The sequence below is a fragment of the Myxocyprinus asiaticus genome, chromosome 28 (assembly GCF_019703515.2).
Source record: "Myxocyprinus asiaticus isolate MX2 ecotype Aquarium Trade chromosome 28, UBuf_Myxa_2, whole genome shotgun sequence".
NCBI lineage: Eukaryota > Metazoa > Chordata > Actinopteri > Cypriniformes > Catostomidae > Myxocyprinus > Myxocyprinus asiaticus.
In genome coordinates, this window is record NC_059371.1 from 39,005,001 (window position 1) to 39,133,775 (window position 128,775).

Below are 128,775 nucleotides of genomic sequence, written 5' to 3' on the forward strand. Positions count from 1 at the left end.
AATTGTACAGTTTGTTGTTAAATTGCCAGTTGTTGAATATACTTAATTTCTCAAATTATGGTGGTGAATGGTTTCCTTCATTAAAAACTCATTATATTAAGATATTATTTTATTAAGGTACTTAGATATTATGTTTCTGGTTACATGCTTGCAGGAGACTACTAGGACATCAGCACAGTTTTATAATGACTATAATTAGAAGTTGTCAGTTTTGTTAACTTTTTACCTGATTTATGACTAATTATTTTAGATGGAAGGTTTATTACATTAATTATTATTGTGTCTTATATGATTACAGGTAATTGAATAATGTTTGAATTAAATGAAGCAGGGGCGTAGCAATCATTTCAAAAGCGAGGGGGACCAAATGTTTAGCCCAAGACGAAAATAAATGGATAAGATATATTTTTAGGGCTGTCAATTGATTAAAAATATTTAATCTAATGAATTACGGGATTGACCGGTGAATTTTAACTTTTGCATTTACACATTTAGATATTTGCTGTATGAAAGACACAGCGTAAACACAAATGCCCAGTGAAAAAGCGGAGGGGACTTTGGTTTTATTGAAAGTGAAGGGGACACGCCCCTCGCATCCCCGCATATTCTACTCCTATGAAGCATTATGAAAGATCTTGCTGAATCATCACTTATGAAGCTGAAATTCTCATAGTGAATGGATGTAGCACCTCCAATTGCCATAAACCTGTTTTTCCTGTTCTGACAGCATGCAGTGTATTTTGAATGAGTCTGATTCAGCCTCACAATACTATCAGGATGACACATGGTTTATCATGTTGATGTCACTAGTTAAGACAGAGAGTGCACAGACTGACACGTGTGTGTTTGATTCACAGGTGCTGCACTGTCAGGGTTTACACACACAAGTCCGGGCGGCGTGTGTGAAGTATCTGAGACAGAACAGATCTACTTATGAACTGGTGAGATTATTCACCCTTGGAGAACAATATCTTTTACTTCTGTATATGTGTACATTCGGAATGGCATACTACTACAGTATACTACTTGATTTACTACTATTTCTGCAGTATGTACTGTATACTCTGCATGTTTTCTGTATGGATGGAGTACCCGAGTGTACTGTTTGAAACTGTAGCTGTGTCCCAAATGATTTACTATGCACTCAGCCATGTAGTGTAAGAATTTTAAAAGTGTTGTAAAAAGTTTTTACTACACGGAAGCATTCGCCGTTTAACAGCTGACGGAAGTGACGTTTCAAACGCATGCGATGTGTTTCCGCTAGCTTTAGCGTGTTAGCCAACCTCAGTTCAACCATTGTATCTCAAACAATGTACATATATTCACACAGCGTTTGGTGATGATAAAGCCTTCAACTTACATTTGTAAGACACTGTCTTCACTGTGGTTTCCCTAGTTTCTACATTCTCCATTATTTACAGTTGTTTTGTCAAACCAGCAACGCAGCCAAGCTACTCCGCCAAAGTCTGTCTAACAAGTCAGTCCACTGTCGGTCATCTTTGGAACGCTCTCGGGAGGCCATTTCCAGTCATAACAGTGCAGCTGCTATCTTCTTGAATGGAGAAAGACCGAAATTGGTCAAGATTACGATCAAAGAACATGTTTCAAATCAGCAGTAAAATCTGACAATACTGGTATCATAAATTGTGATTCTTTACCTCATATTACGCTAAAAAAACCAAATTTTCCCAGCTTGTATAGCTAATGCACATGCACGTTCTAGAGTTGATTGACAGGCGATGTCTGTATCTAAAAGGTGATTGGCTCATTTAACTGCAAGATGGGATTTCCTTTCTACATCCGTTGACGTTGGGCACTTCTTGGTTGGGTGTTCCAATTTCTCCCATTCATTTTAATAGAAGTGGCCCGTCTCTGCTAAATAGTCTCTGACTCCGACCCTTCTGCTATATATGGCAAGCCACGATTCCAGCTAGTGCTGAGTGCATGAAGTGTCTAACATTCCACACTCCGTTTTGACGGTTGAAGAAGTACATCATCCGGGCACTCGTAGTACACTTCTTGTTTTTCATTGTTAACATTCTACTCGCACCACTACGAAATGACGTAGACTAGTGCAGATGTGTGCGGTTTGGGACTCATCTTGAATAAAAAAAGAAAAAGTATGCAGTATGCACAGTTTGTACTATATAGTACGCTGTATGCTAGTATACCATTCCAAACATAGCATAAGTGTCATTTATAACTATGTTTGTGTATTACTCTAGTGCAGTGGTTCTCAACCTTTTTTTGATGAACTCCCCCCCCTACTTTATTCCCTTACCCCAGCCACCATATTCCATTGTATTCCCTCACTCCCATAATGGTAGCCTATGACAAATTTAATAGAGTTGAAGTAGTGATATGATAATATTTATTATCAATCTATTTCTGCCTAAAGTACAGTTAGTGTTACTATAGTAAATTCAAGGGTGGTGATGTAGAATTCTGTGCTGAATTAAAATGGTTTCTGCTTCTCACTGATTCTCACAAAGCTGCGAGTTTAAGAGCTCGAGTTTTGCGCTCGCGCTGCTCTGTCCATTGAGCTGTATCTATCTATCTACAGAGCCATACAGGTGCATTAGCCGAGGTTGTGCCTCTGCCTGTGTATTTGACGCTGCTAAACCAGATACTTCAGATGCGTCGCTAGACTTAAAACTCAGATGAACCGCGGTACAAATGCGTACCAACCTGTATAATTAAGAACCAACTCACATTCTCCAAGTCTAGATACATTTTTTAATGCAAAGAGGAACATGACGATAGATTTGATCGTTATGACTGATAAACGCCCCCAATTTGTAACCTAATGCTCCCCTCTCTACTAATTTGCTCTCAGTGCCCCCTGGTAAATTTGAACGCCATCTGGGGGGGTGGTACTGCCTCCGTTGAGAACCTCTGCTCTAGTGAATGTTATTCAATGTATTTTTTGTTTGTTTTTTTGTCTATGTGTAGTTTATCGAAGGGGATTTTGAGAAATACCTGTTGAATTTGCAGGACCCTCAGGTAACGCTTGGAATTCATTTCTAACATCCCAGACACAGTTTTATCAGGATCACTACTTTATTTTAAGAAACGTCAGAATAATAGTAGAGAGAATGATTTCATTTTTTATTTCTTTCATCACATTTCCTGTGGTTCAGAAGTTTACATACACTTTGTTAGTATTTGGTAGCATTGCCTATAAATTGTTTAACTTGGGTCAAACGTTTTGGGTATCCTTCCACAAGCTTCTCACAATAAGTTGCTGGAATTTTGGCCCATTCCTCCAGACAGAACTGGTGTAACTGAGTCAGGTTTGTAGGCCTCCTTACTAGCACACGCTTTTTCAGTTCTCCCCTCAAATTTTCTATTGGATTGAGGTCAGGGCTTTGTGATGGCCACTCCAATACCTTGACTTTGTTGTCCTTAAGCCATTTTGCCACAACTTTGGAAGACCCATTTTCGACCAAGCTTTAACTTCCTGGCTGATGTCTTGAGATGTTGCTTCAATATATCCACATAATCGTTCATCCTCATGATGCAGTCTATTTTGTGAAGTGCACCAGTCCCTCCTGCAGCAAAGCACCCCCACAACATGATGCTGCCACCCCCATGCTTCACGGTTGGGATGGTGTTCTTCGGCTTGCAAGCCTCACCCTTTTTCCTCCAAACATAACGATGGTCATTATGGCCAAACAGTTCAATTTTTGTTTCATCAGACCAGAGGACATTTCTCCAAAAAGTTTTTGTCCCCATGTGCACCTGCAAAATATAGTGTGGTTTTTGAGCAGTGACTTCTTCCTTGATGAGCAGCCTTTCCTGTTATGTCGATATAGGACTCATTTTACTGTGGATATAGATACTTGTCTACCTGATTCCTCCAGCATCTTCACAAGGTCCTTTGCTGTTGTTCTGAGATTGATTCGCACTTTTTGCACCAAACTACATTCATCTCTAGCTGACAGAATGCGCCTCCTTCCTGAGTGGTATGATAGCTGCATAGTCCCATGGTGTTTTTACTTGCATACTATTGTTTGTACAGATGAACGTGTTACCTTCAAGCATTTGGAAATTGCTCCCAAGGATGAACCAGACTTGTGGAGGTCCACAATTAGAGGTCTTGGCTAATTTCTTTTGATTTTCCCATGATGTCAAGCAAAGAGGCACTGAGTTTGAAAGTAGGCCTTAAAATACATCCACAGGTACACCTCCAGTTCAGTACACCTCCTATCAGAAGCTAATTGGCTAAAAGCTTGACATAATTTTCTGGAATTTTCCAAGCTGCTTAAAGGCACAGTTAACTTAGTGTATGTAAACCTCTGACCCACCGGAATTGTGATATAGTCAAATAAAAGTGAAACAATCAGTCTGTAAACAATTGTTGGAAAAATTGCTTGTGTCATGCATAAAGTAGATGTCCTAAACAACTTGCCAAAACTATAGTTTGCTAATATGAAATCTGTGGAGTGGTTAAAAAATGAGTTTTAATTACTTGAACCTAAGTGTATGTAAACTTCTGACTTCAACTGTAGCTAATTGTAGGCTTGTTAGCGAGTTGATTGACAGGCGATGTCTGTATCTAAAATGTGATTGGCTCTTTTACCTGTAAGGTGGGACTTCCTTTCTACATTCGCTGACCGTTGGGTGCCAGAGCTTCTTGGTTGGGCATTCCAATTCTCCCATTCATTTTAATAGAAGAGGCCTATCTCTGCTAAATAATCATTTGCATGATTTTTGCCGTACTTCTACGACTTGTAAACCGCAAATTGACATCACTGTGACGTCATCGTGAGCAACAACTTGCTACAAATAAATAAGTAAATCTTTTGGCCCCAAAAACAACGGGGCCACATGGCGAAAGAGAAGCACCTAAGTTGCTGCCATTGAAAACTTAGCTAAACAGTTTACTTATTTATTTGTAGCAAGTTGCAGCTCATGATGACTTCAACGTGACGTCATTTTGTTGTTTACAAAAAGTTGTAGAAGTACGCCAAAAATCATGCAAACACCTTTATGCATTTTTAAGATATGAGCAATCAAACATAGTGGCCCATTTTTTTGGGGCCACCCTGTATAACCGTCAATCTTTTTTTAATTTGTTTAAACTTTCAGACAATGCTTTGTCAAGCCAACATCAAAGTTTGCCTTGACAAACTTTACCTGTTTACCTACTTTAAAATTGTCTTTTTATAGACTAATTTAAAATTAAAATGTAGTCATTATCAACACTTTTTTTCTTCTTCTGTCCGTGTAGAGCTGGGTTGGACAAGTGGAGATCACTGCTTTGGCTGAGCTTTATAAGTGAGAATACAAACTTTATTTATGTCTTTTAACTGTATATTTTAAAGCTGATAGTGTAAATGTGCCTGTTTGATGTTAGTTGTCTGCCATTATTAATGTCAGGAAAACTACTTTTTACTTCAGAATATTTATATGTCTGACCTTGCTCGAATTAATACAATAATTCAGTGCAATTTATTATATTTGAATTAAAGGGTTAAAGAAAACCTGCAATTAATCATGCAACCTGACCGTACGTAAATTCTGTAAAAAGGACTTTTATCACCAACGGAACATTGCAGGCTTGAAGTACCATCTTCATGTTTTAGCTAATCGGAAGGGGGCAGTAAGCGCAACTCCAGCTGTTGTACAGGCGGCAAACAGTACAAATGAGTAAAAGAACAGCAGGATGTGTTCTTTGGTTCAAAGACAGCTGGACGGAGCATAAGATGTGTTTGTTCAAAGTTTCAAACTGCATTCATCTTGACACAGTATCTTTAAAATGCAGCGTTTATGCACAAGACGTTGGAAACCAATGAAACATGACGCAACAAAAGTGAGACGCTCTAAAGCATCTGTTTGACACATGTATGCATAGACCAATGAAAGGATTATGGTCAATGATATGGAAATAAAGCAATCAATAAATTGACTTCCAAAGCCATTTTTGTGGCTATTGTTTAATCACAATAATGTAATGTCTTTGCATTATTTGAATTATTGTATTAATTATGCAGTATGTATAATTATTTTGATTATTATTATATATTGCATCATCTTTTTTGGGTGGCCTTTCTCAGTAAATTTTGATTTATGCAATTAATTGCGATTAATCGGCATCTCATGTAATTAATTTGAATAAAAAATTGTTTTTATAGATTGACAGCCCTAGTTAGAACTAGACTGTTTGTTTGTTTGTATGTTATTGAAGGGTTTTGATTGCTGATGATGTCATTTTGTCTTTCTTCCAGGCATGATTTCATTATTTTCCAGGAGCCTGACCAACCCCCCGTCCACATCACAGAGAATGGCTTCTCTGATAAGGTGCTGACAAACATTTACTTAATTGATGCATTAAATGCCATACGTATTTGAATAACTCCAGGAGTTACTCTTGGCTAACTCTCTCTTTTTATCTTTCAGGTGCAACTGTGTTTCCTCAATGGAAACCATTATGATAGTGTTTACCCTCAATCGTTTGAGAAGAGTGCTGCTGTATGTCAGTGTGAGTGATGTGATGAGGAGATTTGGGGTTCATCTTTATCTTTTAAGTTATTGCTGTCTCACTCGGTCTCTCTTTGCATCTTTTCATTTCGTAGCTATCCTATATGAGCTGCTGTATGATCGTGTGTGTGGCGTGGAGCGCAGCGCTTTAACGTCATGCGTGAGAGGAAGAGGAAGAGACAGACTGGACTCGGAGGAATGCAAGAGCAGTGAAGAGTCTGACCTGGAGGTGGAAGAGTTCTGGTACATGAATGTATATATTGAAAACTGTGAAAACCTTTCATGTCACTATATTATTGAGAGCCTATTTATATAATCCTGGTCTGAGGGGCAGTTCAGACCGAATGCGTTCTCATGCTAAAAAGATCTAGATACATAAAATTGAACAACACCTGTGAACAGAATCTCAAGACGAGTTTTAAAGATTGAAGTTCTTTGTTAACTTCACAAGGTGTTTAAAAAACGTAGCACTCCAGTGTGTTTCTATATTTACATTGAAAAACAATTGAAATGTAATAAAGACATCCCTTAACCAATAATATCATGGCCTAATTATGTTTCATTGTTTGATCCAATCAAATCCCAATAGATAAAATCAAGTTCTGCCTAGGCATGGGAATCGTAAGGATCCGATACCGATTCCTCTTAACGATTCCAATTCCTTAACTGTTCCATTGCTTTTTAAAAAAAATTTTGTGGGATTTTTTTCCCCTTTTTCACCCAATTTGGAATGCCCAATTCCCAGTGCGCTTTTAAGTCCTCGTGGTCGCGTAGTGATTCACCTCAATCCGGGTGGCGGAGGATGAATCCCAGTTGCCTCCGCGTCTGAGACCATCAACCCGTGCGTCTTATCACGTGGCTTGTTGAGCGCGTTGGCACGGAGACATAGCGCGTGTGGAGGCTTCACGCCATCCACCGCGGCATCCGCGCTCAACTCACCACGCGCCCCACCGAGAACGAACCACATTATAGCAACCACGAGGAGGTTACCCCATGTGACTCTACCCTCCCTAGCAACTGGGCCAATTTGTTTGCTTAGGAGACCTGGCTGGAGTCACTCAATACGCCCTGGGATTCGAACTAGTGAACTAGTGAACTCCAGGGGTGGTAGCCAGTGTATTTTACCACTGAGCTACCCAGGCCCCTAACTGTTCCATTTCTTATTCTTTAGTACTTTTGAGGAATTTCTTTTCAAAATAAAAAATTCTGAATAGCGCCGCAAGAATCACAGTCAGTGTAATTAAGTACGGTGTTCCATCCGCATCGGTAAAAAAATGTTAGTTTGGGAACCATTAATGGAACCCAAAGTCATGAGAATCGTACGCTTCCTGTATAAAAGTTACCCAGTATGGGTAACTTTTGCCACACTGCAAACCTTAATGTTGTCATTACTTGAAAGATCAAGTTGTCTTAATTAAACATTACTTTAAATGTCAAGTTTTGGGCTCATAACTCAAATATCTATGCTCCTTGAATTTATTTATCTTAAAAGTCTGTTGACTAAGATTTTAAGTGTTAATAACTCAGACAATTGAGTACAAAATTGAGGCTATGGGGAATACTCATAATCCCATAATCCCTGGCGCTTGAATTATTTAATTATGTTTCCTTGGTCATAGGGAACGTATGGGGACATTTGACCTTTGGTCAAGTTGGATCCTGTTCATTCTAATTCTTCTTGTGCATGTGCTACTGAAGTACAGGCATACAGCATATGCATTTCAGCTGAGAATTTAGTTTATTTAATGATTGTCCTAGAATCGGTTACAATCTTTATTTGAGTTGTTATTGTTTGATCTAAATTTGAGTCAATTCAACTAAAATTATTAAGTAGAAACAACAATATTTCAAAAGCAAATCTTGAGTTAAGTCTACTTGCATCTAGTTACATTAACTTAAAAAGTTAAGTTCATTCTGTATGAACACTAAGTTAAGTGAATTTAATTACTCAAGCTTTTGAGACGCCATTACTCAATTTAATTGGGGGAACAAGTTTACTCAGTCAATTAAGTTACCTTATTAGGAATTTCAGTGCAAGGAGGACGTGATCCTGGATCACCACCTTGGTCCTGGAAGATCATTCCTGTCAAACAAAAAGTCCTAACCCTATCCCTATCCCTAAACTTTACCTACCCCTAAAATCAAAGTGAAATTATAGGTTGATAAGAATGTTGTTCAAATCTCAGCCTGATCCCGAACGATCAAATGTAATTGTTTGATGGGAATGTCGTTCTAGTGCCAATAAGGATGTTGATGTCCTACTTGGCTAAATCACTTTTACCTATGTTACAAAAGTTAAAAGCATTGCAAATTTGGTTTGGTCTTACTAGGTCCAATGAAGCCAGGGAAAAAACCACCATTGGGATGAACAGTAGACAGCCACAAAGGGTAATTTTTCTCTTTCTCTTGATGATTGACATCACATTGTTTCAGTATTTTACATGCTTTTTGGATCTTTACTTTGGAGCATGATATTGTGAATACACAGTTTTCTTGTGTGGTAACAGAAGTATCTGTGTGTTTCAGGGTCGTGGGAGGGGCCATTCTCGAGGAGGGGGGCGTGGCTTTCTGTCCACTAAGGTGCAAAAGTCCCTAAGCCCCGCCCTCTACAGGAACGTGGAGTACGAGGTGTGGCTTCGTTCTAAACGAAGTACGTCACCTATATTTGTTTTTGTTTCACAGTTAAGTTATTCTGGTTGAATAACGGAGTCTATTTTAATAATTGCTTATTTCTCTGATAATACGGGACAATGTTGTAGTATATGAAACTGCATATTATCTGTAGTACACAATCTGTAGTGTACTGACCGTGTGTGTGCGTTTGTAGTTCAGCAGAAGCAAGATTTCTGCATGGCCGCCGGGATGCAGTATTCAGTCGGAGACAAGTGCAAGGTAAGCAGTGCATGTTTCTTTGAGTGTTGGTGTGTGTTGATTTGTACAAAACAAGATTGATACAAATTTCTCTGTCTGTCTCAGGTGCAGTTGAGCGGAAGTAGTCACTTCTATAGCGCATACGTTCAGGAAGTCAGTCCTGACAATGGGCCAGTTACTATTTTCATTGAAGAACTCGGCAAGCAGTATGTGTTTTCCTTGTGCTGTTTGTTTGTGTAGTTATATTTGGAATGGAACACTATTTTGGAAAGAGACATAGTATGCAGTATGCAAATGTTCTGTAAGCATAAATACCCAGATGACCTAGTATATTTGCCAGCATGTGCAGTATACAACCTGAACACCCAGTGTGAGGTACTGTATCCCACAATGCAGTGTTTTCAACCTTCCATTTCCAGAGTTGTAAATGAACTTTTAATATTTTCTTAATAGCTATTTGTTTTATATCTCCTTGTTGACTCATTGATAATTTATTGGACTGCCAGTTTGGGCTAGAAGAATCAATAACAAATGCTAAATTACCATACTGACAACAATTTACAGTAGCATACTACTGTTTCAAATCTTTATCGTTGCATACTACGGACTTTCACATACCACTTTAAAACAATAGTAGGCATTATACAGTATACTACTACTATGTAAGAAGTATGCTAATATTGTAGCATACTTAGTATTTCTACTATCATTTGAAAAAAAAATATAGAAGGCAGTATACTAGGATTATGTAAGAGTTATGTTAGTGTCATTACATACTGTGTATTTTAACATAACATTTAAAAGAATAGTAGGCATTATGAAGTATAGTGCGACTTTGTAAGAAATATGCTAATATTGTATCATACTTTGTACTTTTTCTACAATTTTTAAAAATAGTTGGTAGTATACAGTATGTACTAAGTATGTAAGCAGTATGCTAGTATCGTTGCATACTGTGTACTTTCACATATTTCAAAAATTTAGGAATTATACAGTATACTATGAGTATGTAAGCAGTATGATAGTATCATTGCATATTGTGTACTTTCAAATACTATTCTTTTTAAATAGTACAGTATACTGTATGCAAGCAGTATGCTAGTATTGTTGCATATTGTGTACTTTCACATACTATTTTGTTTAAATAGTACAGTATACGGTATGTAAGCAGTATGCTAGTGTTGTTACATACTGTGTAATTTTACATTACATTAAAAAATAGGCTTTATAATGTATACTATGAGTATATGAGCAGTATGCTAGGATCATTGCATACTGTGTACTTTCACATATCATTTAAAAATTGTAGGAATTATACAGTATACTATGAGTATGTAAGCAGTATGGTAGTATCATTGCATACTGTGTACTTTCAAATACTATTTTTTTTAAATAGTACAGTATACTGTATGCAAGCAGTATGCTAGTATTGTTGCATATTGTGTACTTTCACATACTATTTTTTTTTAAATAGTACAGTATACGGTATGTAAGCAGTAGGCTAGTGTTGTTACATACTGTGCATTAAAAAATAGGCTTTATACTGTATACTATGAGTATGTGAGCAGTATGCTAGGATCGTTGCATACTGTGCACTTTCAAGACCATTTAAACATGTTTTCTAAAGTATCATAGCATACTGTGTAATTTCATACTGTAAATAGTACAGTATACTGTATGTAAGCAGCATGCTAGTATTGTTTCATACTTCGTACTTTTACATACCATTTAAAAAAATAGTAAGCATTATACGGTACACTGAGTATGAAGGCAGTATGCTAATATCGCTGCATACTGTGTATTTTCAAATACTATTAAAAAAAATAGTAGGCAGTATACTATGAGGATGTAAGCAGTACGCAAGTATTCTATTCTCAACATAGCTAAGTCTCTAGTCTGAATTTGCTTTTGCTGTGTATAGAATTTAACAGGTTTAGCTGATCTGTTAACAATCTTGATAACAATCGTATGTGTGTGTGTGTAGACAAACCGTGCCGTTGTTGAATTTGCGTCTTCCATCTGAAGAGTCTCAGACTTGGCAGACGGTGTCAGAGAAGAGCAAGAGACATGCTGCAGCAATCAATGAACACACTGCCTCTGGTATGGTCTATTCCAATCAAACACACATACACAACTGAATAAAATTACCCCTCTATCATGCACACACATACTCATTGTTTTACACCTTTATGTAGACTGGGACAGCAGAAGGGGACGGAAGTCCAGCAAATCAGTGTCGCATTCTGCACCCGACGGCCGTGTACACAAACAGCACTCCTGGCATCCACAAACCACTGCAGATGACCAGTCAAGTGATCGGAGCATGAAGTTCAGGTGTGCATCACCTTAATGTATTCAGATATAGAAGACATACATGTGCGTCCTATTTTATGTGTAAAAAGAAGCCAAATACACTTTAAAGTATAAGGAAACTTTAAAGAGTCTTTAGGACACTTTATTTTTGGTGTAAATATCTGGAGAGTATGGTGATCGATGGCCTATATAATACAGTTTCATGATGACAAACCAGACGTAAATACAGTTGCTGTAATAAGAAATTATTTTACACAATATTTACTTCAAAATAAAATGTTTATCCATGGACAAGCTTTTGGTAGATTTTAGAAGTGACATACTGTACTCATAATAGGCTAAGTTGACACCCCTTGTTGGGTGATGCTGATATGGCCAACTAGCAAATAATCAATCGGCTTAGCCTATATACAGTATCTGCGTATCACTAGTGTAAACATTGATTGACAGTCATTTGCAGATACACTTTAACCTTCTCGTTTTTTTTTATGATGTGTGTGTTTTCAGGAGATCTGATGAGCACAGCAGTCCAGTGTGTTTAGTTCCAGAAGAGGAACAAGAGAGCACTCTTCTAGAACGTCTGCACAAAGATGAACACAACTTCCCTGTGCTCGGAACAAGCCCCCAAACAGTAAAGCAAACATACACATGCACACACACACTTGCATACCCTTTAGGTCAACATAATTCACAGTGCATTTAACTTCCATAATATTAGGCATTTCTAAGCAAAACCCATTATTCAGATGGAAATAATGTAGTTTGTGACTTGATTTTATCCATTTATATCTGATCGGATTGTGACAAGTTAGGCAATTTTATTATTGGTCCATATTATCCCCCACCCTCACAGCACCTTGGTTACATCAACAGAAAAGTAATTGCATGAGTAGAGAAAGTTTACATTTTGATAATGTAAAGATAAACATACGTATGTGTATAATTTTACTATAATAATTTTCTCTCTTTGTGTTCAGGCCACAGCTGAGGTTACAAAGAAGAGAGGAGAGAAGCAAAACTCCCGGAAGAAGGAAAAGAAGGAACATCTCTCAGAAACAGGTGAGGAGTGAGCGACGCCTCCATTAGATCCAGGTGTCTTTTATTTGTAAATGGAATCATTATCATTCATGCCGGTTTATGGTTTTCAGCCCTCAAAGCAGCACCCCAGAAGATGGTTCAGAGACAGAAAAGCAATGTTGAAGAAAAACAAGGGGTGAGTTACATTGAGCACTTTTCAGATAGAGTAGCTTTTAAGGGCAGTTAAACAGGCTAGACGGAGCACGACAAAGGGGACAGAATGCAGGTGTCACCAGACATGTTTACAAAAGTTCTTTTAACTTAGCACGGCATCTTAAAACCGCTGTACTCATGGCACAAGATTCTGAAAAAGCATTAAGATGCGTTGGAACAGTCAGAGATGTCCATCTAACGAATGTTTATATAGAGAAACAATACCACAACAGCACAAATGGATGCAAAAAATGGTTCTGTTTAAACTAGTGATTTAGGCCTGTACATCAGGCTTACTTTCCCCTGGAATACATTGCTACTCATAGCATATTTTGTGCTGTCACTCATTATCGGTCATTTTCACACATGAAACCTGTTAAATTGACGTGAAATTGCCAGATTAACTTTTCCAGTAAAGGTACCACATCTGTTATTCACACCAGCTGTGGCTATTGTGGGTATTGCTACCATTCCCTCACCACCACCAAAACGCTGTTTTCCTACGAGTAAATGGTGTGGAGTAATTACATCAGCTTCTTCAGAACTTTGTGACTGATTAAAACTGACAACAGTGTTCTTACGTCAGAGCATCCTAACCTTCGCATGTGTAATTCATTAAAGTTACGACTTTGTTCACACAGAGCATCACTGCTAAACTTTCCATTGTATGTTGGCAGTGGGATTGTGGCATTTCCTTAAGCTAGCTAATTTCCGGAGCTGCTTTTCCAGTATTTAATCAGAGTTTTTATGAAATTTAAAGGAAAAAATTTAAGTAATGGAAAAGGCCATCACAGAGCATTTTGAGCTCATCTGCGGTTTATACTGTATTCCAGATAAGGGTTCCTGAGGAACCAGAGCAAAGATCTTCTCCCCCAACCCAGAGGAAAGCTATTCCGGCCTCTCCTTCTTTACCTTCTGCTGGTGCCTCTTCTGCCACCAAAACTGCCCTAGCTCCATCTCAGGCTGTTTCTGCTACTGCCCCTAGTGTAGCTCAGTCTGCTCCTGAGGCAATTAAAATCACCCCAGTCGAAACTCAGACTGGTCCTGCTCAGAGCTCTGACTCCAGTCAGTTTGCACCAGTGAAAATTCTAACCCCTTCACACTTCGTCCCTGTTGCAATGGCAGTCTCAGTGACCACCCCTGTCCCTGCCTCCAAAACTTCCCAACCTCCAGCAGTAACTGCCTCAGTACCTACTGCAGCCATACCCACACCTGGACCTCCCCCTGGTTCTTCCCAATTCACTCAGGCTCCATTTCAAAATACCACAGAGACTTCTTCAGCCCCCACTCAAGTTACCCCAGTTCTACCCTCTACCCCTGTGCAAGTACCTGCTCCTGTCTCCTCTCAAACTACTCTGGCCCCCTCTGTCTCAGCCCCAAATGCCCCTGTTGAAACCATGCCTCCCATTCAACCTGCCCTGCCCTCTATCTCTGCCTCTGCAATACCTGTCTCTTCCACCCCTCCTGCCCCAGCCCCTATATTAGATGCCCTAGACCTGTCTTCTGCCACTCTTCCTGCTAATGGAGGCAGTGCTCAATCCTGTGTCCAACCAACTGTAGACCTTCACACTGCTGTCATGTCAACACCTCTTGATCCTTCCACTTCCATCTCCCCATCCTCTGGCCCAACCCATGCTCCACCTCCGGCTACACCTCAATCCTCCAGTGGATCGCTGGCCATACCTCCTTCAGGTAAGTGTCTTTTCCTGCCTGTTTTTACCCTTGCCTTGAGCCTACTGTTGTAGGTATTGTAGCCTTTCTAAAGTCTTGCCAATAGTTCATAGTAATTTAAAGCCAGTTAACATTGTAATCAAGGTTAGGGCAAAAATAGCGAATACTGATAGATTTGAAAGAAGCATTACCACTAGGAAATCATTGGAGTTATGAATGTTTATTTTTTTGGAAACTTTTCTGATCACAATAAGACAGGTTCTTAAGATTTTTCACTTGACGTTTCTTGCCCTTCAGGTGAAGCACCTGTTCCTGAGCACCTGTCCCAGCCCACTCAACTCCCCTACCCTCATCTCCAATGGATGCAGCTCCTTCAGCACCCACTTTATCCAGGATTCCCTCAGAACGAGAAGGGTGAGGTGGAAACACTGCCACCCTTTTCCCTTTCCCGAAAAGGAGATGACCTTCCACAAGGTAACAAACACAAGGTCAATTATATATGTAAAAAATACCTGTTCCCCATTAGAATGATCTTTGAAAAATATTCTTTGTTTCAGATATCAATGTCCTCAGGTTCTTCTTCAACCTCGGGGTCAAGGTCTGTATTTTTGAAAATGTATCTTCTTGGTTTTTTTGTTTTATATTTGTGACTTTCAGCTTGGTTTAAGGTCATCAGCACTTTGGAATTACATAAAAGTTTAATATATTTTTAATTTCTTCAGGCGTACTCTCAGCAGATGTGGCCTCCCATTGCGTATCTTGGTCCACTGTATCAAGCCTGTCAGGTGCACCTTAGAGGGCTTCCTTCTTCCTCTAATCCTCCTGCTAACCACAGCATGACTCCATGGCAACCGGAAAACCCATCTCCTCTGCAGAACTCGAGTTCCACCCCTGACAGCTCACTGGGCAACCAAAGTTACACCCCCGTAACAGTTGGCAGTGGTCCTGTTGGTCCCATAGAGGTTGGAGGGTACAATCATCCACCTTCCATTCCAATGCAGGTTCCACCGAGACCAGCAATGCCCTGGTCTGCTTCACCTCATCTAAATACCTATCATGGCCCATATCCTGTGCCCCCAGCTGCCCCTCCAGAGCAGTTTTCAGCCCCACCCTATCCACCTTCTGGGAATCATATGTATCCACCCTCATCTGTTGGTTTCCACCGTATGCCACCTCCAACCGTACCTCATGAAGCATTAAATCATGACCCTCCTGCTGGGATGGGCGTCCTACAGTTTGTTCCTCCATCATTGGAGAGGGGTCAAGAGAATGGCAAAAGGTCTATGACCCCACAGTTTGTGTCCTTGCAGAAGAATCCTTGCTTTCCTGGAGGCCAACCCAATTTGGGTACTGGAGATTTCAAGCCTGTGGATATTACATTGATGACGATGGAACCTCCAGCCTTTGGTGGACCTTGTCCTGTTTTACCTTTTCCAATGGGCCCGATGCAAGGAGACATAGCGGGAGTGACCCCTTTACCCAATGGAAACTTGGGAAGACAAGGGGAAGTCTTCCAAAAGAGCCTCCTCGGCAGACCTATTGTGAATGAGCTTGGTCACCTCACCCATGCATATTCTCCCGATGAAAAATTGTCATTTGAAGACATGGAGTTTGCCAATGTGGACCTCAAAGTTGGACAGCTCTTCTACAGCCAGTCCTATAGGAGTAGAGGAAGGAGTGGCCAAGATGATAGAGGAGGATATAGAGGGAGGGTCCGCCGTGTACAGAAAGATTATGCTGGCCGGGGCAGACAAGATGACCAGTCATCTTACAGTGGAGGATATTATGGGAGGCGAGGGGTGGGGCCACAGTCAACATTTCAGTAACTATGACACAGTATATACACCTATTTCTCAGTTTACAATATCAGCCTATTATAATCTGGCATTTCTGCTGGGCTTTTGGTATATTTGATTAGTTCCATTGCCCATGTTTTTAACTGTCTTCAGTTTTTTCCACATTCACATTGATTTACAATTAAAGGAAGTTTGTTTCACCTTTTCTGCAGTGACAAAGCCCCAGTAAACATTTTTAAATAGGTTTGAAAAGATGTTGTAATAAAATGAAATGCAATAAAAAAAAAAAAATCCTGCTAAGCAATGACAAGCATCGACCTCAATGCACTAAAAGGGTAAATTTGATTACAAAATGCAAACATATTGGTATGAATGTATAAAATTTGTCATAGCTTAGCAGGATTTTTTTTTTTTTTTACAAGCACTGACCTAAATACACTGAAAGGGTTCATTTGATTACAAAACACACGAACATTGGTATGAATGTATAAAACTGGTAAAAAAAAAAAAATACTGAACTATCACATCTACTTGGCCTGAAATCCATTTAATTTTTTTCTAAAGCACCTGTCAAGGAATGCTGGGAAAACTCCAGGATTGTGTGCAATTTTACCACAAAGGCTGATAATAGTTTTGGTATCTCACCTGACATAGAAATGTGCCTCATGTTACAAGTTCATCGTTTATTTTGTTTTTTTTATGGCTTCAACTTAGGCTTAGTTTTCTCAGTTTCTTACAATCCTTTAGATGTGCACTGAGGGCATCAGTGGTTTCAATGCTGATACAGAGTGCCTATAATCAATTCATTTGCTGATCCAAAGATTAACTTTTGACACTGACAACAAAAAATAAATAAAAGCCAAAGAATTTCTTTCGATTTTAAGTCAGTTTATTCCAAAACAATCTCACTGCACTGATGCGTCATCCAATCATTGACACAACGGAAGTGTGTGTGATTTGTTTTAATATCGAACAGCTTCAGTTGGATCTTCAGAAGACTCTTGAATTTTGGGAAATCAGTTGTTTAATATGTAATACATTGTGTAGCATGATTAAAATATTTCATTCAAAACATACAGTTGCATGTTTAAAGTCTTTCACACCACTTTGAGACCAGAAAGAACCTTGGTTATGTTAATAATAACTTGGCCAGAAACAAATCTTTCCAACTTTTCTTAAATAAATGTCCTCTCCTCTATTTGCGTGGGATCATGAGCTTTCTTGTCATCTCAGAGCATCTGACAAAAAACAACATGATCATTTTTGGCTGTTGAATCATGCCAATAACAGAAAGAGAGGAACAGAACCCACAGGGCAGAGCAATGGTGGTGATAGTTCAGTCCAACCTTTAAGTCCACAGTGCCAGTGTTTGTTGGCTTGATGTCATAGAGCGGCTACCCTGTGGCATGAGGACATTTCTGGAATTCTGTGCACTGGGATCTTCAGTCATCCAGGAAGTAGTAGTTTCCACTCTTTTTTTGTTCCACATCCTTAAATGAAAAAAGAAAAATGGGAGGGTTTTTCTAACAACAAGTACTAAAAACAATGGTGCACATTAGCTAGTTAAGCTTAGACAGCATTTTTGGGAAACATATGCACCAATGATGGCACTTTCCTAACCTATAAATCTCAAAAATATGGTCTATTTTTTTTTTGCAAACTCCTCTACAATTCAATGACATCTTACTAACTTGTTTTTTTTTTTGGCCTCGTTACCATGAAATTAAATATTGGACATATCATTTACATTAGGCTATTAATTTGATGATAATATCGATTTAGTTCAAAGTCAAATTTAACAAGACATTTACCTTAATGGAATTTAGTTTGTTAATCCTTAGTCTGATGTTGTTGGGGTCTCTCCTGAACGTGATCTCCAGCTGTCCTAAAAACTTATTCATTCCAGCCAACAGGTTCTGTGGACTGATACAAACATATACAATCAACATAAACTTAGACACATCTCCATCGATCTTACAGATCATCAAGGAAAAAGAGTTATGATGAAACGTACGCATTTGCGATAGCGTTTTTGGAGGGAACTCCGTCGAAGACGATGACTCGGTCCGCCAAGTAAGTGGCCATGATGAAGTCATGCTCCACCACAAACGCAGTCTTCTTGGCATGAAGGATGAATCTGCACAAGAGAGCAAGAAAATTACTGAAAATAAGGATCAAAGATGAGTCTAGAGGATGACTGAAATGTGGAGTAGAGGTAGACAATAATCAGTTTGATTCGGTTCTTTAATATTATAAAAATTCCATAAGGGTTGTTTTTATTGTTGAATTTCAATTATAAGTATATTGTTAGTCTTTATCCATGTAGGTAAAAAAAAAAAAAAAAACCCTATCAGTCAAGTTCTACTGTGTAGGTGTTGTAGATACATTACCGTCTGATAACCCTGGCAGCCATCAGACGCTGCTCAGAGTCTAGATAGGCAGACGGCTCGTCGATCAGATACACATCTGATGGTTTCCCTAAACACAAAGCCAAGGCAACACGCTGCAACTCCCCACCAGACAGATTCTGGACCTACAGAGAGAGACACACCATCAATGTACTGTATGTGTTTTTGAATCGGTGTGTATTTGAAGCAGAGTGTGTCAGCTTGAATCAGTTAATGTGTGCAATACAGACTCACGTCCTGGTCGATGATGCTCTCTATCTGCATGGGCTTCATAACATCAGTGACGAACTGAGGGTGTGTGTATGCGTCTCTGATCTTATCATGTAGAAGGGCTCGTACACTGCCCTGAAAACACAACACGCACAGTTACGATTCCTGCAGTATGACGTAGAGTAAGGCTGAACATTTACAGAGAGTGTAAACTTACTTTAAACTTCGGGCTGATCTTCTGTGGTTTGTAGCTCACGTTCAGGATTGGCACCTCACCTGAGACACGACACTCAGTTACCAGAGCAAGAGAGTAAGAAAAATTTGTTCCGACTTTGTGTGTAATGTGTGTAACTGTTTGCCTATGTACATCATTTGTAGTTAACAGGATTAATCAAAATGTTTGCGTTTACTAAAATAACGTACCAAACATTTCTGATTGATAACGAGCAGCTACCATAGTCTTGTCATTGTTATATGCGTGTGTGTAAAGCTGAATTGCACCTCCTCCATCTGGTTTGAGGCCTCCTGCAAGCATTCTAATGAACGTGGTCTTTCCAGTTCCTGAAATTGGAAAAGCTCTCTTTAGTGGAAAAGGGGAAAAAAAACAAACAAGATTCATTAACTTCCTTTTACATCTCTCCACATCTCTCACCATTTTCTCCGAGCATGACCATGATCTCAGAGTCCGTGAACTCTCCCTCTGTGATACCGAGGCTGAACTCTCCCATGCTCTTCTTCATGTTGGGATACTGATAGCGACACATTTTCTTCACTTCCTCTTCAGCGGCCGTCTCTGCCACTTTAAACACCAGAGACGTCTCTCTGAATCGCAGGTTCTCTGTCGGCACGTAGCCATCCAGGAAAATGTTAATTCCTGAAAAAGCGAAAAGAAAGCGAGTGTGTTTTAGACAAAGTGTTTTACAGTGACAGCGTCTCAAAACACCACCACATTTTTGAGGATTATACCGACATTCCCATCTAGATAGGCAGCTCACTGTGATCCCTACAAATTCTGTCCAGGTATGCAGCTCACTATGATCCCTAAAAATTCTGTCCAAGTAGGCAGCTCACTATGATCCCTAAAAATTCTGTCCAAGTAGGCAGCTCACTATGATCCCTAAAAATTCTGTCCAAGTAGGCAGCTCACTATGATCCCTAAAAATTCTGTCCAAGTAGGCAGCTCACTGTGATCCCTAAAGATTCTGTCTAGGTAGGCAGCTCACTATGATCCCTAAATATTCTGTCCAAGTAGGCAGCTCACTATGATCCCTAAAAATTCTGTCCAAGTAGGCAGCTCACTGTGATCCCTAAAGATTCTGTCTAGGTAGGCAGCTGACTATGATCCCTAAAAATTCTGTCTAGGTAGGCAGCTCAAAATGATCCCTCAAAATTCTGTCTAGCTAGGCAGCTCATTGTGATCCCTAAAAATTCTGTCTAGGTAGGGAGCTGACTATGATCCCTAAAAAGGCTGTTAAGCTAGGCAGCTCACTATGATCCCTACAAATTCTGTCTAGATAGGCAGCTGACTATGATCTCTAAAGATTCTGTCTAGGTAGGCAGCTGACTATGATCCCTAAAAATTCTGTCTAGGTAGGCAGCTCAAAATGATCCCTCAAAATTCTGTCTAGCTAGGCAGCTCATTGTGATCCCTAAAAATTCTGTCTAGGTAGGGAGCTGACTATGATCCCTAAAAAGGCTGTTAAGCTAGGCAGCTCACTATGATCCCTACAAATTCTGTCTAGATAGGCAGCTGACTATGATCTCTAAAGATTCTGTCTAGGTAGGCAGCTGACTATGATCCCTAAAAATTCTGTCTAGGTAGGCAGCTCAAAATGATCCCTCAAAATTCTGTCTAGCTAGGCAGCTCATTGTGATCCCTAAAAATTCTGTCTAGGTAGGGAGCTGACTATGATCCCTAAAAAGGCTGTTAAGCTAGGCAGCTCACTATGATCCCTAAAAATTCTGTCTAGATAGGCAGCTGACTATGATCTCTAAAGATTCTGTCTAGGTAGGCAGCTGACTATGATCCCTAAAAATTCTGTCTAGGCAGCTGAGTATGATCCCTAAAGATTCTGTCTAGGTAGGCAGCTCACTATGATCCCTAAAAATTCTGTCTGTCTGTCTAGGTAGGCAGCTCACTGTGATTTCTACAAATACTGTCTAGCTAGGCAACTCAAGATGATCTATAAAAATTCTGTCTAGCTAGGCAGCTCACGATGATCCCTAAAAATTCTGTCTAGGTAAGGAGCTGACTATGATCCCTAAAAAGGCTGTTTAGCTAGGCAGCTCACTATGATCCCTTAAAATTCTGTCAAGCTAGGCAGCTCCCGATGATCCCTAACAATTCAAGCTAGGTAGACAGCTCACAATGAACCCTAAAAATTCTGTCTAGTTAGTATGCTCACTCTGATACCTAATAATTTTGTCTAGTTAGGCAGCTCACTATGATCCCTAAAAATTCAGTTTAGCTAGGTAGCTTACTATGATCCCTAAAAATTCTGTCTAGCGAGGTAGCTCACTATGCTCCCTAAAATTTTGTCTAGGTAGGCAGCTCACTATTGATGCTGAAAAAGCTGTGTAAGTATGCAGCTCGCTATGATCTCTACAAATACTGTTTAGGTAGGCACCTCACTATGATGCTTAAAAAAGCTGTCCAAGTAGGCAGCTCACTATGATCCCCAGAAAATTTGTCCAAGTAGGCACCTCACTATTATACCCAAAAAGTTGCTTAGTCTGTAAGCAGCCTAAAAATGTTTTTATGGTAGGCGGTTTGATAGGTGTTGAGACAGCCTGTGTGTGTGTGTGTGTGTGTGAGAGAGAATTGTACCTTCTCTGACGCTGAAGGGCATAGTGACCACTCCATAAGCACTGGGCACTCCATACAGACAGCAGATGAAGTCTGACAGGTAATCCAACACACAAAACAATGATGTACCCACACAAAGACAGACAGATGTCAGAAGAGTGCTGGGCAGACGGACTAAAAGTTGCAATGCTCGTAACATTATTACCTTTTCAGCCGTGTGACAACAGCTTAACTGTTCTCAAAACAGTGTTATTATTAGTAGTATCTTGTAAACTACAGTTTCAAATTAGCTTCAAAAACAAAGATTCACCTGTCTGGAAAGATGAGGGAGCGGATGGTGATGGCAGCTCGCAGCCTCTGTTTCACATCGAGATAACTGGACGGCTCGTCAAACATGAAACTACAACGAGAGAACAATCAGCGCTACAGAGTCTTAAATTACAAGACGAGACAAGAGGAGAGGAAAAGAAAGACTCACATATCAGCTCGTTGAATGCAGACGACTGCACAGGCGAATCTCTGCAGCTCTCCTCCTGATAGGTCCTCAACATTACGGTCACGCAATTGCAACAGATCTGACCAATCAAAACACAATCAGCTACATGCATTATATACTAATATGATGCAACAAAAAGTTAATCAATATAAGTCTTCACAAATAGAAATGCATGTGTACTACACACCTAGCTGTTCACACACCAGCTCTTCTGACTTGGTGTCGTCCTTCCTGCTCAGGATAGCTCCTACTGACCCCTACAGGACAAACAGACACATAACAGCTCATCAGAGCCACATTCCGAATATAGCCCATGGACTTCAAAACACAATAAACACATGAACTTCTAAATTTGCTGCCACAATCAAACAATAAACACTAACAATACAGCTACACACAAACATAACTGACCAACAACTGTAATATTTGTCTATTGAAAACCTCACATTTGTTGACTACTACTTCATACTAACCTTTACGGTTTTGGGGATCTGATCGACATATTTAACGATGGCCTTCAGGTCGTCCTCCAGGATCTTGGTGAAGTAGTTCTGCAGCTCAGAGCCACGGAAATATGCCAGGATCTCCTGCCAGTCAGGGGGAGCCTGGAGCAACACACATTTGTTGAAGACAAACACAGAGCTCTAAACTAGAATCAGATTTGGAGAGTTTGTTTTAAAGAGCCTCACATCAAATCTTCCCAAGTTTGGTTTCTGTTTTTAAGAGCAGTAGACTTCCCGATACCGTTAGTGCCTACAAGCCCCAGCACCTCTCCTGGACGAGGGATGGGCAACCTGACAAACACAAATACTTGTTAGAGTAAAACACACACGCTGTACAATAATTACATATTAGTGACATGTTCGTACCTGTGAAGTTTGAAGGAATTGGCACAGTATCTGTGAGTGGTTTCCTTCTCCAGGTTGCTTGGCAGGTTGATGATTGATAGAGCACCAAATGGACATTTCTTAAAAACAAATCAATATATAAAACATTAATGCAAACATATCAAATAGGTTTTTCAGTGCTAAAATGTAAATGGAACCCCATTCCACTTTATCATCAAGTACTACTGTATGTGGTTAAAGATTTGACAAAACTCAGAACTGTGACAATGTTGAACTTGAAGAACAAGCTTTAACTATGTTGTTGAGTTCTAGAGTTGTTATTGGACGGTCGATTTAATTTAAGCACTCCTGAAGCTGATGTATGTAACTTTTTCTGTGTTAAAATACTTTCAGTCCCAGCTCAATATGCAGAATCAACTATTAGTAAGCCATTCATAGGTTAATTTTCTTGGAAACTGTAAGCACTGTCTTTCTGTGGCACTCTGAAAATTTCTGTTTGTTTAGAGCGACCCGCTTAGACACGCCCAACAACGTTACTCAACCAATGGCGTGAGTTGGGGGTGGGACTCTCTCTTTGTTTGGCCAACGGCAATGGCTGCAATTCCGTTTGGTGTCGCAGGAATTCCATACTTCAGCTTTAATTCGCTAGCTTTTCAAAAAAGAAATAAGTGCAACTGATGACAGAGAAGAAAATATTTAGCACTGCATTCCTTCATCTTTACCATGCCAAGGTAATAGTAGGACTAGTGGTCGACCGATATACCACAGAGGCTGATAAATTGGCCGATATTCTGACTTTTTTAATGATTGCATTGGCCGATAAATATTTTTTTCTTGTTGCGGCGAAAATCGACTGCTTGCATGTTAAGCAACTGAAACATGTAAACGACCAATCACGGTTCATTTTGTTGTTATGTGCCATCGTGTTACTAAAATAATAGACCGGTGTGTAACACAGTGTCATTTAAACGATCCTCATATCAAAGCCGCGGCAGATTATTCATTCATGTCATTTCATTCTCCCACTCTCTCCTTAACAGTTCCCTGTAACTTTTAACTGTCTTGTCTAATGATAAAAAGGCAAATATCAATAAAACTAATATCATATACCGTTTGCAAATATGCGCATATCTTGTTTAAACAGATGTAATAAACCAACCTCACACAACTTGAGCAGATCCAGCATCCTGTAGAATGCTCATTTATTTACCTCTAATATTCCATTCCGTATTCTAACAGTCTCTCCTCAACAGTTCCCTGTAACTTTTCTAATGATAAAAGGCAAATATCAATAAAACTACTATTATATACCATCTGCAAATATGCAGATATCTCATTTAAAAATATGTAATTCACGAACCTCAGGAAAATCCATTGTTTTCTTCCCGTCGAGTGTTCATCTAATATCTTCCTCTGAAGCGCATATTCTATCGGCTAGAATCAAAAAGTTAAGGATCAGGATCAAAAGTTCCTCTCATTCACAAATGGTCTGTTTGTGACAATCCAATTAGGCGATTCAGGCCGTTTAAACTGTCAGGAGATTGCTGGATCCGCACGAGTGCGTGAGTGCAACTTCAAGGCTGCGTCCGAAACTAGGAAAATGCTGCCTCCAGAGGCTGTATACGGAGGTACGATGAAAATAAGGTGCTTTTCAAACTGTTCAGAGACCAATTTCCTTAAGCGTTCCATTCATTCACAACAGATGTCAGTTAAGCCATTAACTGATTAGGCAGAAAGATAGCAAGTCAGCTGCCTACATTTACGGATGCAGCCCAAGGTAAAAGCACTTCACGTGTGCTATAAGTCAATGTCTTATTCACTATGCACAGTATGTACAATTGGTAATATTCAGTATTTTTTGAGTAAATGCGATTGCTAACGTGGACATGCCATCCATGGTTGCTGGACAACTGTGTGTACTGTTATTCCCTTCTTTTCAATTAACAATTTCTTCATCTGCAAATAAATTACTAAAATTTGATGACTAAACAGAAATCTGAAGAAACTGCTATCTACCATTTAAAATACAATATTGCTTTTTTGTTTTGTGTGAAATTGAGTAAATATAGTGCTAAATAAGAGTTTATTATTATTATTATTATTATTATTTTTAGCAATTTTATGTTTGTTATTTACTATATTAAATTGTGTGATATATATCGGCCTATCGGCCACCCTGCTCTCAGGATATCGGCATTGGGCATTAAAAAACCCATATCGGTCGACCACTAAGTAGGAATGATTTCCGCAATCCGGAACACGAGGTCGGAATCGTGGAATCCAGTCATACAAACGGAATTAACTGTACAAAGCAACTGTCACAGAATTTGACAATTGAGCTTTTATTTTGGCGTTTTTGTGTGTTTTTGATGGTAGTTTCTCACCTCCAGATAAGCAGTTTGCTCCATGGCCCAGTTCGATTATTAATCCCCGTAAAGCTGTGATTGAATTAAATAAGTACATTGTCTGTGCATGCTGTGCACTTCAGAGTGCTCTCTGTCTCGGTCATCTCACACACAAGAGTGCGCGTGATGATCATGATGAGGTGTTTTCAGTGTATGAGTGGCCATCTCTACACATTTATTCGAATTAGGGCTATCAATTGGGCAGAAAAACTACATTCAAATTTTTACCTTAAATATTTTCAAAATTCAAATAATATTTTAAAGTCAGCTGATTCTTAAACTGACTTTGTAAATAGGCAGTCCACATGGAGTTACACTGGCACTGATGCCACAGTATATACCAGGGGTTTTCAAACTTTTTGATGGCAAGGACCCCCAAATATGACAACCACCTTGCAAGGGACCCCCTCCTAAAATATATAAAGGTTGATATATTTTTTTGTGTATAAAGTTTTTTTTTTTGTGTGTGTGATATTATAAAGACAAATTAAATAATTAGCTTTTACATTGTTATCGTACTAAAGCCAAAATAAATCATTAAAATATTATCTCTAGGGATGTACCAATGTATCAGCCAATTATTGACCAAATTAAATAACCATTGATATAAACCGCCAATATCAACCATCGTTTTCTTATATCTGTGTTTTTATGCTTTTGATTGCATAAGCATGAAAACACTGATTTGAAAAACTGATGGTTTATTTATAAATAATTAAGTAAATTGATTGCAATGTTTATAATAATTTATTATAATAACTTTATAATATAAAGTTTATAATAATTTCTCAGTGTAATATGAAGAAATACCTACCAAAATAAATGAAATCCGAAAAAGTAAAGCATGGTGAATGTAATAATTTATAATATGAATTTGTAATGTTCTATCATAATACGTTAAATGTGAATTGTATTGTTTGAAACGGCAAAAACAGAAGTGCAAAAATGTTTTAGAAGTGCAAAATAACCTTCATAAATCGTTGTGTTATACTTTTTATCTTGTATTTTCATTGCTCTCTTAAATTGGCCTGTCAGCTGTTCAACAGATCCAATCCACATTCAATGGAAATTATTTACTGTTAGAACAATAAAATAGCATTTGTACCTCTTTGTACATTTTTAAAGCATAATTAAGCAAAACAGTGATCTGACAAAATAAGTTATTGGCATACAGTCACATCAGAATCGGCCTGTAGTTTTTTGTTAAAATTGGTTTTGTTTCGGCCAAAATTGTTCATATCTGTGCCTCTCTAATTATCTGAAAAATATTTTTTCTTTCTTGGAAATTTTCCACGGACCCCCTTGAACCCTCTTGTGGACCCCTGGGGGTCCCTGGACCCCAGTTTGGAAACCCCTGGTATATACTACCCCAGACTCGAGCTTCACAATAAGTGAAATACAACATTGTTTTCATGAGCTGAAATGGAGGCTAAACAAAAAGTTAAAATGTAACGAGACTGCAGTATACCCGACAGACTTGCGCAGCGCGTGCAAGCCATTCGTGCATCACGAGCCGACAGCGCTTCATTTTCGGTTAATCGCACGAATAAACACGCACGCTTTGCTCCGGACAGGCTGCGCAAATTACAGCCTACATTCAGTGTTTAATTTATTTCTTTTTGCTTTCAGAACAACACGTGATGCAATAAGGAAAACACCACTATTAATCCACAAGATTTCCAACCCAGCATACAGCTACACCCTCCTTAAATCAGTCACACTCAAAATTACAGTAAACGATTAAAAGAGAAAACAAACCCACATCGTGGGATTCAAAAATCTTTTCAAGTCTATTCAAAATCTAAATTAAACCTGGAAATAGTAACACGCTGCGTGATCATGAGGAAGGATTGCATTGCTTCTGTATTCGCGCCGTGGTCCAATCTCTGTTTCATAGAAATCGTGTAATCTGGAATCAACTGCTCACCCTTTTCAAGGTATATGCTCCTCTATGAAATCTACCTGCTCTCGCTCATAGAGTACACATGCATGCTCAAAGCGCGTACTGTGCACTTGAGACTCTATTACGAAACCATATAGCTCTGCCTCTGTTCATCTGTCACGATGTGTCCATTGTTACGAGTTCAACATGATATCGGGTTGATGTGTCTTCGTGTGTTTGTGACAAGTGTAGTTTCACATAGAGATGGATACTGGCTCATGTGATGCAAGTTTATCACAAATATTGGCTAAAAACATTTAAAGGAATAGTTCACCCAAAAATTAAAATTCTCTCATTATTCACTTACCTAGATGCCATCCCAGATGTGTATGACTTCCTGTCTTCAGCACAACACAAATGAAGATTTTTAGAAGAAGATAGAGCTCCGTCAGGTCAAACTGCATCAGAGACCTGGATGGAAGTGCCGATTTAAAGTTAAAAACATTTTAATTATCAACTTGTTTCTTATATAAACCTATCGATTCGCTTCGGAAGACATTCATTGATCGACTGGAGTTGTGTGGATTACTTTTATGCTGCCTAAATGTGACTTTTGGACCATCAAAAAGCTGGCACCTGTTTACTTCCATTATAAGGACCTGACAGAGCTCTATCTTCTTCTAAAAATCTTCATTTGTGTTCTGCTGAAGACAGACAGACATACACATCTGGGATGGTATCAGCGTAAGTGAATAATGAGAGAATTTTCATTTTTGGGTGAACTATCCGTTTAAGTAATTCCACTGTCATAAGGGCAAACATGTATATTTAATACAAATAACGCAGAATACGGTTTCAAATTATTAATAAAACATGTATAGGCGTTACTCGTGCACCAGTGTATGACGTATTGCTGAATAAGTCTGAATTTAAGGTTATTGATCATCATTGGTGAATTATTCCAACACCTGTAATATGGTGAATTTTGATACTATAACACTAGAGGAAAATACCTGATAAAAACATCAAATAAGTGGCCTGAATGTACAGCTGTTGTTAATGGAAGAAAGATATTTTTGACATTTAGCATAGGCTATCTTATTTATTATTTACTTGGCTATTGTATAGGCCTATACAGTATACAACATTATTGTATGTATATAAATCTGCACTGGGGTGGGGGGTAAAGGGGGGCACAGTCTTGTACATTTTGTCAGAGGGAGGCTTACTGTTTAAGACTTTGAAAACCCCTGCTTTTAGCAATATCTCACAACCAAGAGAGCTGCTGTACTGAATAAAAGTTTCATCAAATGCATTAATACTGTGATGCTCTGTTGACAAAAAAATAAATATCCAATGTTTCATTTTGGATTGTGCTGTGAGGATCTGCATGGTATGTTGAAAAGTAATTGTAGTAATTATTTTAATTTGATTAAATCTTTATAAAATCATTGATTAGACTTAAAATAATTTTTTAATTACACTTCAAAACACAGAATCAAAAAACAAAACAGAAAACGCTGTATTTGGGATTTCATAGGGCGCTAGGGATGTACATTTTCAGACATTATATAATCGATCGTCGTGGAAATTAACAATCAATTAATCGATTAATCGTTAACGTTAATATCTCAAAACGCACATGGAGGACTCAAAATAATATCTGCATGTAGCCTGCTGTTTAAATACAATTTAAATTATTACACTTAAGAAATGCAAGTATTGCCATTTTCCTCTTAAAATAATCTTAGTTCAGTGTATTTTAATACATTTAGGCAATGTTTAGTATGAATTTGTGAATTGTTTAATTACTGTTAATGAATTACTGTTAAAAATAACTTCTATATATCTTCTTGATACATATCTGACTTCATTAAAACCGATTTCGATTAATCATTAACATCCCTATAGGGTGCTATAATAGGCAAATTGCCGCTGAGAAAAATGTGTTTCCTTTAAAGCACCAGAAATGTTTCTCTAAATATTTCAGTGCATGCAAAACCATCATGTCTGTGCTTAGCCTTCAGATATGGCAGAATAAATGTGTAGGCCTATAACTTAAAAAAATAAAAAGAAATTGTGCAATTGCTCATTAATGTGTTAGCGTTGTCCATTTGCGTTTAATTTTGCCATTGAAGCCATGAGCACACAGAATCTGAATGGAGGAGCGTTCAAGTACCTTGATACAGATTCCACAAACCGATGCAAAGAGACTCCGAGATCCAGACGATTTTACTCTGCGGTGAGACTTCAACACACAGTTTACCTGAGAAAACACATGCACGTGCAAAAAATTAGCAAACGAAACCTCCTCAAAGCTGATCGAAATCAGGTGTCTGTATGTGATTCTTACCCATGCGCACCACAGGACAGCTCTTCTTGCACTCTTGACGACATTTCTTGGGTTTACACTTGTCGTGGTTCACGATGGCGATTCGGGTGTTCTTGTCGGCCATTTGGAGGGCTTGTCGTCGCACATGGGCGACGCAGATCAACAGGACAAGAGGAGGTCTAGACCTCACTAGAAAGAGAAAAAGACAAAGAGGTTTGTTTCCAAGATATGAAACAGACCACCTCTAGCCAGCTGATGACACACGGCCCAGCTGTTCCAGTCTCACTTATGGTGACTGTTAACCAGATGGTATCTGCATTAATCTGAATCAGTCTGGCAGGAAAAACCATCTCAAAACTACGCCAGTCCACCTCTGTATAGATCAGATGGAAGAATATTTTCCATTCTGTGTCTCTCGTCAGTCAGACGGGTCACGGCACCATCAGAATGATGAATAAGGTTGCCGAGTTGCCATATTTGACAGTGCAGCACTGGCACCATGCTTATTTAAACGCACATACACAACACTGCCCACATATTAAACGCAGATATTACACATCTAATTACTAATCGTTTATTTATAGCCCAGTTTTATCCAAAGTGACAAGCAGCACACTTATTACAAGTACTATCCTCTTGCAGTAACCGGCGGAGTTTTAGGGCATACTCACACTAGGCCCGGATGCCTTGTACCGTGCCCAAGCACGATTGTCCCCCCTCCCCACTCCTCCACTGGCCTGCACTCACATTGCACTTAACATTCCGGTCCTGGGTAGCTCAGCGAGTACTGACGCTGACTAACACCCATAGAGTCACGAGTTCGAATCTAGGTCGTGCTGAGTGACTCCAGCCAGGTCTCCTAAGCAACCAAATTGGCCCGGTTGCTAGGGAGGGTAGAGTCACATGGGGTAACCTCCTCGTGGTCACTATTAGTGGTTCTCGCTCTCAATGGGGTGTGTGGTAAGTTGTGCGTGGATCGTGGAGAGTAGCATGAGCCTCCACATGCTGGGAGTCTCCGCGGTGTCATGCACAACGAGCCACGTGATAAGATGCGCAGATTGACGGTCTCAGAAGCGGAGGCAACTGGGACTTGTCCTACGCCACCCGGATTGAGGTGAGTAACCGTGCCACTACGAGGACCTACTAAGTAGTGGGAATTGGGCATTCCAAATTGGGAGAAAAGGGGATAAAAAATAAAATAAAAAAACATTCTGGGCCTGAGCACGCTTACGTCATTACGATGCAACTTTTTGTTTTGAAGAAAACTGGAAGCGCTCTCGCAGAGCACATAGGAGTCCATCATTGTAAAGTTACTTTGTGGCTTATTTTGAGTTGTTTGGGGCACGGTGACACATGGCCCTCTCACATGCGTAATTGTTGACAGCATCGTACCACTGGAATTTATCCTTTTTGTCCGACGAGCTGCCAGATTTACGGAGTGCATCCCGTACCTTCAGATACCGATCCCGCAGTTTTTTCAGCTTGTCACGACATTGCTCAATGGTTCTTTGGTATCCACGAGCACAAAGATAGTTGCGAATTTTACCAAATATCTTGGGGTTCTTGTGTGTTGTATCCAGTTGTTCCTGTATATTCATGTCTGCCCAAATTTCCAGTAAACACTGCACCTATGCCAGTCGCATCACGTCATGTTTCGAGTTCCGTGCCCGGACACGGTCAACGATCACACAAGATGCGTACCGTGCCTAAACCAACTGAACCATGACCGAGCCCACCTCTTCAAGTGGGCCAAGGCATGGTTTGGAACGATCACACTAGTCAAACAAACTGGACTTTGGGGGTCAAACGTGCTCGGGCATGGTACAGATTGCCTAGTGTGAGTACACACTTAGGATCAATGGTGATAGTTCGAGGATCAACCCTTGTCGGACTCGAACCTGCAACCTTCTAGTTACCAGCCCCACCACAAAGCCACACCACCCATTGAAAGTAAATTAATGGGACCAAACCACTCCATATGGACACCTACTGTCTCCGCATTATAGACAGACACAAGGGCGCAGATTTGGCTTGAACATTGGTGGGGGGGGGGGTTTACATGTTTCCATTGATCATTGTATACATATTAGATGGGGGGGGGGGGGGTACTTGCTTGCTTTGATTATTGGGTGGTTACCTCCACCCCTTCCGCCCTGGAATCTACGCCCCTGGACAGACATTAAACTACAGTGCGCGCGCAAGTGGAAAACGATGACGCAAGAATTCACCCCAAATGATTTCATCTCAGAATCTTAACATTCTTCGATTCCATTCTCTTGAAACACTCTTTTAATAATTTTACCCGTGTTTCAAAATGACGTTCGAGAAATATTATTGGGGAAAACGGGACAAATTAAAGGCCTCGCGCTAAAGGCTCCACGCGCGCACAGCTGGTTCGCTTATAGTCGGTTGAAATCTCCGTTTAATCGCCTTAAAATACTAATGAAAACACTGCTCACCTCTCGCCGATGCGAAAGTCACTGTAACGCGTTAATAAGCGCTGAATGTGTTCTTTCGGGGTAACGAGACGAACGAACGGCGGCGCGCACGAGACAACACCAGTAGCAAAGAAACGCGAGAGAACGTGACGCTAAAGGGACGAGCGCTGAGTGACGTCATCATTGCGCGGCAGTGCCGGGGAAGTATGGACACTGAACTGTGGATGTTTATGATGATATTCGATCATTTTTTAGAAATATATCGTTCAGTTTAAGTTAGTGTGAGCGCAGAAGTAAGAAGTAACTGTGAGTGACATTGTTTTGTTGGTCTGACTGACCCGATAGATGTTTGCAATTAAACATTAAAAATACCAGCTTTCACTAAAGCTGCAATTAAAAGAACTGAAAATAATATACAGTAGCTCAGAACGAGTTAAGACTAATTAAACACTAGAAACACTGTTTATAGTCATTTTCTATTAGTGTAAGTTTGGTTGTTAGATGGTAAGGTACATGCCTTTACAAAGATGTACCATGATAATACTGTGCTGTTTGAGAACTTTCATTATGATTACAAAGTTACTTGAGACTGTCATGTAAATACCATGGTATATGAATATGGGAACTATTCAGTACCTTGAATGGAATACTGTATATCAAAATATCATAGTATTACCATGGTAAAAATGTGCTTTAATAAAAAATACAGATTTATGTCATTATTGTTTTAAAATGTATATAGCTGGTAGCTTATTAATGTTTCAAACAAATCGCACTCTGCCAAAACACTGTATAATTTGGGGTTTTAAACTCATCTGTGCCTTCTGTCTTCCTTTTCTCTCCTCAGTAAGCATGGCAACCACCACCAAAACCCCCCCAGGTGCAGACCCTAAGCAGCTGGAGCGCACTGGTACAGTCCGAGAGATCGGATCACAAGCCGTGTGGTCGCTGTCTTCCTGCAAACCCGGTGTGTGTGTGTTTGTGTGTGTGTGTGTGTGTGTGTCCTTATTTATTCTCTCTGTGTTTGATCATTAATCACCTACTGGAAGTCATATTTTGTGCACATCTGCTAAGTTATTAATGCATGCATTCATGTATTCATTCTCATCTTGTTTGAGAAGGGTTTGGAGTCGACCAGTTGAGAGATGACAATCTGGAGACGTACTGGCAGTCTGACGGATCTCAGCCACATCTGGTGAACATTCAGTTCAGGTAGATCCAGAGAGAGAGAGAGAGAGACTCGCACAACAAATATGTCAGAACAAATCAGATATTTGGCCAATTTGAGATTACCGTTTAAGGCAATAACCACACCTACTTGGCAGATTAACAGAGAAATATTAGTTCATCTGACAGTTCCAAAACACATCAACACCCTTGTGAGGGTACATGTTAAAAATATTTTTGAGTGAATTTAGAGCAAATGTTGTGTAAACTAAGTGTTTAATTTCAGAATTTTGTTGTACTTCTCATTTGCTATAATTTAATTTTTCTATATATCATATAAAAGTATTTTTGGAGCCCGCGGCCACCCTGTTTACAATATGTAGTGAGGTTTGGGACTGCTTAAAGGGATAGTTCACCCAAAAATCATTTACTCACCCTCATGCCTTCCCAGATGTGTATGACTTTCTTTCATCTGCTGGACACAAATGAAGATGTTTAGAATATTTCAGCTCTGTAGCTCCATACAATGCAAGTGAATGGTGACCAAAAGAAATTCTTCTCCCTACCCAGTTGGGGGCGATACGCATGAAAAAATGTTAATCACCAAAAACACTAGAAGAAGAATGTGAAAGTGGTCTGTTTTTCACCCACACCTATCATAATCACTTCTGAAGACATTGATTTAACCACTGGAGTCGTATGGATTACCTTTATGCTGACTTATGTGATTTTTTTGAGCTTCAAAATTTTGGCACCCATTTACTTGCATTGTATGGACCAAAAGAGCTGAGAAATTCTTCTAAATATATTCATTTCAGTTCAGCAGATGAAAGAAAGTCACACATCTGGGATGGCTTTAGGGTGAGTAAATGATGAGAGAATCTTAATTTTTGGGTGAGCTATCCCTTTAAGGGTTCTAGACATTGAAGGAATGTCTTTCATCTTGGATCAAATAATATGTGTGAATCCTCAATGTTGTGTACTGTCAGGAGGAAGACTACTGTGAAGATGTTATGTATTTATGCTGATTATAAATCAGATGAGAGCTACACTCCCAGCAAGATCTCAGTCAGAGTGGGAAACAACTTCCACAATTTGCAGGAGATCCGGGTGAGAAACACAAATATATTTTTGTATATTGTCTACTACTTTACTATATAATTGATCGTTGTCCCAGCCCATGCAAACATTTTCCTACATAGCTGTGCTAGTTTCATGTCTTTCGCATCACTTCATGGTCTCTTTCTTCTCACATAAAACTTGAATCAATATTTTATGTCCATTTATTTATTTATTAAGTAGTTGTGTAATAAGTGGGATAATGTGCAATCATTCGGTCATTTTCACAAAATGAATGTGTGTGTGTATGAGTGAGCAGCAGTTGGAGATGGTGGAGCCGAGCGGTTGGATTCACATTCCTCTGTTGGATGTGGTGAACAATCCTATCAGAACCTTCATGATCCAGATCGCTGTGTTGGCCAACCACCAGAACGGCCGTGACACACACATGCGGCAGATCAAGGTGTACACACCCGTGGAGGAGAGCTCCATCGGCAAATTTCCACGATGCACCACTGTAGACTTCATGATGTACCGCACCATCAGATGACTCGAACAACAGTCTCCGTTGCTCACATGGACGGACTGAGTAGAATGACATTTTTTTCAGATGATTTTTTTAAAATGTGCCAAGCTGTGTTTTGTAAAAAGAAGTAATTCATGTGAATGTTACTCTGCTGGAAATTAATGTTAGTTTTGAAATAAATAAAGCGTGTTCTGACTCTATTGATGCTGTATTATAGCACTTTTGGTTCTCCAATACACACAGTTGTCCAGGTATGCATAATTGACAGCCAGGGCCTTCAGGTCGAGAGAAACCCCGAAAGAATACCTGGTGTAAAGATTATAAGGGGTCAGTGCTAAATGCAGGTTTAATCAGTGAATCTCGAGTACCACATTTAGAGGGAGTAGGAAACATATGATGCCTTGAATTGCGACTTCATTTCAACCAGTTGAGAAGATATAAACTCGCTATTTATTTCATATCACGCAATTGGGAGAAATAAAGTTGCAGTTTGCAAGGTTTTATAGACTTTATACCGCAATTGCGAGTTTATATCTCATAATTGTGAATATATCACGCAATTTGGACTTTATTTCTTTGCGAGTTATAGTTCCATAGAATCGTGACAACATCGCATTTGAGGTGAACTCCGTCCTGATGCGTTTCAGACATCAGTGAAGCACCACCCACTCACCTGTCAATCAACCACTGCACTTAAACAAGGGCTGGTTATGTATGGCTTTAAAAGAAAACAACCATCTGATCAGACTATTTAGAAAAGAGTTCCTACTTATGCACAACTTCATGGAAATTTTTTGTGTGCCTGATAGATGAGGAGCACAAACATCTTCAGCTTTGTTAATGGAGTATCCCGGGATATGTAACTTTTTCTGAGTTAAAATACTTTCTTCTTAATATGATCTTAATGTTTAGCTTAAACGGTTATTTCACCCAAAAATGAAAATTCCAGATGTGTGTGACTTTCCTTCTTCAACAGAACCGAAGTGAAGATTTTTATAAGCAGATTTCAGCTCAGTTTGTCCAAACAATGCAAGTAAACAGGTGCCATCAGTCTGCTGGCTGTTTGACAGTCCAAAAGGCATATTTAGGCAGCATAAAAGTAATCCACATGACTCCAGTCAATCAATTAACGTTTTCTGTAGCAAATCGAGAGGTTTGTGTAAAAAATATATCGATAATGAAAATTTATTAACTTTAAAAATTGCTTCCTGCCAGCAGTCTATGCATCAGTGACGTAAGCGCAATGGCGCGTTCACGCGAGAAGTCGGAAGCGTGCGCTTTGTGTTCAACAGAGGAACAAACGTCACGCGAGAGTTAGTTAATTTCAAAAAGAAATACAGTGTTGGGTGGATGCAACGATTTAAAGTTAAAAGTGTTTTAAGGATCAATCTGTTTCTTATACTGACCTATCAGTTTGCTACAGAAGACATTAATTGATCGACTGGAGTCATGTGGATTACTTTTATGCTGCCTAAATATGCCTTTTGGACCGTCAAACAGCCAGCAGACTGATGGCACCTGTTTACTTGTGTTGTATGGACGAACTGAGCTAAAATCTGCTTATAAAAATCTTCACTTAGGTTCTGCTGAAGAAGGAAAGTCAGACACATCAGGGTTGGCTTAAAGGTAAGGAAATCATGAGAGAATTTTTGGGTGAAATAACCCTTTAATATGCAGAAATATGCATAAGTAAGCCATTCATAGGTTAATTTTCTCGAAAACTGTCAACACTTTGTCTCTGTGGCACTATAAAAATTTGTGTTTGTTTTGAAGGACCCACCCCAACAACATTACTCAACCAATGGTGTGAGTCGGGGGTGGGACTAACTCTTCGTTTGACCAATGGCAAACGGGACATATTCAGAAAGCTGTTTCGACACCCCCCACATGATGCCACCCTGGGCAACTGCCCATGTCGCCCATGCCTAAATCCGCCACTGGTCGATCGAGCCTAACTTGTATTGAACCCGGAATATTCCTTTAAACAGGTACTCCACCATTTAGCTAACTTGAATACCCCTTCATGTGAAGGACCAGGCTGCAGCCTGCAGAACGAGGAGGGGCTACAGATGGGGCGGAGTTACACGTGTTGCCCCGCCCATAACATAGTCTCATTGGCTCGTTCATCTTTCACAGACATGCATGAAAGGAGATGTGGTTGTCGTTGCTTGTGTATTATCATTGTTTTAGAGATATTGTATAGTTGAGCCAAACCATTTGATTATTGTGCTTACTTGTATGTGATATTCAATCCTAAATTCAATCCCATATTTTATAATTAATTAAATTCATAATTCATTTCTCTAACCATGCGTTATAATGAAGGCTTTGTTAAATTTGAGGGGGGGACACTGCCCCCCCGGGCCCCCCCTTTAGAACCGCCTCTGCACTGACTACGACCGCATTAGAGTTGAATCTTCGCCATAGTAGGATTAGTAATTTTGCAGTCCGCTTTCAGACTTCTACTACATCTGTTTGCAATGAACCTTGAGGTACAACACAATTTCATATCACTTAAGAGCCACAGCACTATAATCAAAATTATCGTGTTACACTATTTTAAACTGAATCTCCTATCATGTACACCATTAAAACATGACCGAGCCAATGAGAGTAAGTTATGGGCGAGGTGACACGTGTAGCCACGCCCCAATGTGTTGCCCCACCCCGTTCTGCAAGCTGCAGCCATGGATACATGCCCTTCACTGTGGCTTAAAAAAAGAAAAGTAAATACGGCTTGCAGCCTTTGTGCTTCAACCATAAATAACAGGTTGCGATGGTGTGCATCATTTTTAAAGTATTAATTCAAGATAATGAATAGAGAGAAATAACTGCTTTAATTATTGTAATTGTTAATGTGCTAACAGTGTTTTTGGTGAACAGTTGGATGTAAAATGTCAGATAATGTCAAGGCTTGCTTTCAGGCTGCATTATGTATATTGAGCTGCACTTCCTCTGAATGGTTAGTAAAGGTGCATGTTTGCACGCATGTTCATGTACTTCTGGCATCCTGTTCAGGCCCCTGTGTGGTTTGCATGTTTCATAGGCGTTGAAATGTTTCAAAAATAGCTGTGAACAGAAAACTCTAATGTAGTTTTGGTGGAGCTGGATTGCTTCTGTCTACCAAAGAAGATCACACTGATAAAGATGCGCACTTACTGTGTACTATTACACATTTTTGGTAAGTTACTTTCCACTCTTTCATTCAATGTTATAAATATTTTTTTATGGAAGGAATGGTGATGTAGGCTAAGGCAATGTTTTATAGAGTAGTCTATGAGCAATAGCATATTTAACAATATTTACTAATGCACTAATGTTTCAAACTGTAAAAATTACTGTATTTAAATATCCGCCCTTTAAAGAACGTATAATTGAATTACATTAATTTGATTCATTTTTTTGGTTCCTGGGTAGTAAGTGTTGTTTCCTAATTGCTTATGCCTCAAAAGTATAGAAAATGGCTATTATTCCCCACAAACTTTGCTTTTGTGACCAGGACAGTGATATTTTGAAATGTACCTATTTCCAATGAGAAAATGGGCGAATTTGTGTCTTTTCGTTCACATAAAGACAGCATATGAATTCAAATTAACATGTATTTATACTAAAGTAATATAAAAATGACTACAAAAGATTTAGAAGTGAGTAGTTTTTCTAGATTTTCGATTATATTGTAAATCACTTTCATGAATCAGCCCCCAAATGTAGTCTCCCATCATGTTCTCGTTATACTGTCCTTGGTAGCAGCGTTCAAAGTCGAGTATATCCTGATGGAAGCGCTCGCCTTGCTCCTTTGAGTACGCTCCCATGTTCTCCTTGAATTTATCAAAATGAGCATCAAGGATATGGACTTTGAGGGATTTCAGAGGTGGAGCTGAGGATAGAAACCCATACTACCCCAACCAAAAAGACCTCAACGACTTGATTAGAGATCTTAGTCTCACCAAGGCCAATGCCGAGCTTTTGACGTCTAGGCTCAAGCAGTGGAACTTGTTGGATGAAAGTGTGCAAGTCGCAGATCAGAGGAAGCGTCACCAAACTTTTTCTAGCTTCTTCACCCGTCAAGATGGGCTCTGCTTCTGCCACAATGTGACCAGTCTGTTCGAGGCAATCGGAATCGCCTGTAACCAGAATGAGTGACGCCTCTTCATTGACAGCTCATCCAGGAGCCTTAAAGCCGTACTGCTCCATAATGGTAACAAGTACCCGTCTCTTCCCCTGGCTCACTCGGTGCACCTCAAAGAGGATTACAACAGCATCAAGACCTTGCTGGACGCCTTGAAATATGATGAGTATGGCTGGGAGGTTATAGGAGACTTCAAAATGGAGCCATTCCTGATGGCGGTTTTACCAAGTTTCCCTGCTATCTTTGCCTTTGGGACAGCAGGGACACCAAGGCGCACTACCACAGGTGGAACTGGCCACAGTGGACCGAGTTCTCTGTGGGGAGGAACAACGTCAAGTGGGAGCCACTGGTGGACCCCCGGAAGGTGCTGATGCCACCACTGCACATCAATTTGGGCCTTATGAAACAATTTGTCAGAGCTCTAGATAAGGAGTTGGCAGCCTTCAAGTACCTTCAAGACTTCTTACCCAAGCTGTCTGAGGCAAAGGTCAAAGCCGGTGTCTTCGTCAGACCACAGATAAAGAAGATCCTGGAGTGCAATGAATTCCCCAAGAAGCTCACTAGTAAGGAGAAAGCGGCTTGGAACAGATTTGTCGCAGTGGTTCGGGGCTTCCTGGGCAATCACAAGGCCGAAAACTATGTGGAGCTGGTTGAGACTCTGGTGAAGAACTACAGCACAATGGGCTGTAGGATGTCCCTCAAAGTCCATATCCTTGATGCTCATCTTGATAAATTCAAGGAGAACATGGCGAGTGCTTCCGTCAGGATATACTGGACTTTGGAACGCCGCTACCAAGGACAGTATAACGAGAACATGATGGGAGACTACATTTGGGGGCTGATTCATGAAAGTGATTTACAGTATAATCGTAAATCTCGAAAAACTACTCACTTCTAAATCTTTTGTAGTCATTTTTATATTACTTTAGTATAAATACATGTTAATTTGAATTGATATGTTGTTTTTTTCTGACTTTATGTGAACGAAAAGACACAAATTCGCCCGTTTTCTCATTTTAAATAGGTACATTTCAAAATATCACTGTCTTGGTCACAAAAGCAAAGTTTGTGGGGAATAATAGCCATTTTCTATACTTTTGAGGCATAAGCAATTAGGAAATAACACTTACTACCCAGGAACAAAAATTGTGTTACATAGTGTTATTAAAGCTATTTTTGTTTGTTTTATCTAATTCATGTGATCAAAAGTTTGTGATGTCTGGCTAACGATACAGAATTTAGTTAATGATACTGAGAATATACAGAATACATCATTATGTCTAGGTTGATAAACTTTATTTTTTAAATGTAACTTATTTTAACTCGTTTTCAGCTTAATTTACCTGTGCATGCTCTAATGGAGATTTTAATAAATTTCTTAAAATGATCCTTTAATTATGTAAAATGCTGTTTGAAAGATCTGCACAAGGCATATTATAAAATGTTTCTTCTTTATTTACTGGGTCATCTTTTATTATGTTTTACAGTTGTTCTTCTCTTGTGTGATTATGGGATGTTTTCCACATCATCATCATCCTCTTCAGAGGATTACATCACAAGTTCAAACATATGGAAGATCACCTCTACAACAGCAGAATCAACAAAAGTCAGATATTACCCTACTGGAACAATCACAGAGCTAACAACAGAGAACCTGACAGAAGATAGCAATTTAAAAAGTACAATGAATACGAGTAATTACTCTTCCGCAGAAGGCAGTAGCACCACCGCAACGAACAAACTGATCTATCCACCAGCCCATTCCACAGGACGTCCAGAGAGTCCCATGCCCAAAGTAGTCGAGAACACGCAAAATTCTGAGACCAGCAAAGGTTAGAGGGACATCGTAATTCTAAATGCTGATTGGAGGATTTGAAATCTGCAGCATTGGTTGTCATTTCTGGTGGTCTAGATTCACACTCAGTGTTTGGGCTACAGGAAGTTCTCATCTGTTTGGTGTAGTGTTCCCAATTGAATACCTCTCATCATAACTTTTGAAGTTTGATTATATATTTATCTACAAAAGCTGGGTGATTCTCATGAAAACATACCCAGGCCGCATTTTCCACCTAAATCAAAAGAAAATGACCAAGAAAAAAGAGAAATATAATATATTTTACTGTATTTGCAGTGTGACATTATTAAGCACACAAAATCTCTCTACTAAAATGCATCAGCACATTTAACTTTTGATTTTTTAATTTTTTTTTATTTTCTTTTTCTCAATGACTGTATTACATTACAGAATGGTCCCCCTTGGACCCGGACATGTTTGGTGGGTCATTATTGTGATGAAAATACTGTCACAATGCAAAAAATCTGAATAGTCCTAAAAAACATAAAGTTTAATTTCCTTTAAGTACAGTATAATTGTTTATTGTGAATTCTTATAATTGTTAATTTATTATAGAGATTCACCCAGATGTTGTGTTTGTTAGTAATTGCTTTTAAACATTTATCTGTAGAGTTTAAGAGCTGCACCAGTCTACATATTGTGATGTACATTTTTCAATGGGATGCTAACGAAAACCTACCAAATGTTTCTCATAAGTTTTGTAAAGAGCGGTTTGAAGTGTGTATGTGTGAGTGTGGGGGGGTTTGGGTATGTGTGTGGGTGAGAGCTTTCTGCATGTGTCTTTCCTTTTGATTGTGTTCTTGCCACAACAGAAGCATGTGTCTCTGCCCTCACTTAAAGGGATAGTTCACCCAAAAATGAAAAATCTCTCATTATTTACTCACCCTCATGCCATCCCAGATGTGTATGGCTTTCTTTCTTCTGCACACAAAGATACAATGCAAGGGAATGGTGATCAGAACTTTGAAGGTCCAAAAAGCACATAAAGGCAGCATAAAAGTAATCCATACAACTCCAGTGGTTTTTATCCATATCATCTGAAGAAATATGATAGGTGTGTGTGAGAAACAGATAAATATTTCAGTAATTTTTTAATAAAATTTCTCCACCCTGCCCAGTAGGAGGCGATATGCACGAAGAATACGAATTACCAAAAACAAAAGAAGAAGAATGTGAAAGTGAAAGTGGAGATTTATAGTAAAAAAGGACTTAAATATCTGTTTCTCACCTACACCTATAATATGGCTTCTGAAGACATGGATTTAACCACTGGAGTCTTATGGATTACTTTTATGCTGCCTTTATGTGCTTATCGGACCTTCAAAGTTTTGGCCACCAGTCACTTGCATTGTATAGACCTACAGAGCCGAAATATTCTTCTAAAAATCGTAATTTCTGTGCTACTGAAGAAAGAAAGTCATACACATTTTGGATGGCATGAGGGTGAGTAAATGATGAAAGAATTTTCATTTTTGGGTGAACTATTCATTTAACTTGGGGTTTCCCTCTTATGTAAAACTCTGGGATTCCCCCAGTGTACTTAAGCGCATATAGGTGAATATGAGGGACAGTCGATATTTTAAATTGGTGTTTAAATTTAAATCTGCTGTGTTGACCCAAAAATTAAAAGTCTGTCTTCATTTTCTTGCCCATATTGAACCTTTTAAAACTTGCAGGCTGTCCAACACAGAAAGAGTTATTTATATCAAAATGATGCTGCTCTTTTCCATACAATGAAAGTGAGCCGTATGGACTACTTTTATTATGCTTTAAGGTGCATTTTTTGTCCTTTTTGGAGATTGACAGCCCCAGTCCCCTTTCACTTTCATTATATGAAAAAGAGCAGCATAGAGATTCTGCTAAACTTCTGTATTCCACTGAAGAAAGAAAGTCATGCAGTTTTTTAAAGGTTCTTTAAGGACAGGTATATGCCAGAATTTTCATTTTTGGATGAACTATCACTTTAAATGTACTGACACCAAAATGATTTGCATTTTAAAATTTGACTTCGGACTAATGCAAGGTGCTAATTTCTCTGAGTACTAGCATCGTTATTTCTGATAGGATGTTATTTTGCTGTAACTTGTCTGCTCCTCTTTGCAGATAGCCCTAATACAGGAAAATATCTAGGTGAGCTTGATTCTCTACACACAGATAACATCACCTTTTTAGAAGATTACACAAATTCACTCTTCTACATGTTCACACTATTACATTAACCTTGAAACACTGTGTATTTTCACATTAAAATCACATTTCTGCTTCAAAATAATGCCTATTTTCACTGTATATTGAAAACCGTAACAACAAATATCCATATTATTTCCCAGGTGTCATCATTTTGGTCTTCACTGTGATTCTCATCATTCTTCTTCTTGGCATCTTGTATTTTCTGAGAAAGAAAGGAAGAGTAAGACATTATATTTTATTAAAATTTCCATTCCCTTTATCATTTTTTCTTTTTTTTTTTTTTTTTAACCCTATTGAGCTGTCTCACTTCTCCCTTCTAACACTGTGTCCTAATCAGGGTTTTAGAAGAATATCTCAGCTCTGTAGGTCCATACAATGCAAGTAAATGGTGATCAGACATTTGTAGCTCCAAAAAGCACATAAAGGAAACATAAAAGTAATCTATATTACTCCAGCGATTAAATCCATATCTTCAGAAGCGATATAACAGGTGTGGGTAAGAAACAAATAAATATTTAAGTCCTTTTTTTACTCTAAATTTCCACTTTCACTTTTACATCTGAAAGTGAAAGTTAAAGTGGAGATTTAGAGTAAAAATTTATTTAATTAGTGTTCTGTTTCTCAACCACACCTATTATATCGTGTATGAAGACATGGATTTAATCACTGGAGTCTTATGGATTACTTTTATGTTTCCTTTATGCCAGTGGTTCCTGACCCTGTTCCTGGAGGCCCCCCAACACTGCACATTTTGTATATCTCCCTTTTCTGACACACCCAATTCAGGTCTTGGAGTCTCCACTAATGAGTTGAATCAGGTGTGTTTGATTAAGCAGATATCCAAAATGTGTAGTGTTGGGGGGCCTCCAAGAACAGGGTTGGGAACCACTTCTTTATGTGATTTTCGGAGCTACAAAGGTCTGATCACCAATCACTTGCATTGTATGGACCTACAGAGCTGAGATATTTTTCAAAAAATCTTTATTTGATCTTTATTTATCTTTTCTGATGAAAGAAAGTCATACACATCTGGGATGGCATGAGGGTGAGTAAATGATAAGAGCATTTTCATTTTTGGGTGAACTATCCCTTTAACTTGGGGTTTCCCTCTTATGTACAACTCTGGGATTCCCCCAGTGTACTTAATGTGAATGTGAGGGACAGTCGATATTTTAAATTGGTGTGTAAATTCAAATCTGTGTTGACTTGTTGTTGGGCTCCATCCTATGATGTTAGTTATCCGGTCTCTTTCACGCACATGTGCACTCTTCAAAATCTGTAAGAATGCCGCTAATGTGTTTACTTGGCCACATAAGCCACGTTCTCCAGGAAAAACCTGGGTGTATAAAACCGCTTTCTCTTAATACCTTAAATGGTGTAAGGAAAACAGCGTTCTCGTTTACATGACATTTCAGAACGTCACTTTCTGCAAAAACCCTGGAATAAACCGTTTTCTGAAGTGCATGTAAACATGGTCAGTAATCGCATTTTGAGCACACCTATGATGCTGTCTAGGTAGGCAGCTCACTAAGATTTGGAACAAATCCAGTGTTTAGCCAACACTGAACATTGACAGAAGTGTGCTCATATTCACTTTAAATCACTATGTCTAAAATAATCTATTCCTTGCCAATAATTTTGTTTGTTTGTCATCTATAAGGTAATTTAATAGCTATTACAATGGTGACAGTGTCATCATTCAAAGCCATTCAACACCTATCTAACCTCTCGTTCTCATTGTAGAGTTACTCGTTTGACCTGACTCATGCCAGCTGCCCTGCCAATGAATATGATACTCCGCTCAGGAGCGTGGAACAAGGCGTAAACTATGAACATACCAACAAAGGCAAGAATAATCCAACATCACTGAATATTTGTAATACCCCTGGATTTGATCAAATGTACCCACATTACAGTCACACAACAGAGTATCAATGAAGTTCAACACACTTTTAGTGAGGAAGAAATTATTTTAAACTGCTCAACATGATTTATTTGTCTGTAATATTTTTGCTGTCTCTATGGCCAATAATTCAAAATGAACCTGTGGGTTTCTGTTAATCTCTCTGTATGTGTGTCTGTTCAGAGTGTCTGGACTACATACAAGAAGACAAATCAGAGGAGAAGGCCAGCCTGATGGCCAATGGGTGTGCAGGAGAGAAAACTGAACAAACACCTGCTTCTGAAAATGGTAAATACTTATTCAAAGTTTGCTGTTTTTCAAACTTTAGTGAGCTACCTACCAAGACAACATTTCTAGACAACATGGGTGCACTCTTGGCACAAAGGCTGTTCCAAACAGCAGCATTATTACCTCCTTTTGGCAAAAATTTAAGGCAGAATCACATCTACCCTTCACGATTAACCCTTAAACACAAACCTCGGGTCTTTAGAGACCCGGGACCTCATTCCACCATCTGGACCTCATTATTTTTTTGGAGTTGTGCCCACACATCTTTAGTATTCCAAAAATGAATTACCAGTATTTTATATGCATGTACACATACATGTTATACATGCTATTTCTTACTCAATGTGGTGCTGATGTTTCATTTTCACGACTGACATGATTTACATTTGACATTGCTAGGTGACGTAGAAACAACATTGAAGTAAACTATTACAAGTTTAAAACATGAACAGTATGATATGACTATTGCCAATTGGGTGTACTATTGAAATGATAACAATAACATTTTTTATTGATTCATACATTAAACAAAGAAAAGCAAAACATATATACATAGAATCAACATTTAACCCCCCACTATTACCCCTCCCCCTCCCAATCCCCAACTCCACCCTGACCCTCAACAAACATTCCTGTGGTCACATATGAGTATATACACACCAGAGTAAAATAATCTGAAATTAATACATTCGTTTGTACTGCTGCTACCGGGTATCTATAAAGTAAATTAATCCAACCAATAAAAGTACTCCCGAACCCGTACATTTCCAAAATCTTAAAAAGATAATCTCATTCTACCATATCAAATGCCTTTTTGCCGTCAAATGAGATGGCAGTGACCGGAGACTGATCATTCGCCACTGACCACATGATATTGATGAAACGCCTGATGTTATCAGAAGAGCTATGGCCCCGAAAAACCCCCACCTGATCTGTATGTATAAGAGATGTCATAACTTTACTTAATCGGTTAGCCAAAACTTTTGACAATATTTTAGCGTCTATTCGGTTCAGGGAAATTGGACGGTAATTTTTACACTCGCTTGGATCTTTATCCTTTTAAGAATCAGACTGATCCGGGCTTGTGTCATGGTTGGCGGAAGCTTTCCATTTTTTAATGATTCTGTATAAACTTCTAGCAAAAGTGGAGCCAGTTCTGTAGCATAAGATCTAAAAAACTCAGTGGCAAAGCCGTCTGGCCCCGGAGCCTTCCCTGTAGGCAAGGCCTTAATTACTTCGCCAAGCTCCAGGTTTATCTCAGAATCAAGATAATTTTTTTCCTCATTCGTCAGTTTAGGAAGATCTAATGGTTCCACAAAGTTTCTAATATCCTCATCAGTAGACGAAGATGTGGAACTATAGTGATCAAGATAGCATTATTAATATCAATGACTAAGATAAATATCTTACTACCAGCAGATTTCACTGAGGGAATGGTAGAAAAAGACTCTCTCTGCTTTATATATCTAGCCATAAGTTTTCCTGCCTTGTCCCCCGAAGTCAATTTATGAAGTCTTGCCCTGGATAGCCAAAACTCCACCTTCTGCGAAAAAATAGTTTTAAATCTGTATTTCAATCAGGTCAATTCTCTGAGGCCATTAGACGACATTCGGCGCTTCAGCTCTGCCTCTGCACTTTTTATATTCCCTTCCAGCACCACTAGTTCTCGTGCTTTGGATTTTTTGATGAATGAGGCATACTGTATGATCCGACCCCTATGAACCGCCTTAAGTGCCTCCCAAGCCACGCCTACAGAGGATACTGAGGACCAGTTGGTCTCCATATAAACATTGATTTCAGCCTTTAACATTTGTTGGAATTCAGGATTTTGCAAAAGGGATACATTAAAGCGCCAACTATATGATTTCCTTTTCTCCATATGTGGCAAAATCTCTAAACTCACCAGGGCGTGATCTAAGACTAAAATGTTTCCAACTGAGCAATCAACAACAGATGAAATGAGGGACTTAGATATATATAAATATAAAAAAGTCTATTCTACAGTAAATCTTATGGACTGATGAAAAAAATGTATAGTCCCTACCAGATGGGTTCAAAAGTCTCCAAATATCTGTAAGACCAAGATTTGTACACATCCTGTGAAGCCTCAATGTTGCTCTAGAGGGCTTACACACATTTGCTTCACTATGATCAAGGACTGAGTCCATCAAAAGATTAAATTCTCCTCCCAACATTATATCATGAGGGGTGCCAGCGGCTTGCAACATCCCTTCAAGATCTATAAAAAAGCCCTGATCATCAAGGTGCATAAATATTAGCCAAAATTTTCAGGGACTTTGCCCCTGAATTTCTGCTAAAACAATAATGACTCTTCCTAATTTATCTTTAATCTGTTTGAGATATTTGAACTGTAGATGTTTACTTATCAGTGTAATGACTCCCCTGCTCTTACTTGAGCCAGCACTATAGAAAACATGTCCACCCCATATCTTCCCAAATTTTCAGCTTCCTGTGGGGAAAGATGCATTTCTTGAAGAAACACTATATCATATTTCTATATATCATATAAGAATATATTCCTTCTTTTTAATGGGGTGCCCCAACCCATTCACATTCCACGTGGAGAGAGACAATCCACTCATATTAACATTTGACATTTGACATATTAGAAAAAATAGATTGTGTATTAAAAACGAAATTATAAAGACCACATTCCAACATTAGTGAAACAATCAAACCCCAAAGTTCCCCCTGAACCAAACAAACAGATAAAAGAAAAATGTGTGCATTTACCCCGATTATACAGCACCAACCGGCGTCCATTCCTCTAAACTCAAACAGTCCATGTACGCCTACGAGAGCCCCTGGGACAACTTTGCCATCGGATTGCTCAAGTCCAGTGTTTCTATACAAATTTTGTGAGACAGAATTACACAATAAAAGATAACCTATAAAACAAAATCCAGCCGCTAGACGGAACCAGTGCAAAAAAAAAAAAAAAAGACACTCAGTTTCCTCGGGCAGTCAAACGAATGTTCAGTGAGCCGGCCCATTCGGCTGCTACATAAGTGCAACAAATGACATAGTCACTCCAATGACTTGCAAGAAATACTACACAAAGCAAACTCCAGCCACTAGGCAGAACCAGTACAAAAAGAAATTAAAAAGGCGTTCAGTTTCCTCAGATATTCAAGTGGATGTTCAGTGAGTCGGTCCACTTGGCTGCAACATGAGTACCACAAAATAACTTACTCAGTCCATTTACTTTATGAAGGACATCGCTTGCTGGGGACATTTTAATGTTTCACGGCCATCCTTAGCATCTATTCTCAATTTGGCCGGGAACATCAGTGCTAAAGTGACCTTCCATTGATGTTAGAGTTTCTTGCATTCCTTGAATCGATCATGTTTCTCTCTTGTCAAATTTGCAAAGTCTGGGAACAAGAAAATGCTGTGGTTCTTCCAAGAAAGCCTTCCTTTACTCCTCGCCTCGCATTACACAAGATCGGATGATCTCAGAAATTTGGCCAGAATTGATGGGGGCCTGTCTCCCTCAGCAGATCGCTGAGCCAGAACCCTGTGAGCTCACTCGATTTCCAGCTTATGGCCTGTTATGTTGAGTAGACTCGGAAAGAGCCCGTCCAGGAATTTCACCATAACCTGACCCTCTTCGGCCAACAGTATGGATATTATTCCACCGGCTACGGTTCTCCATGTCTTCCAACTTCTCCCAGACATGCTCCAAATCCACCTTGGTCGCTAGCAGATTAGCAGATAATTCCCTCTCCGATGACTCCAGATAATCGATCCGTTTCTCGACATCCCCCACTCTTGTAAGCATCTCAGTGAAATTCGTCTCCATGGCAGTGATCGATCAATGTATTACAGCAAGATCCTCCAAGTCAGCAACGACCTTTGTCATCATTGCTGACATGTTCAACATTTCTTGCCAAATTTCCCTCATTTCTCTGACCAAATCGACTCCCGGGCTCGGGGGCGTCAGCTTGAGCATGTAAGTGTCTTTTAATGTCTCCAGAGCCCGAGGATTTTGAATTCTTTGACATATTGTCCTCCTAGAACAGTTATGGAACAGAGTGTATCGAATCTCACCGGTTCATGACATTAATAGTGTTAAAACTAGCAAAGTGCACAGAGCTTGCCATTCACACGTCCGAACCTCGCATGGCGTCACGTGACTATAACTCGGGCAGTCAAATGAATCCTATTCTTGATTTGTCCTGATTTGTTGCATTATCTCTTTGATTTATAAAAAATAAAACATAAAAAATATCAAATTAATTTGTATTATTATTTTCTAATTGTCCTGAAAATATGTTGAAAATTTTTGAAAAGTGCCGGATCTCTAAAGACCCGAATATGTAAGAGTGTTTGGGAAAATTCCCTTGCATTTAAGGTTCAAAGCAATCAGAATGCACTGCAATGAGCTCAGTAAAGACTTCAGACAGAGTGGATGAAAATACTGATTTTTAAACATACAACTTTTTCACTAAGAGCTTCTCTTGGTGGTTACTATTTTCCATTGTCATATTATCACAGGAAGGGGAATGAACGAGTTGTCTAGAGCTCACTTTAATGTAGAGGTCGACCGATATTGGATTTTGCTGATACTGATAAATAAGGAGTTTGGAGGAAAGCTGATAACCAATTAATTCAGAGGCTGCAGTCATAGTTTCGCACGCCTCATACAGAGACAAAATAGCAAGTATAGGCGCAGATTAATTGGCAAAAAACGATAAATCGGTCGATCTCTACTTAAAATCTTCCATGATAATGATGAGATATTTCTGTCTATTATCTTAAAGAACAACAAAATGCTCCAGAGGAGAACAGTTTCACCTTGAGCCCCAGCTTGACTCCGCCCATGAAGAAAGTCGAGTTTAATCTGGATCTGGATCTGATCAGCATAGAATCTGAGCTGAATAGTCCAACAACAGTCGATGGCAGTGATGCTCCACAAAATGAAAACAACAGTAATGTTTCCAATGCTGGTCAGTACAAGCGAAAATAGAGCAATGTTGATTTTTATGAATTCTGCAACCTGGTCTCATAGTGAAAACGTGACTCTATATACATTTTTCAGGTAAAAATTCCCTGCCGTTTCCAGGTGTAATGAACACTAGAGGTGCTCCAGCAACTGTGTTTTAATTACTTTCACTCAAATCATGACTTTAATGGCTGATTGTGACTTTATAAATACTTACTTTTCTCTCTATTACTCAGACCCCGCTATTTTATGGTATGGACATACTTTCACTCAAACACATCTTTTGAAAAATTATAAATTTGAATGCTTGTATTACAGACTCACCTACATATACACACTTATTCCAACATGAACAACTTATAGCTGATTTGCTTTTTCATTTCCCTTCTGCATTTTAAAACACTTGTTTAGATTTCGGCATTGATAAAGTAAGGATGTCTATTTTAAAATCTCATATATATTTTAAAACACTAATGGTTAGGTTTAGGCTTTGATTTGGTAAGGATGTCTTTTTTAAACATCTCATTTATAATTTAAAACACTATTGGTTAAGTTCAAGCAAACTTTTAGGTTAGGGAGGTATGTTCTTATAATTTTTTTTATCTAAAGTTCTCCTAAAAAACCCTCACCTGAATATAACACCATTTTATTTGCTTTTGGCACCCCCAGCTGGACATTTCACTGGAAAACTGCAGCCCAACGTGTTATACAGCACGTACATTTTGAATTAGAACATTTTTGCCATGTTCATGTAAATTTCATGAGATCAGGCTGGAATTTGGGTACTTGACATTTCAAACAACAACAGCATCATTATATGTTCACTTTCCCATATACATACATACATACACTCACACACACACACACACACACACATATATATATATATATATATATATATATATATATATACATATACACTACCGGTCAAGTTTTGAAACACTTGACTGAAATGTTTCTCATGATCTTAAAAATCTTTTGATCTGAAGGCTGTATGCTTAAATGTTAGAAATTAGTTTTGTAGACAAAAATATAATTGTGCCACCATATTAATTTATTTCATTATAAAACTAAAATAAAATAAAAAATTGATGAAATTGATGACTTGGACCAGATAATAAAGAAAAGCAGTCAATAAGTGCCCAACAAAGATGAGAACTCCTTCAATACTGTTTAAAAAGCATCCCAGGGTGATACCTCAAGAAGTTGGTTGAGAAAATGTCAAGAGTACATGTCTGCAAATTCTAGGCAAAGGGTGACTACTTTGAAGATGCTAAAATATATCACAGTTTTGATTTATTTTGGATTTTGTTTAGTCACAACATAATTCCCATAGTTTCATTTATGTTATTCCATAGTTTAGATGACTTTACTATTATTCTAAAGAATGAGTGTTTCAAAACTTTTGACCAGTAGTGTGTGTATGTATGTATATATATATATATATATATATACATACAGTACAGTGCATACAAGTATTCAGACCCCTTCATTTTTTTCACATTTTATTATGTTGCAGCCTTATGCTAAAATGCTTTAAATTATTATTTTTTTTTCACATCAATCTACACTCCATACTCCATAATGACAAAGCAAAAACCAGATTTTTGATAACTATGCAAATTTATTAAAAAGAAAAAACTGAAATATCACATTGACAGAAATTTAGACCCTTAACTCAGTACTTAGTTGAAGCACATTTGGCAGCGATTACAGCCTCAAATCTTCTTGGGTACGATGCGACAAGCTTTGCACTCCTGGATTTGGGGATTTTCTCCCATTCTTCACTGCAGATCCTCTCAAGCTCTGTCAGGTTGGAAGGGGACCATCGGTGGACAGCCATTTTCAGGTCTCTCCAGAGGTGTTTGATTGGGTTTAAGTCCGGGCTCTGGCTGGGCCACTCAAGGGCACTTACAGAGTTGTCCCTAAGCCACACTTGTGTTGTGTGCTGTGTGCTCAGGGTCATTGTCCTGTTAGAAGGTAAACTTTCGGCCAAGTCTGAGGTCCTGAGCGCTCTGGACCAGGTTTTCATTAAGGATATCTCTGTAGCTCTGTAGATTTCCTTCAACCCTGACCAGTCCCCCAGTCCCTGCCACAGAAAAACACCCCCACAGCATGATGCTACCACCACCATGCTTCAGCGTTGGGATGGTATTGCACAGGTGATGAGTGGTGCCTGGTTTCCTCCAGACATGAAGCTTGGAATTGAGGCCAAACAGTTCAGTCTTCGTTTCATCAGACCAGAGAATCTTGTTTCTCACAGTCTGAGAGTCTTTAGGTGTTTTATTAGCAAATTCCAAGCAGGCTTTCATATGTCTTGCACTGAGGAGAGGCTTCCGTCTGGCCGCTCTGCCATAAAGCCCAGATCAGTTGCAGTGATGGTTGTCCCTCTGCAAGTTTCTCCCATCTCCACACATGATCTCTGGAGCTCAACCAGAGTGACCATTGGGTTCTTGGTCACTTGTCTTACCAAGGTCATTCTATCCCGATTGCTCAGTTTGGCCAGGCGGCCAGCTCTAGGAAGAGTCCTGATTGTTCCAAACTTTTTCCTCTGTGGCCTCTGTGCTCTTGGGAAACTTCAGTGCAGCTGAAATTTTTTTTGTAGCATTCCCCAGATCTGTGCCTCGACACAATCCTGTCTCTGAGCTCTGCAGGCAGTTCCTTTGACCTCATGGCTTGGTTTTTGCTCTGATATGCATTTTCATCTGTGAGACCTTAAATAGACAGGTGTGTGCCTTTCCAAATCATGTCCAATCAATTGAATTTGTCACAGGTGGACTCCAATCAAAGTGTAGAGACATCTCATAGGTGATCCAGATAAAAATGGGATTGATTTAAGGCTAAATCAAGCTGAGCTAAATTTCAAGTGTTATGGATACTTGGGCAAAGGGTCTGGATACTTTTTAATACATTTGCAAAGTTATCAAAAATCTGTTTTTTGCTTTGTCATTATGGGAAATGGAGTGTAGATTGATGTGAAAAATTATTCATTTAAAGCATTTTAGCATAAGGCTGCAACATAACACCTGAATACTTTATGAATGCACTATATACAGATGTGCTCAAAAGTTTGCATACCCTGGCAGAAATTGTGAAATTTTGGCATTGATTTTGAAAATATGACTGATCATGCAAAAAAACTGTCTTTTATTTAAGGATAGTGATCATAAGAAGCCATTTATTATCACATAGTTGTTTGGCTCTTTTTCAAATCATGCAGCAATTTCTGCCAGGGTATGCAAACTTTTGAGCACATTTGTATATATATACTACCTACTCATTCTTTATTATAATTTTTTTTTTTTTTTTCACATTTTAGAATAATAGTAAAGTCATCTAAACTATGGAATAACATAAATGGAACTATGGGAATTATGTTGTGACTATAAAAATCCAAAATAAATCAAAACTGTGTTATATTTGAGCATCTTCAAAGTAGTCACCCTTTGCCTAGAATTTGCAGACATGTACTCTTGACATTTTCTCAACCAACTTCTTGAGGTATCACCCTGGGATGCTTTTTAAACAGTATTGAAGGAGTTCCCATCTATGTTGGGCACTTATTGGCGGCTTTTCTTTATTATTTGGTCCAAGACTTTTTTTTAATTTATTATTACATTTTAGTTTTATAATTAAATTAATATGGTGGCACAATTATATTTTTGTCTACAAAACTAATTTCAAACATTTAAGCATACGCCTTCAGATCAAAAGATTTTTAAGATCATGAGAAACACTTCAGTCAAGTGTTTCAAAACTTTTGACGGGTAGCCTTGCAAAATTATTCAGACCCCTGACCAATTATCTCATATTACCGAATTACAAATGGTACACTGAAATTTCATTCTGATTGATGTTTTATTTTAAAACACTGAAACTCAAAATCAATTATTGTAAGGTGACTGTTTTTTTGTCGGGAAATATTTTTATGAAAAATTAAAAACTGAAATATCTTGGTTGCATAAGTATTCAACCCCCACACATTAATATTTGGTCAAGCCACTTTTTGCTGCAATAACTGCTTTAAGTTTTTTTGGGGTACATATGTACCAGCTTTGCACACAGGGACGAAGTGATTTTGGCCCATTCTTCTCGGCAGATTTGCTCCAGGTTGTTCAGGTTGGTCGGGTGAAGCTTGTGGACTGCAACTTTCAAATAGTGCCACAGATTCTCAAAAGGATTGGGACTGGGCCACTGTAGGACATTTATCTTTTTGTTCTTGAGCCACTCCAATGTTGCTTTGGCCTTGTGCTTGCGATCACTGTCATGCTGAAAGGTGAATTTCCTCCCAAGCTTCAGTTTTTTAGCGGACTGAAGCAGGTTCTCTTGCAGTATGTCCCTATATTTTGCTCCATCCATTCTTCCTTCAGTTCTAACAAGATGCCCAGTCCCTGCTGATGAGAAGCACCCCCACAGCATGATGCTGCCACCACCATACTTCACTGTAGGGGTGGTGTGTCTTGAGGCATAGGAAGTGTTAGGTTTGCATCATAGTGCTTTGAATTTTGGCCAAAAAGCTCTATCTTGGTCTCATCTGACCACAAAACCTTCTTCCTTATCGCAGCTGAGTCACTCACTTGCTTTCTGGCAAACTCCAGACATGCTTTCAGATGGTACTTTTTGAGTAACAGCTTCTTTCTTGCCACCCTCCCATATAGGCCAGCGTTATGCAGTGCTCTTGATATGGTTAACTGGTGCACCGTTACTCCACTCCCAGTCAATGAACTCTGTAGCTCCTTCAAAGTGATTGTTGGCCTCTCTGTGGCTTCTCTCACAAGTCTCCTTTTTTGTTAGAGTGCTGAGTTTTGAGGGACGGCCTTTTCTTGGCAGTGCCTGGGTGGTGTAGTGCAGCTTCCACTTCCTGATTATTGATCCAACTGTGCTCACTGGGATATCCAAACATTTGGATATTATTTTGTACCCTTTCCCTAATCTATGTATTTTTATTACTTTATCTCTACCTTCTGTGGAATGCTCTTTGGTCTTCATTTTCCTTCAGATTCACAGACTGACCAATGATCCTTCAACAATGGGTTTTTTTATCCAGAAAATGTGACTGCAACTTTAATGATTCACAGGTGGATGTCAGTGGTAAAGTAACTGTGTCCTCTTTAGGGCAATTTCTTTCATCGGTGTAAATAGGCACCTTCCACAGCACAGGGGTTGGATACTTTTGCAAGGCACTGTATATATATATATATATATAAATCTAGATGTTCCTCAAAGCCAGATTATTAATTATTATAAGTGTATGAGACACAGCTCAATGCATGTGTAATTTTGTGACTAAGTTTGTAATATTGCCATTTGTGATGTGTGTTTTATGTATTAAAGGGAGAGGAACATCAGAGGAGCTGTTTACTGAAATCAATCTAGACGAACCAAAGGAACAAGCATGAAAGTCTGTTTTTTCCAAACGTTACCCGAGATGTCAGGACCTTGACACCAAGATTCAAACTATATCTGTGTCTGCTCAGGACACAGTTTTATCAATTTCATCATTCTGACTTCAAGTTCATTTTATTTACTATAAATGCAGATTATATACTGTACATAACTGTGATGATTGTGGAATAATTGTATGTAGTTTATGTCAAAAATGTTACTTTAAAAAAGCTGATAATAAAACATAGCTTGACAAACTCTTGACAAAATCTATGACAGCACTGCATGTTTTATTTTTACAGAAAAGGCAAAGTAGTTCAATCTTATTACTATTTTACTATTACTTTTTAGCATTTTTAGAGGTGAGTTATAGTCTGCAGGAGGAACTGGTTACAGGTATATACCTGTACTTTCCTTCGATGGTCATGGCCTAAGGCCTGTCCTGAATCATCCATCAATTCTGAAAGGAACCGAACAGAACAATCAGTTTTTGTATCTCTGTGCTCTGGAACTGTGAAGAATTGTTCTGTCTGTATGTAAATGTCTTAAAAATCTGTATCTTCCCCCTATGATTGCACAAGTGTCTGATCTTTGAAAACGCACTACTGAAATGAGACTGCTATTATAAAGGACATCTAAAGATAGCCGAAGGGACTTTCCAGTCTGACGAGAACTGCTGAAGAAAATTTTAAAGATTGCGCTAGAACAAGAAAAAGATTATATTTAGAGAATCTTCTTAAGCTGAAGAAACCACCTAAAGTCTGTTGGTTTTAGAGTGGTTTTTTTTAATTTTGTATAATTGCTTAAGTACCAAAAGTGTATAGGGCAATTAGAGACCCGAGATATGTAATAGTGTCATTTCTTCACACTTCCATAAATGAGATCTTTATGATTATTTGATATCTATCTATATAAACGTATCTATATATAAGTTTACTATCACAGAGTATCTGTTTCTTTGTTTATTACAAGAGAAATGAGTACTATATTCATACAAATAAATACTATATCATGTTGATTTCCTGTGCCACAATGGTGACAATATGGAAGTAAACTATAGCAAGTGTAACATATGAACAGTGTGATTTGGCTGTTGTCATTTGGGTGCTTTACTGAAATTATGCTGTGTAACTATTTAGACTCAATACTTATGTATAACTCAGTGTGTGTTTGGCAGTCAGTTGTGTCTCATGAAATTTCAGTGTGAAAATAATTAATCGTATTATAGATTTGTCCGGATTTGTTGCATTATGAATAAAACGTGTGCAAAATAAAAAGACACCAAAATATGTGGGGCCTGGGTAGCTCAGTGGTAAAATACGCTGGCTACCACCCCTGGAGTTCGCTAGTTCGAATCCCAGGGCGTGCTGAGTGATTCCAGCCATGTCTCCTAAGCAACCAAATTGGCCCGGTTGCTAGGGAGGGTAGTCACATGGGGTAACCTCCTCGTGGTCGCTATAATGTGGTTTGTTCTCAGTGGGGCGCATGGCGAATTGAGCGTGGTTGCCACGGTGGATGGCGTGAAGCCTCCACATGCGCTATGTCTCCGTGGCAACATGCTCAACAAGCCACGTGATAAGATGTTCGGGTTGACGGTCTCAGACGCGGAGGCAACTGGGATTCGTCCTCCGCCACCCGGACTGAGGCAAATCGCTACACCACCACGAGGACTTAGAGCGCATTGGGAATTGGGCATTCCAAATTGGGAGAAAAAGGGGGAAAATCCCCCCCCCAAAAAAAAAACACCAAAATATATCAAAGTAAATTTTATTCTATTATCTTCTTATTGTCTTGAAAATATTTAGAAAAATTGACACTATCTGGGTGTTTTGTAGAGCCACCTGATTATGTAAGAGTGTTTGGTGAAATTCCCATGCATTTAAGGGCTAATTTGACAAAAATGTATGAAATATTAAGTATGGACTTATATGATTGTTTTTCATTTGCTGGCGACTGGTTCGCATGGTTCACTCCAAAGAAGTGTCAAAGTGATCCTGTGTTCCATTTTGGGTTTTGCGGTTGAATTTTGTGCTCTTGGCATCATTTTATTTTTCATCTTTAGCAGGCAGCAAAGGCGAGAAACACAGATGAAAAAACATCTAAAACACACTCTCCCAGACCACACACATTCGCTATCTGTACAAACATGCTTATACCAGACAGACCATCTGCATCCCATAGACCTCAACTCAGGGGAATGGGCTAAAACAGAGACATGGATCGTTTCGGAAACATGAAAGTTTAACAGAAGCAGAAGTTAAACCTCTTAAAACCACAAAACACACACTGATGTTGGGGTGTGCTGTCTTCCGGTGTAAATATTGATGTCAAAAGTTTGTATTAAAGACACTAAAGTTCATAACGGTCCCTTGCTAGCCGGAACATCCATACCCGACCCCTGGCTTTTTTTTTTTTTAAACAATGTGTTAACACATCTTGACGAGAGAATGGATGAAAAGGAAGCTAATTTTCCCCCACATAATCATTTATATTTTATATATTACATGTTATTATGCATTTTAAACACACACATACTTAAAATAAGTTTTAAAAAATTACTTTAAAAAGTTACTTTCCACCAGGTGGGGCGGTGCCCCAGCGCCCCCTATGGTCCAGCCGCCGCTGGTGTTAACGCTTATGCACGATCTTTGGTATTTTATGATAGTTCCTTAGTGATTGGGTGAATCTCTCAAAAGAGATGCCTGTCATTAGTCATATTTCAACCCAAAATAATAAGAAAAAAAATATTTAAAAAAATATTTTGCATAATGAGAATGAAGCCTATTAATATAACCATTAAAATGTTTGCCTTGTGACATTTTATTTTTTAGCACATTCCCTCCCCTTCCAAAAAATATTCTCAAACTGTAATGCTCATAGATTTCTGTATTACAGAAATTAAAATCATATTCATTGCAATGATATGTTGCATACCAAATCTACATAAATTAGATTTAGTACATCAATTAGAAAGACTTCACAATTAATATACAGAATATACATTTATTTCAAACCACAGTGATTACCGAAAAACTAATTATGAAATGGAAAGAAGTACTTTAAAATAATACTTGATCTCGAAACTGCTGCTTTTCAACAATGTGTAAATGCTTCAGCACAACGTTTGGAATTTGTTGATAGTCCCTTAGTGATTGGGTGAATCTCTCGAAGAAACGTTGTTATATTTCACCCCAAAATCAGAAAAAAAAATAATCAGAAATTATATTTTGCTAAATAAAAATATGAAGCCTAGCAATTTAGATTTTTGCATTGTGCCATTTTATTTCAAGCATATACATATATATATATATATATATATATATATATATATATATATAAAATCACAGTAATTACCAAAAAATAATTACGAAATGGAGAGGAGTGAGAATAGAAAATATATATTTTTCGAGCTTTTCTGATTAAATTGGGTTCATCTCCTAACTGTTGCTTCAACTCTTAAATTAAATCTTGTAATTTGTCGATAGTCCCTTAGCGCAGTTCATCACTCCACCGCTAGTGGCCGCTGTTGGTTGAGTCTGCGCTCCGGATTTTTCTGTTCCCAGTCCTTAAACTGAAGGCCCGTAAACATCTGACAACATGCCGCCACCGCGCCTCTCCTCCTCGCGTTTACACCCGAACAACGCGATTCTCATGCAAGCAACAGACTCTTGGATTTATTAAACACCACTGGGGCGTTCAAGTGCGTCGTTGTATGTAATTCAATCATGTTTATCGAATATTGAGACGCGTAACGCGGTCGAGACGCACAAAGAGAGATTATGGAGTGAACGCGCGACGCACGGCCGCGATAATCATTATTTTACTAACAATAATAAATCATATTATGGCGTCTGTGATCCAGGCGTGTCGTAGTTTGGCTCTGTCCACCTGGCTGCTGTCCTTCTGTTTCGTGCATCTGCTGTGTTTGGACTTCACGGTGGCGGAGAAAGAGGAATGGTACACGGCGTTCGTCAACATAACGTATGTGGATCCGGACACGGCCAAGGTCCGGACGGAGAAAACGGAGTGCGGCCGTTATGGGGAGCACTCGCTCAAACGCGAGGCCAGGGGCGTGTTGGTGATGCCCGCCTCAACGCAGGACAGACATGCGTGTGACCCCAACACCAGATTCACGCCGCGCGGACACGGCGCGTGGATCGCGCTCATCGGCACGGGAAACTGCACATTTAAAGAAAAAATCAGACATGCCATGGGACACAACGCATCAGCCGTGGTCATCTTCAGCGTGGGGTCTCCCAACCCTAATGAGACCATTACCATGCCGCATCCAGGTGAATTCACATCAGTGATTGTTACATGCATGTGTGTGTTGGTAATGCATATCTTTGTTCTGGTTGTGTGTGACGGTTAATTCATAAATGCATGCGTGGTTATGTGTGATGGAAAGAAATATGCATATCAAGTTATAAGTGATGGTAAAGGCATTAATGCATATCTAGTTATGAGTGATGGTGAATGCATTAATATCTTCATAATTGATGGTAAATGCATTAACCAGATATGCATTATGTGTGATTGTAAAATGCATGTCTGGTTATAAATGATGGTAAGTGCATTAATGAATATCTGCTTATGTGTGATTGTAAATAAATGCATTAATCAATATCTGCTTATGTGTGATTGTAAATAAATGCATTAATGCTTATCAAGATATAAGTGATGGTAAAGGCATTAATGCATATCTAGTTATGAGTGATGGTGAATACATTAATATCTTCATAATTGATGGTTAGTGCATTAACCAGATATGCATTATGTGTGATTGTAAATAAATGCATTAATGCTTATCTGGTTATAAGTGATGGTGAATCAGTTAATACATATCTGGATAAAAATGATGGTAATTGCATTAAGATACATCTGGTTTTTGTGTGATGGTGAATGGAATATATATATGCCGATCAGCCACAACATTAAAACCACCTGCCTAATATTGTGTAGGTCCCCTTCGTGCCGCCAAAACATTCTGAAAACATAAGACAGAGTCTACTGTAAATCAGATAACCACTCTGTACAATTGTGGTGAGAAGAATAGCATCTCTGAATGCTATTCTGAGATGCGGGTTGGCGCTGTTTTGGAGGCACAAGGGGGACCTACACAATATTAGGCAGGTGATTTTAATGTTGTGGCTGATCAGTGTATATGTTATGCATGGTGGTAAGTGCATGTGGTCTTGTGTAATAGTGAATGTAAATGGAGAATGAATATACAGTTGTGCTCAAAAGTTTGCATACCCTGGCAGAAATTGTGACATTTTGGCATTGATTTTGAAAAAATGACTGATCGTGCAAAAATTTTTTATTTAAGTCTTTTATTTAAGGATAGTGATCATATGAAGCCATTTATTATCTCACAGTTGTTTGGCTCCTTTTTAAATCATAATGATAACAGAAATCACCCAAATGGCCCTGATCAAAAGTTTACATACCCTTGAATGTTTGGCCTTGTTACAAACACACAAGGTGACACACACAGGTTTAAATGGCAATTAAAGGTTAATTTCCCACACCTGTGGCTTTTTAAATTGCAATTAGTGTCTGTGTATAAATAGTCAATGAGTTTGTTAGCTCTCATGTGGATGCACTGAGCAGGCTAGATACTGAGCCATGGGGAGCAGAAAAGAACTGTCAAAAGACCTGCGTAACAAGGTAATGGAACTTTATAAAGATGGAAAAGGATATAAAAAGATATCCAAAGCCTTGAAATGCCAGTCAGTACTGTTCAATCACTTATTAAGAAGTGGAAAATTCAGGGATCTCTTGATACCAAGCCAAGGTCAGGTAGACCAAGAAAGATTTCTGCCACAACTGCCAGAAGAATTGATCGGGATACAAAGAAAAGCCCACAGGTAACCTCGGGAGAAATACAGGCTGTTCTGGAAAAAGACGGTGTGGTTGTTTCAAGGAGCACAATACGACGATACTTGAACAAAAATGAGCTGCATGGTCGAGTTGCCTTAAAGAAGCATTTACTGCGCCAATGCCACAAAAAAGCCCGGTTACAATATGCCCGACAACACCTTGACACGCCTCACAGCTTCTGGCACACTGTAATTTGGAGTGACGAGACCAAAATATGGTCACAACCATAAGCTCTATGTTTGGAGAGGGGTCAACAAGGCCTATAGAGAAAAGAATACCACCCCCACTGTGAAGCATGGTGGCGGCTCACTGATGTTTTGGGGGTGTGTGAGCTCTAAAGTCACGGGGAATCTTGTGAAAATTGATGGCAAGATGAATGCAGCATGTTATCAGAAAATACTGGCAGACAATTTGCATTCTTCTGCACGAAAGCTGCGCATGGGACGCTCTTGTACTTTCCAGCACGACAATGACCCGAAGCACAAGGCCAAGTTGACCCTCCAGTGGTTACAGCAGAAAAAGGTGAAGGTTCTGGAGTGGCCATCACAGTCTCCTGAACTTAATATCATCGAGCCACTCTGGGGAGATCTCAATTGTGCGGTACATGCAAGACGACCAAAGACTTTGCATGACCTGGAGGCATTTTGCCAAGATGAATGGGCAGCTATACCACCTGCAAGAATTTGGGGCCTCATAGACAACTATTACAAAAGACTGCACGCTGTCATTGATGCTAAAGGGGGCAATACACAGTATTAAGAACTAAGGGTATGCAGACTTTTGAACAGGGGTCATTTCATTTTTTTGTTTGTTGCCATGTTTTGTTTTATGATTGTGCCATTCTGTTATAACCTACAGTTGAATATGAATCCCATAAGAAATAAAAGAAATGTGTTTTGCTTGCTCACTCATGTTTTCTTTAAAAATGGTACATATATTACCAATTCTCCTAGGATGTGCAAACTTTTGAGCACAACTGTATGCTGGTGCGATATGCTTACAGAATTAAGGGAGGTTTTACTTTAGGGTTTATTTTATAGTGAAGATTACAAGCAGTTGCTCAGAAACGTCTGATGCAAACAGAAGCAGCTAAAGGTTGGATTATTCACCCGATTATTCAATATAAAGACCCTTTATATTACAGGGTTCATGTTACAATGAAAGTAGCCATATTAATGTAAACAATGTGCAACTGTTAAAGTTTGTTGTGTGTACACATTGTTTATTGTCATTACTATGGTAATTAATTATAGTAACATGTAATCTGCAGTAAGTAGCTTGGGTACTGAAATGTCACTAAGGCATGAGTGTTTAATGAGAGTATTTGAACAATTTTCCAAGTCCTGAAAAGTTGCATGCTCCAGGAGAGTGTGTCTCTGATGGTTTTATGAGGGTCAGAGGTGTGGTTAATCGGATTGAGACCAGAATTTCCAGTTTCTCACATCTGGAAGTCATGAATGACGTTGAAGAGGAGTTTGATGTGCAGGCTCGACTAGAACAGTCACATCAGCGTTCTGTTCATTCCACACATTTCACAGAGGAAACATCAGTCGCTGTAATGCCTCTGACGAATTTATCTCACTGCAAGAGTTGCAAAAATGTTGCTTGTTCCTCTTTTTGTTCTATCTAACTGTCTCTCACTTTCTTTCTTTTGATGTATGAACTCTTATCTTTCTCTGCATCTCTCTCTTTTATTTTCATTCTCGCTTGGTGTCTTGTATGAGCATGAGTTGTAAAGTTTCACTTCTTATTTTTAGTCTTGTTACGAACTGCCCCAGTCTAGGGTTGGGGAGGAGTAACAAAAAGGTTGGGGTTCCCTTCTCCCGTCCCAGCACTCACATCAACAGTCAATTTATTTAAAAAATCAAATAACACTTTTATTAAAGAAACAGAAATAGGAAGTGTCAAAGGCTTCAGGAGGGGGGCAAGGCCAGAATAACAAACAGAAAGAACTTCTCTGAAGTGGGAAGTAAATCAACTATAAAAGAAAATACAAACAAACAACAGAACTTTCCGGACTCACTTTCTAACTGTAAACAGGAGAAAACACAAAAGGTTAAACAAAAATGGCTCCCAACTACGTCCGTATATTAATGACTATTTACAATATTTACAAAAAACAAATAAGAACTGTAAAAATCTGTGAATGAGATCACCCCTCAATTTACAACAATGACCTGTAACAACAACTTTTGACAACTACAACCTTGATGTACGGATGGATAGGATGACATCAAGTGACCTACAAAAAGAATGGCAAATGGCAGCTGGGGTGAGGTGCACGGTGAGGATGGTTCGAAACAGGCTCTTAGGGATAGGGCTGAAGTCGTGCAAAGCTAGAAAGAAGCCCTTCATCAATGAGAAGCAAAGAAGGGCCATGCTGAGGATTGCAAAAGACCATAAGGATTGGACTGTAGAGGACTGGAGTAAGGTCATCTTCTCTGATGACTCCAGTTTTCAGCTTTGCCCAACACCTGGTTGTCTAAAGGTTAGACGGAGACTTGGAGAGGCTTACAAGCCACAGTGTCTTGCACCCACTGTGAAATTTGGTGGAGGATCGGTGATGATCTGGGGGTGCTTCAGCAAGGCTGAAATCGGGCAGGTTCGTCTTTGCGAAGGATGCATGAATCAAGCCACATACTAGGAAGATCCTGGAAGAAAACTTGCTTCCTTCTGCTCCGACAATGCTCCCCAACAGTTTTTCCAGCAGGACAATGCTCCATGCCACACAGCCAGGTCAATCAAGGTGTGGATGGAGGACCACCGGATCAAGACCCTGTCATGGCCAGCCCAATCTCCAGACCTGAACCCCATTGAAAACCTCTGGAATGTGATCAAGAGGAAGATGGATGGCCACAAACCATCAAACAAAGTCGAGCTGCTTGAATTTTTGTGCCAGGAGTGGCATAAAGTCACCCAACAGCAATGTGAAAGACTGGTAGAGAGCATGCCAAGACGCATGAATGCTGTGATTGAAAATCAGGGTTATTCCACCAAATATTGATTTCTGAACTCTTCCTAAGTTAAAACATTAGTATTGTGTTGTTTACAAATTAATATGAACTTGTTGCATTATTCGAGGTCTGAAAACACTTATTTTATTGTGTTATTTTGACCAGTTGTCATTTTCTGCAAATAAATGCTCTAAATGACAATATTTCTATTTGGAATTTGGGTGAAATGTTGTCAGTACTTTATAGAATAAAACTAAAATGTCCATTTTACTCAAAAACATACCTATAAATAGTAAATCCAGAGAAACTGGTAATTTTGCAGTGGTTTCTTAATTTTTTTCCCAGAGCTGTATATATTAGGCTGTGTTCAGACTGCCACTAAAAATCAGATTTTTTGCAAATCCAGATTGTATCCAGTTGAGTTTTGATAGTCTGGACAGCAAAAAACCACATGGAATCTGATTTTTCCGAATCTGATTCAAACCACATCGGGAGGTGGTTTCAAATGCGATTTAAATCTGATTTTTTTCAGTTGCGTTTCAGTCCGGATGCTCTGGCTGCTCAAATCGGATTTCAAATAGTCTTTTGCGTCACTCTTAACGCGACACACAACGATGACTTCAGAAATTGGTGACTGCAGCACGGAACATCACAATATTTACCAGTCTCCTCCGTCGCTTAGCTTTTCTTGTGCAACGGAAGAGTTCTGAACCGTGAATGGACAGGGCACTTATTTGGAGAGCGAGATGATGCACCTCCATTTTTCCTGCATCTGTTTTGAAAGCATCGTCACGTGGGTATGCCTACATCCTTACCAAAGCAACCCATGCAGATAGGTTGGTTATGTCTGAACGCGCACATCTGATTTGATCACTTGCAATAAATAGTGCGGATAGTCTGCCTGAAAAGATCTGATTTGCCTGCAGTCTGAACATAACCTTAGTGTCATTAGATTAACATTTTTAATCATGATTAATCTCATGATTTTTCATAGTTAATCGCGATTAATCTCAGATTTTAAAAGTGCTGAAATTTGACTCTATATATACTTATTTCCTGTCAAAATGCATTTATTTCCTTCTTTGGAAAGAACAACACCATAGAACAAAACAGTATGTAAAAATAAAGCTTTATTAACATTTTCCAGACTCCACAGAGAGTCAAGTAACAAACATTTACCAAAGTCTAAGAGGGATGTTGACTGATTTATAGAACTACTATTCATTGCAATGCACATTAAATCTCTTAAACCCTCATCCTCCACAATATTTATCTTCATCAGGCTGTCTTTTCACTTTGGTGATGAAATGCACATGATTTGTTTCAGGGCAGCAAGCGTCACGTTGAACTCCATACGAGAAGCGTGTCTTGTTTTGCTTTTAGCACTGGCACTGCCGATGGAAATATAATTGATCAGAATTGTCTGGTAATCATTAGCTGACGTTTCAGGAGCTCGGCGGCAATGGGTAAAAAGTTGAGATGTTAAATTTGAGCGGAGCATCAACAGACCCTTCACAGGAGAACAGTATATTTTATGCATCAAATGGTTCGTCAATGGTCCATAGGTCATCTAAAGGCCAAAGTATACTTTGGTTTTCCACATCCTGGTACATACACATTTTATCATCAGCACAGTTTGGGCGTTTTTCTTGACACATGGATTTGTGCGCGTCGTCTGCGTATGCGCCTGGAGTTGACTTCACTAAAGAGTGTCACTCAAAGTATTTTATGAGTATTTAAAAGATTGAATCACTCTGGACAAATCTTCACTGAATGACTCACTGAATTAGTCAGAGCTGTTACTGAATCAACATTGAACTCACTTGCAGAGTGAAGTTATCATTACTTGTAGAAATTAAGCTTTTTTTATGTAAAACTTACATTAGTATCATTACTGTCAGCCTGTTAATTTGACAATTTGTAGTAAAAAAAGTTTTTTTGTTTTATTATAAATTATATTTTTATTTAAATATTATAAACTGTTGTATTTTTGGGTCATTGACAATTTAAGTTGTCCGAGATGATAAAAATGAGAAATCTTTTAAAAGATCTAATTGTTGTCCATGTTGGTTTCACAAATTTGTGCATTTCCTGCAAAAAAATAAAATAAATTATGACTTTAAATATGTCATGTGGTGTAACCATCAAGAAAAAGGTATTCAAATACTTTAATTGCACCTTGAATAAATGAGTGTACACAACTTTATAGGCTAATTAATTTCAAACATAGATTTTCTTATTTTATTTTATTTTGGGGGGGGATTTTTCCCCTTTTTTCTCCCAATTTGGAATGCCCAATTCCCGATGCGCTCTAAGTCCTCGTGGTCATGTAGTGATTCGCCTCAGTCCGGGTGGCGGAGGACGAATCCCAGTTGCCTCCGCGTCTGAGACCGTCAACCCGCGCATCTTATCACGTGGCTTGTTGAGCGCGTTGCCACGGAGACATAGCGCGTGTGGAGGCTTCACGCCATCCACCGCGGCAACCACGCTCAATTCACCATGCGCCCCACCGAGAACAAACCACATTATAGCAGCCACGAGGAGGTTACCCCATGTGGCTCTACCCTCCCTAGCAACCGGGCCAATTTGGTTGCTTAGGAGACCTGGCTGGAGTCACTCAGCACGCCCTGGGATTCGAACTAGCGAACTCCATGGGTGGTAGCCAGCGTATTTTACCACTGAGCTACCCAGGCCCCCCCGCCAACAAACATAGATTTTCAAAAGTTTTTCAATGTGAAATATATGATAACACTTTACGATGTTAATGCATTAGGTATCATAATCTAACAAAGTATATTTATTAATCTTTGTTAAAAATATAGTTGTTGATTTGTTCATGTTAGTTCATAGTGCATTAACTATGTTAACATTTACAGCTTTTGATTTTAAAAATGTATTACTATATGTTGAAATTCATATTCAGTACAGTAAAAGTATTGTTCATGTTAACTGATGTTGTTAATGTTAACAAATTCAGCCGTATTGTAAAGTGTTACCATAAATAGATATATTACATTTAAAATTTTTCAAGTCAAGAAAATCAAAAACTTTTTTCAGGGTTACACCAAATGACCTGAACAAAATGTGACTTTTTTGTTTTGTTTTTTGGATTTTTCCCCTTTTTCTCCCAATTTGGAATGCCCAATTCCCAATGTGCTTTTAAGTCCTCGTGGTCACGTAGTGATTCGCCTAAGTCTGGGTGGCGGAGGATGAATCCCAGTTGCCTCCGCGTCTGAGATCGTCAACCCGCGCATCTTATCACGTGGCTTGTTGAGCGCGTTGCCACGGAGACATAGCACGTGTGGAGGCTTCACGCCATTCACCGCGGCATCCACGCTCAACTCACCATGTGCCCCACCGAGAACGAACCACATCATAGCAACCACGAGGAGGTTACCCCATGTGACTCTACCCTCCCTAGCAACCGGGCCAATTTGGTTGTCACTCAGCACGCCCTGGGATTCGAACTAGCGAACTCCAGGGGTGGTAGCCAGCGTCTTTACCACTGAGCTACCCAGGCCCCCTCAAAACGTGGCTAATGATATGAAACAATAATGATTTTTTTTTTAAACATCTCACACAGTTCTGAGGGTCTGAAGGGCTCCTTTTTTATCACATGACAACAGAATGGCTACCCACATGTTGATTACATCACTTGACTTTAATTTGGTGGACAACATTTCTTCAGAAATGAATCATATTTCAAAATAAATTGTTTCTCAGATTATTATTTTTAAAAGAAATAAATATAAGTGATTATTCTGCACTACTCATGCCAACATTCCTTTTAAGAATTTCAGCTTTTAATGAGAATTTTTTATTTCTGTCTCCGGACGGTTACACCTTATGACATTTTTACTGAAAGACCCATAGAAGAGGTGTCATCTAGTAATTGCATTTATGTATTTTTTAATAATTTAATAGGTCTCATCTGGAGAGAAAAAACTGAGTGTCACGTCATTGACGCCTTTATTAAAATATAATGTATTTATTTTTGTTTCAACTATATCTCTGTGGCTCAACGGGGGCTTCCCCAATGCAAAAACACAATTCTGTAGAAAACACTGGCATGCGTCAAACGCGTCCGTACAGACTCACGGTAAAACGAGAATATTTTGAAAGGCTGAGTGCTCGACCGTGCAACGCTATGAGGAAATATTCCCAATCCTTAAGGCTGAGACTGGTTGAGTGTTGCTCTTTCAGTTTGTCTAGTCTGCACATTGGTTGAACAGTTGATCTCTTTCAGACACTGGTGATGTGGTCGCCATCATGATTCCTGAACCAAAGGGTCGTGAGTTGGTGGTTCTGCTGGAGAGGAACATCACCATTCACATGCACATCACCATAGGAACACGGAACCTCCAGAAATACGTCAGCCGCACCTCTGTGGTCTTCGTCTCCATCTCCTTCATCATCCTCATGATCATCTCTCTGGCCTGGCTCGTATTTTACTACATCCAGCGGTTCAGATATGCCAACGCCAGGGACCGCAACCAGGTATGCAAACACAAAGCTGAAAGGAATCGTTCACCAAAATATGAGGAAACGCTGTCATCGTTTACTCGCAGTCATTTCGTTCTTTCCTACAAGGACAAAGTTATTTTGCTGAATGTCCAGGTTGCTCTTTTCCATACAAAAATGGTGAATGTGGAAATGATACAAAAAAAAAAAAAACCCACTGTAAACAAAGCATAAAATCTGTGTAGGGCTGGACGAAATGGCAACAAAAATGATTCCTCGATATTTTTCAGCCTATTGACAGTATTCAGTGTACATTAAGTAGATTCAGTATTTGAAAGGCACTGAATAACAATCTATTTAAAAAATGATAATGGCATATTTCTCCACAGTTTTTCACTAAATGAACACAAGTGAGAATTACATTTAATCATTTTCATTGATATGCACTTTTATATTTTTATTTTGTGTTCAGTGATACATAGTAGTCTAATAAAAAGCATTATATACCTTCATATATTTTTGTGAACAAACAAGGCGTGCGAAAACTACTCCATTTATTGTTTGGAATCCAGTTGAATATTGCATAATGCTAAATTATTACTGTGGGACCAGGTCAACTTTATTATAATAGAATACACATTAAAATCATTGCGATACAGTATTGCTTAATTTTAAATCATCAGCAAAATCATTGCGATTATATCGTGCATATTCAATATATCACCCAGCCCTACTTTTGTGCTGTATTACAAGTCTTCTGAAGCCTTTCGAATGCTTTGTGTGAGGAACAGAGCGAAATTTAAGTCACTGTTTGCTGAAAATCTTCCCCGCCGGTGCAGCTATCAAATCTCATTTCGTTTATTTGTTTATAACAACTTCAGTATTAATCCGTTCTTCACACAAAGCAATCATATGTCTTTTGAAGACTTGGGATTATAGCAAACTAGTCGTATAAACTAATTTTATAGTGTTTTTTTGTGTCCTTTTTGGAGCTTGACAGTAAAAAAAACACTGTCCAGTTTCATTGCATGGAAAACTGCGGCTAGGACATTCTGCTAAATTTCTCTTTTTGTGTTCAACACAAGAAAATCATACAGGTCTGGGGCTATATAAGGAAATAAATGACATTTAGGTGTTGAACTACGCCTTTAATGCATTTGACACAACTTGGTCAGAACATTGTGTAAGAACCAGATACGAAATGACCTTGTGTGTCACTGTTATAGCTTGTTTCTGGTTGTATGTGTTTGTGGTGGAACGAGGCCGGAAGACTTTCATCACAGGAAAACAACTGCAGCCTAAAGGCAACAGAGTCATTCATTACAGCACACAGTCTTTAATTATAATAAATGAGGTACAAAGAGACAGATCTTTGAGATAAGAGATTAAAGTACAAGGAAATTGGAAAAAGAGAGTTGTTTACATACCCCTTGCAGAATCTATGTTTTTCATAATTTTACAAATTATTTATTTTTTTGTTTAGTGTTGCCCTGCAGAAGCTGCATAAGAGATTTATTTGTATTCCACAAAGCAAAATATTAAATACATTAACTGTTTAAAAGTTTACACACTCTTGATTTAATATTGTGTGTTGGCTGTTTGTAGTCTTTTGTGATAGTTATGTATGAGTCCTTCAGTTGTCCTGTATGTTTTTGTTAAAAATGTTCTGTTCTCTGATCGGTCAGAGGAGATTGGGGGATGCAGCCAAAAAAGCCATCAGCCAGTTACAAGTGCGAACCATCAGGAAAGGCGATCAGGTAAACAACAGTATATCGCTTCTTACGTTTAAGCATCAAATATTGTTTAAAGGGGTCATAATATATATGTTTTTTAACACTGAAAAGTCCACATGTAATATTAGTCAAGGTATCTTGCACCAAAACTGTCATAATTTAGTTTTTCTTGACTCTTTTCTACCCTCTCTAACCCTTGCAGTTAAACACAATTTTGGTACTGTACCTTTAAGTCTTCAATATATAAATGTTAAAATTGGCTGGTCTGTTTTTGCCATGATTTGCCCTTTTAAACATCCAATATTATTGTTTTTAAACATAAGCTTAGTGGTTTCTATTGGTATTGAATTGGATATTTTCTTTATAACATGATGTTTTTACTTTTTCTACAGGAAACGGAGAGTGATTTTGATAACTGTGCCGTGTGTATCGAGGGCTATAAACAAAATGATGTAGTAAGAATCTTACCCTGCAGGTAAACACACCAGTGTTTAAGAAACTAGAGGTCGACTGATAGTGGATTTTGCCAAGACTGATAACTAAGGTGGTGGAAGGCACATAACCGATTAATCGGTCGATCATTTTTAAAATAGATTTATAGAATTTTAAAAAAATGTAAAAAATTTTTTTATTCTTTCCTTACTATGATGGCCATAGAAAAGGGTCCAAAATGATTCAGATTCTAGAAGCACTTCATTGTTCAACCAAAATCCCAATAATAACCTGACATTTTTGTTTTTGTTATTATAAACAAGCCCAAAACACGCCGTGGACTCTTATTTTGAAATGATGGAGACTTGGCTCTGTTACAAAGCTCTATTTTTAAGTATTAACCAAATTAAGCTTTCATGGCCTATATATTCTTCAAATGAAGGGTTTTGTGTATATACTGTATATATACAGTTGAAGTCAGAAGTTTATATACACTTAAGTTGAAGTCATTAAAACTCATTTTTTAACCACTCCACAGATTTCATATTAGCAAACTATAGTTTTGGCAAGTCGTTTAGGACATCTACTTTGTGCATGACATGAGTAATTTTTCCAACAGTTGCTTACAGACAGATTGTTTCACTTTTAATTGACTATATCACAATTCCAGTGGGTCAGAAGTTAACTGCGCCTTTAAGCAGCTTGGAAAATTCCAGAAAATGATGTCAAGTCTTTAATGATTTAGCCAATTAGCTTCTGATAGGTTAGTTGGAATCAATTAGTGGTGTACATGTGAATGTACCTACCTTCAAACTCAGTGCCTCTTTGCTTGACATCATGAGAAAATAGAAAAAAAAAAATAGTCTGGTTCATCCTTGGGAGCAATTTCCAAACGCCTGAAGGTACCACGTTCATCTATACAAACAATAGTACGCAAGTATAAACACCATGGGACCATGCAGCCATCATACCGCTCAGGAAGGAAAATTACGTGGATATATTGAAGCAATATCTCAAGACATCAGCCAGGAAGTTAAAGCTCGGTCACAAATGGGTCTTCCAATTGGACAGTGACCCCAAGCATATCTCCAAAGTTGTGGCAAAATGGCTTAAGGGCAACAAAGTCAAGGTATTGTAGAGGCCATCACAAAGCCCTGACCTCAATCCGATAGAACATTTGTGGTCAGAACTGAAAAAGCGTGTGTGAGCAAGGAGGCGTACAAACATGACTCAGTTACACCAGTTCTGTCTGGAGGAATGGGCCAAAATTCCAGAAACTTATTGTGAGAAGTTTGTGGAAGGCTACCCAAAATGATTGACCCAAGTTAAACAATTTAAAGGCAATGCTACCAAATACTAACAAAGTGTATGTAAACTTCTGACTCACTGGGAATGTGATGAAAGAAATAAAAGCTGAAATAAATAATTATCTCTACTATTATTCTGACATTTCACATTCTTAAAATAAAGTAGTGATCCTAACTGACCTAAAACAGGGAATGTTTTCTACGATTAAATGGCAAGAGTTTAAATTTATTTGGCTAAGGTGTATGTAAACTTATGACTTCAACTGTGTGTGTATATATATACAGTACTGTGCAAAAGCACATAAGATGTTTCACAAAAGCATTTGTCTTAAGATGGTTATTTATATATTCAGCTTTAGTGTGTCAGTAGGAAATATAAATGTTAGACTCCCAAACATTACTTTTGCAAATAGAAAAGATTAGAATAGAAGAACAGGGAGCCCTGCAACAGATGTCATGGCCCCCACAGAGCCCCCCACTGAACATCGTGTCAGTCTGAGATTATATAAAGAGACAGAAGCAATTGAGACAGACTAAATATATAGAAGAACTGTGGTGAATTCTCCAAGAAGCTTGAAACATCCAATCTGCCAACATCCAAGAAAAACTGTGTCCAGGTGTACCTAGGAGAATTGGGGCTGTTTTAAAGGTAAAGGTGGTCACACCAAATATTGATTTAGCTTTTTTATGTTTACTGGACTTTGTATAACATTAAGTGATAAATGAAAACTATTTATGTCATTTTATATATATATATATATCAGACATGTTCACAAATCCCTGAGATCCAAGTCAAGTCTTTCAAGGCCAAGTCTATATCAAGTCAAGTCAAGTCTTAGCTTTTTTTTTTTTTTTTTTTTGGCAGAAGTTCTTTTATCTGCAGCTGTTTAGTTTAATAAACCCCAAATAAGGCTAATTCAGTTTTGCATTAAAAGAGAAAAGATTTTACATAATAGGAAAACTAGCTTGATCCATAAATCTTTAGGGCTTTAAAGCCCTTTATTCTATTTTGCATTTGCCCTTATGAAAATGTAACATAGTTTTTATAGTTTAAACGGTGGTATTTATTTGTTACAAGACCATGGTAACCTCAGGTAAAATCAAGCATGGGTCGTCACTACCATGGTAAAATGCTGATCTCCTGGGATTTTCACGCACAGCAGTATTCAGTCTCTAAATCCTAACACTTCCCCAACCCTTATCCTAAACCCTAAACCTACTCCTAAACATACCCATACAGTACATCAACTTGAGTAGCAGCAAATGTGAATCTTGTGAGAATTTTGCAGAACAACATGTAGTTACACTGTAAATACATTGTATTTGTATGTATTTTAATGTTAGTACATAGTAGTTAAAGACACCTTACATAAAGTGAAACCGAAGGTGGCTACACAACAAGTTAGTAACAAAGTACCACATTGACAGTAGCACAGTAACTACATTGAAACTACTTAAAGTCAACAGGACATCAAAATTGAGCCCATTTTCCTTATACATGTTCCTGGTCTTATTGTGCACAATTCATGAGTGTACATTATTACAAAGGACAAAAATGTCTTCAATCTTTCATCGAAATATAATAACTTGTTCTGCATCCGAAACCACTGTCCTTTTCAGCTTACATCACCAAGCCCTTTTATTTTTCAGCCACCTTTTATATAGAGATCATTTTCACCTTCCAGTCGACTCCTGACGGATAAAATCAAGTCCTGCCCCACCTTTTTTTTCATTAAATGTCCTGTTTCACTCAGAAATACGTCACATTATGGAAGTAAAATTGGTTGCAAAGCAACTTCATGTTGACTTAAAACAAGGGTTGTCAGTCGATTAAAATTTTTAATCAAGTTTAACACACAAAATGCCGATTAATTAATCAAATTAATTGCAATTAATCACATATAAGAATGTTTGCTGATTAAGCCCCTCAAATATCAATAATTGTATATTTAACGATTAAATTAAATGTAAATAATTATATATTATAGAAATAATTCAGATAATTAAAATGCATTAAATTTAGTAAAACATTGATAAGAAAAAAAAAGTGGCTTTATAAGGCAATATATTGTTTATTTTCATATTATCGAACATAAGCCTATCATTGGCCTTCAGGCTACAGCAATTCATTTCGCAGTATAATTAATCAATCTGTCCATGATAGATTTATTAAAAGGGCTTTTCTAACGACTCGCCAATGAACACCTGCGTCAAACGGACGCTTTTGGAGCGTCTCACTTTGGTTGCATCTCGTCAAAAACACAGCATTTTTGGGTCACTCTATCAAGTTACATGTAGTTTGAAACTTAGAAAAACACATCTTGAGATCCGTGCAGCTGTGTTTGAATGCGAGAACGCATCCTCATCTTTTGCTGTTGCTAGTGTCAAGCCTGAGTGTGGTTTGTTCTATGTACAGCTGCACGTTGCCAGTACAGCTGGAGTTTCGCTTACTGCCTCCTGCTGAAAACAGCTGGTACTTCAAGCTTGAATTGCTGCAATGGTTGGAATATTCCATATTACAGTCCTGGGAAATTATAATTCGTACTTAATTAACACATATAAACCCAAAGATAAAAAGCTCTTTAATTTGTTTCACTACAAAAAAGATGGATTTTTTTATGTTTTATTGAACTGATTGTACCAGTTGACTAATATTAATCATACTGAAGAGACATGACATTTTAGGAGAGTACAGATGATGTATTTCTTTTCTCTCTCTAATATATTTCCTTATCTCTCTTAGGCATCTCTTTCATAAAGGCTGTGTTGACCCATGGTTGGTGGACCATCGTACGTGTCCCATGTGCAAAATGAACATCCTCAAAGCTCTAGGCCTTACGGTTGGTGTCCCTCTCTCTTATCAGAGGTCTGGCTAGTGTGTCACGTATGGTTTGGATGCGTTTAGTCCTGCTTAGTCGTAGCTTTTTACATGAAGCTCCAGACAGCATCAGTTTAATGCAGACAGTTTAATAATTGACTTGTTTTGATCAGATGTGTTTCGGTCTCTAATGCGGATAAAACATTAGTTACATTGAGTTTTTGGTGTGAACATTTCATTCAGCCGATTTGAACTCTAGTCCTTAAGCTCTGCTCTATGAATTGAGGCCAATTCTATTATGTTTAACTCTATGCTGTGCAGTCAAGTGCAGAGTGTTTGAATGAACTTCCTCTGGACTACGAGCTCGCTGTGGGGGGCGTGGCTCTCAACGCCATGGTGATGAGCAATGATGTCATGCCCGGGGATGTCGCCGGGGGGCGGGACCCTGGTGTCAGGATGGTGGGTCTCCCTCAGGTCCTCCTGGACTCAGAGCCGTTGTCCCAGGACACCATGCCAACTGAACAAAGTGAGTGTTGTTATTTGTGATGTGTAATTGTAAAGTGCGTTTAGCTGTTGGTTGGTATTTGTACGCGTGGTCATTTTCGTGTTTTGATGATTTTGTGTAGAATTGAAACACTTGATAAAAAAATCAAGTTCCACCCAGTGTTTTTTCTTGTTCCTGTTTTACTCAGAAATATGTCCAATTACATAAGTTGAGAAAACTGTTTAATGTTGACTTCAACATTTTGGTTCATATTAGAGGTCGACCGATTTTGCCGATACCGATAACTAAGGTGGTGGGAAATGCCGATAACCGATTAATCGGACGATAGTTTTTAAAAATGTATTGATAGAATGTCAAAAAGAAATCTTATTCTTTGCTTACTATGACGGGCACAGACAAACAGTCCTAAATTAATAAAATCCAGATGCAGTTTATTGTTTAACCAAAATCACAGAAATAACCAGAAAAAAGATTTGGTGCATAACGTGGGACTTTTAAATATAAACAAGCCCTAAACACACCGGGGACTCTTATTTTGAAATGACAAAATGATGAAAAACCATTATATCGGCATATATTTTTGCTGATAACAATAGTTCCAAAAAGCAACTATCGGCACCGATTAATTGGTAAAACCGATATATGAAATAGAGGTTGACCGATATATCGGTCAACATCTATTTCATATATTTAAAAACTGTGTTAGCATACAATTAAAAGCAGTCAATAAAGAAATATTTTAATATGTTTAACAGTAAAATAAGCCCAAATTGCATCCATGGAAACGCACTCCGAAAATAGTATACAACTATCTGAGAACCTTTGGCATACTATTTTCGACTTGCTCAATTTGGGACACACTAATTATTAGTATGTATAGTATGTGAATTGGGACGTAGCCATACTGAATAGTGTTTATTTTTTTATCTTCTACAGGTGAGCTACAGCCGATAGCCAGTGGCAGTTCAGAGGGGTCGCTCGCTACAGGGGCGGGGCATTCGGACATTGACACGCCCTCTGAAGAGAACAAGTGCTGAACCAGCTACACCCACTTGTGCTATGTATCTGTAGTTTGGGTTGCCCATGTCATCCGGAGCAGGTGGCAACGGGCTTTAATCTCAGTGGAATTTCGGCCAGTAACTCTCAATATACATAACTCATTGCCCCTGAAAACATTATTTTCGTCTTTTCTTCCTTTCTATTGCTCTGAGAAGCAGAGTAAACTCGGTTCCCTTTCTTAAACGATCGGCCAATTTAGAGCCCACTAGAGTGTAAAGCACTTGTTCGGTATCGGCAGACAATCCGTTCTGCTCTGCTTGACAATCAAACCGTCACTCTCCAGTCTTTCCTACTGTTGCAGTTTTACCATCGTCTCATCCCAGTGCAGAGAACAGAGCGCGTTAAAGACTATTTTGGATCTGAAAAAAGGTGGTTTATTTTTCTATAGAGATGCATTTGATGTGCTCAAGTTGTGCAGTATTAAAAGTGTCAGTATTTAGATGCCTTCTTGGAGGAAGACGTCCGGGTTTAGGATTTGGCCCTCACCAAAGACACCAGACAAGAGCATGTGATTTGAGACATTGTTGATTTTGGAAGAAAGAAAATTGTGGAACTTTCTAGGAAGTGCTCTTTGGATTCTGTGGACCAGGACATGTGATGTTTGCTGTGCATGCCACATGCCCTTTTCACCTGTGTTTGGATTTTAGTGGACTCCATTTTAAAGGGATAGTGCACCCAAAAATGAAAGTTACGTCATTATTTACTCAACATCATGTCGGTCCAAACCTATATGGCTGTTATTTGTTCCTTAGAGCACAAAAGAAGAATTTTCAAAAAATCTCCACACAGTTCTTTTCCATACAACGACAGTTCTGTCAAGGACAAAAAGTCATAAGTGTTCCATATGACTCATATGTTGCATTCCAAGGCGCCATACGATAGTTGCTGTTATTCACTGATAATCTTCCAGTTCAAAAATGCCGTGCCGTACCAAGTTTAACAACATTGATGGCAAACGTTATCGTTTCTTGTGCATGTCTAAGCAAACACGATGCACCAGTGAAAGTATGTGGAAAGGAGAATGAGATTTTAGCGCTCTGGCAGAGGGGAAGATTTTCAGTGAATAACGACTTAAAGGGAAATTTTACTGAAAAATTACAATTATCTCATGATTTACTCACTCTCATGCCATCCCGGATGTGTATGACTTTCTGTCTTGCAGAACACAAACGAAGATTTTTAGAAGAATATTTCAGCTCTGAAATTTTGTATGGTGTGGTGGTGGCGTAGTGGGCTAAAGCACATAGGAAGGTTGCTGGTTCAGTCCCCACAGCCACCACCATTGTGTCCTTGAGCAAGACACTTAACTCCAGGTTGCTCTGGGGGTATTGTCCCTGTAATACGTGCACTGTAAGTCACAATTGTCTGCTAAATGCATAAATGTAATGTAAAAATGTAGCTCTGTTGGTTGTTACAATGCAGGTTAATGGTTACCAGAACTTTGAAGCACGTAAAGGCAGCATAAAAGTTCATTTTAAGGTTTAATCCATGTCTTCAGAAATGCTCAAATTGATTTTGGGTGAGAACAGACCAAAATATAACTTTTTTTCACTATAAGTCTCCTTGGCGATTATGATTTTCATGATGTTTGGACCTTCAGAGTTCTGGTCACCATTCACTTGCATTGTGAGGACCAACAGAGCTGAGATATTCTTTCTAAAAATGTTCATTTGTGTTCTGCAGAAGAAAAAAAAAGTCTACATCTGGCATGGCATGAGGATGAGTAAATCATGAGTTTTAATTTTTGGGTGAACTATCCCTTTAATTTTCAGTCTTTCCTCACAGAAAACTATCGAATGACTTCAGAAGACTTGGAATGTAGTGAACGAGTCATTTATACCTCTTTCATGGCTTTTTAATGGTGTTTTTTGTCCTATTTGGAGCCTCAATGTACGGTCATTGTATGGAAAAGAGCTGCGTGAACATTCTACAAAAACTCTCCTTTTGTGTTCTACGGAAGAAACCAAGTAATATGAGATTTATAGCAACATGAGGGTGAGTAAATAGTGACAGATGTTTTTTCTTGGTGAACTGTTGCTTTAAACCTGTAACTTGTTCTTCCTCTTTTGGTTTAACTGTATATTGTAAATTAATTTGTCTATATATGAGACCCGTTTTCTCCTTAATTGCCAGGTTTTCCCTCATGCACTTTATGTATTTAGAGATTGAATTTCATTTGATATTGAGATTCTGATTTCAGTCACGAGTTTGTATATTCACTCACATGTAAATGCACACAAGTTCACCTCCCCTTACTGGACACTACACCAATAAACACTTGTCCTTGAATGAAACACACACCATCTCAAGTTCCACCCTTCTCATTTATACACATACATGCATACAGTACAGATTTGTTCCCATGGCTTCTGCCCTTTCATGGTCAATATTTTGCACGTGTTTTCAGTCAGACTGTGCTTTGAATATTAATAAATTTTAATGTTCATTTTTTGCTGTGAACTTCCTTCTCATTTACAGTGTTTTACAGCATGTGTTGCTTTTGATGTCACAATGATGTAATACCACCACCATATATTGTTTACATATTACAGAACATGAATATCTGAGTCTGCTAATGAACATTCAAAGCTTTTAATCTAAACTCAGAATAATGGAATAGAGTGTTAAACCTTAAGTTTCTAGATTTATGGAGAAAGTAACATGTATTTTACTGTTGAGATGGTCTGAGTGAAGGATGTTTTGATTTCTGCCCATTTCTCTTCGTGTTCTTCATCTGAGGCAAAAACAAATATGATATTAAAGTTTGAGCTCAGGTTGCGCATATGAAGGCAGAACGGGCGGATTGTTGTGTTTGGGGTTGATTAAGATGATGTATATTAAAGAATCAGTTGGAGATGAGAGAAACTGAGAAAACAGAATGACAATGATTCATAACGTCACTGTCCCTGGACTCCTCACTGCATGAACGGATACGAGGAACTGAAGGGAGATTAAAAAGAAAATTACATTCACAGGTACTTTTCCTAACAGAAAATATATTTTGTACAAACAAATGATTTCATGTGACTAATGTGAATGCAAACAACTGTATTTGTGTTGTTGACTTTTTTCCCATATCAAAATTTTAGGTTAAAGAAATATATAAATGTATGAAAATGTGGTGACACTTAATAAAGTTGTATTCGTTAATAGTAGTTAAAGGGATAGTCAACACAAACATGAAAATTCTGTCATCATTTACTCACTCTCATGCCATCCCAGGTGTGTATGACTTTCTTTTTTTCTTTACAATGCAAGTGAATGGTGGCCAGAACTTTAAAGCTCCTAAAAGCACATAAAGTCAGCATAAAAGTAATCCATAAGACTCCAGTGGTTAAATCCATGTCTCCAGAAGGTATATGATAGGTGTGGGTGAGAAACAGATCAATATTTAAGTCATTTTTTTTTTACTATAAATTCTCCTTCCTGCCTAGTAGGTGATGATGTGCACAAAGAATGTGAATCGCCAAAAACAGAAAAAGAATGTGAAAGTAAAAGTGGAGATTTATAGTAAAAAAGGACTTGCAAATTGATCTGTTTCTCACCCACACCTATCATATCGCTTCTGAAGACATTAACCACTGGAGTCTTATAGATTACTTTTATGCTAACTTTATTGGACCCTTCAAAGTTCTGGTCACCATTCACTTGCATTGTGAGGACCTACAGAGCTGAGATATTCTTCTAAATATCTTCATTCGTGTTCTGCTAAAGAAAGAAAGTCATACACATCTGGGACTGCATGAGGGTGAGTAAATGATGAGATAATTGTAATATTTTGGGGAACTATTCCTTTAACTATATTAACATGAATGAACAACACTGTTACAGCGCTTATTAATCTTGGTTAATGTTAATTTCAGCATATACTAGTGCATTTTTTAACATTAAACATCTTGTATGTTAACATTAGTTCATGCTTAATGTACTTAACAATGAACCATTTAAATTAACCATTAACTTTTTTATAATGTGAAATATTGTACCCTCAAAAAAAAAATTTTAGCCTGTTTTTAAGATTTACGCACTTCAATTTTATAACAAAATTCCATCAAACTGAACTGAGTAATCTTTAATAAAATAAATAAAACTAAATATTTCACATTTTATTTAATTTCAATTTAACATTACACAAGTCAGTTTGATGGAATTTTATGTAACTGAAATGTGTAAATCTAAAAAAATTAATTAATTAAAAAATCCTATTTTTAAGATTTATGCTTTTTAATTTCATAACAAAATTCCATAAAATTGAACTGAGTAATCTTTAATAAAATAAATAAAAGAAAACTAAATATTTCACATTTTATTAATTTAATTTCAATTTAACAAAAGAACAAAATTCCATCAAATTGAGTAATCTTTAATAAAATATAAAGCACAAATAAACTGTATTAATTTAATTATTACATTTAAATTATCATTTTTTTTAATAATTCAGTTTTATAAATTATTTAAACATTACATAATTCAGTTTGATGGAATTTTGTTATGAAATTGAAATGTGTAAATCTAAAAAAATTTAAAAAATTAAAAAAGCCTATTTTTAAGATTTATGCTTTTTAATTTCATAACAAAATTCCATCGAACTGAATTATGTAATGTTTAAATAATTTATAAAAACTGAATTATTAAAAAAAATTATAAATTAAATGTAATAATTAAATTAATACAGTTTATTTGTGCTTTATATTTTATTAAAGATTACTCAATTTGATGGAACTTTATGAAATTTAAATGTGTAAATCTGAACTTTTTTTCTTTTTTTTTGGAGTGTATTATTAATACAAGAATTATAAAAGTGTAAGTAGTTTTAAATTAAGTATCATGCCACACTGCAGGACACTTGTCAGATACCCATTTAAATAGCTTATGAATTCTTGCATTTGCCTGTATTTTAGAAACACTATTGAAATCTCTATTTAAAGACTGAATTAGTTTTACAGTGGGTTAAATCTCTCCACTCACCTTTTATTTACACTGCGAGCTTCAGCAAATTTGTGTCTGATCAGAAAACCTGCCAGAGCATCTGCCACCTGAAACATAACACCACACTTTGGTTCATATTTTCAAATCCATGTAAATATTTCAGAATGCCAAATTCATCTGTGGATTATTACTCTTTATAAAGCTGTATTAGATTATGTTTGACATACTTTATCTGGTATGTCCTCATGCACTGCGTGACCACATGGAGGCAGCACCTGCATCATGAATTTACCTGCAGAAGCACAAAATACATCAGAATAAGAAATAAAAGTGGGAAGAGTGCAAATTTCCATGAAACAGGAGTTTCTAGAAATGGACTGAGCTCAGTGGGCCGGAGGTTGTTCAGGTGTGATTTTCCAGTAGTTGAGCATTGTAACCAATCGCAGACATAAGCCTTTCAGTAATGGTGCAACAAAACTAGAATGAACGTAATTTGCCCCACACACAAAAAAAGAAGGAATTTATGTAAATTAATTACAGTATCAAGGGAAATAATAGACAATTATGTTTTTTTGTCATAATCATGAAGCCCTAATATCAGGTACCAATCTTTTTAATTAATATATTTAAAAAAATATACGTCTTTGTGCCATGGTTGAGTCTAAGGGGGCTACATCCCCCCCCTCCTCCCAGACACCCCCCCTCTTGGTCCAATAAAAAGACAACCACTGGCCCACCCTAAAAGTCAAAATGCCCACCCACGGACGGGGCCTGTGTAGCTCAGCGAATATGGATGCTGACTATCACCCCTGGAGTCACGAGTTTGAATCCAGGTATGTGTGCTGAGTGACTCCAACCAGGTCTCCTAAGCAACCAAATTGGTCCGGTTGCTAGGGAGGGTAAAGTCACATGGGGTAACCTCCTCGTGGTCACGATTAGTGGTTCTCGCTCTCAATGGGGTGCGTGGTAAGTTGTGCGTGGATCGTGGAGAGTAGCATGAGCCTCCACATGCTGTGAGTCTCCGCGGTGTCATGCACGACGAGCCACGCGATAAGATGCACGGATTGGTGGTCTCAGAAGTGGAGGCAACTGAGATTTGTCCTCCGCCACCCGGATTGAGGTGAGTAACCGCGCCACCACGAGGACCTACTAAGTAGTGGGAATTGGGCATTCCAAATTTAGAAAGAAAAAAAATGCCCAACCACAGATCGCATCTTAGTACCACCCTGCTTTTGTGTACAAATATTAGTAATAGTCGGACAAAAATGTAGTGCCCCCTGGAGGAAGAACACTGTGCCAAATAGAAACTTATTAGCCACTTACATTTGCTGCCTTGTGATTTTTTTTGGGAATATAGCAAAAGTAAAAACATTTCTACCACTCTATATTTGCTAAACACAGTGTATGTAAATATAGTGAACACACTCACCCTGCATTTGTCCGATGGTCAGGTCTCGGTCCAGTCGATCAATGCCTGAACACAGAACAGAATTCACTTTCAAGTCTGATGCAACTTTTTACATAGATCTAAAAAAGCTACTTCATCCAATCAGATTGGTTTTGGCTGCTACATATATCTATCTATCTGTGGACGAATTCAGACTGAATTATGAAAGTGAACTGCTGTTTCATTTAAATCTTAAATGATCATACTTTAGCCAACACACACACGTGCATCCTTTTCCTGATGTCGGATGTATTACTGTTTTATTTTCTTTCAGTTTAGCACGTTTTGGTTGAGCACTATTTAATAATTTGGTTTGTTTGAGAGGTTATGTGATTGGTTGGGTTGTTCTGAATGAGAGATTTAATTGGTCAGATTGTTAACGGTGATTTGATTGGTCAGGTTGTTTTACATAAGTGATGCTATTGGTCTTTTTGTTTTAGAAGAGTGATTTGATTGGTCCAACCTAGTCTCATATAATGAACGTTACTAAAACTACATCTTTGCTAATTGAGTTTTACGTGCCAAATTCTACATTTCGTCGCAGTTTCCTGGTAAAATGAATACTAGTGGTGCTACAACAACTGTGCGTTTTATTCACTTTCACACAAATAACGAGTACAACGGCTGAATATGACTTGATAAACACGTACTTTTCGCACTTTTATTCACACACTGCTATGTTATCAAAACTTTTACTGCAACGTATAATTCGAAAAACGAGTCATTTTAACACTTGTATTACAGACTCGCCTACATTTACACACTTTTTTCAATGTGATTTCATTCTGCGGTTGCTCACCTGATAAGAGTGTTGGACTTCGACCACGGAGCGGTTCGAGACCAGTCAAGCACATAAGCTGAACATGTGAGACGAAAGTGTCATACAAGCGACGCAAGATGACGTGGTTCAGAAACTGTGCTTTTCATAACGTGTTTGGTTTTTGGACACTATTTAATTTAAAGTTTTAGGTTATGGAGGTATTTTTACTCATTAAAACCTCCATCTAATATTCACCTTAAAAACCTCGTCTGATTACAACATCATTTCACTCGCTTTTGGTGCCCCCTGCTGGACATTTCACTGGGAAACTGCAGCAAAACGCGTAATAAGGCACGTAATTTAATTTTGTCATGGTCACGTAGTGTTCATGAGATCAGGCTGTATTGGTCAGATCATTTTGAATGAGTGATCTGATTGGTCGTGTCTCTTGCCTGCCAACAGTAGGAGTTTCGAGACGTTGCAGGAGAGGAAGAGGTTTGATATTCCTCTGAACCAGCCGTCCCAGTATTTCTCTGCTTTAGACAGATCAATTCTCCAACTGTACACACTGGAAGGCTGTAAGAACCACACACACATGCATGTAGATTACGGTGACTTTTTTATCAGTTCAGGGTTGAGTCAGGTTAAAACAGGGCAAAGTTAAGGAGGGTTAAATCTAGTAATGCCAAACAGTTGACTTACAAGGTTTATGGTGCATATATGCTTTAATAATGTGTGTAATATGCAGCGTTGTGTGTAATTTAATAACAAAGTAATTAATTACTGTAATCAAATTGTTTTAGTCCAAAAATTAGTGTGGTACATTACAGTTACTGACATTTAATTACTGTATTTTCTTTTACTGTAACAAATGTCTAAAATGATATTATATATGTAGAATACATTTAATACGTGAATTATGTTAATATGTACATCTGTTTGCGTTTTGTGTCAGCTGAAGGATGTGCACCCCCCTAACGAGTAAACGAGCAAGTAGTAAATAAAGACATTATTTTGAAGTCGTCTAGCGGAAAAACAAAAGCGTTTTAGAAATGTAGCTTAAAAGTAATTAGTAATGTGATTACTTTTCCGATTAAGTAATCTGTAAATCAGTAATCTGATTACAATTTTAGAGTAGTAATTTGTAATGAATTTGTATTTTGCTTTTACTATATAAATGTAATTATTACTATTATTACATTTAGCTTTGTATATCTATTTACTGGTAGTATTTACCAAATTCCCAAGTCACCAAATGTAGCATAAGTTATTCTTTATTTGTGTGTCCATCTGTTTGTGTGTGTGTGTGTGTGTGTGTGTCGAGTTCTTACTTTAATCTCAGCGGGACTCACCTCTGCTGATGTGCTGCTCTCGGCTTTATTGGTGGCGTAGTTCAGATCATAAAACTCCTCGTGACACTCTGACACGCTCTCAGTGACTGGACTCACCTGCTCGGCCGTGTCGCCTTCCTCTACATCACACCTGTGTATGTGTGTGTGTGTGTGTGTGTGTGTGTGTGTGTGTGTGTGTTATAGAGAGAGACAGATGCTTATTCAATGCGCTGAAACTAATTTTAAGGTAAGAACTTAAACCATCTTTAACCAGATGTTACCGTCTCACTTGTCCCACCATGGACACTTTGGCAGATTCCAAGTTTCTGATTTGTCCACTTTTCACACTGCAAAGACAAAGAAACATCAGAAAGACGGAGGAGCCGATTTCAGAACAAGGACAGGAAACCATCCAAGTGTAACAGATATAAATTACTAGTAAACATATCTTAAAATCTAAAGAAATATTCCAGGTTCAATACAAGTTAAACTCAATCGACAACATCTGTGACATTGATTCAGTGCATCATGTTGACCACAGAAAAATAATTTCCACTCGTCCATCCTTTTCTTTAAAAAAAAAAGAAGCAAAAATGGAGGTTACAGTGAGGCACTTACGATGGAAGTGAATGGGGCCAATTTCTGGAGGGTTTAATGTCAGAAATGTGAAGCTTATCATTTTATAAAAGCACTTACATGAATTGTTCTGTGCTTTATTTGAGCTGTAAAGTTTTTAAATCATTGTTTTTTCGATCGTTTTAGGGTTTTAGGGGTTTATGGCATTATGTCATCATCAGGGGCGGTTCTAGGAATTTTTCAAAGGGGGGGCCGGGCAGGTACAGCGATCTGTTTGGGGTGGCACCAAAATGACATCCGACCGACTTCACACAGAGAATGTAAATAATTGATTTTATGGCACTAAAATCATTTTAAACAGCATGCTGTTTATGTCTTGTGGCTATACTTTTAAAACAGTGAGTATTTTAACGTTTACCGATTGTCCCCATTCACTTCCATTGTAAGTGCCTCACTGTAACCCAGATTTTAGCTTTTTTTTAAAGAAAAGTAGGATTTCAAAAGGAGTCAAAATGTTCCCTTGCAATAAATTTACTATGGTTTTACACAGGGCTGTAGATTCCAGGGGGATGGGGGGGGAGGTAACCCCCCCAATAATCAAAACAAGCAAGTACACATTATTTATACCATGATCAATGGAAACATGTAAATGCTTCATGCTGCAATGCTCAAGCCAAATCTACGCCCATGGGTTTACTACATTAACCATATTTTGACCTTGATATTCATAGTAAAACCATAGTGATAATACAGGAAAATAAAACTATGGTAATAAAAATCAGAAATTGTGGTTATTATGGTTTTACAACAAATACAATGGTATTTAAGCTAAAAAACAATTGAGGTGTTTATATGTCTATATGTTTGTATAAATGTACATGTGTCATGTAGAAATTAAGCAGTTAAAGCAAACACTACATTTTGTTAAGTTTGATTCAAATAATTTATTTGTTAGGATGCAGTTAAATAAATGTTTTATAACCATTTTGCTCTAATATTTTATTTATATTTTCTTTGTTTTTTACAGTTGTGAATAGGACTGTAAATAAAAATATAAAACTAGAGAGGTAAGGGTAGGCATAATAAGCTTTGGCTTCAGCCTATTCCTTTTCGGACATAAAAAAAAAAAAAAGAAAGTTGAATGTTGAATGCATTGAACTGTCAAGAACTGTATAAATGCCAAAATAAATAGATAAAGGAAAAATAATGAAAACGAGATGATATAGTATTAAATGCTGTATTAAAACCATGGTTTCTGCCAAAAAAACAAAACATGCTTGGCCTACAGCAGTCATGGTAAATACAATATTACTATAGTAAAACCAAAGTTAAACTATGATATATATATATATATATATATATATATATATATATATATATATATATATATATATATATATATATATATATATATATAGTAAAACCATAATAACCACTACATAATTTTTTTTATTACCGTAGTTTTCATTTTTCTGTATTATTACTATGGTTTTACTACGAATATCAAGGTTAAAATGTGGTTACTGTAGTAAAATCATGGTCAATTGAATTCCCATCCTGTCCTCTAAAGGGCTCCGTATAAACCAGAACTAAAGTGGACATTGAGTAAATTGCATGATAAACAGGCTAATTGATTAAATTCCTCCCTAGTTTATTAGATCAGCCAAACATAAATCAAGCATCAATTATTTTAAATATAGAGCTAGTGGGCCAGTGGTGACCTCCATTCTATGGCGTGATCAATGGATTTGAAGGATTTGGGTCGTCCTTTCAGAAAGTTCTGCATGCTGTGCAGGACATCCATAGCACTGCCTACACATAGGAGAACAAAAAGAATCAATAAGGATCCAATTCGACACAAACCTTTGGCCTAAATTCTGAGCTAAGCCCAGTTGTAGTCATTCACACAGCCTAGTTTGTGTACAGGGAAGTGTTCTTTAAGTGTAAAATTACACAGCAAGTTTGCTTTGGAATTTTACAGTTACATTTTGCTTTCACAGGCCTTATTTTGGTGTCTAAAATAGCAATGATTTAAAAATTATTTTAAAACTGTAGAAGATATAAATATAGTAACTATTATATTTCAAAGGACAATCATTTTTATTTGCTCCTGCAAATGTTAAAACACTATTAGAAACTACAATTTTATTTGGCATTAAATCAATAACAAAAGATCATTGTTGGGAGTTTTACTTTGATGCATTAAAAATAAATAAAATATCTAAAATAACAAATATTGTAAACTTTTCTGACACTGTTTAAAAGGAGATTGAATAGTAATTAATTTATTGTGGTTTTACTGTAGAAAATATAAATAACTATTGTAGTTCAAAGGACAATCTTTTTACTCATTATTTACTGGTAATGTTAAAACACTTTAAGAAACGACATATTTGTTTGGCATTAAAGGTGCTATATGTAAGATTGACAACAAGCACTTGAAATGGACACTGCAGTCCAAATGTATAATATTGGAGAGTTGTCTGCCACGCCCCAGACTCGAAGCTCATGCGGGTTGCCAGGTTGAGGACACGCAACAGGAATGAGCAAACTGACAATGGCAAGCGACGAGACTTACACTGTAAGTTGATCAGCTAAAGTATACGTTTGCAATGTTTTTATTGTTTGCAAATTATAAACCAGCTCGCGTGGATTTTTTCGTGATCCAGTTCGTTTGCTGGCTTCCGTGGCTGCTGCACGCAGTGTTGTTTGCCTGCAAACTTGTTCAAATCTGGCAACCCGGAGGTGTTGAAATACTATTGGGAAATGGGCAGTGGGCGGGATCACACAGGCCAAAACATAAACAGAAATTCCGGCCTGCAATGGAAACTTCAAAGTAGCACATACTGGCTGTAGCATTGTATTTGGAGAAGCATGTATTTCAACTTAGCATGTTTCCTAATTCTCTAATGACATATTATGGTCATTTTATGATTTAGTACAGTAACAATATTACATATAGCACCTTTTAATTAATAGAAAAAGATTAGTGTAGGGAGTTTTACTTTGATGCATTAAAAATGCATTTAAATGCCATATAACACAAGACAAACGTAAGATGACAAAAGACAAACTATAAAGTATATATATTTTATAAAATAAAAGCAGTTAGTCACCCTCTACCACGTCGATGGCAACCAGCCCGACCACAGAGGGCAGCAGAGTTCCAAGTGCCGTGTGCACCGCTATGGCTCCGCCCATGTTGTGACCCACCAGGATAATCGGTGGCGGGAACTCTCCATATGTAGCTCGCACCACATTGGCTACATCTCTGTGGGAATGGATGACGATTGGTTAGAGCTAACATGCGACATTAAAACTAAATCCTTAGCCTGTTAATACAACGTATATGTGTGTGTTACCTGGACATAGTTTGTGTTGAAAGGTCATCTGTGTGTCGGACTTGAGTAACACCTGTTTGTGACAATATTACTCATTTAAATCAGCACTTTGTTTCAGATTAAACTTGAAACTAAAAGCTGATCTCTGACTTAATCACACCATGTCTGAACTTTGACCTTACCGTGACCCCTCAGATCCATAGCCAGAACCCGACAGGTGACCCGACTGGTCATTGCTGCCTGTTTAGGGAGAGACGTTCATTTTGTAGAATTTATATTTCTACAAAGCTCTTTGCAATAGTTGATTCTGATTGATCAATTGCAGCATTCGGCCGGCAAAAATCTCTAATGTGCTATAAATATCTCCTCAAACGTACTCTTTGTGAATGTCTGACTGTATATGTGATATCTGCATGTTTGTACCGTAAAAACGGCCCATGACAGAGCTGAATGTCCTCCTCCGTGCAGCAGAACCAGCAGTGGACCGTCCTGACCGCTTTTATACACTCGGAACACGTAAACACACACAGCAGTCAAGGAATAATGTACTTATCATATATCTGCAGACCGCACACACACTCTCACACACACATATGTCAAGGAATCATGCTGTGTGTGTGTGTGAAGGATATATCCTTGGTCTCTCCTGACCCAATAACCACATCGTCCATCACTTCAAAGTATTCACTCCAGGAGACGGGCGAGTAATCTCTCTTAGTGCTCACGCCATGACTGAAAGAGACACAGTATGTTTGAGTGAAGTATACATCTGGTGAAATGATGGCTCAAATTTGGTCCAAGCCATTTTCTTGTCGTACCTCATTAAAGATTTAAACCAGACTTCTTCAGATTCGGAGTCCTAGAGTCTAACTCAGGACAAAATAATACAACGTCTAGTCTGATCTCTGATCTCAAGTTTCATTTGAAATATGACATTTCTGAACAGAGTTAATGTTATTAGGGGAGCTTGCCAAGGCACTGTTGCTTATACTTAAAGGGATAGTTAATCCAAAAATGAAAATTCTCTTATCATTTACTCACCCTCATGCCATCCCAGATGTGTATGACTTTCTTCAGCAGAACATAAATTATTATTTTTAGGAGAATATATCAGCTCTGTAGGTCCATACAATGCAAGCGAATGATGGCCAGAACTTTGAAGCTTAAAAAAGGATATAAAGGCAGCATAAAAGTAATCCATGTCTCCAGAAGCCGCATGATAGGTGTTGGTGAGAAACAGATCAATATTTAAGTATTTTTTTTTACTATAAATTCTCCTCCCTGCCCAGTAGGTGGCAATATGCATGAAGAATGTGAATCACCAAAAAGAAAAGAAGAATGTGAAAGGGAAATTGGAGATTTATAGTAAAAAAAAGGCTTAAATATTGATCTGTTTCTCACCCACACCTATCATATCGCTTCAGAAGGCATGGATTAAACCACTGGAGTCTTATGAATTACTTTTATGCTGCCTTTATGTCCTTTTTGGAGCTTTAAAGGTCTGATCACCATTCACTTGCATTGTATGGACTAGCAGAGCTGAGATATTCTTCTAAAAACCTTTGTGAGAGAAGAAAAAAAGTCACACATCTGGGATGGCATGAGGTTGAGAGAATTTTCATTTTTGGGTGAACTATTCCTTTAGGGCTAAGGTATACTTTCGTTTTTCCTCGTGCCGTCGCACATGGTCAACCTTTCAAAGTATACTCTTTTAACTACGAGTGCAAACTGAGAAGTTTGACGTGTGTATATTGTGACTGCTATAAGATACTCTTTAGCACATTCAGTGGCAAGCACACCTGCCAAAGACGCACACAGACGTGGACTATCCGTGTGTGTAGAAAAACTGGCTGTACTCGGACAGTGCACGTACTGTGCTGATGACTAAATTTGCGCCATGCGCTCTGACATCAACTTTGTCTAAAAATTACTTGGCAGAAATAAAAAGAGACACGAATGAGACAATTGTTGGCATACCTTAAGAGTAAAGGGCTATAAAATGAATAGCATAGCTCAGATCATTAGGTCTTGAAAGAATTTTGATGAGCAATGTTTGAGTTCATATTGAGATCTCTGACTTTTGAGTGCACACTTTGGTATCCTGAGCAAATCTGAGCGCAGTTTGAGACATTGCTGAGATATTTTCTTAACGCATGTGAGAACTGCTGTCTTATTCTCAGCTGAAAAATCTGAGAAGCCGCAGACTTCAGCAAAAGTCTCAGTTTGCTCTCCATTTAAAAACACTCCAACGGTCATGGAAAACCAGGAAATATCAGGAATTTTAAAATCGTAAGACCTGGAAAAGTCATGGAAATTCAGTCTAGCACAAACAATGACAATATTAAAGAGATCTCATTTCAGTTTTTTCTTTGTGGGAAGTACTAAACCTAACTATTTTCATTATAAAGTCACCCCTTAACCAATGCATTCAGCTCCTTACTACACAAGCAGCTTTATTCCTATCTGCCCAGCTCAACATGAATTGAACAAAGATGTCTTCTGATTTAAATGTGAATGTAGCAGGTGGAGTCTTACTTCTCTGTGTCAAAGCTTTCCTCACACATGTTGTTGGCCGATGTATCTGTGCCGATCGTAGCGTCAGGGCTCAGGTGCGAGGAGCGACTCTCGGTGGATGACCGCTCAGAGGCCATGAGAGAGACAGACAGAGAGAGAGAGAGACAGAGAATGAACACATGGCCAAACTCACAGTGCTAAAGAGGACAGATGCTCAACACTCAAACAAAGAACACACAGGTGGAACCGACAGGTGCCTGAAAATCTGAGTCAGGTGTTTTTGTGAGGAGAGAGAGATTGTGTGTGTGTCCCTGGAACAAAGTCACACATGAGATCTCCTAAATATCTCCATCGTTTTTCCTAGACAGCAATGAGAGCAAATGGACACTTTGTCTTTAGTTTCCTGCCTCTCAAATGTTTCTCCTGAGAAAAAGATCCCAGGAATCTCACATGCGTCTCCTCTTTCAGAAGAGAGCTCAACAATGTCTCAAACTGTGCGCAGATTTGCCAAGACGCCACAAGTCAGAGATCTCAAAATGAACTCAAACATTTCTCATCAAATTCTAAGCCAAATGATATGTGCATTCCGATCCACATTCATTTTTATTGTTCTGTAATCTTACTGTATGTCAACAATTGTCTAATTTGTGTCAATTTCTTTCTATTTTTTATTTTTTTTGAAAAGTTGATACTTAAATGAGCCATAACCAAAAGCTCGATTTAGTCTCGTGAGAGCAACTTCTGAGCAATAAAATTTGGGTTTGTGAGACTTTTTGGACTTGGGGTAGTTATTTTGAGCAAATACAATCCACATTTATGGATGTATTCAAGTGATAACTGGTTAATCATATACTATCTTACATTGTGTTTCTTGCTATATTGTTATTTAACAGAGGAAAGAGAATTTTCGTTACTGTGATTGTACTAAGACACTCAAATTATTTCACATAGTGAAGTCAATCTATGCTATTCTAGATCTTCATTACACTTTAAAATGAACTTTCACCATTGTTAGGTTTACAGAATCCTCCTTTGTTCATTTTACTCAAAAAAATGCATGCAACCATGTGAAATTAATTTAATTAAGTTGTTTCAATGAATAAAGGTTACTGTAATCCATTTGTGTTGGGACAATCTGAATATTTTTTTGGTTAACTGAAACTGGGCAGGGGATTTCTAGTTCCCAGCATGGTTTGCATGGGACTCGATAGGGAGAGTAAATGTTCAAATTAAAGGGATAGTTCACCGAAAAATGAAAATTCTCTCATCATTTACTCACCCTCATGCCTTCCCAGATGTGTATGACTTTCTTTCTTCTGCTTAACACAAATGAAGATTTTTAAAATAATTTCTCAGCTCTTTCGGTCCATACAATGCAAGTGAATGGTGACCAAAATGTAGAAGCTCCAAAAATCACATAAGTCAGCATACAAGTAATCCAGTGGTTAAATCCATGTCTTCAGAAGTGATATGATAGGTGTGGGTGAGAAATAGATCAATATTTATGTCTTATTTTTTTTTTTTTTTTACTATAAATTCTCCTTGTCCAGTGAATCTCCACTTTAACTTTCTCTTTCGCATTCTCCTTCTTCTGTTTTTGGTGATTCATTGGGCAGGGAGAAGAACTTATGATAAAAAAATGACTTAAATATTGATCTGTTTCTCACCCACACCTATCATATCACTTCTGAAGATATGGATAAAACACTGGTGTCATATAGATTACTTTTATGCTGCCTTTATATGCTTTTTGGAGTGTCAATTTTTTGTCACCATTCACTTGCATTGTATGGACCTACAGAGCTGAAATATTCTCCTAAAAATCATAATTTGTGTTCTGCAGAAGAAAGAAAGTCACACATCTGGGATGGCATGAGGGTGAGTAAATGATGAGAGAATTTTCATTTGTGGCTGAACTATCCCTTTAAGGGTGTTTTGGTACAAGATGAATATAAAGGGGATACTTGTTGGTGTTTAATTATGTTGAGATTTAGAAGAGTTTCTGTTATGTTCTTAAAGGAATATTCCGGGTTAAATACAAGTTAAGTTCAATCGACAGCACTTGTGTTGATTACCACAAAAATGTATTTTGACTCGTTCCTACTTTTCTTTAAAAAAAAGCAAAGATCGAGGTTACAGTGAGGCACTTACAATGAAAGTGAATGGGGACGAATTTTGGAGGGTTTAAAGGCAGAAATATGAAGTTTATAATTTTATAAAAGCACTTAGATTCGATCTTCTGTTAAAACTCATGTATTATTTGAGCTAAGTTGTTTAAATTGTCATTTTTAGTCATTTTAAGTGTTTAGGGTTTTTTTGACATTACATCATCATGGTAATGAAGTTGTACATTTGGAAATAACTTTGCACAGTAAAGATTTGTAAGTGATTTTACCACACTAAAATCACGTTTACACGCATATCCTTAATGTCGTGTCGCTGTACTATTGAAACTGAGTATTTAAATGTTCAAAAATTGGCCCCCATTCACTTCCATTGTAAGTGCCTCACTGTTCCTTGATTTTTGATTTTTTTTTTTTTAAAGAAAAGGAGGGACGAGTCGAAATTAATTTTTGTGGTAATCAACATTAAGCCACAAATGCTGTCGATTGAGCTCAACTTGCATTGAACCCGGTACATTCCTTTAAGTTTTGGGGGTTACCATTATAGTGATGAATGGAGCTTAGTACATGAGGTACATGATGATTATAGATTTCTTCATTAAGCGGCTGCTGTGTTAACCATAGATTGCTAACCGCAGCATAGTCAACAAGCTTCACTCTGTAGTGTTTGACACCGACAGGTATTTAGCATGCTAACTTTCACTGTCACTAGCTAGTACATGAAGAAATAAAAGAGATTAAATTGAGTTGCTTTTACTTTTTTTGTTGTTGTTGTTGGGTTTACCCATTTCAATTAGGTTCCCTCTACATGAAGTATTTGAGTAAAGATTACATAGTAATTTTAAGTTAGGAAAACTCATGTCAAACACATGGAACCATGATTGAATCAAGTTCCGCCAAAGAGTTCTTTTTTTGTTGTTGAGTGTATGCTTTATGACAGACAGAAATTCATCTGATGAAATATAGAAACTCTCACTGGACCTGATGTTGGCCCCCAGGTGCTAGAGTTGTCTCTCCTAGTAAGAGAGTAATCCATCTCACTTAGTTTGCCCTTAGCTCAGGTGCTTGTGACAGTCAGTAGTGGTTACTAGGCAACCAAACCCAAGCCATTGTACTATCAACAACTTTGATTTGACAAATACAGTAGATTTAATGAGATCTGAATACATTGTCAAGCTGCAGAATCAAATGAAGGATTGGTTGCTACTTTGTCTAATGGCAATATTTGAGTTATTTGTAAAGTGATGTATAGAATCAGACCTACAAGCATTCATTTTTGAAAAAGCAACATTTTGTTTTATTGTTATTATTACTATTATTATTATTATTAGGATAGAAATGGGCTATAGGTCCCCCAGGGTAAAAGACATTTTATTTTCTCTCAAACCACTAAATAGCAACACAAAACTACTACAGCACTTTCCTAAACAACTGTTTGTCACTATGCACTGCAACAGTTTCCCTGATCCTTGAGGTCATCACGTGCAATGTCTCAAGTTTGATCTACCATTTAAAAACATTAAAATGTTGCAAATGTATGCAGTTAATTAAAATCCCTGAAATAATCACATTTATTTTGAGAAAACTTTCAGTTTTGTTCAACGTGATTTATAAAGTTATTATATATATATATATAAAACGAGTGAGAGAATAGTATTTGGGAGGTAAAGCCCACTTGTTAGAAGGGCTAGAGGCCCCCCATAATACAAATTTTTCTGAAGTGGGCCGGATAGATTTATTATGAAGAATGTTCAAAGTGAGCTCACATTGACCGATCCGATCACAGTATCATTTGTTTTTAGAACACTTGAGATGTTATGAAAAGACAAATATGACTGAAATTGACAGGAAATCGTGCACCCTTTTCTGAAGTGGTTATTTTGAGCATTCTCTTAATTTTTTTTTAATAAAGTGTCTTGCTGTCTCTAAAGTATTTCCATTAGGTGACTAATTTTGCCCTATAACTTTTGACATTATATCTACTGTACTCTATATCACTATAACCTGCTTGGGCCACTTTTTGCGTGTGTGTATAAAATCCAAACAACCTACCGTTATTATTTCTTTTCACACAAATTATATTGTTCCATCAATATTCAATAAATAGACATTTATTTTTTACATTTTGATAGGGTACTACGGTGCTAAAGTTCTGTGGGGTAAAAGGCTCCATTGGTTTTATTTTCTCCCAAAACACTAAATAGCAAATAGCATTTATCTGGCTAATGAAAATCCCTGAAATTAATACATTTATTTTGAGACAAAATACTTATTTATAATAAGTGAAAAGGATGGTAAGTGAAAGGATGGTATCTGGGGTAAAAAGCCCCCCTGTTGCAGGGGCTAAATGCCCATTAAACAAATTGTTTTCTTCTTTTTTTTTTTTTTTTAAGTGGGGCGAATAGATTTGTTGTGAAAAATGTTCAAAGTGGGCTCACATTGACTCATAATCATAACAGAGATCAATTTGTTTATAAAATACTTGAGATGTAATAAAATGCCAAACGTGTTTGAAATTAACAGGAAATGGTCAACTTTTTCTGAAGTAGATATTTTGAGTAAGCATCATCTTAATTTGTTACTCAAAAAAGCATCTTGGTGTCTCAAAATTGTAATGGTGTCCCCGTTATCTCCACGATATCACTTTAAACCCCCCTAGGGGTCTTTTACCCCTAAGTGTGGGGTAAAAAGGCTCCCTCACCACCTTTTTTAAAAAACTGAATTTTAATTGAAACAGCCTTCCATTATTATTTATTTACACACAAATTATGTTGCTCTATCAATGTTCAATAATAATAAAAAAATAAAATAATAATAAAAAAAGATTTTGTGACCAGAAAAAAGCAACATTTCCTTAAGGGGTGCCTTTAGCCACATTGTACCCTATTATATTAGTATTACTAGAGCTCCTTTTATATTATTATTAGATCTTTAATGTCAGTCAAAAGTGTTTAAATGACTAGTTCATAAAACTTCAGGATATCTGTTATCATATATGTTTTTCACAACATTCATTTCATTTTATTTTATTGTTATATACATACACACACACACACACACACACACACACACACACATATATATATATATATATATATATATATATATATATATATATATATATATATATATATATATATATATATGTATATATATGCTGTATATGCTATAATGCAGGTGCATTTCATGTTTAAATGTCAGAAACAGTTATCTGTTTCGTTTTTTCCCCACTCATCAGATGGGACAGAAAACACAATTTACTGTTAGGGGAATCAATAGGTGACCTATATTCCGTGCGTCATAGGTCCGGTTCTCCTGCTGCTGAAATGCGTATCGGATGCAGAATGCAGCATCGTCATTTATTCACGTACCAGAGGGGAGAACACCTCACAGTTTCAAAACCTACATCCGAAGATCGAGATACCCATATAGAGCTTCATTCGCAACACTACGCGCGTGGACACCCTGGGACGTTTTAGGAATGCATACATCGATTTTCTGCATATTAAATAGTGAGTATGATTGTGTTTGTTTTGTATTTATGCAAGAACAGATAATGCCGGGTTTAATAGGGTATTTGTGTAGTTCATCCATAACGGATAAATAAAGTGATAGTGTTTAGTTATATATCTAATCTGTTAGACTCCACTGTCTACTCATGGGCGTCACTAATAGCATCATATTTACACCCCAGAGGAGACGCGCAGGGCGTCACATCAATACACACAAACGTGCACCTGTGTGAAACCTTATTTAGAGTTGCGCCATATTTCATTATTGAAGGGAGTGAAAACGAGGTGTGGGATAGACTTATCGTTTCTTTAATGAGATGAACAGTTAATAAAATATAATAAAAAAATAAAAGACCAAAACTCCAAAAATCAAGAGTTGTGCAAATTAGATGTGATCTAGGACATTTATACAGTGAATGCCATTGAAGAGACTGCAAGAGAGTATCCCTTGCAGTCTTGTTTTCAATCCAATAAAAAAAAAAAAAAAATGGCGCCACTCTGAGTAAAGGGTGGTTTCCCGCCTTTTAAATAGTTTACCCATTACGTTAAAATTGTTTTTAGAACACGATATCATCGAATTAAAATTAAATGAATCCAGAGTATTGAAACTGATTCAAAAATGTTTGTGCATTATTTTGTTTATCAGCCAATTAATGGACTTACCATATATTACAATGGGTTTTTATGGGAGAGAATTTGTGAAATTAGGGTATTTCTCCTTGAAATACGGTGTCGTTGTTTGGCAGTAAATATTGTTTATCACAAGGGAGATACAAGAAAATCATGTCTAATGTTTTAACTAAACCTGTGCTGTACTGTACAATTCTATGACGGCGTTTTAGTGCCACATACATTTTTTTTTTTTTTAATTATACAAATAAAAAATACTAAAATATTGAAAATAAAGTCAAAATTACAAGATTAAAGTCGTAATAGTTTGAGAATAAAGTCAAAATTTCGAGAATAAAGTCGTAGCATTACGAAATTAAAGTCGGAATATTTTGAGAATAAAGTAAAAATGACGAGTATAAAGTCATAGCATTATGAGATTAAAGTCGGAATATTTTGAGAATAAAGTAAAAATTACGAGAATAAAGTCGTAGCATTACGAGATTAAAGTCGGAATATTTTGAGAATAAAGTAAAAATTACGAGAATAAAGTCGTAGCATTATGAGATTAAAGTCTGAATATTTTAAGAATAAAGTAAAAAATTTGAGAATAAATTCATAGCATTATGAGATTAAAGTCGGAATATTTTGAGAATAAAGTAAAAATTTCGAATATAAAGTCATAGCATTACGAGATTATAGTCGTATTATTTTGAGAATAAAGTAAAAATTAAGAGTATAAAGTCATAGCATTACGAGACTAAAGTCTGAATATTTTGAGAATGAAGTCAAAATGACCAGAAACGGCGCTTCATTATCACAACGATAGAACGCTTAGCCAGCAGTTTCATCAATGCAAGAAATGGATGTGGATGATTTAGTTAAATCATACTTTAGTTTAGGATTTAGCAACAAAGAAATCCTTTGTCATCTTTTGGCACATCAGTACAAAGTTATTATTGGGATCCAGACACTGCAGCGGTTATGAATTACATTTATTCTGGAGAAAGAACCAGACAGACATTCGCGCAGTCCCGAGCGGCATGGGTGATGCTTGGGCTGGGTTTCCCAAAAGCATTTAAGTATCACGTAAACACGTAAAGCGGCAGGTTCACTTTATATAGCAGATGTATATACAACCTAAACAAGTTAATCTTGAACCTAAAATGTATTTTTATTTCAATTATCCTTATCATTATTATGTTTACATTTATAATTGTCTTCAGATCTTAATTTGTATTATTAATTTTCCACAGACTGGAGATGGATTCTTGCTTGATGGCAAAAGGAAGGGTGCTTATATTGGATTGTTTTGACCACTTCATTATTCTTATAGCATTTTTGTTTCATTTGAAATGTAATTTGAATTTAGAAATATCTTTGGTTTAAGTTTTTTGTGTTTCAAAACATAAATGTTATTTTTTCAAAAAATATCATGAATATATTTATTTCATATCGCCCAGCCCTACTGTGCATTTGTAGCCTGACTGCCATTATGCAGCTTGCAGTTTGTGTCTGCCATGTAAACAGACTAGTACTATTTAATCATCCATTGGAGGGATGAAGAGGAGGAGGAAGAGAGAGAGAGTGAATCGCTCATTGCACACTCTCACCCTAATCTTCTTTGTTAACCATATTTAAATTATTTATTTTGGCCTATTTAAGTTTTAAACTGCAGAGTCACATTACTCACATATTTCTTCTAAGCAAATCTGTTCAGTAAGAACATGTCTTTCTGTTGCCATTACAATTATGCTCATCAAAGAAGCCCAATAAATGTTATACAGTACTGTGTTATGTTTCATGTAAATTTAGATCTATCTTTAGACCTAATTTACACCCATCACGTCGCATGCACAGACTGCGGAGACTGCCTATTGATTTCAATGCGATTTTTTCACAACTTTTTTTATCCTCTTAAACCGTGTGCAATGGCTTTTAAATGATCAAAATATATTAATATAATTTATTAAATGTCCCTTTGTATCTGATAAACTGTGAAAGATGCGAGAACAATACGTGCAGTTGCACTTAATGGGTTTAAGTGCGGTTCATAGCTCTAGTTAATTTACAAGCATTTTTACGAGCTACTTAGATAATGATGATTTTGGGAAACGTGCTGTAGTAAGTACAATTTAAGTGCTACTAATGTTCAATTTAGAGCTTTGGGAAACCCAGCCCAAGCATCACCCATGCCGCTCGGGACTGCGCGAATGTCTGTCTGGTTCTTTCTCCAGAATAAATGTAATTCATAACCGCTGCAGTGTCCGGATCCCAATAATAACTTTGTACTGATGTGTCAAAAGATGACAAAGGATTTCTTTGTTGCTAAATCCTAAACTAAAGTATGATTTAACTAAATCATCCACATCCATTTCTTGCATTGATGAAACTGCTGGCTCAGCGTTCTATCGTTGTGATAATGAAGCGCCGTTTCTGGTCATTTTGACTTCATTCTCAAAATATTCCGACTTTATTCTCATTTTGACTTTATTCTTGAAATATTACTAATCTCGTAATGCTATGACTTTATTCTCAAAATTTTGACTTTATTCTAAAAAAATTACGACTTTAATCTTGTAATTTTGACTTTATTCTCAAAATATTATGACTTTATTCTCGAAATCTTTTTTTTATTTTTATTTTTTTTTTACGTGGCACCAAAACGGCATCATACAATTGTATTAAAAGTTCTGTAGTTTTTCTCTCTGTCATTTGGCTGAGTCTCTTCCAAAACGGGATAACGTTAAATATACGTACATACCAAAACGTTCTTAGTATGATGCTAAAATACGTGACCATTCCTTATTATATGGGACACTACATCATTATATGGGACGATTACCTATTAAATGGGTCGATTCCATATTATATGGGACAATTCCATATTAAGGTTTGGGTATACTTCGGTTTTCCGCGTTCTGGATTGTCTCGCACATGGCCGAGCCCTTAGCCTTTCAAAGTATATTCTTTTGACCATGAAGGCAAACGAACATGATCAACGCATTTTTTGTAAAACTTTTAATACAGTCAACGGCAGGCACATGCGCCGATGATACGAAAAGATGAGGACTGTCTGCATGTTGAGAAAATATGGGCCGCACACGGACAGTCCTTCCAGACTGTGCTGATGACAAAATATATGTCGCTTATACTGTGCGCATTCTGCAATGTGCACAACCGAAGTATACTTTTTATGGGATGGTTTGGAACCCTATTGGTAAGGTATTTTTACCAATCCTCTCCAGACATCTTTATTTCACACTGAAAAAATATTGACTCAAAAAGATCTGTATTTACAGTTTGTTATATTAGTTTGATTCGTTTATTTTTATTATATATTAAATGCCCAAACTATTTATCTGCTATTTAAAGGTGTCAGTTTTGTGTGTGCCTGCTAATGATGCAAGATCTGTACATGATTGTGTAAGCTGGTACTTAGAGAAAATAAATTATATAGATCAGATAAACTAAATAGATTATAGAAACTGATTTGATAGGTAATACGATTTGAGATTTGCATTGTTTTGCACACCTAAAATATACTTTGCTGAATTATGGTGTGATTGTTATTTTGCAAAATAATTGATGTTGGATTGATGTTGAATGTTAGATTAACCAGAACAGCTGAATTACATTAAGTTGTCATAATGGTTTAACAGAATCTGTTGCTTTTCTCCTGACAGCTCCATCACACCCTGAATGGTAATATCACCAAATCAGCCAGACTTCCTATTGTGACATCTGGGAAAGTCAATGGAAATCATTTCATTGGATTACTTTGGGTCGAACTACCATCAGTTACCTGATAGATGGAATCCCGTCCTACACACCTTCATCGCCCTGGAAACAATGAGCCCAAGGCATGCTGGGAATCTGAGTCCCAGCCCTCAAGTCAGCACAGAAAGGTACACATCTCTCCAGGGACCAGGGCAAGACTTGGTGAAAATCATAGGATTGGAGTAGAAGTTAAAGAACAGGTTGTGGCAGAGGAAAAAGGCACCTCCAGGGAATCCGCAGCCCATTTAAAAACACAAAAACACACAGAATTACCTTTCACTGCCATTGTGACCACAGAAGACCTCCCTGTGGCCACAGCTGCATCAAGAATACCCACCATGCATTCAGCTGCAACCAAGCAGGGCACTGCAGTTACAGCCAACACAACCATTACAAGTAAAATAGCGTCAAAACAACCAGCTTTGACTCATTCATCAACAACACCTGCAGTGGAGGTCTTAAATCTATCCAGCCACACTGGACCAGTTGTTGGACCCAGTGGTCCAAAGTTAAAATCCCCAAATACAAACCATGAGAGGAAGGTACAAGCAGGTGCAACCATCTCAGTCAAAACATCCCCTAGAAACATCCAGAAAACAGCCTCAGCATCTCACATTGCCAGCTCCACAGATTCTCCCAAGACTCTTTTCAAAACAGCATCTGCTTTCCAATTATCCTCTACAGACTCATCCAAGACTGTCAACCGAACTTCTCTTTCTCACATTCCTAGAGTCACCTCTAGCCCCAAACCATCCCATTCTGTAGATCTCAAAGTAGACAAAACTGAGAAGAATAGGAGAGTTATGGGAAAAGAGGGGCCCATATCTACCTCTCTGAAAGATAGAATGATTGACAGACTAGCAGAGAGCAAACCGCATCTTGGGACAAAAGCAGAAAGGGCAGAGAGTCCTCAGGGGCAACAGGAGCAGAAGATAAAGAGCAGAAATGAGAGGGAGGGAGAGAAACTAGTAGGCAAAGAAGGAAAGATCAAAGACATTGTCCTTCAGGATGTAAGAAGTGACCTCACCATGCTGAGCTTGACAAGGTGCAAACAAACTTCCTATCTCGAAAACAAGAAGCAGTCACCACATCAAGCAACAAACGCCTCTACTGAACAGCTGACAGAGAGAAAACAGAAGAGTGATGCATATGTCAAGACCCAAGAGAGACTCTCGGAAGAGAAGGGAAGAGAGGAAAAAGAAAATGAGAGAAAGACAGCAGAGAGAAAAAGGGAAGATGTGGTAGACCAAAAGAAGCAAGCTGAGATTCAGATAGACAAAATGGCGAATGAGTTCCAGAAGGAAACATCGATGAAAGAAAAAGACAAGAATACGATTCTAACATCAGAGAAACTGAATTATGCAAAGACGAGGACAGTTGAAGATTTGGTTGCAACTGAAACTCGGGATGTGGCACTTCAGACGGATTTACACCTAGTGTACGTTGACACTGAGGTCCAGGCAGTTGTGGAGGTCTTCAGCAAATCCACACACATGAGTCCAATCCCTCAACCCTGCGTTCAGTTAAACGTTGAGCTTGACCTCAGTCCTGAAGCAGGCCAACAGAATGGGCTTAGTGCTGATAGCAACTCTGATTCTGATTGGTTGCCAATGGAAGCCATGCCTAGATTTCTAGGCCCACCTCCTTACAAGTCCCCCAATAGCCACAAACCTCTTCAACATGTCTGTCAAATAGAGATTGAGCTTTGTAGCCAATCACCGCAGACTGTTGGTTCATCTCCGACCCAAGTCACACTCAGTGAATTTGATGGTGCAAGTCATGACGCAATGGCCCCACTCAAGGCAGTGGAGAAGAACTCTGAGGATTCCTCAAAGACACTCAACTCTGGTAAACCAGCAGAGATGGACAGAGAAAATGAGGAGAGTGGTGTACCTGAGAATATCGTCTGGGATGAGCAGGGGATGACATGGGAAGTTTATGGAGCATCATTGGATCTGGAGTCACTGGGATTTGCTATCCAGAATCACCTGCAGTGCAAGATCCACGAACACGAGCGACGTATCGGTACGCTCCGGAAGTCCATCAGCCTCTCCGAGCACTCGCCAGGGAAGAACAAGACAGGGAAGAAGAAGAGGAATGTTTTCAGGTCAGTGTTTGCTGGATGCAAGTGCTGCTCGAACCCACAACCCAAAGAATAGCCAAGTGACCATGTGTGACATGACACTATGTCTTGTCAACATAAATGTAAAAACATTTGCAAATATGATATTTTAGTTTGGACTGAATAAATAGACATGTACTGTGTGAGTAGAAGGTCCACAAGATGGAAACAAATCCTTGTCCCAAATGGTGCACTAGATGTGGACTCGTGGATTTGTGCTTGCCCAATACAGTAAGTGCAAGAGACTGAAGGGTGTCCAATTTGTCATTTTATGATTCTGAAGGGTGCTTACGAGGCCTTTTTTGCCCACAATGTGCTCTCGATGAACGCTTGTACTGATGCAGACTTTGCGGTAGACTACTACCCAGTCTAGGCGCCATTATGTCACCAAGTCTGGACTTTGGTACTAATTCCAGAGAATTGAAATTGAAATGTCTTTTGGACTGAGTCAGACATTATTAAAAAAAGTGATTTTAACGTTTTTAAAAGGAAAGTGAAGTGTTCACTATTATGTAACTTTATTGTAAGTTCAATGACATTTTTACATTTTTGTATAGGCAAACTCTCTTATTATTAACCATTGACAATTAAGACTACACGGAAAGCATAGCTTAAAGAGATGTGTCTTTGGCAGATACATGTATTGTTCAAATCAACTGCACAAAAGATTTATGTTGATTGTACAATATTTGATTGTACAATACAATACAATACTAAGCTCTAAACATGTCATTTTGGGTCCCGCCCTGATGCTCTGCTTCTCTGGGTGTCTATGAAAGCCTCAGAAAGGCTATTTGCATTGAATCTGCTTCCAATTGTTTATTGTACAGTGGACTTTTTCAATCAATGTATCTGTGTCCAGCCTGGAAGCTTGGCTTCTCTCTATGATGATTGGTTGAGCTCTCAAATGGGCAGAACTTTACAACCAACAGCCAATAATATAAACAATGATGTACATCTCTGACAAATTTATTTTAGCTTTTATAATTCTACATTTTGCCCAATTGCCATTTTTAATTAATGGTTTTTAGTTTGGTCAATTGTCTTCGTTTGTTAATTTCACTCTTTAATTACTATTTTAAGAATCTGATTTTGGAAGCAACTTTGCAGACACACAAAAAAATTTTTTTATCATTGAGTTACGTGTGCTACCCCACACTTGAAAAGCATCGGCCCCCACTAGTATTAACTGATTTGAACTAAATGGCAAAGCTACAGTATAATAAGACTTACCATATTTAGCGTTATAATGGTTCTTTGATTATTTTTAAACCCTTTGTAGATTCAATCTGTCTTGTTGAGAACTGGTTTGAAAACAGTCCTCTTTCTGTATGTAGTGATGCGTGTAGGAACATGGGAAGTATTCTCACACAGTTAATGAATGAGAGCACTGTTCATGTTTGTGACTGTAGCGTGATAGCTGGAATTGTGCTCACCTGTATTTACTAAATTTATTCACAGTTAAAACAGAAACATATAATAAGTAAACAGTGATAATGTTAATGGCTTAAAAGCACTACTGAGCTATTTGTCTCTAAAAAAAATAAAAATAAAATAATAATGCTAGAGAGTTGGCAAAATTTCTTGGAGATAAATTATACTGTGTTGGTAATCACTGTATAGAGCACTATAAAGGAATAAAATAATGTTTGTGATGTTCTACACAATGTGGTGTCGCAATTATATTAGAAATATGTTGCAATCGGTGTAAAAACCTCAGTTCTTGCAAACACATACACACCAACAGAATATATACAGTAGATAAGGTCCACAGATGAAGAAAATGTAAAAGTTTAAACTCCTCTTTATGATCTCTGTGGTGTTTGCTTTCTGATGAGATCTCTTTTAACTGAGGATACTTAACGCTGTATGATTTTATATTTCTTCTGTGGCGCAAAGACGTGATGGAATGAGGTCTTTGTGTTTTCGTGAGAGTGCAGCTGAGAGCTCTAAGAGATGTCTGATGAATATTTTATCTTTTCTGTGTGTGTGTGGGCAGCTTTAAGTGGTTTACGAGGACGTTTTTAGGTTACAAACTGGTAATTACATGGGTATTATGTAAATGTGGTTTATGGCATAATTTAAATCGCTTAAAAAACATACTAAATGATGTTTTTTTGAAAATGTAAAAATGCAGAACGTTTTCTGTGAGTGTTAGGTTTAGGGGTAGGGTTAGGGTTAGGGGATATAATCTATAGTTCATACAGTATAAAAATCATTATGTCTATGGAGAGTCCTCATAATGATAGCTGCAACAACATGTGTGTGTGTGTGTGTGTGTGTGTGTGTGTAAAAGAGAGACTTGGATATTGACTTGTGTGAATAAGCAAAAAGTGAGTGTGGTCTAAATTGAGTTATCGGCTTGCTTTATATATTTCACTGACTGCAGGCACAGCGGTGTAGTGTGCATGATATTGTTTCTGCCGCTCTCAGAGAAACCCAAACACACACATAAACACGTACAGTGGCCCTAAAAACCACTTAAGTCTCCAAAAGGTGGTTCCAACAAGTATTACCTCAGGGGGGTGATCACTTAACCAAACTGTATTTAAAAAAGTTTTTGACATTGTTTTTTCAGCTGAATATTGTATGTTACGGTGTGTAAATAAAGCCAGGAAAAGGCTCATTGTATTTGTTTTTATTTGAGGCTGTAAGCAGGAGTTAAATTGGGATATTTGTGGAGGGGGAACCTAAACACAACCCCCAACATCAGTTCCTATAATACATCTATAATACACTGTGTACACACAATAGTTACACTCAGGACCTTCAGGACAAAAATGTCCTCATTGAAACCCATTAAAACTGCAATATTTGATCCCAGTGCCATTAAAGCATAAAATCATGAATTCTATGATATTATGCTTTCATTCCAGAGCCCTGGCTTCAAAATGTACATTTTTAATATGTTCCACCAGATGGCGCCATTTTTCTCATGTTTAGCCTATGGAGCAAATACATGCTTTTTCCCTATTTTCTGTTTGCTGTATTATAGAGCACTGCAGGCCAGTTGAATGATGCAGCTAAAATTGTGTGGGTGTGTTGGTATGGATGTCAGAGTGTGTTTTGTATGTGTATATTGAGAAATGTGTGTGTGTGTGTGTGTGTGTGTGTGTGTGTGTGTGTGTGTGTAAAAAACAACATTGTCAATATGTAAACAAACTGGCATTTAAAGGGTTAAAATCCTGAAAATGAATGAATATTTGGCAGTTATGATCAGGACTGATGTTGGTTAAAAAAAATTAACTAATTAAAAGTGGAAAATAATATTAATATATAATATTATTATGGCAGTTTTTTCACGCAGACATTTTTTACCTCTAAGGACCTCTGAATAACTTTTTTAAATTGACGCACAAGGGTTAAATGTTTCAATTATGTTAATTTGCTCACTTTCAATTAATATATAAAAATGAAACTCAATGTAACTAAGCCTTTAGATTATGAAGGTCTTTCGCGTCATGAGAAACATGCATTCAGCCAGGTATGTCCAAACTTCTGGCCGGAACTGTGCAAATGAAAGAGGTTTATCCAGTGATGAAATGATCTTAGGAATCATGTTGAGCCAAAATGTAATCAAAAATCAGTCTGCACATCAGTGAGCCTTTGTGTTATGGTGTGGTTTGTTGCGGGCCGGGTGTGGTGGGCCACTCTGGGCCAGAAAGTCAAGGGCCAATTTTTTTGTCCCAGTCCACCCCTGACAAAAGGTAAATATTTGGGTGACATTCTGTACCCACTGATTCTATAAATTTATAAGTGTGTCTTAAGTGTCCAAACATTTCTTGGGGCTCATATAATTGTTTCTCTTATACCTCTATTTTCATCATTTTTCTCATATGTTACTCTCTTCTCCCAGTTATTTATAGTGTATTATAATCTCTGTGTTTTGAACATTTGCTGATCTTTTATTCAGGACCTCTGCTGTGTTTACAGCGGAAACATGCTGTGATCCGTCTGTTTGCTTGTGTGAGGTAGCGAGAGAGAGACAGAGAGAGAGAGAGAGAGGCACACATTTGTTTCTCAGTCAAGGTGGGGACTTTCCATTTCACTTCTATTGTTTTTATACTGCATTAATTATATTTTCTATCCTCTAACCCTACCCCCATCTCTAACCCTAACCTTCACATGAATCTTTCTGCATTTTAACGTTGAAATCAAAGTATACCTCGTCAAAACATCCTCAACAAATGTGTGCAGGATTCGTATTGGAAATTTAATCAAATTTTGGAGCTAATCATAAAAGATTGAGATTGGATCAAATAAGATAAACAATAACTAATACTAATACTAATACTAAACAAATACTTTATTACTCTCTCTCTCTCTCTCTCTCTCTCTCTCTCTCTCTCTCTATATATGTGTGTGTGTGTGTGTGTGTGTGTGTGTGTGTGATTCTTAGAGTCCTGTTTGATATTGTGTAATCTTTATACAGCCACATACAGGAGGTTTTCACTGTATAATCATGGCACTACAATAGATGAATGCTATTAGCCAACTACACAAGGTATTTCACAATATAAAGTGTATGATTGACACCTGAGCCCAAACCTCACACACCCCCTCATCTGATTGGACGAGCGGAGGGCAGAGGTGGTCTGTGATTGGCTGCTTTCTGTTATGGAATGTGAGATGACCCTCTGTGTGTGTGTGTGTGTGTGTGTGTGTGTGTGTGTGTGTGTGTGTGTGTGTGTGTGTGTTATAGAATATAAATAAGCAGATAAAATAGAAGTGTACAGAAACTGAGAATATTGGTCAGATACTATGAGTCTTAATATTATTTCTCATATTTTAACTCTTATTTTTTTATTTTATTTTAACGGCTAATACATTTTCTAAGCGTCATTAACCAGTTGAAAAATCTTGTCCAGACTGCTGCGGAAGCGGTGCGGTCATGTTGTATCTGTTACTTTTCTCAGCGCTGCGCAGGATGGACCTATCGCCGTCGATTCTGCGTCTCTTTGGTGGATTCGATTTTCTGAGCCACATAGCGTCCCCTAGAGAAATACTGATTATATCTCATAGTAAACAGTTGTTAGTAAATAACTCTCTCCGATCAATAGTGTGTGACACTACTGTCACTGCAGCTGGAGAGGAGAGAGTTGTGCGCACTTTGTGTGGGACGGACACTGACTTTGTCACATTTTAAATGGAAAACTAAAGGACAAAGCATATTTGCTGCAGGTAAGTTGCTGATCCTGCTGCTTTCATTACATTTTAGCTTTAAAATCAGTATGCCATTCGACGCTTTTATTTATTTATTTATTTATTTTTGCACCAGATGAAGTGATACTGCACATTTAACCCGGTCTGAAATTATATTAATAGTAAACAGGCAGCATCATGTTATTATTTTACAAAACTTACTAATACTACCATGGTTTTGGCTATTAGGTGGCCAATCTGACATTGTTATTATAAATACAGTTGATGAATACATAATTTAAAGAAATATTCCGGGTTTAATACAAGTTAAACTCAATCGACAGCTTTTGTGGCATAATGTTGATTACCACAAAAATTAATTGCGACTTGCCCCTCCTTTTCTTTGAAAAAAGCAAAAATCTGGGTAAAATCTGCGCTTTCAATGGAAGTGAATGGGGGCCAATCAGTAAACATTAAAATACTCACTGTTTCAAAAGTATGGCCATAAGATGTCAACAATATGCGTGTAAAACGTACTTTAGTGTGATGAAATCACATGCTAACTATTTCTGTGTAAAGTTATGCAAATTCGTTGCCATGACGATGTAACCACGTGAACATGACCCTAAAAAGATCATAAAAACAACGATTTATGCAACTTCACTGCTTAAATTTTATGCACGTTTTAACAGAAGAATTAATGCAAGTGCTTTTATAAAATTAAGCGCTTAAATTGTTTGCCTTTAAACCCTCCAAAAATTGGCCCCCATTGACTTCCATTGTAAGTGCCTCACTGTAACCTCCATTTTTGCTTTTTTTTAAAGAAAAGGAGGGACAGGTCGAAATTCATTTTTATGGTAATCAACATTATGCCACAAATGCTGTCGATTGAGCTCAACTTGCATTGAAACCGCAATATTCCTTTAAAATACGTTTAAATGTAATAACAGTAAAAATAATTGTTGTTGTTTTATTAATATGCCTAGCAGTAGTTTTTTACATTTATTTTATTAATAATATTTTGAGCTACATTTTTATTAAAATGACACTAAACATGTTTATTAAAGTTTATAAGACATTTGTATGTAATTTAAATCAACTAAAAGAGATCACGATCCATGTGTACGATGAAACATTCACTGTTATTGCAGAATAATATCATGCACTTGTCATAATGATCAATGTCACAGTCAGTGTCACATGGTCCTGTGATGTCATCCTGATGGTTTTGTATTTCCGTGTTTATGTTGACATACTGTAAAACACCCCGCTTGCAAAGGTCAGCGGTGACACATCGGGTGCATGTGAACATGACCTAAAAAGGTCACTAGGGGTGTTCAGGGAAAGACACACACAATAATAACATGAATATGGGACCTTCTTGGGATTCGGTTATATTTCACTTGAATTTTTCTTCCATCTACATTTGATTAATTGTCTGAATACTTCACAACATTAGGCCCGTATTAAGCCTCCAACAAATCATCATTTCCCACCCTTAGGCATCAAAGCCCTTTTATTAAGCTGGACTTCTTTTGTTCTCAGCCCCGTCACGGACATAATGGAAGTAATTTGTAAATGATTCTAGACAATACTGGCTATAAAATAAACGTCTACTGCTTATGTGTCCCTCATACCAATTTAAGGACTGCAAATATGACATTTACGACAGTTTTCTCATTTTTATGTGATGAAGCTACAAATAGGCAAATTGTGTGTCCGTGTTCTCATTATTTTTGTCAAACTTCAAAATATGAATAAAAATGACCTGTTTCTGCACCATGCTGTTGACGACAGCTGAATGATGTCACTTCTGGATTATAATGTAACAAATTGGTGGAACCAAAATTTGTATGGGCTGAAAATGGCTGGTGTGACGGGGTTGAGACAAACCTTTATATTTGTTCACAGGAGTCCCATCTGAAGTGTGCTGAGAAAAAGAAGCCAATCTCTACTGCTCTTTCTCTCGATGTCCGTCTCTGGCGTGTCGTTTTCCCGTCTGCTCCGATGCAGTCTGTCCTTGGTGGGTCGGAGTGCGAGTTTGTGCCCGGGCAGGTGTGTGCGCACGCGGGTGCCGGCCGTGGCCGGGGTCAGGTGGAACAGCTCGCGTTTGGACATGGACGGAAGCGGCTGTCCAGCGACGTGGGATTCCTTCGGGATTTGGGATAACCGGATAGAGGAGCCCATCCTACTGCCGCCCAGTATCCGCTACGGAACTCCCATCCCGCACGTCAGCCTGTCCAGGGTGGGCTGCGCATCCCACATAGGTCGTCGCCGTGACAACGAGGACCGTTTCCAAGTGAGCAAGCTCACGCACAACGTACTGTACTTCGCTCTTTTTGACGGGCACGGAGGACCACAAGCTGCCGATTACTGCCAAACGTACATGGAGCAACACATCAGGTACACACACACACACACACTCCAAAGTATTGTGTGGTGCCATAGTAAAGGGATGACATCAAATGAAAATACCATGACGCTTTGATATATGGGTGTTTCTTTGAATTCGGGCCATTTAATGTACCAGGGTTTGATTTTCATTCAAAAAACGAACAGATTTCAACTTTTTTTGTTATGTAAAGGTCTTATTAAAACTGAATAGGAAGCTTTTCACCAGGCCTTCATAATTTATTTTTGGTATTTTTAAATTGCCTTTATGTATGGATTTTACTGTTTCAGCTTTGTACCGGACCAGATTCAATATTAAACTATGAAAATCCATTATAAAAATACAAATTATTACATGTTTAAAACTATGATCATCTAAACAAAGAGTGAAATAAACAGAAACCATTTCAGGCTTTTGTTGTGTGTGTGTGAACTGTGAAAATGATTTCTATCATTTAAAAAAAAAAGACAACCCAAAAATGATGTCCCACACTGTAAACCCTAATGTTGTCAGTATACTGTAAAAATCAAGTTGTCTTAATTAAACATTACTTTAAATGTCAAGTTTTGGGCACATAACTCAAATATCTATGCTCCTTGAACTTATTTATCTTAAAAGACAGTAGACTTAAGATTTTAAGTGTTGTTAACTCAAACGATTGAGTACAAGATTGAGGCTATATGGGGAATACCCATAATTCCTTGCACTTGAATTATTTAATTATGTTTCCTTGATGAAAGAGAACATATTGGGACATTTAATTAGTTGTTTTTAAGAATGCATAGATGTTTAAACTCTTTTGTAGGATAATTTATGCTGTTTTGTTCCATATAGTTGTTTCGTGTCATGTCACCTGCATTAGGGTGATCTGTGTCCTGTTAATACTTTCTTAGTTCAACTTGTGCATGTGCAACTGAAGTACAGGTATACAGTTCATATATGCATTTCAGTGGAGAATTAAGTTTAATTCATAATCTTCTTTATTTGAGTTGTGTTATTGTTTGATCTAGATTTAAGTCCATTCAATTAAAATTATTAAGTACAAACAACAACGTATAAATAGCAAAAATTAGATAAGTTTTCATTTAGTTACCTTAACTTAAATAAAGTTAATTCTATATGAACACCAAGTTAAGTGAACTTAATTACTCAAGTTTTGTAGATGCCATTACTCAATTCAATTGAGGGAACAAGTTCACTCAATCAGTTGAGTAAAGTTAACTTATTAGGGTTTTCAGTGTACAGTTGTGGCATCATTTCTACCAGAGTTTTGCCCCTTATAAAGTTTTTTTTTTTTTTTAAGTTAGTGTACTTGTTAACCAAGTTGACACAAATGTCAGTGAAGAGCATGCTTGAGATGAAATATGAGACAAGTGATGTTTGAAGAAAACAAAGAAAACTGAAGGCAAACATCACTTGTGAACAGAATATTGATTTTGAAAGTGCTTGAATTTCACTATATATATATACACATATACACTGGTGGCCAAAAGTTTGGAATAATATACAGACTTTGCTCTTATGGAAAGAAATTGGTACTTTTATTCACCAAAGTGGTATTCAACTGATCACAATGTATAGTCAGAACATTAATAACGTGAAAAATTACTTAAAATAGTTAAAAGTGTTCTCATCAAAAAATCCTCCACGTGCAGTAATGACAGCTTTGCAGATCCTTGGCATTCTAGCTGTCAGTTTGTCCAGATACTCAGGTGACATTTCACCCCACACTTCCTGTAGCACTTGCCATAGATGTGGTTGTCTTGTCGGGCACTTCTCACACACCTTACAGTCTAGCTGATCCCACAAAAGCTCAATGGGGTTAAGATCCATAACACTCTTTTCCAATTATCTGTTGTCCAATGTCTGTGTTTCTTTGCCCACTCTAACCTTTTCTTTTTGTTTTTCTGTTTCAAAAGTGGCTTTTTCTTTGCAATTCTTCCCATAAGGCCTGCACCCCTGAGTCTTCTCTTTACTGTTGTACATGAAACTGGTGTTGAGCGGGTAGAATTCAATGAAGCTGTCAGCTGAGGACATGTGAGGCATCTATTTCTCAAACTAGAGACTCTGATGTACTTATCCTCTTGTTTAGTTGTACATCTGGCCTTCCACATCTCTTTCTGTCCTTGTTAGAGCCAGTTGTTCTTTGTCTTTGAAGACTGTAGTGTACACCTTTGTATGAAATCTTCAGTTTTTTGGGGGCAATTTCAAGCATTGTATAGCCTTCATTCCTCAAAACAATGACGTTTCTAGAGAAAGAATATTTCTAATATTGACCTTAAGACATGCCAGTCTATTGCATACTTTGGCATCTCAAAAACAAACACAAAGACAATGTTAAGCTTCATTTAAGGAACCAAAACTGTGTTTGATATAATGGCAAGTGATTTTCTAGTGCCAAATGATCAATTTAGTATGATTACTCAAGGATAAGGTGTTGGAGTGATGGCTGCTGGAAATGGGGCCTGTCTAGACTTGATCAAAAAGTACTTTTTTCAAATAGTGATGGTGCTGTTTTTTACATCAGTACCAATTTCCTTCCAAAACAGCAAAATCTGTACATTATTCCAAACGTTTGGCCGCCAGTGTACTTGTAAAAATACATTTTGTTCCTTCTGAAGAAAGAAAAGAAAACAATTTGTAACAAAAATGCTTTAAAGGAATATAAAAGTTAAGCTCAATCCACAGCATTTGTGGCATAATATTGATTACCACAAAAATAAATTGACATCTCTCTTTTTCTTAAAAAAAATAATTAATTTTTGTGGTAATCAACATTATGCCACAACTGCTGTCGATTGAGCTTAACTTGTATTGGACCTGGAATATTCCTTTAACATTTTCCAATCGAAGTTCCCACAGTATAAAGATTGACATGCACTTAAATTGCACCAGTTCAAATTTCATTAAACGTTTACCAAAGTCTAAGTGGGAGGTTGACTAAATAAAAGAACTAGTCCTCATAGGTTGTTGAAAAATTAATTGCAATGGGCATTAAATATTTTAAACTCTCATCCTCCTCAATATTAATCATGGCTGTCCACTTTGCTACAGTAATCGTGAATTCACATTGACATGATTCATGCCGTTTTGAACCCCACATGAAAAGCGCTTGCTGAGAATGTCTTGTTTTGCTTTTAGTGCTGGCATTGTGCTCGTAAATGATACTTTATCCAAGTTGTCCAATGAGATGGAAGCGCAACATGGCGCCGGGGAAATGCTAATGGTTCACTTCAGTGAGTCAAGTGAATGCAGATTTTCACAGGTCCTGTTTGGGTTTGTTTTGTACAAAAAATAAAATAAAGAAAATACTGTAAAGAGGTTTTTCTCCATCATTTGCTCAGAATCACTGTTGCATGTGTTTGTGGTGTGTACGTCATTGTAATGACACATCACAAAGGTTCTGCCCTATTTCAACCAGAGCTGAATAAAATGTCAGAATCTAATGTCAAATTAGGAACTGCGTTAATTGCGTTAAAGAAAAATGAACTACTGCTCGAAGTTGAAGAAACCCCCTTAAATACCATGATACTGAATAATTACCATATTCATATACCATGGTATTAACATGGTATATGAATAATGCATCGTGTAATGCATCGTATTGTCTGTGTGTGTTGTATGTTCAATTGCTCAAGGTGTGTGTGTTTTGTAGAGATTGTTTGGAGGTGGAAACAGATTTAGAGGTGGTTTTGTCTAAAGCATTTCTGAAGGTGGATGCTGCTTTGGCCAAAGAGCTTCAGATGTACGGCAACGGTATGAAAAGCAGCATACAAATTAAACAACGCTTTGATAATTCATTTTGTAAACTATCAGTAAAGTGTGTATGTGTTGTTCACTCTCCAGCCTCTCTCATGATGGTGGGTACCACTGCGACGGTTGCGTTGCTAAGAGACGGGATAGAGTTGGTTGTCGGCAGTGTTGGTGACAGTCGGGCACTGTTGTGCAGAAAGGGCAAAGCTCGCAAACTCACAGATGACCACACGCCAGAACGAAAAGACGAGAAACAGAGGTAAAGACAGATGTTGTGCACCCATTTCTTTTTCATGGAAAACCTGGGAAAAGGCCTAAAAAAGTCATGAAAATGAATAAAATCTTAAAAATCATGGACAAGTCAAAGAAATGTAAAAGTTAAAGGAATGTTCCAGGTTCAATACAAGTTAAGCTCAATCGACAGCATTTGTGGCATAATGTTGATTACCACAAAACTTTATAACAACTCGTCCCTCCTTTTCTTTAAAAAAAGCAAAAATCGAGGTTACAGTGAGGCACTTACAATGTTATTCTTCTGTTAAATCTTATTTGAGCTGTAAAATTCTTTAAATTGTAATTTTTACAGTCATTTTAGGGTTTGTTGACATTTCATCATCATGATAACGAAGTTGTAAAATTGGCTATAACTACTCAGAAAAGGTTAGTAAGTGATTTCATTATTTTATGCTTTTTTTTAAAGGAGGAACAAGTCGAAATAACTTTTTATTTTATTTTATTTTTTTATCCCCTTTTCTCCCAATTTGGAACGCCAAATTCCAACTACTTAGTAGGTCCTCGTGGTGGCGCGGTTACTCACCTCAATCTGGGTGGTGGAGGACAAGTCTCAGTTGCTTCCGCTTTTGAGATGTCAATCCGTGCATCTTATCACGTGGCTCGCTGTGCATGACACCGCAGAGACTCACAGCATGTGGAGGCTCATGCTACTCTCTGCGGTCCACACACAACTTACCACACGCCCCATTGAGAGCGAGAACCACTAATCATGACCACGAGGAGGTTACCCCATGTGACTCTACCCTCCCTAGCAACCAGGCCAATTTGGTTGCTTAGGAGACCTGGCTGGAGTCACTCAGCACACCCTGCATTCGAACTCACGACTCCAGGGGTGGTAGTCAGCGTCAATACTCGCTGAGCTACCCAGGCCCCCGAAATAACTTTTTATGTAATCAACATTATGCCACAAATGCTGTCGATTGAGCTTAACTTGTATTGAACCCGGAACTTTCCTTTAATATACCTTTTCTAGCTTTCCTCAATCTAATAATATTTCATCAGCTACATTTGACTCTTGTGTAGAGTAAAATTTGCCAGCAAACCAACATTATTTCTGTTTTGTGAGCGAATCATTCTTTTGAGTGAATAAATACATCAAAACAGTTTACAAATCATTCTGCATGATTCATTAGCGAATCAGTATGAATCAGAATTATTTAAAAAAAAAATCCGTATCCAGCATTCCCAAATCACTGGAAAGGTCATGGAATTGGTAAAAAAAAAAAAAAAAAAGGGAAACCTAGAGGAAGTATCAGTAAAGAAAACACTATTTAGTAATTCTAGATTTATTTAAAAAAAAGTTATTTTGAGATTTACGCCTTTGATTTTTTCATAATAAATTCCATCAATTTGAATTAAGTAATCTTTAATAAAATAAAACAATAAAAAAAGTAATATTTTAAACATTACACAATTCAATTTGATGGAATTTTGTTATAAAATTGAAATGCGCAAATCTTCAGACCCCCCATAAGAACACTTTTTTCCCGTTTTGTTTCTCTGGATTAAAAAAAACATTTGAAAATTTTGTTTCATTATCGGCCTGAACTTAACGTATTTCCCCCCCTTTTTTCAACATTTCATTGGTGATTCCAAACTGATTCCATCAAATGTTCTGAACACACCCAAATGCACCTCATGCAGATTTGTCAAGCTTTTACAGAATGGTACTGACACTACAAACAAATTTTTTTTAATCTACAATAATAAAGCAACTTAATTTTTAGAGATCCATCCAAACCATTTTGAAAGTGGCCTCAAAACCTAAGATGACACACATATACACAATCTCACACAACATTGACCGCACACTTGAGAAGGACAAGCACAAGAAGTGGTCCAGGAATGGCATGTTCTGGTATGTGTTTAGTGATATCGCAGCTCTCCACGTACAGTATGTTAAGTATAACAGCAGATAAGTCCTCAAATGACAGCTCATATCCATAGAACGAGAAGTGTACATCCCATAATACACAAGAGTTTGTTGAGGTACACTCGAGAGTTAGTAGGGTGGTGAGACTATTTCTGTCTCGGAAATTTCAAAAGTAGCAGTACATATCCAGCAGAACGATTCCTGTTGCTTGCAAACATGTTTTTGGATGTAGTTCCATGATATTACCACTTATTTAGTAAGGAATATGTATGTATGTGTATGCATTTTTGTATGTTTGTGAGTCTAGAATCCGTCAGAGTGGTGGGTTTGTGGCCTGGAATAGTTTGGGTGAAGCTAACGTTAACGGGCGATTGGCGATGACCCGCAGCATCGGAGACTTCGATTTAAAGAAGAGTGGAGTAATCGCAGAGCCAGAGACCACTCGAATTTTAGTAAGAGATAGTATTTGTGTGTTTTTGTACTGAATCAAACAATTTAAAGTCGAAATGAAATGCAGCATAACCCATTTGACTTTCATAATGCAACGTATTCTGAGTGAAACAGGATATTCAACCAGAAAAAAAATGTAGAACAGGACTGTATTTTATTCATCAGGAATTGATTGAATGATAAAAAGTGTCACATGACAGGTGGTTGGAGAGGAGTGGTTAAAAAAGTAAGTAATTTGTGATGTCAGCCAATAAGGAAAGTTGTTTTAGAGGCGGAGCAAGTTTATGAATTATGAAAACACTTATTTTAAGAAAATAATAAACATTGATAAATCGTGTACAGTAAGACCAGGAATATGTTGGAAGATTCACCAGGAAGTTCATAAAAACGTTCATTTTCAATTGTTTAATGAGCACTTGATTCATATGAAATGTCAAACTTAATGCGAGAATTCAATGGGATCATTATTTTCTCTCATGTTCTGTGGTCTCGTAGTTGCATCACGCTCACGACTCTTTCCTGGTTCTCACAACCGACGGCATCAACTTCATCATGACCAACCAAGAGATCTGTGATGTCATCAACAAATGCCATGACCCCACTGAGGCAGCAAACGTCATCGCTGAGCAGGTGCTTTATTGAGGGCTGTATTCTTATATTATCAGTCTGAGACAAGACTGTTTGTTGATTTGTTGTTTGTGTTGTCCAGGCTCTGCAGTACGGCTCGGAGGACAACAGCACCATCATCGTTGTCCCGTTCGGCGCGTGGGGGAAGCATCAGAACGCGGAATACACGTATTCCATGAGCCGAAACTTTGCCTCCATTGGCCGCTGGGCTTAGCAAGAAACGGTGTTCAAAAGGTCTCAACAAAAGGAGAAACACTCCCATATACAACTGCACTGCCAGCACTGCGTTTTCTCATTCACATACTAAACAAAAGGCCAAATGGATAGACTCCAGAGATATTAACGAAACAGAAACAAGAAAACTTCACAGCTGATGGGGTTATCTGTATATTATCAGTATGGATTTTTCCATAATCGATTTGTACAATTTTACCTTTGGTCCCCCGCAATATTGAATATTTGGTCATGTGCTTCCTTGATTTGACAGCAACATTACATTCAAAACAGAGAGTAATGTTACAGTTTATTTGGTTAACAAAATGTAACTGTTGTTCAGTCGTTGAACAGAGGTAGAGCTCTTTCAACCAGATCATTGGTTGCATCGTATTGAAATTTAATACTAATATATTAATGTTGAAACTGCATATAATGGTACTTCACTACTGAATACAAAAGTATGATTTATTCTTAGTGTGTTGAGAAGAAAGTTTGCGTAGTTATACCTCATAAGTGCACTATATATTTTCACCTGTACACTATATACAGTACTTCAGTCGTGATACTTAAGGGATAGTTGAATTGATAGTGGAAAATGAGAATTCTCTCATCATTTACTCACCCTCATGCCATCCCAGATGTGCATGACTTTCTTTTTTTTGCAGAACACAAATGAAGATTTTTAGAACAATATCTCAGCTCTGTTGGTCCATACAATGCAAGTGTATGGTGACCAGAACTAAAAAGATCCCAAAAGCACATAAAGGCAGCATAAAAGTAATCCACAGACTCCAGTTGTTTAATCCATGTCTTCAGAAGCGATATGATAGGTGTGGGTGAGAAACAGATCAATATTTAAGCAAATTTTTTTACTATAAATCTCCACCTTTGACCAGCCCCAACCAGAAGGTGGCTGAATGTGAAAGTGAAAGTCACTTCCACACCAGAATGAGGAAGTGAAATTGAAAGTGTAGATTTATAGTACAAAAGGACTTCAACCATTCACTTACATTGTGAGGACCTACAGTGCTGAGATATTCTTCTAAAAATCTTTGTTTGTATTCTACAGAAGAAAGTCATGCATATCTGGGATGGCATGAGGTTGAGTGAATGAGGATGAGAGAATTTTTATTTTGTGTGAACTGTCCTTTTAACCTGACACACATGCAATAAAGAAAACACATATTTTTCTTATATATTGTGTTCTTAGTGTATTTAATATATATATATGTAATCGTATATGAATGGGCAAGGAGGAGGCAGGAACCAACATAAAGTTTAATGGTAAACATAAACTTAAACCAACATAAAACATAAGGACACACACACAACGCGGCCGCGTGCATCTCTCTCTCTCTTGAACTGGCATCTCCAGCTCTCCCACTAATCAGCTGATTCACTGTCCACACCCTCCTCCTCATCACACTCCTCCCCGGCCCGATTCAGGCCGGGGCGCCACCGTACTGACCTACTTTCAGGTTTCATTCATATTGGTAAAAAATAGGTGCTGCATGGAAGCACGTTTAGAGACAGAAAATCGAGATGCAGAACGTAAATGTCAAATAGAAATTCATTGTTGACCAATTACTGGAGTTAGAACTTTTGATGCTTCAATGAAATTTGGACAGGCAAGTTCTTAAGAGTTAGGAACCGAGTGAAATTCACCAGTGTGGAACATGATATTGCTGTTGCTGTGTTTGTTATGGTCCACCAACAGCCTGCAGTAATCATGGGTTGCCCTTTAACTTTGGAGAGAAAGGTGAACCGTTGAACTCGTTTAACTTATGGCTTGACCTATTGATGTTAAACATATCCCACATGACTTGTACGTCTGTAAACTAAGAATACACTTAGCATGAGGCAACCTGCATAGTTTACTGCGAGTAGGCTATGCATGCGTACGTATATATGTGTGTGTGTGTGTTTTGCATTCCTTGCACCATCATTATGTTAGTCCAAGACTGCTATAAAAGACAGGACAGACTTGATCTGCATTTAATGGCCTTCAGATCATGAGATACATCGATTTGCTTCAGGCTAGTCTGACTTTTAATAGTTGTTTGGCTACTTTGGCAAAAGCAAAATGTGTATTGATAAAGCGACTGTGTTTTGTGGAGGGCTCACTTCTGCCATCTGCTGGTGGACATTGTTAGTCCAGATTTATTACTACAGAAATTTGCAACAGACAAATTATAAAGAAACCAAATTACAGTAAACTGCATCTAATCAATTGCACCATGGCCTTCTTTACTTCCAAGCACTCTGCATTTGACCAGTTTACAGCACTGAGCAAAAACGAGTTTACACTGTCCATCATGTAGGCTAGCCTTCGCTCCCCACGCGCATCAGTGAGCCTTGGGTGCCCATGACCCTGTTGCCGGTTCACCGGTTGTCCTTCCTTGGACCACTTTTGGTAGGTACTAACCACTGCATACTGGGAACACCCCACAAGACCTGCCGTTTTGGAGATGATCTGACCAAGTCGTCTAACCATCACAAGTTGGCCCTTGTCAAAGTCACTCAGATCCTTACGCTTGCCCATTTTTCCTGCTTCCAATGAATAAAATTAAAGAACTGACTGTTCACTTGCTGCCTAATATATCCCACCCCTTGACAGGTACCATAGTAACTATATAATAAATGTTATTCTCTTCACCTGTCAGTGGTTTTAATGTTGTGGTTGATCAGTATGTGTGATATATATATATATATATATATATATATATATATATATATATATATATATATAGAGAGAGAGATTTATATGTGTGTATGTTTGTGTGTATACACACACAGTAAATATATACAGTACAGTGCAAAAGTTTTAGGCACTTGTGAAAAATGATGCATAGTGAGGATGTCTTCAAAAATAATGACATAAATAGATTTCATTTATCACTTAAAGGAATAGTTCACCCATAAATGAAAATCTGCTGATAATTTACTTAACTCAGATACATCTTGGATGGCCTGAGGGTTTTTTCTTCATCAAAACAGAATTTAAGATTTTTAGGATTTCATTTCATATTTAGGGTGCATCAAAATAATCCACACGACTCCAGTCGACAAATAAAGGTCTTCTGAACGCAAACGATTGATTATTTTTAGAAACAAAACAATACTTATATACTTTTTAACTACAAATGTTCGCTTCCGTACATCTTTATGACGCACGCTCATGAGAGGAGTGACGTAAGCTCGTTGGTAACGTCACGTGGATGAGGAGGAGTCAGGAAGCGCGTCATTGTTTACAAGACAAACTTGCACAGACCAGGCGCGTTCACAAAGCAAAACAATTTCAAAACAATATAAAATCATTTCCAAATAATAATAATAATAATAATTAAAAAACAATACTGCAGTAAATAACCATCCTTTATTTCGGAGCAATGCCGTTGCGTTATCTACTTGTGCTTTTTCTTTAGCAGAAATACATAGGCAGGAATTCAAGCCACACAAGTTGTAGTTAGTGAAACCAAATGTCCTTTGTGTGAGACTTGACGGTGGTGTGAAGGTGAGTTATTTATGCAGGCAGTGATGAGCGAGTGAATTAGAAATCGGGTGATGAGGAATGGAGCGCTGAGGGAGGTGTGACAGTAACTACGTTTCCATCCAAGAATTTTTTGCGAAAAAAGATTTAGCGCATCAAAATAAAGCTGATGGAAACGCAAATTATCGCAAAAATTTCACGTGTCGACATAATATTTTTCCGTTTAACTCTATGTCAATACATCAAGTGTCGCGAAAAACTGGTTTGGAAACACTTTTTGTCGAAAAAATTGGCATTAACGCAAAAATATACTGTCACATGACAGAATATACCCCAATCGTTACCCTGTGTTAATCATAACGACGGTATGCATCCTTGAAAGCCAGTTAATTGTACGTGATTATGGATTGATCTCAACGGCATATCGATCAGATCACTGCAAACATGACACTTCGGAGTGCCAACACAAATATCTCGTATCATGCACATGGACAAGTGCACAGAGAACAAATTAATGGCCACTGTTTGAGATTAATTTAATCGCGGTAGCCATCCGTTTATTTATTAAAGTTGCTTTTCCACACCATTCAAAATAATAGACAGCAGTCACGGAATTAGCCCACAATACAAAAAACATTTCTGTGCACAAAGATGTTTTAAATTAAATAAATACACAATATTTGGAGAAAAGCTTCAGTGTGCTTTTTTGAAACACTAACACTGTATAATATTATTCTTTACACAAACTTAAATTAGCCTTACCCTGTTCTGTAGACGAATAAAGTCGGCTGAATAACATTTTCTACACTTCAAGACTATAAACTATCAGAACTATTAGTCCAATGCGGAGTTCACTTTCAGAAAACCAGCTTTTGAACGTTTTAAAACGTTTAAATATTTAAACCGGTGGCAACCTGCGATAAGCACAACATCAGGACTAATATTACAGTCCTATCAGAAGGGCAACAGCTCCCTTTTAATTGCAATTCCTCCTCTTCTGATTGCATTTATTTGAGAATTAAAATGACAGTAAGCTGTCTAATTTAAATGAATTGTCTCAATACTATCCCCATTTTACCAAAACTTCAGAGGAAAAAAAATAGGGACATCTAGCAGGTGAATTAGCGATAAACACACTTCTGAATGGAAACGTCTTCAGGGCAGATTTCTTTTGCGCTAAACCAAAACTAATGCAACAAAGTGTTTTAGGCATGACGTCATCACGCACACCATTTTTATCGATGAAAGGCCATTTGAATGGAAACGGGCAGAAGACGGCAAATGTCGCAAAATGTTTTACAAATTTTCACTTTGCCAATAACAAAATAGCGCGAAAGTTGGATGGAAACTAGGCTAGAGACAAAGTTTTCACACATACCTGAGTTCGCTGGAAAAACAGCCGATGAATTCAGATATTGACCCTTTGTTTCTTTCGATGGTCTGAAATCCTCAGGGGTAAAATTTTCACCGCACACCCTTCAATATTTGAGAATGTAGGGGTGTACTGATATCCAGATTCAGCACGATAAGCCAGAGCTTCAATCGCTCATGATCATGTATAGGCAATCGATGAAAAGTTAATATTTTTCCTGGCGTGCATTTTCTTTGGGGTTTCTGAAGGTTGAAGCATCCAGGATACAAATGCCAAACGATCATTTATGAACAATACACTTATACAAATCTACAGCAAAGACAAATTAACATTTGTACAGCGCTCCTTCTCTTGTAAACAATGACGCGCTTCTTGACTCCTCCTCCACGTGACATGTGACCGTACCAACGAGCTTACATCACCCCTCTCATGAGCGTGCGTCATAAAGATGTACGGAAGCGAACATTTGTAGTTAAAAAGTATACAAGTATTGTTTTGTTTCTAAAAATAATCAATCGTTTGGTTTCAGAAGAACTTTATTTGTCGACTGGAGTCGTGTGGATTATTTTGATGCACCATAAATATGCATTTTGGACCATCAAAAAATGGAGTACATTCACTTGAATTGTTTAGATTGGGAGGCCTGAAATGAAATCCTAAAAATCATAAATTCTGTTTTGATGAAGAAACATCTTGGATGGTCTGAGGGTGAGTAAATAAGCACATTTTCATTTTTGGGTGAACTATTCCTTTATATGACATTAAAGTCCAGTAAACAAAAAAGCTAAATCAATATTTGGTGTGACCACCTTTACCTTTAAAACAGCACCAATTCTCCTAGGTACACATGGACACAGTTTTTCTTGGTTGTTGGCAGATAGGATGTTCCAAGCTTCTTGGAGAATTCACCACAGTTCTTCTGTCTGTTTACAGTACATCCAGAAAGTATTCACAGCGCTTCACTTTTTCCACATTTTGTTATGTTACAGCCTTATTCCAAAATGGATTAAATTCATTATTTTCCTCAAAATTCTACAAACAATACCCCATAATGACAACGTGAAAGAAGCTTGTTTGAAATCTTAGCAAATTTATTAAATAAATAATAATAAAAAAAAAAATCACATGTACATAAGTATTCACAGCCTTTGCCATGACACTCAAAATTGAGCTCAGGTGTATCCTGTTTCCACTGATCATCCTTGATGTTTCTATAACTTGATTGGAGTCCATCTGTGGTAAATTCAGTTGATTGGACATGATTTGGAAAGGCACACACCTGTCTATATAAGGTCCCACAGTTAACAGTGCATGTCAGAGCACAAACCAAGCCATGAAGTCCAAGGAATTGTCTGTAGACCTCCGAGACAGGATTGTATCGAGGCTCAGATCTGGGGAAGGGTACAGAAAAATTTCTGCAGCATTGAAGGTCCCAATGAGCACAGTGGCCTCCATCATCCATAAATGGACGTTTGGAACCACCAGGACTCTTCCTAGAGCTGGCCGCCTGGCCAAACTGAGCGATTGGGGGAGAAGGGCCTTAGTCAGGGAGGTGACCAAGAACCCGATGGTCACTCTGACAGAGCTCCAGCATTTCTCTGTGGAGAGAGGAGAACCTTCCAGAAGAACAACCATCTCTGCAGCACTCCACCAATCAGGCTTGATGGTAGAGTGGCCAGACGGAAGTCACTCCTCAGTAAAAGGCACATGACAGCCCGCCTGGAGTTTGCCAAAAGGCACCTGAAGGACTCTCAGACCATGAGAAACAAAGATTGAACTCTTTGTCCTGAATGGCAAGCATCATGTCTGGAGGAAACCAGGCACCGCTCGTCACCTGGCCAATACCATCCCTACAGTGAAGCATGGTGGTGGCAACATCATGCTGTGGGGATATTTTTCAGCAGCAGGAACTGGGAGACTAGTCAGGATTGAGGGAAAGATGAATGCAGCAATGTACAGAGACATCCTTGATGAAAACCTGCTCCAGAGCGCTCTGGACCTCAGACTGGTGCGAAGGTTCATCTTCCAACAGGACAACGACCCTAAGCACACAGCCAAGATAACAAAGGAGTGGCTACGGGACAACTCTGTAAATGTCCTTGAGTGGCCCAGCCAGAGCCCAGACTTGAACCCGATTGAACGTCTCTGGAGAGATCTGAAAATGGCTGTGCACCGATGCTCCCCATCCAACCTGATGGAGCTTGAGAGGTCCTGCAAAGAAGAATGGGAGAAACTGCCCAAAAATAGGTGTGCCAAGCTTGTAGCATCATACTCAAAAAGACTTGAGACTGTAATTGGTGCCAAAGGAGCTTCAACAAAGTACTGAGCAAAGGCTGTGAATACTTATGTACATGTGATTTTTTTTATTTTATTTTATTTTTTTCTTTTCATTTGTAATAAATTTGCAAAGATTTCAAACAAACTTCTTTCACATTGTCATTGTGGCGTATTGTTTGTAGAATTTTGAGGAATATAATGAATTTAATCCATTTTGGAATAAGGCTGTAACATAACAAAATGTGGAAAAAGTGAAGCGCTGTGAATACTTTCCGGATGCACTGTAGTCTGTCTCAATTGCTTCTGTCTCTTTATGTAATCTCAGACTGACTCGATGTTTAGTGGGGGGATCTGTGGGGGCCATGACATCTGTTGCAGGGCTCCCTGTTCTTCTATTCTAATCTTTTCTATTTGCAAAAGTAATGTTTGGGAGTCTAACATTTATATTTCCTATTGACACACTAAAGCTGAAGATATAAATAACCATCTTAAGACAAATGCTTTTGTGAAACATCTTATGTGCCTCAAACTTTTGCACAGTACTGTAAAACAGTAACAAATAAAAGTAATATTAAAAAAAAAAAAATGTTGTGAATGTAACCACTTTTAAGTCTCATTTACCTCAAGTGCACATAATAATATTTTGTTTGATAGCCTTCCTGCTGTGCCCAGGCGAACTTCCCTGAAGATAAACTCTCCTTTGGCTGACGTGTTTTGTGCTTGTGAGATAATATTTAGTTTGGATAGTATGTGAAAAGAGACGCAGAGCTCGTTTCTCCCCTAATATTTCCCGGATATGCAGTATACGAGCAAGAGAGAGAATAATCACATAAGGACAAGTAAACACATGAAAACTGATGTGTGCAGTACAAAATACACACAATATATAATAGTCCTAACTGTAGAAAGCACATCAATATGAAGACAAAGACAAATCCTACACGTTTCTAGCCAATTTTGAAATCCTGGCCGGAGGCTTTTTTCGGGGTCCGAAAAAGAGGACATGTCTGTGAAAGAGGACGTTTGGTCACACTAAATTTCACAACAAAATATTATTTCTTTTGCCGTGGCGCTGTGGACTGATGCAGAGGCGGAGTGCACCAGTGAATAGTGCTCAGTTAATAGATTTAGTTATTGCTGCAGTTATAGCCAACAGTTAATGATGCATGGTGGACAGACGTTTTCAGAGTTGAGTGACTCATCTCTCCCTCACAGCTACTTAGCAAACTGATCTGCTTGTTTAGTGGAGTAATGACACCTGATATTGTATTTCATGAGAACGACAGACCCATTGGAAGTAGCAGTCCCGTTTAGAGACGAGAGTCGAGAAACATTACAAGCTGCTTTGATGTAATGGTGAGAAGTTATTTAAATATACTAGTAAGTTATTTCCTTAAAAGCAATATGTTTACACATATTTGAAAATGAAATAATTTTAGTTCAGTTGGACGGGCAAAATAAGTGACTTGAGTAGCTGTACAGCGCATCAAAAATAAAAACTTGCCGGTGGTTTGAGACTCCTGCTGTAGATCAACCCAAATCCTACCCATAAATTAAATTTATTTATTTATTTTTTTGGAAAAAAATAAAAGTAAAAACAAGCAAATTGTGGTTGTGTCAAATTGAGCTCACTTCTGGGGACAATTTAATCCTCAAAGTATAGCTAAGTAAACGCACGCACGCACAATAAACCACACAAAAAAAGTGTGAAAACATGCCACACTGTTTGTCCCAAACGCAGACATAATTTAATATAAGCACAAACATGACATTAAGCATATTTCTGTTATTTTAATGGAGTACCTGTATTAACTGAGCTTCAGATATTCATGTTTCTCATCTGTGCCACTGTATGTTGATATCAGGCCCATTGCAGAAGTTCCGTTCTTGTGCAGGTATATATGCACACTTTTTCTCATTTTTAGATCGGACGGTTATTTCCTTTTTAAACCTGCACATAATCAGCAAAGTTTAAAACTCTTGTTTAGCACAGCCGTTGACAGGGGAGTACTTCGCTGCTGTCCAGGATGCATTCAGGACGGCTTAGCATTTACATCTCAAATACGATTTGGTCACATGCATTTTTGATTACCTTTGATTGTGGTTTTTGTGATCTGATCACAAAATGTTTTAGACCCCATTTACACCTAGCACAGACCACGTGTGATGGGCTCACGCGAAAACGCATCTTAATACAGTTGTAAATGGGGTCAAAAATATATACGATTGAATTAATAGTAGGGTTATTACAATACCAAAATCTCAGTAGTTTGTGCCAAATACCAGTAAAATTTCACAATTCTTGATACCAATTTCGATATATATATAAAAAAGGTAATATACTAGTGAACACACTCCTTTAGCCTATTTAACCAAGTTAAATGTATCAATATAAATATTAAATTAAAACAATTGCATGTTTCTTTGAAGAGTTTCTCAATTAAGTAAACACTGCTTCAAGTTTTTTTTAAGTAGGACTTATGTAGACTGTGTAATATGTATAGGGAGCAGCGGCACTGCTAAAACACAACACTGCTCTGATTTTTTTGTCAAATAAAGTGCTGCACATTTGAGCATCACATTATAAATATAAACAGAAAAACTTTTATTCTGTATTTAGAGCAATCTTGCTTTTTAGATATTAAATATAATAATAATAATAATAATAATAACAACCATTATTACATTATTATTATTATGAAATATTACATTATACTTTTATTGTGAAAGTAGAAAAGCCACAGAAATCCTTCACGATAAGGTGATCAGATTTCTGAAATGTTCAGTGTTCAAAAAAAAAAAGGGGACAAATCGGATTTTATGTATTTTGACCATGGTGAATGTGGTAATGTGCTGAACTATGCACTGTAAGAAATTATTTTGGTTAAACTTAAAAAAGTAATTAACCTGGTTGCCTTAAAATTGAGTTCATTTAAAATAAAATTTGATAAAATAAAAATATAATAATTTGAATAAAAAGGTCTAGTAAACCAACAATTAGTGGATTATTATTTTTTATTTTTTTTTACATTATCA

At 37.9% G+C, this 128,775-nt stretch overlaps 7 protein-coding genes and 1 pseudogene across 9 annotated transcripts in view; 6 read left to right on the forward strand and 2 right to left on the reverse strand.

Moving 5' to 3' along the window:
- Window positions 1-17,232, forward strand: part of LOC127418739 (OTU domain-containing protein 4-like) — a 17,955-nt gene extending 723 nt beyond the window's left edge. Inside the window, exons 2-20 of the mRNA XM_051659507.1 lie at window positions 858-941; window positions 2,953-3,003; window positions 5,234-5,280; window positions 6,231-6,303; window positions 6,403-6,484; window positions 6,579-6,726; window positions 8,814-8,871; window positions 9,010-9,133; window positions 9,311-9,375; window positions 9,460-9,560; window positions 11,339-11,454; window positions 11,550-11,688; window positions 12,175-12,298; window positions 12,645-12,726; window positions 12,816-12,880; window positions 13,731-14,589; window positions 14,866-15,042; window positions 15,126-15,166; window positions 15,291-17,232. Of these exons, the coding sequence (XP_051515467.1) occupies window positions 858-941; window positions 2,953-3,003; window positions 5,234-5,280; window positions 6,231-6,303; window positions 6,403-6,484; window positions 6,579-6,726; window positions 8,814-8,871; window positions 9,010-9,133; window positions 9,311-9,375; window positions 9,460-9,560; window positions 11,339-11,454; window positions 11,550-11,688; window positions 12,175-12,298; window positions 12,645-12,726; window positions 12,816-12,880; window positions 13,731-14,589; window positions 14,866-15,042; window positions 15,126-15,166; window positions 15,291-16,394 (3,540 nt within the window). The 3' untranslated portion in view covers window positions 16,395-17,232. The remainder of the gene's footprint in view (window positions 1-857; window positions 942-2,952; window positions 3,004-5,233; window positions 5,281-6,230; window positions 6,304-6,402; window positions 6,485-6,578; window positions 6,727-8,813; window positions 8,872-9,009; window positions 9,134-9,310; window positions 9,376-9,459; window positions 9,561-11,338; window positions 11,455-11,549; window positions 11,689-12,174; window positions 12,299-12,644; window positions 12,727-12,815; window positions 12,881-13,730; window positions 14,590-14,865; window positions 15,043-15,125; window positions 15,167-15,290) is intronic.
- A 138-nt stretch (window positions 17,233-17,370) lies between these two features.
- LOC127418853 (ATP-binding cassette sub-family E member 1-like) lies at window positions 17,371-31,739 on the reverse strand (annotated as a pseudogene).
- Window positions 31,740-31,944: 205 nt separating this feature from the next.
- Window positions 31,945-35,135, forward strand: anapc10 (anaphase promoting complex subunit 10). 3 transcript variants are annotated; one of them, XM_051659690.1, is made up of 5 exons: window positions 31,945-32,495; window positions 33,037-33,156; window positions 33,311-33,401; window positions 34,346-34,466; window positions 34,735-35,135. In XM_051659690.1, exons 2-5 carry the CDS (start codon window positions 33,042-33,044, stop codon window positions 34,963-34,965), a joined length of 558 nt encoding a protein of 185 aa, XP_051515650.1. In that variant the 5' UTR covers window positions 31,945-32,495; window positions 33,037-33,041; the 3' UTR covers window positions 34,966-35,135. The 3 variants fall into 3 exon arrangements, with proteins under 3 accessions (XP_051515650.1, XP_051515652.1, XP_051515651.1); XM_051659692.1 differs by having other exon boundaries at window positions 31,945-32,482; XM_051659691.1 differs by having other exon boundaries at window positions 31,945-32,393.
- Window positions 35,136-37,683: 2,548 nt separating this feature from the next.
- On the forward strand, window positions 37,684-56,596 carry LOC127418816 (uncharacterized). The gene is made up of 8 exons (XM_051659663.1): window positions 37,684-38,122; window positions 40,558-40,902; window positions 43,029-43,055; window positions 43,256-43,335; window positions 44,859-44,961; window positions 45,202-45,306; window positions 50,091-50,276; window positions 55,607-56,596. Exons 1-8 carry the CDS (start codon window positions 38,089-38,091, stop codon window positions 55,669-55,671), a joined length of 945 nt encoding a protein of 314 aa, XP_051515623.1. The 5' UTR covers window positions 37,684-38,088; the 3' UTR covers window positions 55,672-56,596.
- A 2,512-nt stretch (window positions 56,597-59,108) lies between these two features.
- rnf150b (ring finger protein 150b) lies at window positions 59,109-79,258 on the forward strand. Its single transcript, XM_051659626.1, has 7 exons — window positions 59,109-59,949; window positions 68,741-68,991; window positions 70,641-70,712; window positions 71,081-71,163; window positions 75,171-75,267; window positions 75,567-75,771; window positions 76,687-79,258. The coding sequence occupies exons 1-7, from the start codon at window positions 59,502-59,504 to the stop codon at window positions 76,785-76,787; spliced, it is 1,257 nt and encodes a 418-aa protein (XP_051515586.1). The 5' UTR covers window positions 59,109-59,501; the 3' UTR covers window positions 76,788-79,258.
- A 125-nt stretch (window positions 79,259-79,383) lies between these two features.
- Window positions 79,384-92,005, reverse strand: LOC127418800 (protein phosphatase methylesterase 1-like). Its single transcript, XM_051659633.1, has 14 exons — window positions 91,729-92,005; window positions 89,826-89,925; window positions 89,617-89,709; window positions 89,376-89,433; window positions 89,215-89,266; window positions 88,969-89,123; window positions 87,574-87,664; window positions 85,558-85,623; window positions 85,298-85,427; window positions 84,398-84,521; window positions 83,168-83,212; window positions 81,966-82,030; window positions 81,778-81,845; window positions 79,384-79,749 (listed from the first exon to the last, which is right to left on the reverse strand). Exons 1-14 carry the CDS (start codon window positions 91,842-91,844, stop codon window positions 79,725-79,727), a joined length of 1,188 nt encoding a protein of 395 aa, XP_051515593.1. The 5' UTR covers window positions 91,845-92,005; the 3' UTR covers window positions 79,384-79,724.
- A 5,189-nt stretch (window positions 92,006-97,194) lies between these two features.
- Window positions 97,195-106,470, forward strand: gprin3a (GPRIN family member 3a). The gene is made up of 2 exons (XM_051659564.1): window positions 97,195-97,342; window positions 101,638-106,470. The coding sequence occupies exon 2, from the start codon at window positions 101,764-101,766 to the stop codon at window positions 103,888-103,890; it is 2,127 nt and encodes a 708-aa protein (XP_051515524.1). The 5' UTR covers window positions 97,195-97,342; window positions 101,638-101,763; the 3' UTR covers window positions 103,891-106,470.
- Window positions 106,471-108,866: 2,396 nt separating this feature from the next.
- Window positions 108,867-119,794, forward strand: ppm1ka (protein phosphatase, Mg2+/Mn2+ dependent 1Ka). Its single transcript, XM_051659635.1, has 7 exons — window positions 108,867-109,034; window positions 110,907-111,398; window positions 115,043-115,143; window positions 115,234-115,399; window positions 117,615-117,759; window positions 118,253-118,387; window positions 118,467-119,794. Exons 2-7 carry the CDS (start codon window positions 110,965-110,967, stop codon window positions 118,596-118,598), a joined length of 1,113 nt encoding a protein of 370 aa, XP_051515595.1. The 5' UTR covers window positions 108,867-109,034; window positions 110,907-110,964; the 3' UTR covers window positions 118,599-119,794.
- The last annotated feature ends 8,981 nt before the right edge of the window (window positions 119,795-128,775 follow it).

Bases quoted from the DNA above. Each gene is read 5' to 3' on its own strand.
- anapc10 (XM_051659690.1), top strand. From the start codon at position 33,042: ATGGCAACCACCACCAAAACCCCCCCAGGTGCAGACCCTAAGCAGCTG. The intron at 33,157-33,310 runs GTGTGTGTGTGT...TTGTTTGAGAAG, and splicing joins GCTGTCTTCCTGCAAACCCG to GGTTTGGAGTCGACCAGTTG. The intron at 34,467-34,734 runs GTGAGAAACACA...ATGAGTGAGCAG, and splicing joins ACAATTTGCAGGAGATCCGG to CAGTTGGAGATGGTGGAGCC.
- LOC127418816 (XM_051659663.1), top strand. From the start codon at position 38,089: ATGCGCACTTACTGTGTACTATTACACATTTTTG. The intron at 40,903-43,028 runs GTTAGAGGGACA...TCCTCTTTGCAG, and splicing joins AAATTCTGAGACCAGCAAAG to ATAGCCCTAATACAGGAAAA. The intron at 43,056-43,255 runs GTGAGCTTGATT...ATTATTTCCCAG, and splicing joins TAATACAGGAAAATATCTAG to GTGTCATCATTTTGGTCTTC.
- rnf150b (XM_051659626.1), top strand. From the start codon at position 59,502: ATGGCGTCTGTGATCCAGGCGTGTCGTAGTTTGGCTCTGTCCACCTGG. The intron at 71,164-75,170 runs GTAAACACACCA...TATCTCTCTTAG, and splicing joins GTAAGAATCTTACCCTGCAG to GCATCTCTTTCATAAAGGCT. The intron at 75,772-76,686 runs GTGAGTGTTGTT...TATCTTCTACAG, and splicing joins CACCATGCCAACTGAACAAA to GTGAGCTACAGCCGATAGCC.
- LOC127418800 (XM_051659633.1), bottom strand. From the start codon at position 91,844: ATGGCCTCTGAGCGGTCATCCACCGAGAGTCGCTCCTCGCACCTGAGC. The intron at 89,710-89,825 runs ATATCCTTCACA...GTGTGTGTTTAC, and splicing joins GGTCAGGAGAGACCAAGGAT to GTGTTCCGAGTGTATAAAAG. The intron at 83,213-84,397 runs GCAAGAGACACG...TTCTGTGTTCAG, and splicing joins GAAACTCCTACTGTTGGCAG to GCATTGATCGACTGGACCGA.
- gprin3a (XM_051659564.1), top strand. From the start codon at position 101,764: ATGGAATCCCGTCCTACACACCTTCATCGCCCTGGAAACAATGAGCCC.
- ppm1ka (XM_051659635.1), top strand. From the start codon at position 110,965: ATGTCCGTCTCTGGCGTGTCGTTTTCCCGTCTGCTCCGATGCAGTCTG. The intron at 115,400-117,614 runs GTAAAGACAGAT...TTGTGAGTCTAG, and splicing joins CGAAAAGACGAGAAACAGAG to AATCCGTCAGAGTGGTGGGT. The intron at 118,388-118,466 runs GTGCTTTATTGA...TGTGTTGTCCAG, and splicing joins CAAACGTCATCGCTGAGCAG to GCTCTGCAGTACGGCTCGGA.